The sequence below is a fragment of the Wolffia australiana genome, chromosome 4 (genome assembly GCF_029677425.1).
Source record: "Wolffia australiana isolate 7733 chromosome 4, ASM2967742v1".
Classification (NCBI taxonomy): domain Eukaryota; kingdom Viridiplantae; phylum Streptophyta; class Magnoliopsida; order Alismatales; family Araceae; genus Wolffia; species Wolffia australiana.
This window is the reverse complement of record NC_135838.1, coordinates 8,626,787-8,770,965: the sequence shown is the minus strand read 5'-3', so window position 1 is coordinate 8,770,965 and position 144,179 is coordinate 8,626,787. Positions and strand designations below refer to the sequence as shown.

The 144,179-nt window shown below is 39.7% G+C and overlaps 3 protein-coding genes and 2 long non-coding RNA genes across 9 annotated transcripts; 3 read left to right on the top strand and 2 right to left on the bottom strand.

Annotated features, from left to right (window-relative positions):
* Positions 1-27,255: 27,255 nt before the first annotated feature.
* Positions 27,256-32,452, bottom strand: LOC144701837 (YbaK/aminoacyl-tRNA synthetase-associated domain-containing protein). Of its 2 annotated transcripts, none has more exons than XM_078573618.1 (12): positions 32,341-32,452; positions 31,712-31,771; positions 31,561-31,614; positions 31,414-31,474; positions 31,191-31,267; positions 30,445-30,494; positions 28,949-29,031; positions 28,350-28,420; positions 28,131-28,287; positions 27,795-27,913; positions 27,635-27,739; positions 27,256-27,550 (listed from the first exon to the last, which is right to left on the bottom strand). In XM_078573618.1, the coding sequence occupies exons 1-12, from the start codon at positions 32,383-32,385 to the stop codon at positions 27,455-27,457; spliced, it is 978 nt and encodes a 325-aa protein (XP_078429744.1). In that variant the 5' UTR covers positions 32,386-32,452; the 3' UTR covers positions 27,256-27,454. The 2 variants fall into 2 exon arrangements, with proteins under 2 accessions (XP_078429744.1, XP_078429745.1); XM_078573619.1 differs by having other exon boundaries at positions 27,635-27,730; positions 32,341-32,451.
* A 22,487-nt stretch (positions 32,453-54,939) lies between these two features.
* Positions 54,940-56,741, top strand: LOC144702596 (uncharacterized). Of its 2 annotated transcripts, none has more exons than XR_013581272.1 (2): positions 54,940-56,367; positions 56,520-56,741. It is a non-coding gene; the product is annotated as an uncharacterized LOC144702596 (long non-coding RNA). The 2 variants fall into 2 exon arrangements; XR_013581271.1 differs by having other exon boundaries at positions 56,483-56,741.
* A 13,378-nt stretch (positions 56,742-70,119) lies between these two features.
* On the top strand, positions 70,120-78,846 carry LOC144701836 (RHOMBOID-like protein 10, chloroplastic). The gene is made up of 10 exons (XM_078573617.1): positions 70,120-70,351; positions 70,899-71,128; positions 71,822-71,876; positions 71,945-72,025; positions 72,091-72,187; positions 72,271-72,338; positions 77,936-78,034; positions 78,113-78,154; positions 78,233-78,380; positions 78,547-78,846. Exons 1-9 carry the CDS (start codon positions 70,157-70,159, stop codon positions 78,374-78,376), a joined length of 1,011 nt encoding a protein of 336 aa, XP_078429743.1. The 5' UTR covers positions 70,120-70,156; the 3' UTR covers positions 78,377-78,380; positions 78,547-78,846.
* A 28,650-nt stretch (positions 78,847-107,496) lies between these two features.
* On the top strand, positions 107,497-113,274 carry LOC144701835 (Thioredoxin superfamily protein). Of its 3 annotated transcripts, none has more exons than XM_078573614.1 (2): positions 107,497-107,878; positions 112,959-113,274. In XM_078573614.1, the coding sequence occupies exons 1-2, from the start codon at positions 107,531-107,533 to the stop codon at positions 113,046-113,048; spliced, it is 438 nt and encodes a 145-aa protein (XP_078429740.1). In that variant the 5' UTR covers positions 107,497-107,530; the 3' UTR covers positions 113,049-113,274. The 3 variants fall into 3 exon arrangements, with proteins under 3 accessions (XP_078429740.1, XP_078429742.1, XP_078429741.1); XM_078573616.1 differs by lacking the exon at positions 112,959-113,274 and adding an exon at positions 109,414-109,970 and having other exon boundaries at positions 107,498-107,878; XM_078573615.1 differs by lacking the exon at positions 112,959-113,274 and adding an exon at positions 108,645-108,891 and having other exon boundaries at positions 107,498-107,878.
* Positions 113,275-141,100: 27,826 nt separating this feature from the next.
* Positions 141,101-142,416, bottom strand: LOC144702595 (uncharacterized). Its single transcript, XR_013581270.1, has 2 exons — positions 141,859-142,416; positions 141,101-141,446 (listed from the first exon to the last, which is right to left on the bottom strand). It is a non-coding gene; the product is annotated as an uncharacterized LOC144702595 (long non-coding RNA).
* Between the last annotated feature and the right edge of the window lie 1,763 nt (positions 142,417-144,179).

Genomic DNA, 144,179 nt, shown 5'->3' with positions numbered 1-144,179 from the left:
GCGCCACCCGCGCAGTGGTGCACCTCGTCTACGCGACCGCCACCACCTCGGCACTGTCGCTCGCGGCCAATGTTTGGCTGTGCCCTCGCCATAGCGCCCACCGCAGATCGTGGCTAACGCCTGGCTGCACCCTCGCCGCCACCACCAGCGCATCACCCGTGCCGCACGTCAGTCCCCGCGCTGCCGTCGTAGACCCCCAATCCCCCGCAACCAGCCGCGCCGCTCTGCGTGCTTTGCCCACGTGCCAAATCGCCCAAAATCGCCGCTGCCCGCACCGCCAATCCCTACACTCCACGACATCACTGCACATGCTCTGGACGTCTGAGATGCCCGTTGTCACCTGCAATCACAAAGACGGTTTCACCGCTCCCACGCGCAACACTGACGACCTCACGGAACGTCCCCCACAATCGAGTCCTTTGCATCCTATCTTTACGAAGCGCTCCACCACCATGTGCTGCACGTCAAGCCACTGAGTCTCCTCCGGCGTCTCCCCACTCCACTTGCTCGGACACGCCATCAACGAAGATGAAGCCTAGCATTATGAGCCATGTTGATGAGGCACGCGGTTTGCTCCGTCGCTCGTTTAGTTATTCTTTTGTCCCGTCTCCTCCACGCTCGGGCTTGGTAGGTGAGAGAGGACAAATGAGAGATAACTACGTTAGTGAGTGTCTTACCGGTACGGACGAGTACGTCCGTTGTGTGCATGCCCTATTGAAGCACTGGACCTGCTCTCTGGTTGCGACTGCTCGTGGGGTCGAAACAAACAATGAAATAGCAGGTGTCGTGTTGTCGGTCATCGGTGGTGGTACAGTGCTCCAAGGGGCAGTAGAAACTCCTTGAGTCCATCCGGTAGTCAAGGGTGTCCTGGTAGTCATACTCGAAGTGCTGGAAGCGACACGGGTAGTCAAACCATCTGTGGTAATTACATCTTTGAAGAGAACTCGTCGCACTTCACGATGCTAGAAGCCTGATCAATGGTTGCGGGATTTTTTTCTAGCACCCAATTATGATTGAAGGCTGTGTAGGAAGAGTGCAATCTGGATTCATGGACTCTTGACAAAATCACAGTGCATGTGGAACTCTTCAGAGTCCTCGATATAATCGCCCACCTTGCGCTTGCCCAACTTAAAATCCATCACAGTGCATGTGCCTACTCGCATCGTTGCGCCTACGCATGCCTAGTCGCACCTACTTGCTGCTCACCTTCCATGAGTGCCGAATCAAACATCTCCCCTGCCTACCACTACACGTACACTCATCATGTCCCTCTAAAAGTTATATTATTTCTTCCCGTCCCTCCGAACGTTTTCTTCACTAGACGGTTAGATGCACATTAGCGATAGTAGCCAAGCTCGTACCGTGGGCTTTCAACCCAACATCCACATCATCCGGAGTTTAGTAGCATTCCCAGGTCTTGCTTGTCGTAGATAGTGGAACGCTAGATGTTTACTTCTCATCGATTTTATTATCGCATTATCGTTAACATTACATCATCATTATTTGTCTCCACTGCATAACATGAATGTTCCCACCCTCCTGTGGTGTAACACGAGCCGTTCAATCCCCGCATCCATCGTATAACAAGAGTTAATGGCTAATATGGAACCATGTCTTATAATGTAATCAAGATTTTTTAGTTTTCTTCCATATTAGTGATGATGGGCTTTGTCTCACTAGCACCTTGCATAGGTCATACAACTATGTTTACATTCCAAGAATGTGTTGGAAAGTGTCATGTTGATTCCAACTCTGGGCTTTTCAAATCAGTTGCAAGAGATCTTGACTGAAATACTTTCTAGTATCCCACTACAATGTGCGAAACATTTTCATGGTCGACATATATCTTCCCTCTTGAACGGAAGAATCATGTAGCCAATAGGCCGATACTCTCTATATATTCGTTATAAAATCAAACCATATAATCATGGCAAAGTCAGAACTTTGAGTAACGTGCGGCATGTTTCTAAGTGCGAATGGAACCTTATCTCCCTAAGCACTCTTAATTCTCAGGGCTATAAGTTTGTTGGTAAGGTGAACTTTTAAAAGTCACAGAAGGTTCTCTTGTTATTTAAAAGAGGCACTATAAGTATGCCATCGTCTAAGTTTTGGAAGGGACTACTGTCATGAGTGATGTTGCTGTTGCGTAAACCACATCATCCGCCCAAAACATCACTAAATAGAGATACTACCGAGTGCACGGTATGCACATGCTGATTTTGTTGCTTATGATTTAGTTGTTGCCGAAGATGTTGATATCTCAAATAAACAAGTAACTTTGCATGAAGCTATAAATTCACACAATTCATTAAAATGGTGTATAACTATGGGAGAGGAAATGAAATCCTATAATAAAAATCATACACGGGACTTGGTGCCACCTCTAGGGCAGAAAAGTCCTATTCACTACAGTTCAACTGAAAAGAAGGTATCGCTGTAATGGAAAGCTCTAGTTTTAACGCAATAATTGTGGCGAAGGGCTTAAGTCCAATCCCTTTGGTAGATTATAGTGACGTATTTTCCCTAGTCGTCAAGTATAGGTCTATACGAACTCATCTTGGTTTGGTCACCCATCACGATAATGAACTTCAGTAGATGGATGTGAAGTCAGGTTTTCTTCATAGGGAGCTTGTCGGAGGAGATATAAATTGAAAAATTGGAAGGTTTTGTTGATATGACAAAGAAAGATTTTGTTTACAGATTAAAAAGGTCACTTTATGGTCTGAAGCACAGTTGATTAAAGACTATCTAGCCTATAAAACTTTATTTCAGTGATTTTGTTCCCATATGTTTGGACCTTGGTATGGTCCTTTATTTTTTTTGCGTAGGGGAGCCCATGTATGGGCATGTATGTGAAGCTTTCTTCTATTAGGGGCCTCTATGACACTTTTTTGGGCCTTTCTCCCTTTATTCCTAAGGGGGAAGGCCCACATTTCCTCTATAAGAGGGAGAGGTGCCAATCGTAAAAGGAAAAGAAAAAAGATTGAAAAAATGTAGTCCCTTGGTTTTTTTTCTGGTTTTTTTCCATTTTGTATTAGTTACAGAGTTTGAGAGAATTAAAGACATGCCCCTTTATAGAGAGAAAGGAATTATGGTTTCATCACGCCCTTGCCAGAGCGCCGCTGCCGCCATCGCCGGTCCCCCATCCCCACTTGTGGGATTTTAAGGTCCGAACCAGCCCCAACAGAGCAGCTAGCTGTGGTCAAACCCACTATCGCCTATCGGGGCCATAGTCAAAGTTGCAGCCGGTTGCAACGGAACGCCATGGCCGCACGCCATAGTCGTGATAGTTGCACTCAGAAGCTGGTCGTGACAACTGCGTCTAGAACTGGCCGTAACTGTGGCCATGCCAGCACCAGCTACGGTTGCAAGCCATTGGCGTGCCACTAGCAACCTGGACCACAGACGTCGTCCACGTCTAACGAGCGCCAGCCATGGTCACTACTCCAGCTGCAGCCCTAGTCACTAGGGCATCGACCGCGACTGCAATTGCAACCGTAGCCGTAATCGTGGACGCAGTTGCCACCATGTCCTGTCATTAGACTCGTGCTCACGCTTGCTACCACGCCAACCAGCGGCGCTGCACCTACCTATGCGCGCCACCATCCTTGCCACCATGCTTGTTGATGTGATACGACGACGGCCGGGATCGATCGGCGCGTTTCACGTCACAGGGTTATGATGCGAATGTATGGGATGTAAGCCGAATGATGAGAAAATACGAATGAGCAGATAAGGACTTGACGGATAGCGACGTCGGCCGTACCGATCAATGAGAGACGAGTGAACCTAAGATCAAACTCCCAATGACCCGCTGGACCTACTAGACGTCTACTAAGTGAGGGGCATCTAACAGCCCTGGAGCGTTCGGCGTCCAAGTCGGATGACAGTCCGTCTACCACAAGAATCCCTATGCTCGACAAGGTGGCTAGTCCTATCCGATGATGTTCGAGAATATCACGGTAGCGGACGCGATAGGGAAAGACGAGACTGTCGAAGATAATAATATTGGAGTTTATAGAGGGGAGACGAGACTGACCTTTGTATCGCTTAGTCCAAGGCATCCAAGTCGTCGAGCGGATGCTTAGTGTCGGGTCGTGCGGACGAGTGTCGTTGGCGAGGACAAAACCGGTGCGGACGGTGCGGTCGTAACTACCAGCAGAGAGCTGAGTCCACGGGTGGCGTGCAACAAAAGTCAGAGCAGAGGCGCACAAGCGCGCGCTGGCTGGCGACGGCGAGTCGTGTGGGCGGGCAAGACAGCGAACCAAGTATCGTGGGAATAGTCATGGGGTGGGACAGAAAACCAAGTAATCGGTTATGGCGTAGAGGTGGGAATCAAGAAATCAAGAAAGATGAGGCGAAGGGGAGAACGAAGGGAATCAAGGAGATATGGTGAGATCAAGAAATCAAGAAATCATGTAATCAAGAAATCAAGAAATCAAGAAATCAAGGGGAAAGAAAGTGGGCGATCAAGAAAGACAAGAGGATGCGGTTGGGGATCAAGAAACGATGGGGAAAGGAGTGTGGGTGATCAAGAAAGGCAAGACGAGGCGGTTGGGAATCAAGAAACGATGGGAGAAAGGAGGGTAGGCGATTAAGAAAGGCAAGACGAGGCGGTTGGGAATCAAGAAACGATGGGGAAAGGGGGGTGGGCGATCAAGAAAGGCAAGACGAGGCGGTTGGGAATCAAGAAACAATGGGGAAAGGAGGGTGGCGATAAAGAAAGGCAAGAGGAGGCGGTTGGGAACAAAGAAATGGGGGGGAAAGGGGGGGCGATCAAGAAAGGCAAGACGAGGTGGTTGGGAATCAAGAAACGATGGGGAAAGGAGGGTGGGCGATCAAGAAAGGCAAGACGAGGCAGTTGGGAATCAAGAAATGATGGGGAAAGGGGGGTGGGCGATCAAGAAATGGTGGAAGGGTGGAAAAAGGTACCAAGAAATGGCTTTCTTGAACTGTAACAACCAAGAACCCTCCAAGAAAGAGGAGTTCTTGACGGATCTGGGGTGTGCTCCTCGACGGAGCAGATTTCCCGGTTGATGGCGTGTCGGCGGCGACGCTTCTTGAATCTCCCAAGACCCCGGAGTAATCTCGGCGAAGGCCTCTTTCGATTCTTGATGGCGGCGGCTTCTTGAAACTCTTTCCTCGCACTGGAGTGATCTCGACGGCGCGCTTTAACACATCTCCCTCGGAGTGATCTCGACGGGGAGACGTGGGCTCTACCCACGGAGTGATCTCAATGTGGGGTGGGGCTAGCCAAACCCCCTACACTACTCTCTATGATAGGGGGGGAGACGAATTGTGAATAAACTTTTCAACAATGACTCCAAGGTGTTCCTTGGGCATGCCATCCCCTTATATAGTGAGGATGGGTGCCAAGTGAACGTGGGAGAGGACGAACCGTCGCGAGATGTGGTTCGGCCTCCCTTACAAATTCAAAATACAAACATAAAAAGTAAAAATGACGAGGACGGGGCCCAACAACATTGGCCCAGTCCACGAATCCAAAAATATAAACATACATGAAAATGAGCATAAGTAAAAAGATAAAAGTTCTTACGCGGGGTACTTAAACCCCGGGTGGCGAGCGTCAGCGTGAGCTGCTCGGCGTGGCTGACGACATCCCGTCACGTCATCCTCGAGATGGTTCTTCGTCATCGTGGCGTCGTCCTCGAGATGGTCCTCCATCACTTGTCCTTGAGCCTGTCATCATGTCGACTTGTGTCACTAAGCACACATGCGCTCCCACGCCTACTTGTGTCATTGCACATATTTGCACTACCGCACTTACCTACGTCGCACCACCTACTTGCATCGCTGCGCCTACCTTTGTTGTCATGCATACCCACACCGCCGCGCCACCCGTGCCATACACACGCCTAGTCGCGCCTACTGTTCTCTAGAGTAGAATGATAGGGAGCACTCACCGAACGACCAGTTGCTGACTGTTCACTACCGCAAAGTACATGCCACTACTGGAAGAACAGTCATCATCGCTGTTGACAGTGCCTACTTGCATCGCTGCACCTACCTTTGCTGTCACGCATACCCACGCCGCTGTGCCACCCATGCCATACACACGCCTAGTCGCGCCTACTGTTCTCTAGAATAGAATGATAGGGAGCACTCACCGAACGACCAGTTGCTGATTGTTCACTACCGCAAAGTACATGCCACTACTAGAAGAACAGTCATCATCGCTGTTGACAGTGCCTACCTTCCTCTGCCAATAGCGAGCTTTACTACCCTAATCCTCATTGTTGTGATGCATACACATCGTCGTCACTAAATTCTGATGCCATCCATGTTACAGCTGCCTTATGTCGCTGCACCTTTTTGCCGTCCTGTGCCTACCCTTATGGTCTCATATAGTAGTTTTCTCTTATAAGGGACCTCTCTGACACTTGTTTGGGCCTTTCTCCCTTTATTCCCAAGGGGGAGGTCCATACATTCCCTTATAAGACGGGGTGATGCACATCGTAAAAGGAGAAGAAACAATATTTAAATGTAGTCCCTTGGTTTTTTTTGGGTTATTTTAGATATTTTTTATTAGTTTTCAAGTTTAAGAGAATTATGGAAATTCCCCGTCGTAGAGAGAAGGTAAATTAGGGTTTCAGCAAGCCCTTGCCAGATCGTCACCACTAGCAATGCCACCCCCCACACTACTCATGGGATATCTACGCTGCAACGAAACACCGCTCAGTACCCATCCACGTGTGAATCCGCAGCCGTTGACCGGGGCCGTAGCCGCAAGCCGCGACCAAGGCTTGAGACCATAGCCAGTCGGGCCCATAGGCAGTCGGAGTAGTACGCCATGACGACACACGGTCACGGCCACAACCGCAAGGAGTGGCCACTCCTGCAATAGTTACCGCTGCAAGCCATAGCCTTGATAGCCACATCCATGATTGACTGTAGCCGTAAGCTACGATCATGTCACCATCAGGTGCGACCGCACCATCAGCATCTAATGACCGCAATCTGGGGCCATGCTAGTAGCAACTGCTATCGCAGCTGCCTCCACACCCGACCGCCGCCAGCCACGGCTGATAGCGCCAACCACGGCCGTGGTCGCCAAGGCATTAGCCATGGTCGTAGCCACAGATGCAACCGCATCCACGTTCTGTCATTGTGCTTGCTGTTGCACCCCTTGCTGTTGCTGTTGCATCCCTCTGCCGGTGGGTAGCTTTATCGCCGTCATCATCATCATAGTGACGCATACATATGGTCATCGCTATAAAGTCTAATGCAATCCGTGTTACATTTGCCCTATGCCGCCGTGCCTTTGGACCGTCCCATGCCTACCATTACAGTCTCCTAGAGTAGCTTCAAAGGAGGTGTCCACTGTATGACATACTGCCGCCAGCTCACTACGGCAAAGTACATGTCGTCGCAAGAGGACGAGCTACCGCTCTCGTTGCTAATTCCCATTGTTGTTTTCTATAGTGAGCTATAGACGAAGCTCAGCTCATCCCTGTTATTAACGTGGCCGCCCTGCATTGTCGCTCCATTGTTTAGTCCTCCCCTTGTGGTATTACACGAGCCATTCAATCCCGACACATCAGGTTACATTAAGTGTCCTCGATAGTGGTATGGACAATTTACTTCTTTTATTACCGACCTGAACTTGATTCAAGGCAATTATGATTGTTCTATCTACTTTAAGGTTTTATCTGACTCATTCATCTATATATTTCTCTATGTTAATGATATTTTAATTGTTGCCAAGGATCCATCGGATATTTTGAGGGCGAATCATCAGCTCATTGAGTCTGAGATGAGACACCTTGGTGTAGCTTCAAAGAATTTGGGGACCGAAATTTACAGAGATCGACGCGGAGGCATTATATCTCTTAGCCAAAAGGGTTATTGATAATCCTAAAATTGGTTAATCAAATTTATTTATTAGTGTTGTTAGAATTAGGCTTGTGCAATAAAATTATTTTATTTGCCATGAAACACAATGGGAAAGTATAGGATGAGAAAGGCGTCAAACTGCATGGAGGCACTTTCTTGAGACTTTATCATTCTTCTGTTTTTGCATTTATTTCGAAAATGAACTAATTATGTACTCATTGTGTCCTCTGTCTTTAACTTTTGACTTGTAATTACTAAAAGGTATTTATATTATTTATATTGGTGTTAATATTTTCTATCAAAGTATTGTAGAAATGATTTTGCTGACCTATGGGTCAAAAATAAATTGAAATCACACGATGGAATGAAATGTATTTCAATGGGAGTTATTAAGCAAAGCAATTGATTTAGAAATTAGACTTTAAGATGGATGATTTTTTTGTGCAATTTTGGATTTAGGTATGATAGATATGTTATTGTATTTTTCAACAATTAATTTTCAAATATAGGGAGAGAAGATATGTAAGTTAGTCTCGACAACGCAAGTGGGAAAAATTGAGGAAACTCTTTAGGTAGAATTCATGATTGATCTATGTATCTAGGGCATCATATGAGATAAGAAACAATTTAGAAATGAAGAATTAAACTAAGACCTTGAATCAGAATGAAAATGAAGATGGACCATATCTAGCGATACCAACGGACGCCAGCAGCCACATGAAGTGGCACAAGCCGATGTCCGCGACCCATTATTCAAGTACTCAGCTTAATGATGAGTGATCGGGCGATTTATCTTTCTTTTCGTATTTGCACAATTGTAATTTTCTTTTCGCACTATGAACGGGCCTACTCATGTTTAGGGCTCATCCTTTGGATTTTTTCTTCATTTTGTCGTTAAGGGAAGGCCACTCATCACGTGACAGTCCTTCCCATTAAGGCCCAATTGGGCATGCCCCTACCCTATATAGAGGACGGCATGCCCAAGAAGCCAGGTTGGAGTTAATTGAATTTATAAAAAAATTTCCTGAATTGGCTTCCGCCCTCCTCCCCCTTGGGACTTTATTGTTGTCTTCATGTTAGATCGTGGGGAATCGTCGCCATGCCCTGCCACGTTGAGATTTCTATGGAGGAACTGTCGCCAACGTCGCCCGCCGTAGCAAGTCTCTTTACAATGACATTGAGATCTAATTCACCCTTTTTGATAAAGTCTTTTTTACTCCATCTTTCTTATCCATGGCCTTGAAAGTAATCTCTGGTTCAATACCTATGTGCATATTGTGGTTCCTTGTGCTCTAGTGTCGTTTCAAATTGGAAGAAGTTAGCTTCTCTACCTTGGGGATAGCCTTTAAATTCACTGTGTCTTCATTATGTGTCTTCATATTGATATTAATATATTTAAATGTCAACATACATTGTGCATATTCTTTTTCAAGACCTCTGAAGAAGGTTAATATCATAGGAGCTTAACAAGGTTGATGACCAGTGCTGTCAAGATACTAGTCAATAGATCTGAAATATTTTAGATATTTATATAGATATATAATATATCAATCTATGTCACGAAATTGATGATGTAGCTCCTTGGTTCTTGCCTGATTTCATTTTTACCCAAGCTTGTTTGAGTGATTATCCTCCTTAAAATTTTAAAGTCTAAGAAGGCCGGAAAAATAAAAGTAGGACCTGTTGATCTGTTTTTGAATAGATCATGAATCTTAGATTTTTAATTATATTCTAATATGAATGTGTGACAGAATCTGGAAAATATCTTCAAAAGTGGCAGCAAAGTGATTTTCCATGACTAAATGTTCTCAAACAAGCTTCATATACACCATGACTCACAATGGACTAGTACTACGACCTGTCATGAAGCAGCCAATGGCTAGTAGAGCACATGACCATACTCCACTATCCAATGCAACAACACCACCTCAGGATGAGATGACTCAAATTATGACACACGGTCATCGCCAAGCCATGGGCAAGGATCTCAATTTTATTTACTACTGAACTTTAAACTAGGGTTTCTATCTCTTTCGTCAAAGGCTTATAAATAGGTGTTCGATGTATTGAGCAAGGGTGTTTTTTTAAAGTGAGAATATCTCCTCAAGCACTACCCTGAACCCCCTTTCTACTATTTTCGCTTGCCATCGTCATTGTTCCTCTAGAACAAACATGCCCGCATTGCCATCTCCCATGCCACTTCTCCTTGGACTTCCAGCTTCCCATGCTGCAGACACCTATGCTGGCATCTAAGTTTGCTCCCATCTACATGTTTCGTTATCGCCTGCATCACCATCACTCACACCACCATCACCTTGTGTGTTGTCCCTTGCACCACAAACCATCGTGCTACATTTCTTTGTCTTATCTATCAAAGAGATGTCAAGGCACCGCTCCAAAGCACAAAGGGGGAAGCTTCCTCCTTGACTGTTTCCATTGGATATGAGTACAGCCCTATTCAAGTGATGTGACCGACTCCCACCATCAATGCTTCTCCTACTCACTGCACCACCTTATAATGCTTCCCAACTGCCAAAAGTTTACTCTTCATCCCCTGTGATCCCTATTATTTTTCCACTAATTGGTTCAAACATAGTAGAACAGATATTGGAACAACGCATTTTTTGTGGTCAACCAGTCTAGATTTTTAATTTGATATTTGGTTTTCACTGCCGTGATTGTAAGCTAAACGACCCATCCTCAACTAAGGAAAGGGTTTAACCATCATGAGCTTATTCGGGTTTAAATTTTTTAACTAATCATGTTGATTTTTTGTATGTTTTATTCATCTTTCGCTGACCTTTAGTCATCCTCATCTGTGTCTATCGTAACCATCATGCATCAATGGATGTTTGCTTTGTTGAATCCTTGGTGCTTAGAAATTGCACATCTATGTCTCTGATACAATTAAGAAACATAAAAGGAACTCAATAAAAAAGTAGAAAGAGTAACCTACAAAGATACACAATCTGTAAGTTCTTAATCAAGTCACAATTCACGAAATCAAAGGCGTACACATTTCTTTTACTTAAATAATTTTCAAAAGTATCGAAAGCTAAAGAGACCATGGTGAAATTTGATCATTGTTTACTTCATATTTGATCATCTTATGTGAGGTAAAACCACAGTTGTCTATATCTCAGTGATGTCGGACGTCGTGTAGGACGTCGTCTGATCAACACTGAATATGATGGTTTGGTGCCGATAAAGGATGATGGTATCAAACATCGACGGCATCGTCATCCGACAGATGCAACCCTAATGGGTTATGTAACTATGACCTGATGAATGGATGTCCTACATGTTCTATGTGCCGGCTCCGACTCGAGGGAGGCGCCGAGCTCCAAGCTTAGATGGGGTCGCCAAGTGACGGCAACGGTGGCCTCTCGAATCTCATCAGAGCAACAAAAGCGTCTATGGCCGATGGAATCTTTCCGTAGGGCTCGCACGTAATGGACGTACTCGTCCGCACCGGTAAGACACTCAAATGCCGTAGTTCTCTCAATACCTCTCTCACCTACCTAGCCCGAGCGCGGTGGAGTCAAGACAAAAATATACTGCAAAAGGTAAATAAACAAGCCACGTGAGAGGACGGCATACCTTGCCCGCGGTGGACTGTTGTGCAGGATTTGTCCACGGTCGGCGACGGTCGAAGCGAGTGTGGTAGAGAGGCACCGGAGAGGTGACCGGCGGCTCGACTAGCGTTGATGGGCATGAGCTCTAGGTAAATGTCGGAGGATGAGGAGAGCGAGGCCAGCAATGGTCGCGGCTCGAGCCACCAGCTGGTCTTAGTGGCACGACCCTAATGATTATGCAGCACCAAAAAGACAAGGAGCTATGGTGAGCGGGCGGCAATGGGAAGATCCGCCATCACGGCAGAATACCCGACCAGTTGCCGAACAACAGTCGGGGTGGTATGGCCGGTCGATCAGATCCACAACGCGCCAGGAGGTTGCCTCACTCACCGTGGGCTAACCGGTGTAGTGTGAGCCAATTCGGGTGTCTCAACTCAGTGATGATGAAGATCGACCAGCTTCACAGGCCAGGAATTCGTCACGGCGTCGGGAAAAGGCAGCACTGATTCAGATGCCCCGGGAGGAGCGTGCCACCAGTAGACATGCGCCAAACCGTGCGAGTGGATCGCGCTCGTGCGGTTGGGCACATGTGCGATGCGCTTGTGCGACAGTTTGCAAACGTATTTCACACACCGCACTGCCCATCGCACAGGGGTCGGTGCGGTGCGAAATTTTTGTTTTGTGCGAAAATTTTGAAGCCCGCCCACTTCCTTGCTCCCACCCCCTCTCCGCTCTTGCCCCCCTCTCCATCACGGTCCGCCCCCTCCACCTCCTGGCTCCTGCAGCCTCGCCGCCGTCCCTTGCACCTGCTGAGTCTGCGGTCGCTCTCCGGCCCCCTGGCCCCTGCTGAGTCGTCTGCCCACCGCTGCCCAGGTCAGCCGCTCCGCTGAGTCCTCTCCTCTAAATTTTTCACTGTACCGTTAGAATCGATTCTTCAAGATTGAAGTATAATATCGTGTTCTTGTTCTTGTTGTTTATCATCTTGTTCTTGTTGTTTTTCTCTCGTCATGTTCATGTTAATTTTATTATGTTCATGTTAGTCTTCATCTTCTTCTCTTCGTCATGTTCTTCATCTCCTACGTATTATTATTCTTCTTCTTCTCTTCTTCTACTCTTCTTCTTCTTCGTTTCTCTTCTTCTCTTCTTCATTTCTTCTTCTTCTTCCTTTTCTCTTCGTTTCCTCTTCTTCTTATTCTTCTTCGTCTTCTCTTCTTTTTCTCTTCTTCTTCTTCTTCTTCTTCTTCTTCTCTTCTTCTCTTCTTCTTCCTTTTTCTCTTCTTCTCTTCATCTTCTCTTCTTCTATTCTACTTCTTTTTTTCTTTTACTTCTCTTATTCTTCTTCTCCGCTTCTGCTTCATCATTTTCTTAATTTTCTTCTCCTCTCTTCGATTCTTCTCCTTCTTTTCTTCTTCTTCTCCTTATTCTCCTTCTCCTCCTTCCTTTTCTTTTCATCCCCTTCTTCTTCTCCTCTTCCTCTTCTCTTCTTCTTCTTCTTCTTCTTTTTCTCTTCTTCTTCTACTACTTCTACTTCTTCTTTTTCGTCTCTTCTTCTCCTCTTCTTCTTCTTCGTTTTCTCTTCCCCTCCTCTTTATTTCTTCTTCCTCTTCCTCTTCTCTTCATCTCCTTCTTATTCTTCTTCTTTTTCTCTTCTTTTTATCTTCTTTTTCTCTTATTTCTTCTTCTTTTTCTCTTCTTTTTATCTTCTTTTTCTCTTATTTCTTCTTCTTTTTTTCTCTTCTTCCTCTTCTACTTCTTTTTCTTCTCTTCTTCTTCTTCTACTTCTTCTTTTTCTTCTCTTCTTCTCCTCTTCTTCTTCTTCATTTTCTCTTCCCCTCCTCTTTATTTCTTCTTCCTCTTCCTCTTCTCTTCATCGCCTTCTTATTCTTCTTCTTTTTCTATTCTTTCTCTCTTTTTCTTCTTCTTCTTTTTCTATTCTTCGTATTCTTCTTCTTCTCTTCTTCTTCCTTTTCCCCTTCTCTTCTTCTTCTCTTCTTCTTCTCTTCTCTTCTTCTATTCTACTTCTTTTTTTCTCCCACTTCTCTTATTCTTCTTCTCTGCTTCTGCTTCTCCATTCTCTTCTTTTTCTTCTCCTGTCTTCTCTTCTTCGTCTTCTATTCTTCTTCTCATTATTCTCCTTCTCCTACTTCCTTTTCTCTTCATCTCCTTATTCTCTTCTTCTTCTTTTCCTGCTTCTTCTCTTCGTCTTCTTCTTTTTCTCTTCCTCTTCTTGTACTTCTTTTTTGTCTCCTAATCTTCTCCTCTTCTTCTTCTTCGAATTCCCTGTTCCTCCGCGTCATTTCTTCTTTTTCCTTTTCCTCTTCTTCTCTTGTTCTTCTCTTCTCCTCTTCTATTCTACTTTTTTTTTTCTCCCACTTCTCTTATTCTTCTTCTCTGCTTCTGCTTTTCCATTTTCTTGTTTCTCTTCTCCTCTCTTCTCTTCTTCTTCTCTGGTTCTGCTTTTCTCTTTTTCATTATTCGTCTTCTATTCTTCTTCTTCTCCTTATTCTCCTTTTCCTCCTCCTTCCTTTTCTCTTCATCTCCTTCTTCTTCTCTTCTTCTTCTTGTCCCGCTTCTTCTCTTCTTCTTCTTCTCCTCTTCTCTTCTTCTCCTGCTTCTTCTCTTATTCTTCTTCTCCTCTTCTCTTCTTCTCCTCTTCTTCTTTTCTATTTCTTTTTTTTCTCCCACTTCTCTTATTCTTCTTCTCTGCTTCTGCTTCTTCTATGCTACTTCTTTTTCTTCTCCCCTCTTTTCCTTTTACTTCCTTTTTTTCTTCTCCTCTTCTCCTCTTCTTTTTCTTCGTTTTCTCTTCTCCTCCTCTTTATTTCTTTTTCCTATTCCTTTTCTCTTCATCTCCTTCTTATTCTTCTTCTTTTTATCTTTTTTTTCTCTTATTATTCTTCTTCTTTTTTTTTTCTTCATATTCTTCTTCTTCTCTTCTTGTTCCTTTTCCTCTTCTTCTCTTCTTCTTCTTCTTCTTCTGCTTCTTCTCTTCTACTTCTTCCCTTCTTCTCTTCTCTTCTTCTATTCTACTTCTTTTTTTGTCCCACTTCTCTTATTCTTCTTCTCGGTTTGTGCTTCTCTTCTTCATTTTCTTCTTGTTCTTCTCCTCTTCTCTTCTTCTCCTCTTCTTCTTTTCTACTTCTTTTTTTCTCCCACTTCTTTTCTTATTCTTGTTTTTCTCCTCTTCTTCATTTTCTCCGTTCCTCCACTGCATTTCTTCTTCTCTTGTTCATCTTCTTCATTTTCTTCTTCTACTTCTCGTATTCTTCTTCTCTGCTACTGCTTCGTCTCTTCTTCTTTTTCTTCTCCTCCTTATTGTCCTTCTTCTCTTACAGCATAATTTATTTCTGAACTTATTTTCAAAATGGTCGATGTTTACTTGGATCACTAGAACATCAAACACGGAACTGTAGGATGGAAGACAATACATCCCCACAGCAGCAGACTGTTGAGGAAATGTCTGCATCAGAAGACGCACCCACTAGCCCCCTCACAACAACGAAAAAACCTCGCCTTAATGCATGTGATGCAATAAGGTACTACAGCAACATAGGCGAGAAGAAGTTTAAATGCACCTTGTGTGGCACCGTTGTCGACCGCAACAAGTACCATTGTAGCACCCCTCTGTGGCGCCACCTGGAGAAGTTTCATCGCAACATATTCCAGTCTTTGAAAGGGAAGACGGGTCAAGAAGCTCAGTAATGATCTGTCGTGGAGATGTTTGCCGCTGGGGACACAAAGAAGCAGTACTACATTGGACATACGATGGAGAGGACGAAAGAAGAACTCGTGCGGTTCATATGTCTGTCTGACTCACCATGGAACATCGTTAAAAAGAAGTATTTCATACGACTTCTTCGTTATATCGCACAAGAGGAAATACCGGTCCCCTCCGTGAAGGCAATCAAGGCAAAAGCCTTCGCACTATACCAAGATATGAAGCGATTTGTACAAAAAAAGTTAGCGACTGTTGCCCGAGTGTCGTTAACACTAGACGCATGGACATCTGAGAACAACATTGCTTTCCTCGGTGTCATAGTGCACTAGGTTGACTCTGAGTGGACATTGTGCGAACGTGTTCTAGGAATATGCCAGCTGATTGGCGCCCACACCGGTGAAAATATGAGTGCACGTGTCCTTGAACTATTGGAGGAATTTGACTTGAAGAAGAAGGTATGGGTTACAACCAAAAACCTTTTAGTATTTATTTTCTGTGTTTTCATCCATTGCTGAATCCAATATATGCAGGTGTGCGCAATTAGTACAAATAACGCATCAAACAACAAGAAGGTGATGTCTACTCTAGAGGAACATCTGAAGTTAGAAAACCCTCAGTTTAGTGCAAACGGGCACGTGCTTTGCGTAGCGCACGTGCTGAACTTTGTTGTCCAAGTTGGGATGAGCTCACTAGGTGTGTCAGATTCGCCATCAGAGTCACTGATTATCTACGATGATGACATGGCCGGTACACCCGATGTTGACCACGGATCCATACTTCCTGCGTTCTGTGTGTCTGATTTGGGCGATGTCATAAACTGCCTTCGTGAGATAGTAGCAAGCATACGAGGCTCAACCCAGCGTCAAGAATGATATGCAGCGTTATGCAAGCAGTTTGGACTGTCTGATCAAAGAAAATTTCCGTTGGACTGCCCAACAAGATGGAATTCTACGTATGCCATGTTAGTGGCTGTTGTCGAGAAGAAGGACATTATAGATATCATGGCACTGAACATGTTACGAAAACAGGTCTTATGCGATGAAGAATGGGCAATGGTCAAAGAGTTTGCAACCCCTTCAATTGGCTGTTACGGTTGCATGCCGCTCAAAAGCTCCTACAGCGAATGAAGCAATTGTCATTATCAAAGCAGTGATAGGACACCTCAACGGTGTAATGTTGGGAACTAGAGAGGGAAATACTTTACGAGTGAACAGTGCTATGTCCACCGAGCAACAGACATCAGTGTACAAGGCTTGCGAGGCGATGAGAAATAAGATGAGTAAATATGCATCAGCTCTCACTCGCAACACAGCCTTCACTGTTGCTGCCCTCGTTGATCTGTCCATGAAGTTGCGTTTGCTAGACCGCGACCAACGGGATGAAACTGTCATGTACGTGCAACGCTTAGTGGAGTCCCCCGATATCACCGACAACGTCAATGGCATTTATTCAGATTCCTTGGCCTGCTTTCGACCGGAATGGACGTGTAGCGCATTCTTCAGTTAAGCACTGGACGAGTTGTTACCGAGTAGTGAGCAAACGCCAGCCATTTTCCTAGGACACAAGCTAGAGGTGTACATGAGCTCGCCTCCTCTCAAGGGTACCGAACCACTGCATTGGTGGAAAGTCATGGGTGAACATTCATACCCAAGGTTGGCGACGGTTGCTATGGAATTCTTATCGGTCTGCGCAACGAGTGCTCCATCGGAAAGATTCTTCTCCACTAGCCGTGCAGTCATCACCTACAAACGTTCAAGGTTGACGGCTGAAAGAGTTGAATTATTGGTAACACTGAAGTGCTGGTGGCGAGCGGAAGAGGGAGAAGACACCGACATGAAGCAAGGAGATGAAGACAGAGCGACGAAACCAGTGTTATCACTGTTTGTTATTTTATTTTATTTATTTTATTTAGTTAAGAAAAAAATTTATTGGCTAATCCCCATTATTTTCATTTTATTTGTGACCTGAAAATGAGGCAAAGTTTTTGAAGAGGAGAGAGCATGATTTGATGATGATATACTAACTTTATTTTTTTTCATATCTATTTTTTGTCTCCTCTCTTTCTCAATAAATAGGTAGGGGGCCATATAGGAGGAGCAAATGAATTCTTCTTCTTGATGTTTTATTACAGATGAGGAACGGCGTGGAGCGTGGAGGTTTCGTCGTGGTACGGATGGAATGTATTGCCTGCCGTCGTCTCACACGCCTCTAATGAAAGAGCCAATCCTGATTTTGGGCCATCGCTTGCATGTTGATATTTTGGAATTGCAATCAAGGATTTTTTAAAGAAATCCTTCCATAATTTTGCAAGCCGTTGTTGTGAATTCGATCTTTACAATTACTATTGTCCTTGCCTTTGAAATAAAGCACAATATCAGAAAAGAATAAGAAAAGGAAAAATAAGAAGAAGAGACGAAGAAGAAGAAGAAGAAGAAGAAAACGAAATAGAAGAAGAGGAAGAAGAAGCAGAAGAACAAGAAAAGAAGGAAAAAGAAAAATAAGAGACGAAGAACAAGAAGAAGAAGACAAAGAAGAAGAAGAAGAAGAAGAAGAAGAAGAAGAGGAGGAAGAAGAAGAAGAAGAAGACGAAGAAGAGGAGGAAGAAGAAGAGAAGAAGAAGAGAGGAAGAAGAAGAGAAGAAGAAGAGAGAAGAAGAAGAAGAAGAAGAAGAAGAACAGGAAGAGAGAAGAAGAAGAAGAAGAAGAAAAATAAGAAGAAGAAGAAGAAAAATAAGAAGAAGAAGAAGAAGAAGAAGAAGAAAAAGAAGAAGAAGAAGAAGAAGAAGAAGAACAACAACAACAACAACAACAACAAGAGGGAGAGGGAGAGGGAGAGGGGGGAGGGAGAGGGAGAGGGAGAAGGAGAGGGAGAGGGAGAGGGAGAGGGAGAGGGAGAGGGAGAGGGAGAGGGAGAGGGAGAGGGAGGGGAGAAGGAGAGGGAGAGGGAGAGGGAGACGGAGACGGAGAAGGAGAAGGAGAATTAATTATTTTAACTATTTTTAACAAAGAATTAATTTCTTAAATATTGTTAAATATTCCTCAAAAAAATACTGATTTCATATTGGTTAATAAAATTGCTTAAAAAACAGCGAATTAAATATGGCTCAATTATGTTTATTTTAGAATTAAATAATTAATAATGTTTACCACAAATATTATGAGATAAATGTTAAATAATGTTTAGCATTTTAAAAAATACAGAATTAAATATTTAATAAAGTTTAATATGAATTAAATGTTTTAAACTTTAACACTTTGATTTAATAATGCTTAGTTAAATTGCTGAAAAAGAAGCAACTTAAATATGATTTAATAATTTTTAATTTACAACTAAATATTTTAGTCATATTTAATAAGAATAGAATATTTTAAAATATACTACTATGATTTAATAATGCTTAATAAAATTGCTTAAAAACATCGAATACATATGATTTAATAATGTTTCATTTATAGTTAACTATTTAATAATGTTTACAACATATATTATGAACCAAATATTATATAATGTTTAATATTTAAAATAAATATATAATTAAAAATTTTATAATGTTTAATATAAATTAAATATTTTAAATTTTAATACTATTGTTTAATAATGCTTAGTAAAATTTCTTAAAAAACAACGAATTAAATATGATTCAATTATATTTATTTTTGAATTAAATAATTAATAATGTTTAGCACAAATATTATGAAATAACTGTAAAATAATGTTTACCATTTTAAAAAATATAGAATTAAATATTTAATAAAGTTTAATACGAATTAAATGTTTTAAACTTTAACGCTATGATTTAATAATGTTTTATTAAATTGCTTAAAAAATAGCGAATTAAATATGATTCAATTATGTTTATTTTAGAATTAAATAATTAATAATGTTTACCACAAATATTATGAAATAACTATAAAATAATGTTTACCATTTTAAAAAATATAGAATTAAATATTTAATAAAGTTTAATGTGAATTAAATGTTTTAAACTTCAACACTATGATTTAATGGTGTTTAATTAAATTGTTTAAAAAATAGCCACTTAAGTATGATTTGATAATGTTTAATTTAGAATTAAACATTTTATAATGTTTAACACAAATATTATGAATTATATATTAAATATTGTTGAATAACATCATTTTAAAAAATCCGAAAATGTGTGAATTCAGTGCGGTGTGTGGTGCGTTTATGCGCACATAACCATACCGCCCACAGCGGTGCAAGTACGAGGTATTTATGAAAGTACGCGGTGCAAGTACGCAGTGCAAGTACGAGGTATTTCATTGTACATATCAGTTATCATATTATACTTACTAATATATCTCATCACCTCTTTTTTGTTAATTCTTAATGCAAATATTCATAATTATGAAGTCCAAATTTAGGGTTTTACGTCATTGGTTTAATTCAGACTTAATCGAAAGTATTTATGAAAAATTTACGCTTGAACACTCTATAATTAATATGGGGCAAGTACAAGGTAGATCCATAGCGAGGCAGAAATTTCATTTTAGAATTTTTCAAGCTTTAAATAAACAAAATGAGTTTAAAAGAGTTACATATAATTTATGGGATTTTTCTGTATTTTTAGGAATTTTTTTGTGATTTAAATTGTAGCACACAAATACAAAGAAAAGCACTAAATATTTTTACCATTATACCTACTTTTAATTAATGCCCAAATTGGAAATAACTATTTTTAAAACTTTTCTAGATTTTAAATTACACCAAAAACCACTCAAAATAATAAAAGTGAGAGCTAGAGATTTTTTAGAACTTTTTAAATGTTAAAATCACTAAAAATTGATTATATTTGTTTGAGGGATTTTCCTGATTTTTGTTACAATTTTTTATTCATAAAATATTTTTTCCTGATTTGTTCTTGTCTTTTAAATGCAGCAAATGACATAATTACCTGCTCCGGGGAATGTCATTGACAGTAGTGGAGCGGCAGTGGTGGTGGCGATTTCGGCCTTTGTGGTCACGAGGCCTAGTCTGGCCCAAGTAGCGTGGTCTCAGGCGCCGTTGGGTGCATATCCTGCCTGTGCGCGGGACTGTGGGTGTAAGGGCGTTGCTGCCACACATGTTGCACATCAGCAAATGATGGTGGCGAGAACAAAAATCCAAAAACTCTTAACATAAAAAGATAAAATTCATGTGTGACTTTTTGGAGTTTGAAATGGGAAATGGCGGAGGATATAAACAGAGATATTGATAGATTTAGGGAGAGCCAATAACTAATCTAGAGAGAGAAAATGTCAAAATGAGGAGATATAGAGAGAAAATGAAGAAAGGTTATACAAGGAGTTGGATATGGAACATGAAGGTCCAAATGGAGGATATTTTCAATAAACTAGGGATATGGATGAAGGTTTAGAGAGAGAATAAATTTATTGCAGAGAGATAAAGTAGGGAAAATGAGTGTTTAGAGTGAGAAAGTGATGGATAGAGAATGGTGGTAAAATGGAAATCTAGGTTCCTAAAATCTCTATGAAAGTTTGGTGAGCCCTCAATGCTTCCTCCCATGCTTGGATCCTTAGATTTTGCAAGGGTCCGGCATTTTTCAATGTAAATATGAGAAGAGATTGAATGAAAACTTCAACAAACTTACATCAAGCAGGTTGAACAACCTGGATTCTGAAAAGGCCTTGTCTTACTGGCCATTCACTTTCTAGAGCACGCCCAAAATGAGGGAAAATGAGGGAGAAAAAGAGTATTTGTACATAGGAAGAATTATTAAAATACCCCTTTGTGCATTTTCCATTCTATTTTGCTTCTTTCTCTTCATTGCTTGAGAGTTTCCCCTTGTAATCTTCAACTTCTTTCTTTGTAACTATTTTAAGAGCCCAATGGGTAGGCCAGGTCGTCGCCCATCTCCTCTGATTTCTCTTACAAAGGGTTACAACACCCTTTGCTCCTTTCAAAACCCTTTTGAGAAACACAAGACTATCAAAAATTCTCCAACTCTTTGAGAATTATATCTTCTCATTCCTTTAAATTTCTGCACGTGTGAAACTATAAAATACTCATCAGTACTAAAACTACTTGAATTCAAAGAAGTCGTTGAGCTTAGTAAAAAATAACCATAATGTGAAAAAAATGGAATTTATAGCTAACGCATAAATATGTAGTTAATTAAGATTATAACATGATAAACTCTAAATTAATAATACGAGAATATCTAAAATGTCTGTACAAACCCATGCATTTAACAAGTTATCACTATATTAACCTCATTTGCAATTATAGTCCATCAATTCATTGCAACACTCTACTTCCTCACTATTCCTGATTTCTACAAAAATACTACCCCTAAGAAAGTAATATAAATAATAGCATCTATTATTTCTCCTTATTTTTTATTGTTCCTAATATCATCTAGTATCACTTATTATAATATAGTATCTTAAAGTTTTCTCCCACTTGTTACTCCCTTTACTGTTATTACTTATATCTTCTATTATCCTAGTATACATAATTCCTTTAAATGATCATTTCATCATATTAGTGGTCCTAACCCTTATTCAATCATTAGATTGAACTCTAAATGCCAGTTCGTATGGAGACAACCTGGCTCCCAATATAAATTCAAGTGAGGTTACATGATTATAAATTTTACTTGATTTGGGTGAATTAATATACAACGATAGTAAATTAACATCCTAATTTTTTACATTAATTTGAGTTTGACACAAAAAATATTCTTGGTTTCTTCTAGGATACTTGAGCAAGTGAAGCACAATAATTGGTATTGTAAAAATAGTTTCACCACAATGGAAACTTGGGTAACATTTACAATGTCATGCATGTTACCAGATAAAAAAAAATGTATCATGAAAGCGAGATAATGATGAAATGCAAGTAGTGATAGAAAGGGGTATCATAATGCACTATGAAAGGCCTGAAGTTTGTGTTTATATAAGCACCATTAGATGCAATTAGTAACACATATACTGTTACCAGTGTATTGCAAAAAATATTTCGTCACTTTGGGGGTACGGACTTTTGTCACACGCATAACATTATACAATGAATCATCAATGGTCATGCATATTCACATAATTAGATGAATAATCAATGTATCATATTCATCATTAATCTTTTAGTGAGAAATCAATGTATCATATTCACATGAGTAGATGAATAATCATTGTATCATAATGAGCTCAACTCTTAAATTCCTATAAGTGTGCCAAATTCATCTTGAAATTTTTAAAGTATTTTTAGGTATGATAAATACATGTTTAGAAATAACATCTTTTATTAAATACTTCTATGGTGATGAGAGATGGAAGATATTTTATGAGGTTTAGAAATGTGGCATGCTTTGACTGTCCTATTCTGCTAGTGTGTTTTTGTCATCACAAAGTGATTTAAAGTCATTTTCATTTTTTAAAATATATATTTCTTGGACCTTATAAACGTTATTTTGTCATTATCGTATCTTATTTACCACCACCTAGGAATGTTCAGTGGTGAAGTCTGAAAATTTGCTTTGCTGTGCAAATTTCTTGGTCGCACCAAAGTCCCTTGTGCAATGTGTAGTGTGACATTGTGCAGAAAGTTCATTTTTCACATCGCAAAATTTTACACAAGTCATTGCCACAGAGAGAGGAAGGTAAGAACCTGAGAAAGAGAGGGAGGAATAAAGATGAGATAGAGAAAAGCGATAACGATAAAGAGAGAGATAGAGAGAGACTGACAGAAGGAGAGAGGGAGGGAGGGAGGGGAAAGAGAGGGAGAGAGGAGCTATCAACATGGAGAGAATGCCGCGCAAGAGAGAAAAAATGAATATAGAGAGAAATAGATGGATAGAGAGCAGAATAGAGAAAGAAGATGGTATAGAGAGAGAAGAGTGATAGAGATATGGAGAGAAACATGAGAGTGATGAAGACTGAGAGGAAGAGAGAGAAGTGAAAGGAAGAAAGAAAAGAGTGGTAGAGAATACAGTTAAGAGTGTGAGGGAGAGAGAGAATAGCAATAGAGATTAGAGGGTGAGAAGTAGAGAGAGAGAGGAGAATAGGAGAGAGATAGGAACAATAGAGAGAGAGGGGGATAGAGAAGAGTGATAGAAAGTGAGAGGAAAAGAGAGAACTGGTAAAGAGAGAGGAGCAATAAACAGAGAGAGAGAGGGGAGATAAAAGACTATTAGAGTGTGAAGGGAGAGAGGAGCGATAGAGAGTGAAAGAAAAGCAAGAGAGACAAAGAAAGTGGGAGACAGAGAAGAGATATAGAGAGTGAGAGGGAGAGCGGAGCAATAGAGAACAACAAAAGCAATACAGAGTGAGAGAGAAGTGATGGATAGAAATGAAGAGGGAGAAAAAAATCTATAGAGATGGAGAAGAGAAATAGAGAGTGATAGAGAGAAAGATAGAGGGAGAGAGATGATCGATAGAGAGGGAGAAGATCAATAGAGAGTCATAGAGACAGCATGGACTAGTATAGAGAGAAATAAAACTGTAGCAAGAAGCGAGAGAGAGAGACAGAAAGACTGAAAGAAAGCTAGATGATAGGAGCAAGTGAGATAGAGAGTGGGACAGAGAAGAGCTAGAGATAGAGATAATAACAACTGAATGCGGGAGAAAAGGGTTTGGGAGATAAAGCAGGTGTGAGAGGGAGAAGAGAAAAATTGAGAGATGGAGAGAAGAGAGGGTGAGATAGAGGGACAAAAGGGTGAGCAAGTTGGAGAGGGAGCAAAAAAAATTGTAATTTTTATTTAAATTTTCACAGAGGTGCACATTCACACCGCACAGGCATCTATGCATTGTGTGGTGCGATTAATCTTGCGTGTGCGGGATGGGAGGTTTGCAGGTCGAAGCTGGCTGTATAGCACACTAAAATCGCACCAATCACTTGAAATGCAGTACGCTACCATGGCACAAAGAATGTGCACTACTCATTTTTCTATCATCTTATTAGCATGAAATTGGGTGAATAAATAATGGGACTAGCTCAAATTTTTATGAACAGATAATTTTTTTGAAAAAAAAAAATTAAGCCCACAGTGCTCCCTCAAAGGGGACTTTATTAGCATATGGATGTGGGAGCCGATTATGGCTCAGCAAGCTAGCGAAAGTGAAAATGGTGGATCACTTAGATCTCATCAACTAGCTCGTGGGATCATATCAGATTGACAAGCAAAACAGTTTTGACATGGATATTCTGAAAGAAGGCTTACACAATATGCTAAATGGCCTGAATCAACTTTTATGATGCTGAACTTCATGGTTGTTTCAAGGGACACTAATTAGGCTTGTGTGGCTCTGATCAGAATGTTAGATTTTCACTGTATTGAGAGTTTCCTGCCCCCATTTCATTCTTTCATGGTTATCATCTTTGACATCACTGTACGTCATCAACTATATACCTTCAGCTAGAGCATGTATTTTGTGTTTTCTTAAACACTGATGATGTGAACTTTTGAGGATAATATTTTTCCAGGGGTGCTTCTAGGAGGGATAAAATTAACCAGAAATCAAGGGCATTGCTATCAAAAAGATTTGGCGGCAACTTAAAGTCCAGCATGAATACATCAAGTATTGAGTGGCATTTAGGTTAGCATATTACTTAAAATAATATAATTCTGTAATAAAATTTATACATTAGAAACTATTTAGATTCATCAATCGAATATTTTATATTCTCTTTTCATTTCCCGTTTTTAGATTTTGAACCAACTTTCAGTGTTACTCTTTTTATTTGTCTGGTCAACGAAAAAGCTAATCCATGGTCCTCTCCTCCCATGAAAATTGCATGAGGTTGATTAAGGTCTTACAATCCCCATTTGTCAATATCATACTCATCATACAAAAAAGTTGTCATTTTTATGACTAAATCTATCCCTATAGATTTGATGATGACTTAATTATGAAACCTAAAATATATTGAGAATAAATTAATCTGACAGATCTTAACAAAAGCCAATGTTCCCATATATATGAAAATCATCTTCAGAATTGATTCTCGCTTTGAAAATGAATCACCACTCGTCAAATAACTACATTGGATGATTCATATAGGCACATAGAATACTTCACCATTATTTATAATATGAACTCATTTGAGAACATTCCACGAGAGACTTTGAAGATAAGTTTTTGAATCTCTCTGAAAGACATAAGGAAAGGTGGCTGGCGAAACTATCTCTAGAGTTCACCACCTGGGAGAAATGGAAGCAAATTTTCACCAGTAAAGACTTTCTGGAGAGTAGGATGAATCCTTTAGAAAAATAGGTTCAAGAATTCACACACATAAAGTGGGACATGCGATCAGTAATGGTACAGGATGATGGACTACACAACATAATGCACATGCAATAAATTACCTAAATATGAGTTAGTCTAAATCTTCAGTGAAGGACTCAATAATACTGATGGCACGTCTATATAATGCTTAGTGGAATGAATTTTATGAAGTAGGAGGATGAATATTCATGTCTAATTGAGACAGTTGATGAAATCAATGAATACATACAATGACGTAGTGAATTAGGATGATATCATAATATAATGATCAATAATATTTAAATGTATATATTATAAATATTCCTCTTTAATGGATAGTCATGATGGACATCAAAGTATAAGATAATAATAGAACTATTTATCTTACTTATAAGATAGGTATTGTGGATCTTGTGGCCATTAATAAGGACAAATGGTGGGCTCTCTTTCAAGAAAGTGTTAACTAATTGATCTGCAATAACCTCGGCATGCTATTATACCTAAATGCCAATCAAGGTGATTCTATGTCATGATTATTTAAGTCATCCATTGATCTCAGATGCCAAGTACATTTTGTAAACTGACAATCAAGTTTTTTTCGATTTGTGAGTCTCCAACCATGGATTCAAATGAGTCTTAACTCCGATATTGTGAAAACATAGAGAGGTAATGACTTGTTAAGACGGGGTGATCTCCCCTCAATAGGCAAGTAGATTAACTCAAGATAGATTATGCAGCTTAATCTCTAAACAAGGTAGTGAGGAAATTGAAGAAGGTATTCTTCAATGATCCCTACTACGCATCAATACTAATTGAACAATGGATTATGGTTGGGCGATTAACAATACCTTAAGGTGTTCATGAGTCTCACGAGGTGTATTATACATATATGGTAACAAATGACAATAAAGGTTTCATGTGAGAGTTTGAACATTACTATGTATCTTTTAGAACAGAAGGTGTGGCTAGCCACCCAACAAGCTCAAAATTTAACATGTCAATCGGGCTAAATCAATCTTAAATTTATTGATTCATATATTGATAAAGTTAGTTAATAAGGTTGGTTTATAATTATCACTAAGCCACTAAATGTATTAATTGGAATGATAGAGGGTCACACTCATAAGATTATGGCAGCATTGGTGAATATTCTTTTACTTCATGGATTTTTATAAAGAAACTTAAGTGACTCCCTTCCCCTTTGTCACTTCTCAGTATTGTCCATTCATTTTAGACACCAAGGCCAGCCAAAGCTGGGCACTCCCTTCCCCTTTGTCACTTCTCAGTATTGTCCATTCCTTCGAAAAAACTTTCTTCATGCTGAGAAGATCTATAAGAGCTTTAAAAAGAACTAGAGAGGAAAAGAAGTACAGTTCCAGTATCACCTTGATCACATGGATACTTCTAATAGTCGGACACATGAACAACTTCAATACTATCTCCAAGGAACAACAGTGGAACACGCTCCCCACAAGATACATATAATGTATGATGTTTTAAAGATGTGTAGTGTTTTGGAGATCAATTTGGAGTTACTTCTACTACTAAGAATTTTTTTTTCTAACCTTCAACCAAAGCACCAAAAGCCAAGGATAAACTTGTGGTATTTAGAATCCTGTGGTTGGGTGCCCCACCATATTACCCATTTAAACACTTCAAATCCCCTTTTTCACTCAAGTGATGCCTGTATAAAAAGGGGTTTGATGTGCCTGGTTTGAACGGTTTCAAATAAAGTGCCTGGTTTAATCCTCTGATTGTGTAATTAGAACCCTTATGTTTTCTTAATAATAAATGGAATTTATTGCCTTCAATGTCCACCTATGTGAAACAATGGTTGCTATTCACATGACAATGAATCAAAATATATTAACCAAACCTTGTAAAGTGAAAATAATTCAATAGTTCATCAAATTTAACTATGAGAAAATACCTGAAAAATTATGTTTGACAAAGCATGATTTCATTTAATGACATACCAACAAATAGGCATTCTCCTCGTGGTTTTGTCACCAAAAAAGATTCAAATTATTTGGTCCCTAAAAATATAATTTGCCCTCCCTTGTGGAATGAATGAGAGACAACAGCTACCTGCGGGATGGTAAGCTCTGTATCCCCCTGTCAACCGCACACCGTACGCCAGCATGAAACCCTTCTGTGTATGCAGCATTTTTTAACATTATCTGCACCAAAACAAAATGAATGACATTTTAAAATATTATGATTTTTACAATATTTTTAATATGTTCAACAGTCAAATCACTCACAGCGGAGTTTTCTAAATCAGGTCTGATTTTACGGCTGACTTTATCAACTATAGTTTCCACCTTGATTCTGGATTGATCTTGTGAGTCCTTGTTCACCTGCACACTCTATGCCTTTGTGAATTTTCCCTGAACGAGATGAATAGAAAATGCAAAGGATTACCTCGTTAATCAATAAAGAGCATGCCTTATTTATAATATCATCAATGAGTTCTCCCACATTTGTGCCAGTAACTTTCTTCACATCTATCTTGCTTAATCCGGATCGCAAGGAATTATCAACTGGAAAAACATAAAGAATAATAAGAAGATCAAATTAGGGACCGTAACCACGGAAACCTTCACAGAACTAGAGATGTTGCAAAATGAAAGATCTTGATCATTTTTTAAAAGTCCTTGAAATAGTATGGAAAGTATTTAAACTGAAAGTTTTTTGCTATTCTTACAATAATAAAGATAAAAAAGGATGATTCTCACTGAACAATATAAACAAGCTTACCTTCAGGCTTGCCCAACGTTTTCTCCATTTTAGTGCGGTTATTATCTGCTACCTGAGTCAGGGTCACCTTTTCGGGTGCAGAGACAAAAGTGGGTGTCTCGGATGGCACAAGAAAAGCTAGATCCGGAGGCTGGTCCTTGCCCACTGTTGGGTTAGCCTGATAAGATTGAATTTTACCCACGAGATAGTTGGGAGGGTATTTATGTAAGACCAAATTACCTCCAGATCTACATATGCCGGCTTTCGTCCAATTGAGTCCAGAAATTTGTCAAGATCAGGTGTGTTGATCGCTACAAAAGAAAAGTGTTTGAAAATTTCAAAGATCACAGAAAAAATTCATATTTGTGTGAAGTTTATTAATTTTAGATTTCCAAAATTATGAATCTGAAATCTCTCTGAAGGTAAGAGTCTAATACGCTCAACAAAGGTCAGATGAAAATTGGAAATGTAGGAGTAGTGATAAGTGTAAGGGAAAATGAGGCCCCACAATCTGCAGGACAATGTTTTTTGTACCTGCGTATTAACAATTTTTCAGTGCCCGCTTTTTTTATCTTTAAAATTTTCCATAAATCTTAGAAGAGTAATACAAGGTCAGGAATTACTTGTACCACACTTGAGCAACGTTTTTCACGACAGTACGTGTGAGTTATTCATATACCATATTTCAATGGTCTCACCACTATTTTCACAAGGGGATTGCACCTTTAAGTACCCACACAGAGGTGAAAATTTGAAATTAAAAATTACATGAAATTTCAAGAGAAATTCGAAGGTCAAGCCTAAGAGGAAAATGATCCAAATACAAATCAATAACTCACAAATGGTCATCTCATTTGAGAGGGGATGGAAGAAACAGTGCTCGTGGGCTTTAAATCCTTGATCGAGAAGAAAAGAAACAGCTCTGGAAAAAAAAGAATATTAGAAGGAAATGGCATCCAATGTTGAAGAAAAACAAATGTATATTAGAAGTAATCAATGTAATTGTCACAGCTTCACAATAAAAATGTTGAGTTCAACAACTACCATAAGTGGAATTCAACAAAACTGAGGGAAACAATTCGAAGTTTGATTGCAAAGAACAATTTATCAGTAAATAACTGCAAATCGGAATCAAGAAAAAAATGAAATGTCAGGGGAAACGTGATACTAGGTCTTCAGAAATGCAGCTCAACAACTAAAATGTTGGTCTCCACATTTTCAAAAAATATTTTTCACTCTCGAATGAAAATGAAGAAGAAATACATTTATAAATGAATACATAAAAAAATAAGTAAAAAAATGATATGGAAAAAAACCGAGAGGATCCAGAGGTAGAGCTCCAAAGAGTATACGAGAATTAAAATTACTTGAGGCCCTAGGGAACTTTTTAGTCAGCTCCACAGAGAAGTTAAGTGTTACTTGAAGTCTACAGGCAGCTGGAAAGTTACGTCAAAAGTGGAAAACCCAATAGTAGGATAGAGAGAGAGAGAGAGACGGAGAGACAGAGAGACAGAGAGACAGAGAGACAGAGAGACAGAGAGACAGAGACAGAGAGACAGAGAGGGAGAAAATGTCAATAAAAGGCCCAAGCCGGAGCCTGTGGCCCCTCTGGAAGGATCTTCCGGCTAAAAGTCTATGAGCCCTTGACTGCCCTCTGTAAGGGAGAGTTACAAGAATTGAAAGGTTACAAAATTAAGTCGAAAGGTTCAAGATACCCCTGAAAGGTTTTGAGGGTCATAACACTTACATACAGAAGACGCAGCACCAGGAGAAGCAGTAACTGGCACGTGTCCGGAAGGAGACACATGCAGAGAACACTATAAAGAGAGACAAAGGGGGAGAACAGGAGTATCAAAGATTCAAGAAATTTACTGCAAAAGAGAGATGAAATGTGAGGTTGAGGCTGGAGCTGCAGAGTGTACACCTGCAATCCAGAAGGGGAATAATACATTCGGATTCTTCCAAATCTCCTATCATCTATACTTCCTCTCTACCGTTGTGTGATTCCGATCACTGTTCTCACCACATAATTTTTAAATATACTTTCATCTTTGGTGATTTGGATTATTGATCTACTGAGATCCGGTCATGTTACCTATATGATACTTGGTGCAGTAGTAAAGTCGAATCAATAGAAAAGCAACAAAGACGCATTTTCTTCAAGCACCAAAATGATTACATATTAACACCATCTAAGGGGAACACAGCCAGATCAGAATTTATTTTTTTGACATAATAAAAGGTAACAATGAGTTTGAAGGAGAACCACGTAAAGAAACAAAAAAGTAAAATTGAGCACATGGCTTAACCTAAGGATAGATATAAATCCATATACCTTGCCGATTCATTGATCAAAGCAAACGGAGTAACACATCCCAACGGCACCTGGCAGTTTCATATAAACATGCGAAAACATTAAAACAAAATTAAAAACCTAAATGACATAAAGTAAGGAGGAAAAGAGAAATAAAAAACCAATTACCATGTTGATAGTATAAGAGTCTTTAGTTTATATGATAAAAGTTATGCACAAGTTTAGTTAAAAAAAAAACGATCATGCACAAGTTGACGTAATAATAAAATAAAACTTTGCACCAATCAACCAGGTGCAATAGTTAAATGATTATCTTGGCAAAAATAGAGTCATAAAGGGGACAATAAGTTGTGCTGAAATAACTGCATGATGTACAATAAAAGATTATTGTACATGGTTAGGTGATTTCCTTCTAAAAGTCTTTATTTCATGCTATATTTCATAAAATAAAGAATATAGAAAGCGTATGAATATATTTCATAGAAATTCTCCATTTCATCAGCGTTTCATTGCAAAGTAAGAAATAACGGAGACAGCATGAAAAGGATTCTGAGACGTGAGAAAAAAATGCGAATCCAAACAGGTTTCCAAACATGCCGGCCATCACTGCTACTCACTCTTTTTCAGGAACAACACTGCGTGTCATGTGTAACAAAGCATTTGAACTTAGAATGTTAAGATCAAGCCAGTAACCGCAGAAAAACAAAAATACTATCCAGGACCAAGAAAAACACTGATTAACAACACAGAGAGAGATGAACTAACACCTGAAGAATCTCTTGTAAAGCTTCCTCAGGAGCCATTCGAAGGCCTCCCTTCCCCAAACCCAGGCGTTGGGACATAACTGACAATTTAATTTATTTATCGAAGAGTCAAAATAAACATTCGTAGGGGAAATAACGATGTCAACTTATGTAAGTAATTAAAATATTCAACTTATGTAGACTGTTGAAGCGACGAAGATCTGCAAAATGATGCCACCAGATGTACCTTTTAAATCAACATTGGTACCAGACAGGGCCGAAACAACGTAGTACCTGTGCTTTTTATCCTAAAATCAAGGATAAATGATAAAGAATCGACAATCAGTAAGAGAATTGAAAAGAGGACAACAAATGGTTTTCACTCGTCCCTTACTTTCAAGAACAGGTTTTTGCTCAATGCTCCGCCTAAGTGCCCAACGTATTTTGCCTGGGAAAAATTGGCAGGTGCGAAAAATGTATCAATTATGATATTTCTTCTGCAATTGAGTGCCACCAATGAACTCGATCATGTTGATCACAGCTACCTGGGCCTCAACTGTCAATACAGCAGGATGATCATACGTCTCAAATTGAATGTGCAGCTCCTAAAACAACACCAGGAATAACGACGCCATAAGAAAAGAGTTAACTAACAAATAAAAAGCAAATCTACACAAAGATTCCATTTCCAAAAACATGACAAACACAGAGAGTCGTGAGAGATGCTGTTTTATTCAAAACTACAGAGATGGATTATGAGAGGCCAAAGCAAAACAGTTGAATCAAACATGAAAACAGTTCAATGAGAGGCCAAAGCACTGTAAACATTAAAAGTCCGAAATTATATCTATTTCCCATATATAAAGTAGAAGGGCCATCAACTCGAGAACAACCCGAGACTATCAACGAGCGAGCAGTAAAAGTATCCAATTCCATTAAAAACTAAAGAAAATGGACAAATTTCAACGGAAAGATCTACTCTAAACTTGGCCCAGAGCATTTTCTACAACATTCGTCCCTAGTAACGGCGGAGAAATTGGCGCTTAACACCATCTTTCTTGCAAACACAGAGCGATCGCCCCTATCATCAATCATCATCCAAGTTCTCCACAAATAAATAATGTCCACTGATGCACAAACAAGGAAGAGATATGAGCTGTGAAGCCATGAAAACCTGCAGGCGAGCCAGAAGCTTCTCCTTCCCGTTCCCGACGGCCATCCCTAATCCCTCCCTCTCTGCGCAGAAGACTCGGGCAATAAGGAAATGATGGCGAGTGAGCTTATTAGTCCATAGACGTGTTAAACAAGTTCAGGCACGCGGACGGGACGGTCTTCTCATCCTGAGACGAACAATGCGTCCCGTCCCGAGGTTCGGGTAGTCTCCCCGGGATGAAAACGCGTCCCGTCCGGGGGCCCTGGACGGCGGACGATTTAGAACGGACGAACATTTTAGTTTATTTTTTCAGTGTAATTATTTTTTGGTGTTAATTTTTTTCCCACAAATTGACTTACTCTCAGGACTGAGGCAGGACTGGGGATTATCCCCCATTAAAGCATGTAACTTGCAGGTCTCAGCTAATTATTTTTGTGTTTCCAGTTATTAGTTTGATTTTGATGTGTTGGGTTGTTCTCAATATCTTAGGTCAGAAATTGGCCCAAATATATGTGAAGTACATTTTCATTCTAAATGGAGTTTGTAAGTTAAACAAGCGAAATTCGGCTGCCCTTTTCCTTTGCCTATTTTTAACTTTCATTCACTCGGAGCTTTTCAGTTGTCTTTTTTTATTGGCTTCTTTTCTTCTTTTGCTCCGTCGCTTCTTCGCTCCTAAAGTCTGCTCGTAAACTCGCGCCTAAAGTCCCGACAGGGTTCATAACCACTTCTCTTACTACAGGACGCTTACCTAGCCAACACTTAGATTCGGCTCTACCCAAACTTTTTTTGTTCAGCCCAACCTTACCTACTTGTTCGACTATTGCTAAGCAGTTTTTGGATATCAAATGGACCTCCAAGAAGGAAATCTTAATGTGGCCGATTTACCCTCTTTTGAAAGTGGATCTCCAATAGATTGACAGATGTGTAGAAATGTGATCCATTACACTTATAACAGACCCATTATTATTAACCGACATTGTTAAACTCCATTGAGTTACTAGGTATTATGCTCAACCTGTTATACGATACAAGTTGAAGTGTTTGTATATTGAAATAGATAAATGGGAATAATGAACAGACATGTTGGAAGTCACCGAAAGAAGAAGATCAGGAGAATGGATGTTTACGAAGAGGGATAGATGAATAGATAGATTTTTGGGGGCCTTGGGAGATAGGGGATACCAACACAACTACAATGGTTTATCTTTGCTGCCCCCCAATATAATATATTCAAAGGGAGGAACTCCTAGATAAAATGTATAAAGCAATAAAATAAAAGGGGGAACTCCTAAATCCAGCTTTGACGTAGAACTGAAATAATACCCAGATAAGTTTTATATAGGTTAAATTATCTTGCTATTTATTTGAAAGAAAAGAGGAGAGGGAACAAAAAAGGTTGTTTCACGAAACTGATTGGGAATCCATAAAAATATCACCTCAGGAGAAGCATCTGATTTCAGTTCGACTATCCCGGAAAATATTAAAACCTTCATGTAAATTTATGTCTCAGTCAAAGGAACCGTTGAAGAAACAGATGGAGAATGAGAATAATATAGGTTGTTCCTGCTAGAGCATGACATGAAGAAAAATAGAGAGAAGGAGATGAATATAAAAAGGGAGCTAGATAAGAGTGGGAGCAAAAGCTAAATAAAGAGACAGAGTAAGGGAGATAGAGCTAAAGACTGATCAATAGGGAGAGGGTTCCAAATGCATGTAGAATGAGCTAAAGGGAAACAAATTTGAGATGGAAGAGATACATATACAACAAGAGGTAGAGAGAAATAAATTACATACTATATACAGGAATAGAGCTAATGAGTTAGGACCATAGATAAATAACAAGTGAGAAATAAAGAGATTGACAAATTAAAGGAGAGGAAAATAATTTTTGAACGTGCTAATAGCAGATATGTTAAGTCAGAATTAAATATTGAAGATGCGCTTAGTTTTAAAATTCATAAAGTACTGTCATAGAAACAAGTCATAAATAAATAAAAAGTCAAGATAAATAGTCATTTTTTCTGTATAAATAAAAAAAAAACAGTTTGAAGTGCAGGTCAACATTGCTTTCGATGGGTATGAAGGTGTGTGACACGTCCTGTTGAGTGTCATTTGAGTGTTCTCCTTTGTCATTCTGAAAGATTGAGTGACAATTAGCCTTTGTAAGAAATAAATTTACCAACACAAGCTTGTTGAGTGTCATCTATAACACACCATAGATGTTAGCAAACATGGCCGCCATTCACTGCCATATAACCATAGTTCTCAAAAGGGTTGTCTTGACAAGTCTCCAAGGTAGATCATTATGGCAGATAAATCTTGCAAAATCATCCTTGGTTTGCTCCAAGCTGATGTTGTGAACATGTAGCCTCTTGGATTGTAACTCGTATTGAATAAGTGATATTTGGTTTGTCGAAAAATGCTGATATCATAATGGACTTTACAATGGGCATTCTCTAGATGTCTCTAGAAAATGTTTGTGCTCTTATCTTTATTTCACTTTATGACCACCCTGTGCTTGGGGATTTGTGTTTGATAAAGCACACAATAGTACTCATTTGAACCAATTTAAATGAACCTGTCCAAAACTTTCAATCAAGGACACCTTTTGTTTTGGGATGACTTGTTAGCAGCAACCTCTATCTCGAGGCATCCATCCAATAGTTGGGCATAGCCCTAGCAGTAAAATTCAGGGAGGCACCCAATGTGAACTCCATTATTAAATCACAATGAAAGTACCAGATATTCACAGACTCACATTCAAGAAGTTTTAAAAATTGGATATTTAATATAATAACAATTAGAAATATATGATGATGAACAAATAAGAATAATCGATGATGCCATAGAAAACCTTTGGCCCTTAGAAGACTTCGACTTTTGTGAGAGTAGATATAAATAAGTACAACTTTTGGAAATTAACAAAGATACTGTGAACCCAGATATATGACAGCAGACATGATAAGAAAATGAGAATCAATAACCTTTCGTATTCAGATATTGGTTATAATAGTTATTCTCATAAATCAATGAGAAGAAATGAATAAACAATGAACAATTTATAATCCATGGAAACATTTTGGCCCTTAGAATCATATCTAAGAAAATCAAGACCATGATACATGGCAGCTGAGATGGATTGTAAGCCTTGATTCATAGCAACTGATGATTTCAGTATGAGAATAAATTATAAAGAGTATGAATTGTATTAGTATCAGAGTTCAGTTGTCCTCTTGTGCGTGTAAATAATAGTTTTGGATAAGACACTTCAGTAAGGCTGGATCCTCGTGTTTCCTCAAATCTCGCTACCAATGCACTTTTGGGGTGTTCTTTTCCCATTAATACCTCAATTATGATCTACGACAATACCTTTTTTTGAAAGAATATTCCTCCTCCTAGCTCTGGTTCATTTCTATCTCTCTTTTTCTTCTACCGCCTTCCCTTTCCTCCTTCCAAACCCTAGTATATAAATGAACCAAAGAGAGGAGAGAATCAAGGAGGAATGAAGCACAGATTTGTTGGAACCCTAGGATGACAGACACTTGAGATTTATTGTTGGCTAGATTCTCAGCTATCTATCAGAGCCTAATCTTTAACAAATTGACACTCCCCCGCTTTAGTTCTGTGGTATTGTTGCCTTAACTCTGGACATTTCAAATGCATACTACATCAGTACAGTACAAGAGCACACAACAAACTCATACAACAGAATGAATCTTACAATTATACCCTTTCCAAGAAAAACAAATCAGGACAAACATATGAATGAACAATATCTTTATTCACATATGGGAGCTGGGTAATTTTTTGATCTGGAAAAAAACATTGGTAAGACTTCCTCTAAGTAAAGGGTTTTTAAACTTTTGGAAATCATTTGTTGATTTTGGTACCAAAATTTAAAACTTGTTGAGTTTACATGTCATTTTTTCTGCACAAAACTGATATACTGACATAAATAAAAGAGAACAAACTGATTAGTTTACCACAAGAGAATAATATCTTACAAATTATAGATTTTGATACATGCCAGAAGAGGAATACATGAAAGTATGAAAATTCACAACTAAAAATGGATACTCGGCGCATAAAGTGGCATTAGAAAACAATGGTTGATAGTCCATATTAATGAGGTCCAACTTCCAAGCGCTATGAGATTTGAGAGAAGAGAGGGATCAAGACCAAAGAAGTCAACTTCCAAGACCTGAGACTAAGAGGGGTAAGAATACAAAGGTGTTGCTAGCACATCGAGGTCTAGTGCCAGATTGATGGGGAACTGAGAGGGCAAGTTTTGAGTCCTCAATTATATCTCCTTGAGAGGTCTGCCATTAAAGAATTATGTGTTGTATAATAGTGACATAATTTTTATCATCTGAGATGTCCGACTAGACACAGATATCTTGGACGAGATGTAGATATCTTGGATAGAACACATACAGTTTGGACAATAAGATTCCCGGATGAAATAATTTGAGGATGATGTGATTGGGGACAGAATGGCTTTCACAAGTTGTGAAAACTGGGATGTGTGATGGTATGAAAACCATTCTGTCCCATCCAGCATTCATGTGCTAGATGATGGTGCAATATGCCTGGCTCTGATCTAGAATGTGGGTCTTTGAATAGTTTGATAGTGAATAGGGCGGTTCGAAAGCTTGCTAGACTGATCTATTTGGCTCTCATCATCTCTTGTCATCTATGCTAGGCTAACATAGAGAGTAATAGTAAGTGAGATCAAGATGAGAATCATCATTACTATAGGCATCTACAATGTCACAAAAAGGTTGGTGGGATACTGATGAACTCTAACTATAACATGAAATTATGTACATTCTAAGGGCATTTTTGGGATCATTTTATCTATATTATCCTCATCTTTTTATGAATTTTCATCTCATGCATTAAATATAGTAGTTGGTTAAGATAATCAATTTTAATATAACTTTTTGCATAAATTACATGTCCATATAAGTCAAACATAGGTGGAGCCAAGCCAAGCACCAGCAGAAGCAACACTCAAGCCAACCACGTGCAAGTGAGTGCTGAAGCGCTCAAGTCTGCCTACAACCTGCGAGTGCCACTATGCCTAAGGAGCTGCATCAGCACCATGTAGAGGCTCACATAAGCAAGCCCAGAAGGATCCTACAGGGCCAATAAGTGGATGTGGGATGCAAGAGGTGTTTAGTTAATTAAGAAGGTATCATTAGTCATCATTTATATACATGTTTCACTTTTCAATATTATCAATAAGGGATAATGCCTAACACGCTTCTTTCAGTTTCACATCAAGCCGGGCCAAGGAGAAAATAAACAGATCATGGTCCAACAGGCTATGATTTGAATAGAACTAGTGAGAAATTATGATCGGACTTTTAGGTGACTTGGCCTAAAGCCCGTGTCATATCAAGCCATTTTAAGTAAGCGGATATAATCTCAGGTGTCTAATCTTCTAAAGGAAGATTGGATGGTGAGATAGACATCGTGCTTCTCATTCTCTTCCTTTTTCTTCTTTTCAGACGTTTGATTCACCATGATTGCTGACATGGATGGCAGGACCACATAATGGAGAACAACAAGAAGCAGTCGACGGGTGGCTCATGGGGCCACTACTTATGAATGGCAAGGAGGGGTACACTACTTATGAATGGGTCCATGACTGGGATTTAATTGCAGTTGTTAACCCATCCTCATGAAAATCAAATGATGGGGGTAGGCCAAGATGTCCTTTGCTATCCTGACCATCATCCACATTGGCTGAGTGACGCAGGGGAGCATATGGTGATCTGGAAGCCATTGGATCGGGAGAGAGTAAACGAAAGGTCAAGAGAGCTTATCTCTTGATGTTATAAATGTGAGTTTTTAAGCTTCATGATCCATCTCTTCTCAGGAAAAGGGAAGAAGGAGGAGAACCTTTTCGAGATTGAAGCATCTATTTTGGAGTCATGACAGCTCTGTAGTGGCTTGGGGGAGAGGAGGAGATGCACCAGCATGGATGAGAAGAGCAATGGAAGTTGCACACCAAGGCTAGGGATCAGCAATTCGTGTCCCAAACCCCTGCTCATTAAATCAGCCCAGCTTTGGTACCAATTTTCACTAGATCTGGATGAAAGCTAGCTTACGAACAACTTTGGTTGAGCAACTTTTAGTTTGATTCTAAAAACCTATGATTTCATCCATTTTGAGTGTAGTGGCATCTTTCAGGCATTCTATGGAACACTGACAAGGTGTTGACAGATTTATCTAATTATCTCCGAGTTTCTTTCCTAAAAAATATTTCAAAAATTCCTCTTAAACATATTTACCTATATAAATCATATTACTATCATTTTAAAATAATCATAAATATAAAAATCATAAAGTACCAATAATATTCATCTCACCAGTCTTGTAAATTTATTGACCTCTACTTAATCTTTCTATACCTATCTAGTTAGCTAAATTGTCTGACATATCCTCCCTATCTACCTACTCAATTCTCTTCTAAATCAGAGAATCCCTATTCCTTTCTATCTCTCTTACTCTTAAAGTATAAGCATATATACATATATGTTTCTGTTCTTCGTTAATATATATCTTATCATATAATGCCTTCTTTCCTCTATCATAATTCTGTCCCTTTCTTCTTCAGTTTTCTTCTTACTTCATACTAAAACAAATACTATTATTCACTATGTAACCAAGTCTTAATCTTAATCACTATTATATCCAACCCCTGTATTATTTATAACTTGCAATTAATTAAATAAATAACCTTCCTATCTCCTATTGTTAGGCCCCTAACTAGGCAGCATTCCCTGCCCAAAGGCCTGCGTGCTTATTGGGAGGGCGTGTCCGTATATTTTCGGCTCACGACATTAAAGGACTGAGTCATTATGGGTAGTGATGCCCAAATACCTGATCTTTTAGGCCACTGCCCCTGTACGTGGTGATACACTACAGACGATGCACGTGCCCGTCCACGCCCAAGGCGGGACAGACCAGGTACGGTCCGCTCGTGCTGGGCGTGCGGGCTGGTTAGTGTGTGCGCACGCGCACCAAGCACCGCACGCCAACGCCAAGCGCCATGCGCGGGCGCCAACGCTACGTGCCAGCGTCAAGCGCTGCATGCGGGTGCGGGATGCGCCGGCTGGGCGGCATGCCATGGTTGCAGAGCGCGGAGTTGTGCGGGGTACCACGCAGCAGCTGCGCGGGCAGCGCGCGCATTGCGTGTGCGGGGCGCGGGGCCGGGCGACATCCCGCCAGGAGACTAAGGCATGTGGCACACTGGGAGCGTCGAGATGGCACAGAGGGCGCGTAGCACTCCCACGGGTAGTGCTGGGAGCGCAGCGCTCAACTCGAGGGCGTCGAATGCAGCGGCGTCGCGCGGACTGCGCGTGAGGGTGTTGACACGGGTGCCGGTGGTGTGTGTGATCATCAAGGCAGGGGTGGCGTGTGTGATCGCCATGCCCGCGGGCGCACGGCGCCCGGCCTAACACACTTGTGTAGCGGCAGAGCGGGCACGCGCGTAGAATGGCGGCCTTGAGGCGGTGTGGCGACACTACCATGGCGTAAAGCACCTCGTCTCGTTCCTTGTATCACCCCTCATCTTCCCCCATGTAATTATCCCCAATGATGATGTACTCAAATGATATCAATGAAATGACCCTATTCCCTGACGGGGCTACATCCCCACCATCTCCTCTAACCCCTTCTATGCGATCTTAAGCAATCTACAAAGCTTCCGCTGCAAGAGATCAAGGCTGCTCAGTGTTTTGCCCTGAACATTGAGGCCGGCACACACCAAATTTGAGCAAGAGACCTAGCTTGGGATTTGATCGTGTGACACCTATGAATAGTCTTGTATTATTCTATCTATCTCATCAATCTTCTATCCTTCTTCCACTACCTACATTAATATCATCCTAAATTACAATACCATAATTCAAATATCCCACTTCTTTATTATCTCTAGTAGGTATAAAAATACACAAATAATATCATAAATTACCTATCTCTTTCTCTAGTTCTCTCTCACACCATTTACAATTCATTACTATTACATGTTATCTTAATCTCTCATCCATTAAATACTTTCTCCCACCCTTTACTTATTTGTGTTCTATTATATTCACTATATTTATTATCATTATTACTTCTCCTTAACTATTACTTAACTATTAAATTTACCTACAAAGTTCTGTCCTTGTGGAGATGAACACGCTCCTACTATACATTGAGTGAGTTTTCTATTTCAACAAATTTATTTGATTAAGGCAAATTAATCTACAACGATAATACAATTAACAAATTTAATATTACTCTATTAATGACATTGATGACTGGACGGAAATTGTATTGGGAGGTTGTGAGGATTAGATGTCCCTACAGCCTGGAGGCCAAGGGCTTTGTTCTGCCTTGATCAGTTACTTATCAAACAAACCATGCATTAATTAGAGCTATCATATTGATGAGTTATAATTTCGTAATTATTTTTGGCTAAATTTTTTTCTTAGAAAGTGGCAGCCCTTGCGGATGCCATACACGGCCCCGCCACCAACCTTGTGGTCGCCGCCGCAGCCCCCACTCGTGGCCGCTGCCCTCGTGACCGCCAGCCTGAGCCTCACCCGCGGCCGCCACCCTTGCGACTGTCCTCCGCCGCCCCGGCCACGGCCACCACCCTTGCGGCCGTCCTCCATGGCCTGATAAGTCAAGCCCCTACCATTCTACGTTGCCGCACCCTGCTGCTATCGCGCTTGTCGTCGCAGCCCCTCGCGGTGCGCGCTGCCGCGCTCAACGCATTGTCCTCTTTTGCTCCCCCCGCCGCAGTACCTCGCCTACTCGCACCGCCACGCCTACCCACGCCATGCCTACCCACCCCGCGCCTACCCACGCTGCACCACAGTTGCACCTACCTGCATTTCTCGCCTACCCTTGTTTCAAGGTCACGCATCGATTGCGCCCCGCCGCTACAAGTACACTCAGAACTATCTTTTCCACGTAACATTATTTTTTTGAGTGCCTCCAAACGTTTTCCACCAGCAGATTTATATTGATATATAGGACTAACAGACAATTGATAGGTTTCTATCGGTACGACCTTGATTGACGTGTCAAAGGTGCATGCATAGCGGCAATATCCGTGCTCACACTGTTGGCCCTCAATCTGTTGTTTGGGTCATCGGGAGCCTAGTGGCATTCCCATGTCATGCTTACTGTACCCTAGTGGTCGTTGGTTTCCATCGACTCCAGTTTCATAATTCTCAGTGATTTCATCAACGCATAATTATTTGCTTTTCGCCCGCATTATCATCTTAGCTACCTAACATGACTGCCCCACCCTCCCGTATGTGTAACATGAGCCGTTCGATCCTGACCCCCTTCATGTTTTATCACTGTCCCACTCATAGAAAAAGGGTATGACGTTGACAAAAATGTCCCCTAATTTCCACACCACGCCCCATGACCATCCTCGTCAGTCTTCAATTTTGTGTTACTTTTGTCTTAGAGTTGGATGGATAGGATGCAGGACAGTTATAAACCCAAAGTGAATCAATGTCATCCAAATATGTAGAGATCGGGGATTCGATCTGATCAATTTTTTCAAATCCAAATCTTGATCAGCCAGCTTTAAAAGTTTATTTGAAAGCGATTTACACATTGGGTCTGATAAAATCAAATTGAAATTCCAGTTCCAAATCATATCTGAAAACTGTTTCTGATTCAAGTTGTATAATATATAGTTAAAATATATTAAATCATAGTATAATAAGTTCCACAATATCCTTTCTATACCCTCACTGAATTTCTCCCTATATATATTTATCTCCTTGTTCCTCCTCATCTCTATCCTTTTTTTTCCTCTCCCCCCATTTCTAAACCCTCTCCCCAACCTTATCCTTCCCATCACCTATTTCCATTTCTCTATGTTTCTCCTTCTCTCTCTTTGTCTTGTTTAATTAACCATCTCCAATTTCCTTTCCCTACCTCCCTCCATCTCTAAATTTCTCCTTACATTCCCCAGTATCCAACTCCCTCCCTCTTCCTCTAATCTCTCTCATTCCTTTCTATTCCCAATCCAAAATTTTCCCTAACTCTCTTCCTCTCCTTTTTTCTCCTTCTGCTTCATCATCTTTTGATTTTTCTCTCTCTAATTTATCTCCCACTTTCCATATTTCTTTCTTTCTCTCCATCTCTACATCCTCTTGATAACACATGAATTATTGGTTTATACCATGGAATTTACATTTTTTCTACGGTAAAAAAATTTACGTCTGTATTATCTTAGCATAAGTGATGAAAACATAATTTGAAAGGGATACTGTGATGTTTTTCAATTGATTGAGATTTTAAAGGATATTTCCAACATAATATTCTTAAATAGTTTATATCTCTAAGTCGGTTAATATTTCATGAATTTTTGGCACTATGTTCAGAAAGTATTAATTGTCTAAGTTAGAATCTTTTATTCATACAATATATGAATTTCAATTTATTTAATTCTAATTTAACTAATATGTTATGATTTTAAATTCCAACTGGCCAAGTGTCGCTCTTCAAGTTAATTGAATGGCCTTCAATTACAATGTTTTTCCTATGATTTAGCACAGATAATAGTAGTAAATAGCTGGCATTAGAGAATTATAAATCATGATGCCATTTCCTTGGCATCAGCTCTTTATCATTTAAAATATTTCTTAAGTATATCTCATTGTGAATGGTAGAAGCATACTTAAGCAGTACATAAATCAAGATGAAGCCAATAAAAACATTATATTATGAACGAAAACTTAGGAAAGAAATGTCAAATACTAAATGGCTTAATAATTTTTCCCCCTATGGTATGAATGCCGTAGTAAAGTTTGTGCTCCATAGCTAATCTCAACAAGAGTCATATAAAACTCCGTAAGATTTTACAGTTATTTTTCAAACTTTTCACTGTCCAAAAATTTTATTAAGGTTATGCAAATAAAATTATTTACTTTCATACTTAAGGATAAAACTAGAAGTTGGTCTTGGAAAGAGGTTGAAATTGAATTTTTCCTTAAATATTCTATTGTATATTCAAGAATGATACAATATTTATTTCAAGGATCCAATGAATCTCCGGGTGAAATGTATGACAAATTGAAGGAATTAACCCATAATGCCTGTGCCATGGTGAAGATGATGAGGAAATTTATCAAAATTTGTATTTTGGCTTAAGAGATCAAGACTAAAGATGATTGATACTATCAATGGAGGCACATTTGTGCGTAAATATTTAGATGAGATATTTAGAACTTAAGAATTGTAGCATAAAATGATTCTTATTATGAAAATTTTAAGATGTGTAGTCAAACCTTATTTACTAATAGAAAAAATACTAAAAGCAGTTTCAAATTTTATTACTTGTGTGAACAGTTGAAAGATTATTGATTCACCTTATCCTACTCCAATAGGCATTTCACTTTTCTGTCTTTGTTCTAGAGCTGGTAATGCATAAATGGATTGCCCTCAGGATGAATAAGTTATTCCTTTAGTAGGTCCAAGATGAATAGAAATTCAGGTCAAAACTCTTGCAAGCCTAGAGATGTTGGGTACTCTAGAAACACCATGCCAATAAGTTCTTATAAACTCCTATTTATTTTCATCAGTAGGAACACACAGGTTTCTATCAATGAGCTACACAAAATACTTTTCAGTAAGCTACTTGTTATTTGCTTATGGAGAAGATATTAAATAAGAAAAGATAGACAAAATAATATCACAACTGATGAAAACGATCCAAGAATTGAAGAAGAAAAATGAGCATATGGGATAAGAGAATAATGCAGGACCAGAACCAAAACAAAACAAGAAAAATGGATGAAAATAGACTCAAAATCAATTCCCAACTGATTCTGAACTTAATCCTGGGAATATATGTTGACTTGAAAGTCATATTTATCTGAAAATTGTAACAAAGACTTGCTTGAAATTTCAAGATTGAGATATTAAAAGCCTCTGAAAGTATTGCCCCATGTTTGTGAAGTTGATAGAAAATATGAAATTGAAATGCCTCTGGAAGAATTAGATGAACAAAAGAACATAGATCCATTTTCTAAATTTTTTTTTTATTCAAAACAGTCCATGATACTTTGAAAAACTCTAAAGTTAGTTCAAATTATCATATGAACATCTGCTAAATATTTTTAATCATTTAATACTGCAGTTATATTGGTTTAAAAAATCCAAGATCACCCTTCTTAATTTAATTTCAGAAGAATATGTGCAAGCCTAGTAGAAAAATATAAAATAGTTGAATTATGTATAAGTGCTAGTTCTATTTTACAAAATCTTACAAAAACACCTAGGGATCCACCATCTCCCCTAATTACGTGTCATACAGGAGGAACGATTTTATCCAAATCATTACTTGATACTGGAGTGAGTGTTAGAATGTTTTTGAAAAAATTATATAATAAATTCACGTTTTAATATTTAGAGCTCATCTTTCTAGAAGTACAATTAACTAATAGTTCTATTAGGCAACCCTAAGGATTATTAGATGGTTTTGTTAAAATACAAACACTGTTATTTCCTAGGTCAAACCTTTTATGATACTGGTAGGGAAAACATGACTTGAGAAAAACAGAAGCTTAGAACTTAAATTGAGAAAATAAAATTTGAATAACATTTTATAATTTATGTTGATAATTCTAGCCCTCCAAACCATTAGTATTAAATATAGTGGCTGGGAGAGTTAAGGCATGGTGGATATGATGTGATCATCATGAAAATCACACCACCATGTTTGCCGACCACATTTGGAAATATATGTGGAATCGAGTGGAATCGATGCAGTGAGATAGTGGAATCAAGTGGGTGATGGAAATATATGTGGCAAGCAAGCCAATCACACATTCCATATCTTGTTCCATGTTCATTAGTCGAACATATTCATTATAGTGCATGTATGATGCTTATAATGCAGTCCATGAATACATGATCATACTTAGTGAATTATGATGAGATCATAGTACGGATTTCACTAGTCTTTAAGCATGTGTTATAAATATTATCCTATTTGAAGGATACTCAAGAAGGACATCAAAGTATCTATATAGAATAGCACTATGTAGCCTCACTCATATGATGAGTATGTATGTATGTATGTATGTATGTATGTATGTATGTATGTATGTATGTATGTATGTATGTATGTATGTATGTATGTATGTATGTATGTATGTTTGTGTGTATGCATGTATATATGCACGTATGTATGTATGTTTGTGCCAACATTTAAATTGTGTAGGTCTTCTATCGAGCATCTCCTTTTGCTTGAGCTTTTTCTTAAGCATTTTCACTTTTGTTTCCGTTTCACTGCAGGGAACGAATTACAGATTTATATCTCACTATCTAATTTTTGTAGAGGATTGAACAGTTTCCTGTAGTACGCAGATCACTAGGCCTAACATAATCAGGTTAATATTTTTAATGTTTTTTCTTTTGCCCTTTATTACAATCAGATCAGGGTATGATTACAATTAAACATCTTATTGTAGATTTTAGAATACTATGGGGATTTATCTGAAGTAGGGCGAACCTCTTATGAAAGTCTTACTTGTGACCCATTAGTAAAATCTAAATGGAAGATAAACGGAATTAAATATACTTTTAGTTGGTAAGATTGCCATGTTTCGTCTATTTAGTTGCGCCTTTGCATTTTTCATTTTCCTCATATAGTTACGTCGGATTGGTTGGATTAATTGACTTGACTTGGACCAGCTAAATCAAACGATTGACTCTAAATGGATTAGTTGACTTGACTTGGACCAGCTAAATCAAACGATTGACTCTAAATGGATTAATTGACTTAATACGACTGAGTTAATAGATTCCATTGCTAAATGGCTTAATTAAAGGAGTGGCTGATGGAGAAATATAGAGGTAGAGAATTTTTATCCATGTGTTATTCACCTTTTTGATTGACTTAATAGTTAACCCATATGTGGAACAACAGAAATTCTGGTGCAACTTTGACATGGGGAGATGAGTTCCGTCGGAGATATTAGTGTCTGACCAATTTGATACAACAGGTAGTATGAAGCAGTATTATGCTATACATATAGTAGATAAGACAAAATAATTAGTTTGCTTCATATGTCTTCAGATTCATAGTGGGCAATTGTTACGAAGTACTTTATAATGTTTCTCCATTATATTTCATAAGAAGATATATCTATCCCATTATTGGGGGCCTTCAAAATAAAAGCACGTGCAGTTTACAAGGATATGAACAAGAGCATACAAAGAAAATTGGTCAATGGTGTCCATGTATCACTAACACTTAGTGTGTGGACTTTGGAGAACAACATTGGATTCTTAGGAGTGATTGTGCATTAGGCAGACATGGAGTTGAAACTATGTGAATGTGTTATTGTCTACACCAGTTGAAAGGTCTGCACACTAAAGAAAACATGAGTGCAAATATCATCCACAATTTGGTGGATTTTGAATCGAAAACAACTGTTAACATCACATTATTTTGAATAACATGTTTCTTCTTAAATCATATCGATCATTATGCTATAATTATATGAAAATTTGTAGAATGACTACAGAACATGCATCAACTACAGAAAATTGGTTAATACTCTAGGAGAAGAATTAAAGTCACAAACCCTCTTTTTTGTACAAGTAGGCATGTGATCTGCATACCATAAACCCTATAGATCCTAACAAAGATGACATCAAACTAGGCCATTATAGAAAATGACATTGAAAAAAATGTATATTATGACGTTGGTGCATTTATGTTGGCCGACACTGTACTTTTGCTTAGGGGGGATAGTACTGCAATATGTGGGTCAGTGCAACATGAAAAACACTATGTATCATTACGCAAACAGTTTGGCCTACCCAACCTGAGGAAGAATAACTTAGAATGCACGACAAGGTGGAATTCTACATATGAGATCTTGTTGCAAGTGTCAACAAGAGGGATGTTCTTGACATCATGGTATTGAATGTGTTAAAAAAACCCACGTAGGTTTGAGGAGTGGCAGATGATCAAGCATTTCACATGTACATTGCTGGCCCTCATGATGGCTATCGCAGGTCTTTGCTTGCCAATGAAGCAATTGTTATATTCATAGAAATAATGAGACATTTGAACAGTTGAATGTGAGGTATCAGGTATGCAACCATGCTTCGAGTGAACATCGTCACAACAATAGATTTTGATCTGAAATACATGTCTGATGATGACTAATCCTCACTCGCAACCAAGCCTTCACCATTGCTGCATTAATTGATCCATCCATGAAGCTACAGTTAGTAGGTCGTGATTCTCAGGATCAACTCATACCATATGTGCAGAACTTATCAACTTTGCCTTGTGTCATTGGTGATCATAGCATACCTCATTCAGTTTCTTATGGATGTTTTCATCTGCCATGGACAACAACAACCTTTTAGTGAATCACTGGACAAGCTGTTGCTAGATAGTGAGGATTGATCCACCGTTGATCTTGTGTACTATCTCATGATCAGGGATACCATGATGAGGATATGATCTAGTATATTTTCTCAACCACTCCCACGCATCATTGAAGGCTTCTCCATCTTGATGAAAATCCCGGATGGACTTCCTAACAGCATCGTCCCTACATATAGTGTAATTTTTTCCTAGGAATGCGTTCTCAACCTCGTCCCATGAATCTAGAGATTTTCACTAGATTATAGAATAACTATATAGCTCTATCCTTTCGTGTAAAGGGAAAGAATTTCATCCTCACTATGTCGAGAGGAACACTTTGGCAGTTGTTCATCTCACAGACTCGTGATAGATCTTCAAATTAATCTCTAAGACTTGTGATAGCTCTATCCTTTCCTAGAATGCTTATGGTGTGGGCGTTAATTCTAAAGTGTCATGATCAGTCTATAATGCATTTTTGCTAAAGGGTTTTGTAATTCCATCCTTCTGTTCTTCCTGTATTCCCCTTCCATCATTGAAGTTGAGACATCATCAAAAGACAACTCCTCTAGTGTGGGCCTAAATGGTTCATGAGAGGATTTCTAAGTGACCTCCCCTCATTCATGCATAACTAAACTCTACAAATGGGATGAGCAAAGATTCAGCATTGGACAATCTTATCCCCTAATAAGAAGGGATACGTCCATTTCTGGCATAAATTCTCTTTATAGTAATTCTCTCCCTGAGGTCTTGTTCTCTTTCCCTTCTTCTTCCTTTTTAAAAATACAACAGGGTTGACCTAAAAAAAGCAAAGAGAAATACTAGAAGTTTTTAAAAAAATGTGTATTCATGGTCACATAAATGAAAAGAAGGAAAAAATATAATTCCAAACGAATAATTAAATGTTATAATTAAAAATAAAAAGAAATAACTCAATCTACTCTAAGGGATGGAAATCCTCGGCAACAGTGCCAAATTTGATAAAGGAAAATAAGATGTGTTTATCTGTTTTTTTTTTCAATTTCTCTTCATTAACATGGGATTTATGAATTTCTAATCTTACTCAAGACATATAGCAGACAGAAAGGTCATCTCATCAGGGATTAGTTTTTAGAAATAGAATTAGTTAATGAGTTAGAAAAGGGGGGTACGAGATATTAGGATAATAATACTAATTGGAAAGCTTATGATTATTACATATATATTTAAAAAATTAAAAGATAAAAATGTAATAAGATGGCTCTAGAGATGGATGTGTAGAATACAAAGAGATAGTTAAAGAGGAGAAGAATTTCCCAAAAAGAGAGATAATTAAGGGACATTGATGGAGCACGCCAGCTTGTTCCGTCGTAGACGTCTTCAGCACCATCATCCTCGTCATCGACGGCCGGCTAGTTAGCGTTCTGCCCAACCAACACGCCAAGGCAAAGAGGAGACGCCCGGGCTCCAACACCCCGGGTAAAGCACGTCTGTACATCTGATCATTTTGATTTTTGTCCACACATGCTTCGCATGTTTAGTGTGCCATCGGATCATGTGTTCATTTTCATTGAGTCCGTACCCATCTTCGTCGTGTCGTGTGTGATGTGTCCATTGTGCATGCGTACACGTCCTTTTTTTATGTTTTTATTTTGCTTTTGTTTGCTTGTCATAGGGGCCTCTTATATAAGGTTCCTTAATGGATCTTTTCTTCCCCCCTTTTATGGACCTCCCTAGGGCCCACTTTGACTTCCCTATTCAAGGAAAGAGGTGGCGCCCTGGGAAGGGCAGATCAGCAAGAAATCATATTGCATTCTTGTTTTTTTTTCTTGGTCTCACTGTCAGGAAAGGGAAAGAGGGAATAAGTGATGGAAATATATGTGGCCGGCAAGCCAATCACACATTCCACATCTCGTTCCATGTTCATTAAAAGAACATATTAATTATAGTGCACGTGTGATGCTTATAATGAAGTCCATGGATACATGATCAGACTTGGTGAATTAGGATGAGATCGTAATACAGAGATCATTAGTCTTTAAGCATATGTTCTAAATATTCCTATTCCAAGTATACGGAAGAAGGACATCAAAGTATCCGGATAGAATAGCACTATCTAGCCTCACTCATATGATGAGTATGGCCATTCTCGTAGCAATTAGTGTGGAGACACTAAAGATAGACAGTGGGTGCTCTTTAGCAGAAAGAGTTCACTAAATTGATCCGTACGAATCCTTGAATGGTATTATACTGAACTGTCAATCAGGTTGATTCATACCACTATTGTGTAATTGATCCTTAGACTAGAGATACCAAAGACGTCTTGTGGACGGACGGCTGTACTTTGACTATTGTCAACGAGTCTCTAATCATGGGATTCTAAATGGTCTTAGTTCGGGTGTATCAAGAAGTTCACAAAGGCGATTGAGTGGTCAAGATGGGATCGTCCACCCTTGGTATAAGAGGTGACAGCTCAAGGAAGACAATACAATGAAGTCCTTGGCCAAGGTAGTGGAATATCGGAGAAGAGTTCTCCGAAGATTTCAGAATGCATCAGTACTAACTCGGATGACCGATTAGGGTTTGACAGTTGACCATACCCTAAGTTGTCCAAGGAGCATCAAGTGGATGAGGGATTATACCTAGACGAGAATTGATGAGTGAGTCGATACACACTCCTTTGTATCTTCTAGAGCACGAGGTCTAGCTTAGCACCCCACGTGTTGGAGACTTGACCTATTGATTGGGTCAAATCAATCCGACATTAATTAATCTATATGTTGATATAGTTAATTAATTTGGAAGGCCAATAAAGGTTATTGGGCCGCTGGAGTTGTTAACTAGACTGATACATGGGCCTAGAGGGTCACACGCAAATGATTTTTTGGATGTCGGAAGATATACTTAAGTTTTGGGGGTTTTAATGAAAATAACCCACTTAGTATAAATAGGGAAAGGCCCTGAAAAAAATTCGCCCAGGCCAGAATTGTTCAAGGGCCTTCTCCTTCTTCTTCACTCTCCCCACACCCCCGCTCTATGCCCGATGTGATCGGAACGGCGTAATGACGACGATGGAGCTAGAATGTGGCTCGTCAAGGAGAAGGAGGAGATTCAACATGTCGAGGATCGCGTGGATATGCCTAAAGACTACACACTTCAGCAGCTCGACTCGGCTCACTCCGAGATCCAAGAATCAGAGATGCAATCCGTGTAAAGGTACTTTGTTTAATGTTTTTGTTGATGACCGTTTGATTCGTTCAAGTCTTTCGCTACGAATCATTCTTCATTTATTCATCCATGTCAAGGCCTCTAGAACCCAACAAGAAGAAGATGAGAGATAGTTGGAAGTAAAGAACGGGAAAGCAGAGGAGAGGATAGTCGTCGCCGATGCCCTCCCCATCTCCCACCATTCCTCGATCACCCAAGGTCCTCTTCACCGCAATAGGAGTCACGCGCCGGTATGCTGACCGCCCGTGCTGCATTCGTTGACTCTCCTATCGCGATCTCGCACGTGTGAAATTCACATCACGTGACGGCGACGACCGCATGTTTGCTTGGTCACACACTACGGTAGCGCAATGAATGGCGACGTACGTGGCCTTTGAGCCGCGCGCCAAATGGGTGTGTCTATCCTTCAACGCAGGTCCCCCCCCCTAGGGCCAGCTTCGTAGCAGACTTTACGGGGTGCGGGGTTGCTAGTTGATCAGGCTCGCTGCTCACCACCCCTCCCTAGTGGTTGGGTTGATTGTAACATACATACTATCTAGGTCGACGGTGATTCCTGCGCAATCAGAAACTTGCCCCTCTAACCGCCAGTCGAGCGTGGGTGGCCGGGTTGTGGATCAAATAGGGCGCAGTTGCCTCCCGACAGCAGAGTCAGCCTTGAGCACCAGCTCCAGCGTTGTAGCTGCTAGCACGGCCCCCAGCCCTACGGTGCGTGCGTGCGTCTCCTAATAGTCGCGTGTACCATTCAACGGCCACCAACACTACTCGCCACTGTGTCCAACCTTGGTTCGGCGTAGGCTTATCATTTGTTTGGTTGAACCCCTAACTGGGCCGGCCGCAGTTGCTGTCCACTGAGCATGTGTGCTTTGGCTAGCGCCACAACCATACTTAGTCGGTGCTAATTTACCTCATTGGCTGCGCCACTTGAGCTGTGGTCCCTTTGACCGTACGGTCCCACCAGCGCACTCCCAGTGCCCGTGTACTCTTCGCCTCAAGATTCCACCATCCGCTCTTGCACCGCCGCTAGTCGAGCTATGTCGGGTCTTTTTCCAACACGTCTCCAGCTCATCCCTGCCTGCAACTCACACAGGCTCTTGCATTGATGATGATCTTGACGACGAGCATCTCACCGATGAGATACATCGTCCTCTCACTCAATTGTTATATCACTTCTTATAGTATACTTTTGATTGCACTCCACCGCGCTCGCGCAAGAGATAGGTGAGTGAGAATTGTGTAAAATTACAAATTTGAGTGTCTTACTCGTACAGGTCGAGCCCGTCCGTTACGTGCGAGCCCCTACGGACTTATTCTGTTCGACGCCGTAGACGCCGTCATCTCTTTGACGAGGGTCAGGAGGCCACCGTTACTGTCACCCGACTTCCCCTTCGGAGCTCAAAGTTCGGTGACCTCCACAAGTCGGGGCCTGCAAGTACGTCCATGTACGACACATATCATACATAGTTACATACACCATAGGGGATTTATCTGTCGGACGACGTCTAACACCACTATCTAGGTACTCGAGTACCCTTTCGGTACCAACAGGACGACGTCCTAGATGACGTTCGACATCAGACAATATGTAGTAATTTAGAGGGCATCCAAAATCCAAAGTGAGAGAGAGTAGTAATCTAGTTTTTTATGAAGAACTCAATTAGCCTTTTTATAATTACAAGCAGTAAAATAGTAGGTTAAGGAGGGCAATGATTTAAGGGCCATTAGGCATGTTTTAGATATTTTTATTGCATTAAAGATATAGAAAAATGCATAAATAAATTTTGGAAATGAATGATTGCAATGTGTTTGATATAATATTTTTACAAGAACCTACACCTTTTTATGGAATATTATTGCTTGTACCCTACTTAATATTCAAGTTTAGCTTTGCACAAATGAATTTTATATGATTTATTCAATTTACAACTTACCAGTTTTCCTTGTTTGATGGCCGTTGCTTGACTACCATCTTCTAGTCCAAATTGCCAACTCGGCAACGTTTTTATTCAGGTTTGTTGTCTCCGCTGTCCATTTCTTATTCATCTCCCATCCCTCCTTCTAGAACCAAGAATATCACCTCCTTGGATAGAAAGGATCAAATATTGAATTGAAATTGGATGAGGATCTTCCCCACTTGAAAATTCAAATTCACTTTGAAATCAGTGAAAAAGATGATTTAACAATGACCAAATTCAAATTTAAGGTGGATGAACACTCAATGTGGGATTATTCCCCGCTGTTTTTTGACATCCAGGGATTTGTTTCAACCATCGCTGTCATTGAAAATCGCTCGATGATGGAGATAAATGCCACGGGATGAAATGGACTATATTGCCCTTGGTTGTTTGACTACTAGTCTATAGGGTTCATTAACTACGTTGCAGCCATGGACCCTCGTAGTTCTAGTGGTCCTCAGCACTGTCAGCTACTTCTGCTAGTTAGCAAGACTATTCGTCCATTTGAGTAGTCAGCATCATTGTTTTGTCGTGTGAAAGAGTAAGGAAGAGACAATGAGAGCCGATAGTGGGTTTGTCTATTTAATTTTCTAAAATAAGATCAACAGTCAGGATTAAGTGACGCCATTTTAAAGAAAGCCCTTTTTGAGACAGGCTTTGGGCTGGGTCGACCATGAGCCCTTTCTCTGATTATGTCTTTGTTTCTTCATGATAACAACTCAGAGGCCGCATTCTCTGGGGCCTCACCCTGATGTGGACTTCTCTGGAAGTGCAACTAGAGTTATCCACATGGAAGAAATGTAACAATGGAAGGCATATATAAATGCAGATGAGAAATAGACTTCAAATTAAAACAGCCTATCTGATGTGTGTGTGGAATACATTTGACCTTGTGTTATCCTTGGGTGGCCTGGCACAACTATGATTACCTTGAATCCTATGGGTGCACTTGGGCTGTAGTGTCCTTCAACCCTTGCCCGTGCATGCAGCTGCGGCTGCCTTGGTGCTAGTGGCATCGACTGTGTCTGCCTTAAGGGGGCATCGGTCGTTGCCTCATAAACCCATTTTTTATTGTTTCCTTTATTTATTATTTTTGTTTTTATAAATTTCTTAGCAAGAAAAGTCATACACTATAATTCACCAAAAGTTTAGATGTTACATTGATTGCCTTTATTATGCATAATTCCTGCCAAATTCATGAAAATGATATTAACCCACAAGTTTGTATTGGGGCGAGGACAGAAATAGAGGGAGAAAATGTAGGAGTGGTCATTGGTGCTGGGATAGGAATGTTGGGATTGACTTTGGCAGGATAAGAGGCAGGTGCAGTGGAATCACCTGACAGGAGGTCCAATGGAGTGGTCGTCGCAAGAGGGAAGATAGTGGCCGGATGGATATTGTTGAGGAGCCAAACACATCTCTTGAATTCCTTGGCTGTCCTCCAAAAGGAAAGCTTGTCCTATTTGAAGGAATTACATAAGTTTCAAAAGACCCGAGTGCCAGTATTGGGCTGGAATGATGATAGAGACCTAGATACGACGGGGATCATATCATAAAAAAAGGAAATATCGTGGAATGTGTGACTTACTGTACGAAATAGGATTTATCAATCATTGACTCAGACCAATGTATCATAATACGATCATCCTCTCTCTCTCTTTTAGGCAAAACATAACCTTTAGTATGATAAAGTTCATCCACGACTTTTGATACATGATGGAGGACCATCTAGTAGATCGCGTTGAGATTCATCACCAGCTCCTTTGCGGAGCCGACGTGATATTGTTGAGGAGCCGACGTGAAGAACTCACATTTCCACTATCAGGTTTGAAGTGGCATCTTGTCGTCTCGGAGCGTGTCGTGTCATCTTTGTGTTCTTTTCTTTTTTTGTCATCTTTGGATTGTCGGGAGGCCCTTCCTGCATGAGTACAGGCCTCCCCCTCATTTCGTGTCTGTTGTTTGTGTTCTAATAGTACCTTTTAGGGGGAAGGGGAAGAGTCCATGTTGACTTCTCTTTCCCCCCAAAAAGACCTCTTTTAAGGGAAGCTCAATAAGCTTCCCTTAAAAGGACCCATTAGTCCCCTAACTGCCACAAATCTACTATAAGTAAATGGGAATGGGGGATGTGGGATGCATGTTTTGTTGTCTTGAAACCAGATCTGAAAATCGTGTTGGCAGTTATCATTTGGTGTTTTGTTTCTTAAAGAAAAAGACTCCTCGTTCTCTTGGTGATTCCTTGGAGATCCATCCATGCTGCTCTCCTAGGAAGTAAGAAGATTGATAGCAGTCCACGTCTGTTGGGTGGGCTTTCTCAGGCTGACCATCTAGTACATCTCCGCTTGTTGGTAATTTGGGACTGTTCAGCTGGATTATTCTCGTCCTTCAACGGCGTCCTACGGGTACCGCTGATAGAAGTTTCACACGCTGTAGTTGGAACGCTCTCCACCGTGATTATCACTGCGGCGTCGAAGTCCACGGAGCGCGACTCGTCAGGCCCTCCTGGTCGCCAAAGGCCTATTCCCGTTGGAGAAATCAACGGTTGGGCCAAGGGAGACACAGTTGCGAGTTCATCCAGGCTAACGTGACACGACCAAGATCTTCACAAATATCGTGGGAAGACCGGATGGTGTATCTCTGCCTTGTTCGTACGTTCACGAGGCACTTCATCGCCGGCGTCGTTCAACTACAATCCAAGAGAATTTTTTTGGGGACGGCGGCATCATTTTGTACCTCTGAATATCTCGATTGAGCACCGTTTTCCTTGAACACATGCCCGCCTTTATCACCGTTTGGTCGAATCTGAGTAATCCCTTTCAAAACGACCTGGAATCGCATTTGATCGGTGTTTTGACTTCTTGCATCGGGCGTCCTTGTTCGTGAATCGCTCCCCTTTTCTTGTATCCTGCGACGACCACCGAGTGACAGCACCGAAGCCCGACATCTCTTTAAGGAATTCTCTCCATCCAGGTTCTTGTCGATTGCTCCAGAATCTCTCGCCGTGGAATCTTCAAGTCACACTATTCCGACTACTCCGTCGTTACTTATTGATCCTTCTTGATCCAACCGCTGTCACCAGCTGGGAATAACGAGCGATGACGGCGACTGCCGCCAATCGGGCACAACGTGTGTACGTGCTATCCCAATTCGGAGTCAACGTTGTTGATCTTCACTGCTGCGGCCAGCGCGACATTACCTGCAACATCAATCAATCCACAGAGTGTCATTCGACTTGATCGAGGCTGTGCCACGCTTAACCACGGCCACGCAAAGGCCACTGCTCTGATTGTTTCTTGGATGTGCCCGTTATCTTGCCTATTCCTGAGCTGCCGGGACTGGAATCCCTGCCGTCAGTTGCGACATTCATGGGATACCATTCCTAAGCTGATCACACTCGAAGACGATCTCATTTGTGATTCCCTCCCACAAAGATCCACACGGTCGCCATCGCTTGAGTAATTAGAATCGAGCCAACAGGTCAGTATTCTCTCCCCTCGTTCCTCAATGTTGATTACGTAGTTCAGTATCATTCCTCGATTGCTACGTTGTCTCGTGAGAGTTCAGTATTTGTTATAGATCTTACCTACCGCAGTCGAGTTAGGAATCTTTCTTTGACGGTGTTGGATCAGTTTGTTCATGCCGCCGGCATGGACATTCTTGGGTGAAACTCGTCCCCCACTCCGACGGTCTTCGAGCTGAACACACAGATCATTGGGAGCGTGGTCATGCCTTGACTCTCCTCAGTGACGTTGATTGGATTACATCTCGGATCAGCCGGCGTCCGACGTACCTCTTGTTAAATTTCGTAAACCATACTCAATAACGCATCGCATAACATCATGTTTTGAGTCCGCTCACCTGTGTTGTAACACGACCCGCCCATCCCAGTGCTCGTGTTACATCAATACGTCAACTCTCATCCTCTCACTCTCACTCTCTCTATCTCTATCTGTCACGCGGTCAAATCCCGAGGTATGTCTAGCATTTGAATTTGGCGCGTGCCGGCCTTAGTACTTGGAGCCGAACACTGAGCATCATTGATCTCTTGTAGCGTGTAGCGGAAGTCTTTCCAATTGCTTGAGATCGCATAGAAGGGGTTAGAGGAGAGTGTGGGGATGCAGCCCCGTCAAAGAATAGGGTCATTGCATTGATATCATAGAAAGGTTACACCGTAGTCAGGGTCATTACAAGATGGAAGAGCAGGGATGATACATAGTAACGAAACGAGGTGCATCACGCCAGGCTAGTGTTGCCTCTCTGCCTCGAGGCCCACCACTCCGCGCTCGCCCGCCAACCCTGCCGCTACACATGTGCCCCTGGGCTGGGCGCCGCGCGCCCGCGGGCGTGGTGATCACACACACCACCCCTACCATGACGATCACACACGCCACCAACACCTGCGCCAACACCTATCACGTTCAGCCTGCGTGACACAGCCGTATTCGGCGCCTCAAGCCGAGCGTTGTGTGCCCGGCACTACCCGTAGGGGCGCAATGCCCCCATGGTGCCTTGGCGTTCACTGTGCGCTACTGCCTTAGTCTCTTGGGGGGATGTCTCCCATCACTGTGCGCTACTGCTTTAGCACACACAATGCGCGTGCTGCCCGCACGGCCGCTACGAGGCACCCCGCACAACTCCGCACAGTGCACCCGTGGCACGCCACTTGACTTGCGCGTCCCGCACCCACATGCGGCGCTTCCGGCTCCTGCACGACGCTTCCTGCTCCCGTACGGTGCTTGGCGGTCACGCATAGTGTTGGTGCCCGCGCGTGGCACTTGACGCTGGCACGCAGCACTTGGCGCGCGCGCTCACGCCTGTCTGCCCACACGTTAGGCATGTGTGCACTTTGCCTGATCTGTTCCACCTAGGCGTGAACGGGCATGCGCACCATCCGTAGTGTATCGCCACCTACAGGGGGGATGGCCTGAAAGATTAGGCTGTGTATCGCTACCCTTAGTACATCGCAACACTAAATATGACTCAGTCATTTAAGGTTGTGAGTGTCACGCGAACATGCCCTCCCTATAAGCAAGCAGGCCTCTCGGCAAGGAATGCAGCCTAGTTAGGGGCCCAACACTATCCCTCTCTTTCTCTCTTTCTCTTTCTCCCTCTCTCTCTCACTCTCTCTCTCTTTCTCCCTCACACACACATGAATAGCTTCTAGTAATTGCAAGACCTCACCCTCTCTATTGGTCTCTACAAGTCTCAGTCTCTCTGTCAATCTATGTAGGCAACTTCGTTAATAAATCATGGTATCTTCCCTACCTCTTCTCACTCTTCTCACTGTTCTCACTCTTTTCACTCTTATATTTTGCTTCTGTCTGATCTGGCTTGTCTCAATCTTATTTCTCTGTTCTCACTCTTGTCTTTCTCTCTTATCTCACCTTTCTCCCTCTTCCCACTCTTCTTTCTCGCTTCTCACTCTTATATCAATCTTCTCACTCTTCTCAATCTTATTTCTCTCTTATCACTTTCCTCTATCTCCTCAAAGTCTTATATCACTCTTCTCACTCTTATCACTCTTCTCAATATTCTTTCTCTCTTCCTGTTCTCCTCTATCCCCTCTCACATTTATATCACTCTTCTCACTCTTTGCAATCTTATTTCTCTCTTCTCACTGTCCTCTATCTCCTCTTACTCTTATATCACTCTTTTCAGTCTTATTACTCTTATCGCTCTTCTCAGCCTTATTTCTCTCTTCTCACTCTCCTCTATCTCCTGTAAATCTTGTCTCATTCTTATAGCACTTTCTTAGTCTTACTCCTCTCGTCTCACTCTCATTTATCTCCTCTCACTCTTATCTTATTCTTATATCACTCTTCTCTCACCCTTCTTACTCTTCTCAATCTTAGTTCTTCATTGTCACCCTTCTCTCACTCTTATTACACTTCTAAATCTTAATTCCCTATTCTCACTCTTCTCTTTCTCTTCTCTCACTCTTTGGTCACTCTTCTCAATCTTATTTCTCTCCTCTCACTCTTCTATCACTCTTCTCAATCTTATTTCTCTCTAAATCTTCTTTATTTCCTCTCACTCTTATCTCCCCTCGCACTCTTATCTCTTCTTGAGCTCCTATCTCTCCCTGCACTCTTATCTCTTCTCACTCTCTTATCTCTCCTCGACTTCCTATCTCTTCCCACACTCGTATCTCCTCGAACTCCTATCTCTCTTCTCACTCTTATCTCACTCTTCTAGTTCTTATCATTCTTCACACTATCTCTCTCATCTCAATGTTATCTCTCTCATCACGCTCTTCTTAATCTTCTCTATCCCTCACTCTTCTTATTCTTTTCTCAGTGATCTCATTCCTCTGTTTCTCTTTTCTATCCTCTGTATCTGATTACTTCAGGGAGTGTTTATCATTTGCTTCCTTTGCACAATTGAACTCAACTATCTGACCCTTTTTTCCCTTTTTCCCTTTTTAGAAGAGCAGTATTTTCTCTAAAGTAATGCATGTTCTATGGTGCTATTTTCCTCTATTTATTCAAAAATGCTTCAAGAGAAAACAGTTTTTGTTTTAGTTTGTCCCCCTTGACCACTGGCTTTTGCTTCATCCTCTACTTAGGGATTCCATGGGTTGTCATTGAAATTATCCTATCAAAAGCTACCTTAAAATAGATGAAACCAGGGCAAAAAAAGATACCATCCAGGAAGAAAACAGCGTAATCAATGATAGAAAAATGACCAAATTCCTGCATTTAATAGCGACCCATTTCCCTTACAATATATGAAAATCATAAAGATTGAATTTGTGTTTCCTTGTTAAAATTCCAGGCTTTGGGTACTTTCACCCACGTGAATAAAGACATGAATCTAGAACAAAGCAGAAAACAATTTTGAAATTTGGGGAAGAAGATTTTCTCATTAGCTCAATACTTGAATAACTTATAATACTGGAAGAGTTTCCAATCAAGGCCATTGCTCTCAGATACCATTTAAATAGCACAAGAAAACCTAGAGGTCCTATTCTCTTGAGGACAGTTTTATGGACTTTCTTACTTATGGCTTTGTCATCCCCAAGTGCCACACTATAGATGAAGTAATTTCTGCTATCTCAGTAGTATTTTTTTGCAAGTCGAATAGTTATCGTACTATTTTCAATTCTGCCAGTAAACTATTTTCTACAATATAGCTTGATCTTCTTAATTATTTGTTTTTGCATTTGTGAAAAACATATCGATGCATTGCATTAAATCTCTTAAATTATGTATAATATTCTTCTTCTAATATTATACAACTCTGCTGCATTTCATTATTTAATTTTAAAAACTGTTGTGTATTTTGACTGAGAGAACCAATAACTTATGGAGTCTAGTGTGGACAATGTGCTGGCCCATCACGATGACTTTGAGCAACACCTGCAGGAAATGGAGTTCATAAATTGTTGTAGTGCTTGTCATGAAGTAACATGAAGATTCGAGGAGGCCCGCTAGAGAAAAAATCTTCAAGAACTTCTTGCGGACAAATAGTACATATCTGAATTATGTTGTATTAAGAAGTTCACGGAGATGATTGACTGGTCAAGTCTGGATCATTCTTGATATAAGAGGAAATTGACTCAAGGAAGACGATATAGAAAAATCCCTGGCCAGGTTAGTGAGGATATTAGAGGAGTTCCCTAATGAACCCCCCTACGCATGAGTACTAGTCAAATGACGGATTAGGGTTTGACGATAAACGATACCCTAAATCATCTTTGGTATAAGAGTAGATTGACTTAAGGAAGACGATATAGAAAAATCCCTAGCCAGGGTATTGAGGATATTGTAGAAGTTCTCCAATGACCTCCTACACATTAGTACTAGTCGAATGACGGATTAGGGTTTGACGATAAACTATATCCTAAGTCATTCGAGAGTCTCACACGGATGATGTATTATATGATAGATATTATGTGGCGGTCAAGCCAATCACACTACCATGTTTATTTAACTTTATTGAATAAATATTTATATTCATTATTATTCAATGTGATGTTTATAATGAATTCCATGAATACGAGCAATGATGTAGAATTATGATGAGATCATAATACAGTGATCACTAGACTTAAAACATGTATTGTAAAAATTCCTATTCGATGGATAGTAGAGACGGACATCGAATTATCAGGATAAAATAATGATAAGCCTAAAATGGTGTGTCTAAATGCAATTTTAATTGAGTTGTTTGGATTTAAGCTTATGCAATAAAATTTTAAAATTTCCTTTTTCAGAATATAAAAAGTATAGAATGAGAAAGGGGTCGATCCACAGGGAGGCAACTATCCCTAAAATCTGAACCTATTTTATGTTTTTAAGAGCCAAAAAGGATATGAATTAATGGAATGCCTAATAAAAAGAGAGATGATGCAAAATGAGAGAATGGGATCAAGCAATTTGAACCTTCTCTTGAAGATTCAAATTTCCTGAATGACTGATGAGAATGATTTCAGTATTTAGGGCTTGATCCTCTTGAACGAATCAATACCTAAGTGAAGAAATGGATTTGAAGAAATCCTACCCCTTCTTGATATTGATTCTCCCTTGAGGGAGTCAAGATCTTGAAGGAAAACTGAATGTAAGTGCTAAACAAGATGTAGTTACTAATAGATTCAAAATCTAAATGAGATCCTAGAAATGGTGAATGACCTATCTAATTTGTTTTCTTTTGATTTTAAATTGCACTCTTGAACTAAGGTGATGCTCTCCCCTCAATAACTACTCCTAGAGCATGAATATTTCGCCCATGCTTAGCATTTTTGCAACAAATAAGAAGAAGAACAAGAGGGAAAGAAGAAACTCACCAGATTAACTCAAGAACTGTAGAAAATTTTGACTGCAAAAGCTTGATGTGTCCTTCCTGGCCAGCTAGGGTTGGGGCAAGTTCCAAGTAGTCCACCCCCCTTCCTGACACTATTTTACAAATCCCTCAAGTACATTGAAAGAGAAGGAAAAGACAAAACTACCCTCAAAATTTCAGGTTGATCTGACAGTCGGATCTCGAGATACTAAGGTTTTAATTTTCTTGAATTCGGCCATCCGAATTCTTCATTTTCTCTCTCTTCTAGCTGTGCCAGCTCATCTTGCCGTCTACGTGAAGAAAGGAATCTCTTTGCAAATCTGGTGTTAGAAAATGGGAGAAAATATGGGACAAAGTCCAGAAAAGTTAGGAAACACCATTAGTAATTATAACTAAGTGCCTTCTAAAATTAATTTCTTCATGAATCTAAAGTCAAATAAATATGTAAAAAATTCCATAAAATCTTGAAAAATCATAAATTCACACTAATGGCAATTTTCATCAGTTTAATGCATGATAACATGCAAATATAGATATTTATATGCAGATAGTTATGATTATGCATGATATTTCTATAGTAGTTTGCATGTTATCAAATAACACTAGCCAATCCTACTTATACGGTATAACTGATCATGTGGCTATTAGTATGGCGACACTAAGGACAGATAGTGGGTGCTCTTTGGAGAAAGAGTTCACTGAATTGATCCGTACGAATCCCTGAATGGTATTATACATAAACGTCAGTCAGGTTGATTCAAGTCATGGTTGTATGAGTGATCCATTGACTTGAGACACCAAGGACATCTCGTGAGTGGACGACTATGTTTTGACTATGACTTACAAGCTTCTAATCATGGGATGTAGTAAGAAATTTATGGAGATGATCGAGTGGTCTAGACAAGATCATTCGCCCTTGGTATAAGAGGAGATTGACTTGAAGAAGATGATGTAGAAAAATTCCTGGCCAGGGTCATGAGGATATTGGAGAAGGCGTTCTCCAATGATCCCTGTTATGCATAAGTACTAATCGAATGATGGATTAGGGTTTGACGATAAACCATACCCTTAGTCGTTTGAGAATCTCGTGCGGATGATGGATTAACATATACAATAACCGAGGATGGTAAAGGTTCCAAGATAGAGTTCAAGACTACTCAGTATCTTCTAGAGCACGAGGCATAGCTTCGCACCCCACGGGTTGGAAACTTAACCAATCAATTGGGTTAAATCAATCCTTATTTAAATAATCTATATGTTGACATAGTTAATTAATAAGGTTGGTCAATAAATGTTATTGGGCCACTAAAATTATTAGCTAGAATGATATATGGGTCTAGAGGGGTACACACACAAGGTCATAAGGGCATTGGTGGATATAGTTTACTTGGTATGGTTTTTGAGAAAAAACTTAAATGAAAAAAAGAGAGGGAAAAGGGTCTCATTTTAAGCACCCATGCAAGCCTGATTTGAGATCCCCTCCCTTTCTCCATTATGTTCTCCACTCATCCAAGTGAGAGTGTCTTCATGGTGAGGAGATCTTCTAGATTTTAAAGAAGAATCGAAGAAGGAGACGTGGAGGTCCAAGCGCTGAGTGACCGCGTGGATACTTTTAGAGGCTGGATGTGTGAACGGCTTCAGAACAATCTTAGAGCGGCAAAGTCAAGGGTGAAATGAGTTCCCCACGAGGTACATTCAATGTACGATTTTAAAGATCAATTGTGAATCGATCGACACGCTTCCGCATTGACGGAAACATGTTTTTGATGAACGAAGCAAGGCACTGAACCTAACATTATACATATACTGCGACTGATGACAGTAAAGGTTCCATGAGTGAATTCAACACTACTCGGCATCTTCTAGAGCACAACGTGTAGCTTGGCACCCCACGGGCTGGAAACGTGTAGCTTGGGTAAAAGCGATCCTGATATAGTTAATTAATAAGGTAGGCCAATATTTGTTATTGTGCCACTAAAGTTACTAACTAAAAGGATACATGGGCCTAAAGGATGGCACGCACAAGCTCATAAGGGCATTGGTGGATATATTTTACTTTGTAGGTTTTTGAGAAAAACATAAGTAAAATATAAATAGGGAAGAGGCGCTCATTTCAACCACCCATGCCAGCCAGATTTGAGAGCCCCTACCTTTCTCCACTCTCTTCTCCACTCAACCAAGAAGAGTTTTTTCATGGTGAGAATATCTAGATTTTCAATAAGAGTTCAAGAAAAAGATGTGGAAACCAAGCGCCGAGTGATCGCGTGGATACTTCTAGAGGCCGGACGGGTGAACGACTTCAGAATGATCTCAAAGCGGCAAAGTCAAGGGTGGAACAAGTTCCCCACAAGGTACATTCGACGTTTGTTTTAAATACCAATTATGAGTTGATTAACACACTTCGGCATCAATGGATTCGTGTTTTCCATGGACAATCAAAGGCACCAAACCCAACAGGTTCTTGTCATGATCAGGACTATATCAATTTATCATGATGGCGTCTTAAACCTATTTGGTAACGATGGTATTTTTGTCATGATGGATATGTTGTCAAACTTATAGAGGGAATCCATTCAAGATGCATGCAAGGCAAAGAAACATAAGTTTGACAAGTATGTGGCAATCATACACTACAGTGAATGTGGTGGCGAGGACGCCAACACATCACCGTCGAACGCGTCGCCACGGTCAACCAGAGTCAACCCGCTTGCTATGGACCCAACGGTGAATTCAACCGAAGTCAACCCGCCACGGTCAACTGAAGTCAACCCGCCATAGTCAACCGAAGTCAACACCAAAGTCAACACGCCGCAACCGTCGACAAGCATGTCTCCACCCGCGCACGTCCCTACGCGCGTCATGACACGACTACAAAGGCACATCCACAATTGCCCTTTGGCGTGACACGGCGCACGTCTTTAATTTCTCGTCATTTTCTCTTTCCTCCAAGGCCTATTGTTAGACCCCTAACTAGGCGGCATTCCCTGCCCAGAGGCCTGCATGCTTATTGGGAGGGTGTGTCCATTGTATTTCGGCTCACGATATTTTTAAGGACTGAGTCATAATGCACAGCGATGCCCAAATACCTGATCTATTAGGCCGTTGCCACTGTCGGTGGTGATTCACGGCAAACTGCGCACGTGCCCATCCACGCCCAAAGCGGGACGGATTAGGTACGGTCCGCGTGTGTTGGGCGGTGTGGCGACATTACCTCGATGCAAGGGGCCTCGTCTCGTTCCTTGTAACACCCCTCGTCTTCCCCCCATGTAATCTTGATGTACTCTTTAAGATATCAATGCAATGGCCCTATTCACTAACGGTGCCTAGCACCAACATCTCCTCTAACTCCTTTCAAGCGATCTTAAGCAATTGCACAATCTTCTGCTGCAAGAGATCAAGGCTGCTCAGTGTTCTGCTGCAAGCACTAAGGCCGGCACACGCCAATTCCGAGCAAGAAACCTAGCTCGAGATTTGACCGTGTGACACCTATATATAGGCCATTATTTCTAGAAACACATAGGCAGTCATAATTTCAATTGAGTTTTGTTTAACTCTTCTTGGAGGACTTCCCAGCCTCCCCTATCCCTCTTAACCCTAGCCGTCATCGCCAGCGCTGCCGCCGCCGCCGCCACCGCTAGTGCCGCCCGCGTGTCGCCGGCCTATCACCTCTCTCCCATCCTCTTCGCTTCTCTCTCTCTCTCCCTCCCTCTCTCTCTCTCTCGCCTTCCCAGGGTAGCAACCCCAGGCTGCCCAAGGCATCCCGCCCAGGCCACCCAAGGCTGCACCTCAGGCCGCCAAGGGCATCCCGCCCTAGGCCGCCCAAGGCTGCACCCTAGGCCGCCCAGGGCACCCCACCCCAGGCCGCCCAAGGCTGCACCCCAGGCCGCCCAGGGCATCCCGCCCCAGGCCGCCCAAGGCGCCACCCTAGGCCACCTAGGGCCCTCGTGCATGCCGCATTTCTGTCACCCGTGCTTCCGGACGCTCTCCAAGCCTCTTACGACGGCGCACACCGTTTAGGTTTCGGGCCGCTGCCCCGAACCCCGCAAGGGGGCGACTCCCCCCTTGACCCCCCGCCAACTGACCGCGCAATTGGATCCGCGACACCCTGTCGTAGCGCACGTCAGTCATCCCGCCAACGACGCCCATGCCCAAGCGCTCTGACCTTTGAGCAACCAGGATGAGTCTCAACCAGGGTCATTCAACGCCCGGAACCTCCAGATCCCGTCATCCAGTGGGCCTCTCAACGCCCAGATTCGTCTAGCTTCGTCATGATAAGAATTTCCCGCATCCTCTTCACGCACTATGGTGCCAAGGTACGCTTGAACTCTTTGGTGTCGAAGGGTTCTTCGTTCAGTATTTTCCCGAGAAGTTTCCACCGCCGTCAGAATTAGATTTGGTTTGGATTTTATGCTTCTTCTCTCTCTTTCTCGAGTGTATCCTCGCGGGCCGAATTTGGACATTGATTTCGGTGCATAGGCATCGTCGCAGTGGGGGAAGACAATACTCCCGCCCTCGATAAGGGTCGGAGCTGCACCACCAGATTTTCATCGGTTTTAAATTCCGAATCTGTTCGTGTGATTTTTGTGGCTGTTTTATCCCACATCGTCCCTCTACCCATAGTTTGCCCCGTCAACCCAATCGTCCATTCATTCATCGTCCACTCCCTAGTCGATCATTCCATAGTCGTCCTACGTCAGAATGTGTGGCAGCAACCACACTCCTTGGTCCGTCAATGAAGCTAGGTTTGGTTGAACCTTAAGTAAGAAAAGACACTACTACGTTTGTGTGATTTTGTCTCTAGTGTTCACTTAAGCACGATGACCATCCTACTTTAGTGGGATGACAAGTGTAGAAGGATAGTTAGTGCCATATTCTCACAATTGCGAAGACAATAAAGGAAGCTGAAGCTGGTACCAAATCCAAGACTAGATTATGACCCTTACAAGATCTGGAGGTCTTTAATTAGAGTCGATGAAAATCCTTTAAAACTGTGGATGAACACTGATGTACAAGTACAGCAATGGAGATGATGGCTGCTAGTAGCGTAATGCACATAACAGGTTGCATCCTGTAGTGTAATGCACATAGCAGATCAATACTCTCCACATCTCGGACTAATATTTTGTGTTTCATGACACTACAGTCCAATGAGAAGAGCCGCAACATTTCTGTACTTGTTGAAGGCATAGAGAGATACTCTAGTGCGTTACACTACACGATGCGACCTGTTATGTGCATTACACTACCAGTAGTCATCATTCCCATTTTTAGAAGTTGTAATTCCCATCCTCGATGGTCACTATCCCTATTGTTACCCCCATCCTAAATGGTTGTGGACCCTGTGCTCATCGTCGTCCCCATCTTCAACTATCGCCCTTCCCTATTGTGGGGGATCATCATCCCCATCCGTGATGGTCATCATCCCCTTCGTCGGTGGTCATCATTCCTGTCCTTAGTGGTTGCTGTCACTGTGGTCCCCATCCTCGGCAATTGTCATCCCATCCTTGGTGGTCATTCTCCCCATCCTCAATGGTCATTCCTTTGCTTGGGGTTCATCGTCCCTATCTATAGAAAATATGAATAATATATATATATATATATATTATTTCCTTGTCCACCGACTATAGATAATAGGGATGAATTTTACTAAAATTTAATCCCCTGTCACTGTCAATTTCAGCTTATACAATAAAAATTTATAAAAAAGCCCTACTTAATGTGTTGTGATAAGTAAAGGTATTGTCCAAGGAAAGCTAGTTAGGAATCCAATTTGATGATCTGTTTTAGTAATTTGACCCTAATTAGAGTTAATTTGATCTTAAATGAAGATCAAATCACCCTAATTCGATGAGGAATTTAGAAAGGGAGGTAGGGGAGATGAGAGGAATAGAATAAATGTAGGGCTCTAAATTGAATTATTTTATCCAAATTTGAGGATCAAAGTATTCGATTAGAGGGTTTCATAAGGAAATTTGATTGTGTTTTGGTTGGTTTTGTAGGTCTGATAATTCAGAAATAATTACACTATTAGATAATAAAAGGGGATAATTTAATCTCCTAAAAATTACATATTTTTTATAGTTTCTCTAAGGTGCACTTGGAATAGCTAGGTGAATCTCTCAATCTCTCCTCTCAATCTCAGAAAGGGCTTCTACATTTCGCTCAAGCCTAGCAGTTTAGAAGTTCAGACCAAGTTCAAGAAGAACGATGAAGAAATTCAACTAAAACATCATCCAAAGCACACTAAAACTTCAAATACAATGAAAAAAAAATGTACCAAACAGGTTGATCCAAGCTGGATCTACTCTATCTTGCAGTTGTGATAGAGAACCATCAAGAATAAATTTGGCTTTTATACTTAGGTTAAATGGTTAAAATTACTATTTTACCCCAATTCAGTAATTAATTTTAATCCGTCAATATATATGACGGATTTGAATGATCCTGTCACACAAATAGAAAGAGGAGGTCAAGACGAGCAAATCCAAAAAAAAAACATCTCAATCTAACTTCACGATCAAAAGTTATTAATAAATGAATTTAAACCAATCTTAACCATTGGATTTAAATCCATTTATTTATTAATTTTATTTTTAAACATGCTATGATGTGTCGTTTTCTCATTGGCTGGTGACTTTTGAACTTCAAAGGGCGGGTTCGTTCTCCTTGCGCCACGTACCCCCTGGTGAAAATAAAAACAAAGAAAAAAAACAAAAGAGATGGGCGTTGTATATTTTGAAATGCACTTATATGTGTGTTTTGTCGCTGCCTTAGTGAAATAACAAAACGCCACGTCGATAGCCCGAAAATACCCTTGTGGTTTTGCGTTGATGTCCTTCGCAAAATGTAAAATTACCGCCTGACGCGGCCCAAAAATAGTTGTGTATATGCCCTTCCACACTCTCTGCCCCCCAAAATTTTCCTGAAATCATAAAAATACCATGGCAATTTTCAATTCAATCCTACAACTTTTACCTAATTGTATCTATGCCCCTGCCGAAATGATCGAGAGCCATTTTTAGGGTATAATTGCAACACGTATTTACAAAAAGCCCCCCGAAGTTTGAAAATTACTTTAATACTCCTTTTCCCTTTATAAAATATATCCTTTTCCTCTTTAAAATTCATTTCTTCCTCAAATAAATCCCAGAAAATCCAATAAATTGCTAAAAATCCTAGAAAATTCCAGAAAAGTCTAGAAAATTCAGCAATTCATCCCCATACTAATCAACCTCAAAATTAAATTTTAAACCTGCCATTTTCTTTTAAAAATAAAATTTTCAAGCTTAAATAAATCCCAGAAAATTCGTAAAATTAATAGAAATTTAGGGAAAAATCAGAATTCACTTGGAAAAATTAATTAACAATTGTTATATGATAACAACCCCATTTTAAACTCTTTGAATGCATAAAATTGTACTAATTTCTTGAAATAAATACCAAATTTAGGGTGTTATCACCCCCATCAATAGAAAATATTAATAATATATTTATATACATATAATAGTATCTGTAATAATGCCCCTAATGTATAATATATAAAATATATATTTATTCACAAGTTCATCATCCTTGAAAATCATTAATCATCCTCATGGTTTGTTTCATTTTTTCTGTTATCAGCCATCAGTCATCTGTGATGGGTGACCAATGACAGATGACTAAGTACAATTTACTCACTCCTTTATGTGTTGTGTCGAATGATGACTGGTGATGAATTTAAGACACACAGATGGTGGCTTGTTATTCGTCCAACAAACTTAAGCAGGTTGAAAGTTTTAGACAGTATTTTCTATATTGATGGGCGACGTAACAGTTAGCGAGACAAATCAAATTTATTTTCATAAAGATATGTTTGGACATTCATTTCTATGGTGTACTCAATTTGTGAATCATTAATATTTTATAAAATACTTAGCTCGCCAACTTTGAACCCAATGTTCTTAAGAGATTCGTAATAACGCCCCTAATTTTGGATAATATTAGAATTATTATCTACGTAGTGGTGAAATCCAATAATTATAAATTTCATTTGTGACTCATGAACACTTTTAAAATACTGCATACCCATGTCAAACCAAATGTTCAAAAAATATTAATTATTATGCCCCTAATTTTGGAACATTATAGTTATTATCTACACATTGGTGGAATCCAATAAAAATCAAATTAATTTTCTTAAGAATTTAATCACCAACACTAATAAATATTTTATTAGCCCAAGTGTGGGGGCATATCCGGCTATGTATGCTTTATATATTTTGTACTTAACGAGTTAGGAATTTTTTAAAACACATTCGGGCCAATCATTTGTGCGAACTTGTGCGACGTCTGATGCAAATTTTCGCGCAAATTCGCATCAAATGCTGTCTGAACCGGCATTGGTCGAGCCGGTTCGGCCGGTCCTGTTCAAGTAAGTCTGAACCGGTTCTTATAGTGAACCGCCGGTTATGAGTTCAATAGTCAGTTCGGAAGAGAGACGGGCATGGCGACGGGGAGCTTCTTCAACTTCCATCCCCAATTCCCTCTTCCCCGGGGGGAATCCTCGCCGGGTACGATCCGCTCTCCTCCGTCGGCACTCTATGGAACCCTAAGTTTTCATCTTGGAAGAGCTATCCATGTACGCGCTTCTAAGGAGTTGTGGAGTCTCCTCTCCCCATTCGTCCCCCCGTCGTCCAAGGTAATCACCGAGTTTTCCTGTTTTCAAGCGTCGAATCATAATCTGTGGTGAATTTCGATTCTTTGAACTTACAGAGACCGGTGTTTTCCTGGTGAATTTCTGTGGACGGATTGATTTCCTGCCGTCTCTTGAGATACTTAATTTCTTTTCAAGTCTTGCTTACTTGGGCGTAGTGCTCACTCTTGAATCGTCTCTTTAGATTATTTTGCCCGATTTGTTATCATCGCATGATATTCTGAGGTGCACCCGGCGATCGTCTACTGCTTCGCTGTTGTTTTGTTATTTGAATAGAGAGAGGCTTATGTTCTTCGGGGAAATTTCTATCGATGGGTTTTCTGCGGGCTCTATATATTCTTGATATTTTTTGAAACTTTTGATTGATTGGGAGTGGCGTTCACTCTTGAAGTTAAACCGTTAAAAGCTTTGTTCTTCATTTTTGTTTTTTGGTCATGAATGTGGGTTGGGCCAGTTGTCTCATGTAATTTAAATTACATATAAATGTTTTGATCATCTGTTTGTGACGACCAAAGCATCGCGTTTCTTTCAGGCTGTTTCCTGCGACAATGATTTGTTGATGGAAATGTGTTCTATTGGCGGAGAGAAGGCTAATTCATTGTTGTGCCATTCTTCTTCGTTGTTATCTTTCTTCATGGGAGGGAGATCAGAAGAAAATGCTAGTGATGAGGACAAGCTGCGTTTTAATACTGGTGAAGGAAACTCGTCAAAGACGGGGGGAGGCCCATTATGGACTAACATTCTTCTTGCTACTAACATCTTGTAAGTTTCTAGATCAAGAATGATTTGCAAAGGTTTTCCCAGGATGACAATGGATGTGCAAGAATGATGGCTATATGGTCATCATCATTTCAATATGGGATACCACCGGTTCGGGGTATTCCATATTTCAATATCCCAAAGTCGCTCCTAAATAGGGTAGACCACCGGTTCTGAGTGGTCTACCCTATTTTCTTCAAAAAAAAAAATTGTCATCATCATTGTCATCCTAGATGTGTAAAACTGATGATGACTAGGACACTATTCATCATCGTAGTCATCCTGACGCAGAAAAAATAAGCAGGGCGATGAAGACTGGTCATCGTCTTCTTGTCATCTGATTGCGGTGTAATGTAATGAGTCGCATTTGAGGGAAGAATATTGTATATATAATTATACATATGATATATTCTTCCTCAGAATGATTAGTCATCTTCATTATCGTCATCCTAAAAGGCAGACAAATGACAAGGATCAGATGATGACCAAGTGGGGATGGATATAAGGAAATGATGAGTTGTCATCACTTTCGTTGGCTTGTCCGTTATGACCGGGAACACTAGTACAGACTGTGTCCCCCCATTCACTAAATAATTAGTCAGCCTTTTTATGCGAGCAAGAAGGAAGGATTGGCAATTACATCAGCCCTTCTGTTTTTGTTGTTGGTTTCTTATAAGCACCTTATTATGTTAATAGGCTTTTTGGGGTCCAAATTCTTACACAAGGGAAGTTGATGTTGTGGGGAGCTAAGGTTTGGAAAGCAGACATTATCCTGTTCGTTTAGCTTATTTCAGATGGATAATTGCTGGGTTTCTGTAGGTCAACAGCCTTATTTCTCAGGGTCAAGTTTGGAGATTGGTGACGTCATCCTTTCTGCATGCTAACATCATGCATTTAATGGTCTGTAAGCAGATAATTTTTGAATAAATTCGTTAATATCATCTTGAACGATGCATATCTTTCAGGTAAATTCTTACTCACTCAACTCCATTGGTCCTCTAATGGAGAAAATTACTGGGCCAAGAAGGTTTCTTGTGATATACTTCTCTTCGGCCGTTGCAGGTTGGAAGAGTTTGAGTTCTATGCAAAAAACCTATTACTGGTGATGTGACGGATTTCCTGATGTGATTTTGATGAAAAACCAGGTTCCATCTTGAGCTTTCGGTTCTGTCCACGCCCTTCTGTTGGTGCATCAGGAGCTATATTTGGGCTTGTATGCACCTGAAGTTTGACATTTTGATTTTATTTGTTTCTATTCATTTTTTTACTCTCATTTTATTTTTCTGTAATTTTTAAAGCCTTCATTATAATCCTCAATTAGGTAGAGTGATAAGCATCTCCCCAGAACGTACTAGAGGAGACAAAGAGGCGGCCGTTGACAAGCGCCCCGAAGGAGACGAAACATCATACGTATGAATCGCCATAAATACGTATAGCACTTTTGAATAACTGGCGGGTGGGGAGGCTACAAATAAGAAACAAAAATAAGGAGGAAGGCATCGAGCTATTTCCTGAGTCGCCTGAATGCAACCTGGTGAGAGATCCTCTGCACCAGAAGGAGGCGAGGCTGATTCGGCCATAACCCTCCATAGATTCCCCTTGAGTGTACTCTCCCCGTCCTTACTTCTCCCTTCACGAGGTTTCCCCTCGGTGTTGTTTTCTTTTCCACTTTGCAAGACTTCCGTTGAGTTTCCCGGCATTTTATCTCCCTTCTTGAGCGACCATCGCTCTTCAGAAGTTCAGTGGAAATTCTTAAAGGCCGACCAGGGGAATCTTATCAGTGGTATCAGAGCCACCGCATCCTCGGATACACTTCCGACGACCGTTTCTGTGAGATATTCGATCATGGCGGACAAGAATCAACGAACGGAGCCAACTGTCGACCCGATCAGAATGACGAACGTGTTGGAGCATCTAATGGAGCAAATCGCAACAATCAATCTAAGGCTAGAGGCAATGCAGAATGCACCTGCAGGAAACCCGACGCCAGAAGAAGATCCACGTCAAGTACCGCAGAGAAACGAAGCTGCACCAGCTCAACGCCGTCAAGATCCGGATTATCGTTTCAAGAAAGGAGACCTACCTTTCTTTCAAGGCACTAATCCAGAAGGATGGATCAAGAGCGTGGATCGATTTTTCCGGCTAAATCCAATGCCAGACAGAGATAAGATGCATTTAATTTCATTACATTTGGATGATACTTCTATCGACTGGTTTTTCTATGCCGAAGATGAATTTGGATTTCATGACTGGATGGACTTCAAGAATCAATTCTACAATCGCTATGGGTTATCTTCAAATGCAAAATACAAGTCTTTATTTGAGATTCAGCAGACCGGGTCTGTCTCAGATTATCGGTCTCAATTTGAAAGACTCATCACTCAGATCCCAGACCTACCGACAGCAGTCAAAGAAAACGCTTACCTAAGAGGCCTGAAGCCAGACATTTGTATGGAAGTTCAGCGTTATCGCCCGTATGGTCTCAAGGAGATCATGGACCTCTCAATCACAGCTGAAATCGATTTGGAGGTATTAACTCATGCCAGCCAGACTCCTCAAAGTGCACACACCCCTCAGGGTCCGCTACCGACGCAACGGAGACCCGCTCAATATCATCCGATTCGCCAACAGAGTTCTGGTTGGGGACAATCCCGAACTTACCATATGGGATCAAGCAGCTCGGTCCCACCACAGACGGGGACACACCAACCAAATCCTAACGAAAGGCCTCACAAGAGACGTAACCTCAGACTTACCGAAGCAGAATTCCAGCAACGAAAAGATAAGAGATTGTGTTTTCATTGTAATGAAAAATTCGCTCCAGGTCACCGATGCAGGAAGGACCTCAATTTAATAATGGTCCTAGAAAAAGATGAAGACAAAGAAGCGCCACAAGATGGGGCGCCTGATATGATGCAGATGGACGATGAACCTATTACGCACGGGTCCATCTTTACAGCGCAAGTCTCTATAAACATGATGAATAAGACCCCGAAAATTGGCATGCTCAAACTATGGGGAGGTATACTGGGTCACAGGGTGAAGGTCTTGATCAATGGAGGGGCTACTCATAATTTTATACATCCTGAAGTTATCTCAGCCTTAAATTTGCCCAAGGCCGAAGGAGAAAAGTTCGACATATTATTAGCCAACGGCACAGTACAACCTTCGTCAGGGATATGTTTAAATGTCCCCATATACTTGCAAGGTATGGAATTCACTCAAGATTTTTTGCCTCTGGACATGGGAGATCTGGACGTGGTGCTGGGAATTCGATGGCTACAAACATTAGAGTGGTTCCTTAGCAACTACAACTTACTGACCCTAAAGGTACTGTGGAAAGGGCAACTTTACGAGATCAAGTCTGATCCAGATTTTTTACCCAACCACTATCAGTCCACCACAAGCATCCAAGAGTTGATCAACAGGAAACGCCAATACCGAGATATCTACAGAGCATGTGATCCCATCAATGCCACGGTACTCCATCTTACTTTATTACCTTTCATTGAGAATTTACAAAGAAAATATCCGGCTGTTTTTCAAACATCCCTTGCATTACCACCCAAAAGACCCCAAGATCATCGTATACACTTGCTTCCTGATACAAAACCCATCAACCTCAGACCTTACCGATATTCCTTTTCCCACAAAAATGAGCTTGAAAATGCGGTTCAAGAGTTGTTAACTCACAAAGTCATTCGTCCTTCCACTAGTCCCTTTTTGAGTCCGGCGTTATTGGTGAAAAAGAAAGATGGAAATTGGAGGATGTGTATAGACTACCGAGCCTTAAATAGGGTCACCATTCCAAACAGATATCCCATCCCCATTGTAGATGAACTATTCGAGGAACTACATGGATGCATCATCTTTACCAAGATGATGGATATTATCAAATCAGAATGTACGAAGAGGATGTCTATAAAACGGCTTTCAAAACACACCATGGACATTTCGAATTTCTAGTAATGCCTTTTGGGTTGACCAATGCGCCTGCTACTTTTCAAGCTATTATGAATTCCATATTTGGCCCTTATCTCCACAAATTTGTACTAGTCTTTTTCGACGATATACTAGTATACAGCAGTTCCTCAGAAGAGCATTGCCGTCATCTAGAGATAGTCTTCCAACTACTGGATGAGCACAATTTCCATATCAATCCAAAAAAGTGTACATTTGAAGCAGAGCGCTTTGATTATTTGGGACATTGGATTTCACGTGAAGGAGTATCTACGGATAGAGACAAGATTCAAATGATATCAGAGTGGCCAACTCCAACCACCCCGAAGCAACTTCGAGGATTTCTGGGATTAACCAATTATTATAGGCGTTTTGTTGCTGGTTATGCCATGAGAGCCCAACCATTGACGTCTCTATTAAAGAAAAATTCTTTTATGTGGGACACTAAAGCTGCTGCTGCTTTCGAGAATCTGAAACAATCTATGATATCTACTCCAGTACTCAAACTTCCGGACTTTTCTCAGCCATTTGTAATTGAAACTGATGCATCTAGCTATGGAATCGGCGCAGTATTAATTCAAGACTCCCATCCTATAGCTTATTTCAGCAAGGCGATTCCGTCATCATCCCGACATAAATCAGCATGCGAAAGGGAACTGATGGCCCTGGTATTAGCAGTTATGAAATTGAAGCATTATTTAATCTTTCAGAAATTTATTATTCACACTGATCAGTTCAGCCTTAAATATCTGAATGAACAAAGAGACATAGCCCCCCAATATCACAAATGGATATCCAAATTGCTGGGATTTCAAATTTGAAATTAAATATAAAGCTGGGAAAACCAATATCATTGCAGATTCGTTATCCAGGTCAATGAATTCTGATGACATCTCTTGCAACAATATATCTACCACGCATTGGCTGGATCATTCCATTCTTGAACAAGATTTATTACATGATCAGACCACTTCAGCTATCATTAAAAACATTGAGAAGGGAGAAACTCATCCTCGCTATTCATTCCAACATAATTTACTCTTCTACAAGAATCGTTTGGTAATTCCTGCAAATTCGACACTTATCAGCACTATATTCCATGAGTTTCACAACTCCAAAATAGGGGGACATGGCGGTTTTCGAAAGACTTATAAACGTATCACAGCACAGGTTTATTGGCCAGGTATGAAGAAAGCTATCAAAGATTTTGTCAACCGGTGTGCGGTATGTCAGCAGCATAAATCTTCTAGCCTACATCCTCCAGGTCTGTTACACCCACTTCCCATTCCTAATCAAATTTGGGAGGATCTTTCCATGGATTTTATCGAAGGTTTACCAAAATCGTCCGCATACGACTCCATAATCGCGGTAGTAGACCGCTTAAGCAAATATGCACATTTTTCTGCTATTAAACACCCTTTCACGGCTCAGGACATTGCTGAATTATTCATTAAAGATATAGTAAGGCTGCATGGCATACCCAGATCCATTGTTTCAGATAGAGGATCGACCTTTACTAGCCATTTCTGGCAAGCTCTGCGTAAACTTCAGGGCACCACTCTTAAATTCAGTTCATCTTATCATCCGGAGACTGATGGTCAAACAGAAGTCACCAATCGCAGCCTTGAATGTTATCTTCGATGTTTTTCATCTCAATGTCCAAAAAAATGGTTCAATTGGTTACCATGGGCAGAATTCAGCTACAATAGTTCTTATCATTCATCCATCAAAATGACCCCGTTTCAAGCTGTATATGGCAGGGAACCACCAACCATAATGCGCTATGGCACTCCAGCTACTCCTATCGATTCACTGGATCAATTGTTGCAAACTAGAGATGCTATGCTCACGCAACTCAAGAGTCACCTGGAAAAAGCCCAAGCCTACATGTCCAAAAAAGCGAACAAATCTCGCCTTGATATTGAATTTCAAGTAGGCGATCATGTCTACCTCAAGATTCGACCTTACAAAATGAAGTCATTAGCAAAAAGAAGCAACGAGAAACTTGCTCCTAAATATTTTGGCCCTTATAAAATCACACAGAAACTCAGTTCTGTAGCCTATAAATTGGATTTACCGTCGTCGACATCCATTCATCCAGTCTTTCACATATCCAATCTTCGCAAAGCTATTGGTTCCCCTGCTAACATCTCTGAGAATTGGGAATGGCAGGTATATCCGGAGGCCATCCTATCTCGCCGGTTTTCTAGGCACGGATTACAGGTCCTCGTCAAGTGGCAAGATCTTCCACATTATGAAGCGACATGGGAAGATGTGGAGGATATACAAAAACACTTTCCCTCATTCCAAATTGAGGACAATTTGTCGATTGGGGAGGGAAGTATTGATAAGCATCTCCCCAGAACGTACCAGAGGAGACAAAGAGGCGGCCGTTGACAAGCGCCCCGAAGGAGACGAAACATCATACGTATGAATCGCCATAAATACGTATAGCACTTTTGAATAACTAGCGGGAGGGGAGGCTACAAATAAGAAACAAAAATAAGGAGGAAGGCATCGAGCTATTTCCTGAGTCGCCTGAATGCAACCTGGTGAGAGATCCTCTGCACCAGAAGGAGGCGAGGCTGATTCGGCCATAACCCTCCATAGATTCCCCTTGAGTGTACTCTCCCCGTCCTTACTTCTCCCTTCACGAGGTTTCCCCTCGGTGTTGTTTTCTTTTCCACTTTGCAAGACTTCCGTTGAGTTTCCCGGCATTTTATCTCCCTTCTTGAGCGACCATCGTTCTTCAGAAGTTCAGTGGAAATTCTGAAAGGCCGACCCGGGGAATCTTATCATAGAGTCACTTATCTTTGAAAGCCAGTTATGATTTGTGATTTTCTTTCTCAGGTGGGATCACTCGCTGTTTTCGTGTTAAGACACAGAAAACTAATGGGGGGTGGGAAGGGGCAACTGCAGCAGATTGCCAATGTCCTTGCCATTAATATGGTAAAGAGAGTATAGTGTATATTCATGTTGTTTTCACCTTTGAAAAGAGAATAATGTCTATGAGCTCTTTAAACATAGATAATTGGCTATCTCTCGAATAGCACCGACAATTGGGGCCATGTAAGTCTCCATCTTGATCCTTCCACCAATTTCTTTTCACTTGGGTCTGGGGATTTCATCATTTGTTTTGGTTGACAGCTAGGTGGACTGCTTGGCGGTGCTGCCATTTCATGGTTAATTGGCCCAGCGTGGATCTACCAGCACCAGACAAATGATGGGAGGCTGGTCTTTGCTGACAGGGCTCCTCTCATCAGGTTTTTCCAAAGGAAGAACAGGCAGTAGCTGGGTAAAACTCCTGTTTTCTCCGAAGCTCTTCCCATGCAAATAAAATGTATTAACCCCCACATGACGTGAAGATATGAAAGGGTTTTGGAGTAGTTATACGACCCTATATCCACTTAGAGGGGTATTTTCCATCACTTACGTCTTATTATAGTTTTCGTTTTTTACAGCTATAGCCCCTCTCCCAAGGACAGCAGGCAAGAAGTTATAGCGAAGTGGCCAATTCTACAAGTAGGAAGGAAGCAGCAAACACAGTGAAAGGGTTGATTTGGCAACCAATCCAGGCCTGTAGCCGGCTCTGCCCTTCCTTTCTGTAGCTTGTGTACCATGGAGTCGCCTAGTGGGGCTCCTGAGAGCTCTATATCTTATACTATATTAAGTTCTTCCTTTGCCCAGGCCTTATAAAATCAGAGGGTAATTTGATGCGAGAAAAAATACTTATGATATATAATATACTCTTGAGTTCATTAGATCGATGTCTGCTCTTTGTGGAGTGTTCAACTAAGTTCTCTGCTGAAATGATTTTTTTTCATCATGGAAGCTACGTTGATAAAAAAGATATGATTGTTTCTCGTAGTCGGTTGTATGATGAGGTCTCTTTGTGCAGATTCTGTCCAGATTTTCTAACTAGGAGTTGCAGAAAATGTCATTTTTTAAAGGCCAGTTGTGGATATTTAGGAGCTGGGTTGTCGTTGCCCTGCAGATGAAATATATTAGATCAAGTTTTTTTTGTCATGTAGCGTAACTTACCAATGAAATTTTATGACTACATGAGCAAAGAAACATGGAGTTTTTGATAGTGCAGATTAATTAGATGCCTCATAAGCGGAATCATAAATAAACTTAGTTAGTTCTTGGTGCTATATTGTTTAATCAGTGGTAACAAAAGAGGACAGACTTATCAGAAAGTTTTTTTTAAAGAATTAGTGAATTTCAGCGCAGATCTTAGCTACTTTCTCTTGTCTAGAGTTCCTTCACAGCGCTGGTCTCCCCATTTTGTCAGGAACTTGGGATTTAGTATTTTAAGTTGGAATAATATTTATATATTTTAAAATAGTGAATAAGTGAAATAAATTTCACCTTTAGTTAACATTAATTTCCATCCTGGAATTCACATCTGTAAAAACTGTGTAAAACATCACTAGCTTCTGGGAAGGGTTGCTGACCCTTAACTTTATAATAAGTGTGCTTTTCCCAATGCAATACATTTTTTAGTGTGTTTGCAAATAAAGCTTACAAATAATAATACAACGGCACAAGACGTGATGTAATTTTAATAAATAAATCACATAAAACATAGATATATTAAGTATGATCCCAATGTATTCTAATAATCATATTCTAATTTCAATGAACATGATTAGTGAGCCTCTTTAAGTCAGTATTGAAATCCTTCAAACAGGAATCCTATGTGTTGTAACACTGATTACTAATATTTATTTGCTCTCTTCAATCTTATCCTGATCCATATATTGGGTTATGAAAAGTTATTTGGGAAAAGATAAAATTACGACCTTATTGTTTTTTCTTCATTTTTCTGGGTTACACAACTAATAGCTTAACATAGTGATGGCTTACTATTATACGTTCCATTGTATTTTTAAAGTTAAATGTTAGGTAGTTAGCAAATAAATTTTTACTGTGAGGCTGGGATTGCAACATGGAATCTGAAGCAATTGGAATCTTTAACAGAAACAGAAAACGATGGCGATGATGAGGTGAGATAAAATATCAATGGCTAGGATTTCTTCAACTTCAAGCGGCCATAACTTCTGTTCTACTACTTCGATTTAGCTGAAAGTTTCAGTGTTGCTTCGTCTCCCCCTCCTCTTTCTATCCATACCCTTTGATTTATAAATAGAGGTCTGGATCATTGTAGAATTGATCTTTAACTTGCTTCCTACTTGTGTGGGCTGATTGAAAGATAGTGAGTTTTGAGATCCATCAATAGTGCTCTTGGTGTCCTGAGTGTGTGGGAAGAAGCATTGGAGAAGAAAGGGAGCTTACCGACACTCGTAAATCACCATGATCCTAGCGGAACATAGGATCTAAGGTAAGCGTCTTCGTCTTACGTTGTCTCTTTCTTGTCACTAAAGTAAACACATTTATGATTTATAATCATACTAGCACGCTCATTCTACTTCGTTTCACTTCTTTTCATCATCGCCACCATACCACTCCACATCCAATTACTTCCGTCGTTCATCGTCATATCCATCATAATCACTTACTCTTTTCTTTAAGTTAAATTAGCTTATAATTATGTATGTTTTATCGATACCACTAGCTCACATCCTCAAATCTTGTTTCTGTCAATTCTCTCGTCAATCATCACCAGCAGAAGAAAGTAATTCCTTAATCATCGTTACCTGTGGAGACGATCCGTACTCACCACTAACTACGTATTTTTAAGTACGGTTAAATATATTTTTTATTGAATAATCTCAACTACCAATGATGAATTTTCACCCTAATCTTGAGATTATCAGGAGGTCCGTCTCAAGCCGTTAAAAGGGGCCCATAGGCCCCCATTTCTCTCATCTTTTGATCATAAGCATGATGATGGTGGGGTTCCCTTCCGGCAGTGTCGAGAGCAAGAAGGAGGGGCGTGACACCCCTTCGAGCATTCTTCGAGCTTCAAACGACACTAAAGAAAAGTTTGAGCAGCTTGGATTTGCACCCAGACAGAGGAGAAGAATGAGGGAACTTCTAAACTAAAGCTCGGTGATGGCAATCGGCACCGCCACTCTTGTCTTCGAATCAGGGTGATTCAGGTTCTTCATGACTCTCTTCAGTTGAATTTTATGTTTTAGTATATTGTGAATGCGTGATTTTATTCAGGATTCAAGATTGATCAAGTTTTCTTGAATATTTAGTTTAGCGATTTCGTTTTACCATTTCATCGAACCTCTTGCGTGTTCGAAGAATACTTATCAATCTATCTAAGTTTCTCCTCTATCAATCTTATAAAAATATATATATATTGATATACTCTTATATTGTCCTCATAGAGGCATTCCGTCGAACATTGCTCAGGTATCGACGGAATTACCTCTATTTCTTACTATTTTTACTTATAAAAAACATATAAAATATAAATCTATCCTATTTTGATATTCTATCGGGTATTCTGTCGAACACCTCAAGGGCGTTTGACAGAACTGTTCCTTAACCCCCTATGTTTGACAATAAAAAATTAAAAAAACTTATTACAATAGATATATTAGCTATAGAGTAAGTACTATAACTATATGAGGTATTCTCTGCAATTATAAGCGATTATTAACAAATATAAATCTTTACTCCCTCATCATCTCTAGTAATCCCTTTATTCCCTCTTAATATCTCTATATCTTCCTAGCTACTTAATCATATAATACTTAGATAATTACTTATTCTCTTTCTATATATCTTCTTAGTATAACTAAGTACTTCTCTATCTTACATATCTATACTTAATTAAATAATATTTCCCAATCTATCTAACTTCTTCTTGTTGTTCTTTACTCTTATTAAACCACTACGCTTATTACATACTTATCCATCTTTTCACAAACTATATTACTATCATTCTTAAATATAATATCAAATATCTTACTTCTTTGTTATTCTTAGTATCTATAATATATATATATGCATACAATATCTATTATTCCCTCTACTTACTAATTAGTTATCGCTTCTTATATTCCATATCCATAGTATTATTATACAGCTTATTAACTAACAACTCAATTAATAAAAACATCTCTAAAGGACAGACCCTGTGGAGACGACCTGACTCTAACTATACATCTGAGTAAGTTTATATCTTTTATCAAGTTAGTGGATAGTAGGCAAATTAAATTTACAACGACAATTACAAAAATATGCAATTTTCTTCCATTAGTGTTGGTGTTGGGCTTGTTAGATGAAAGAAGGATCATGCTTCTGAACGAATGAAATCGCACTGAACATACATCCATTCAGTCATCTGTACACATCATTCCCTTTTGTCTGAGTCATCATCTGGCTATGTTTCATCATCATCATAATTTCATCATTAGTCACATTCTGTCACTCATCTGTGTTGAAAATGGAATAAATGAAGGACAGAGGGAGATCGAAATAGACTTAATATTCAAAGAGGGATAATGTGGGCAATCAAAGGAAAGAGTGAGAAAGAGCAAGAGAGACATAGAGAGCCAAAGGAGAGAGAATGAAAGAGAACGCAAGAGAGAAATCAAGATAGAGAAAGAGAAAGAGAAAAGAGAAACTGAGAAAGAGTGACAGAGTGACAGAGTGAATGAGCAAGAGTGAAAAAGTGAGAAATAGAGAAAGATAGAAAAATAAAAGCAGAGTGAATAAAGAAGACAAATAAAGAGGAGAACCAACACAAGTGAGAGAAACAGAAGGCGAGCGAGAAAGAGAGAGAGTGAGGGAAAGAGAGTGATCTAGGGAGCGAGAAAAAGTGAGACAGAGTGTGATAAGCCTAAAGATGGTGTGATTAACTGCAATTTTAATTGTGTCATCTGGATTTAAGCTCATGCAATAAATTTGTAAAATTCCCTTTTTAAAAATATAGACAGTATAGAATGAGAAAGGGGTCGATCCACAGGGAGGCAACTATCCCTAAAATCTGAACTTATTTTATGTTTCTAAGAGCCAAAAATTATATGAACTAATGGAATGCCTAATAAATAGAGAGATAATGCAAAATGAGAGAAGGGGATCAAGCAATTTATACCTTATCCTGAAGATTCAGATAACCTGAATGACTGATGAGAACGATTTCAGTGTTTAAGGCTTGATCCTCTTGCAAGGATCAATACCTAAGTGAAGAAATGGATGGAAAGAAATCCTACACCTTCTTGATATTGATTCTCCCTTGAGGGAGTCAAGATCTTGAAGGGAAACTGAATGTACGTGCTAAACAAGATGTAGTTACTAATATATTACATCCTAGAAATGGTAGATGACCTATCTAATTTGTTTTTGATTTTAGATTGCACTCTTGAACTAAGGTGATGCTCTCCCCTCAATAACTACTCCTAGTGCATGAATATTTCGCTCATGCTTGGCGTTTTGGCAACAAACAAGAACAAGAACAAGAGGGGAAGAAGAAACTCACCAGATAAACTCAAGAACTGTAGAAAAAATTGACTGCAAAAGCTTGGTGTGTCGTTCCTAGCCAACTAGGATTGGGGCAAGTTCCAAGTAGTCCTCCCCCCTTCCTGACATTATTTTACAAGTCCCTCCAGTAGATTGAAAGAGCAGGAAAAGACAAAACTACCCTCAAAATGTCAGGTTTATCTGATGGTGGGATCTCGACATATCAGGGTTTAAATTTTCTTGAATCATGGCCGTCAAAATTCTTCATTTTTCTCTCTCCTCCAATTGTCGCCAGCTCATCTTGCCTTCCACGTGAAGGAAGGAATCTCTCTGTAAGTCTGGTGTAAGAAAATGTGAGAAAATGTGGAACAAAGTCCAAAAAAGTTAGGAAACACCATTAGTAATTATAAATAAGTAGTGTTTGCCTTCTAAAATTAATTTCTTCATGAATCAAAAGTCAAATAAATCTGTAAAAGTTCCATAAAATCCTAAAAAATTATAAATTCACACTAAAGGCAATTTTAATCAGTTTATGCATGATAACATGCAAACATGGATATTTAGATGAAGATATTTATGATTATGCATGATATTTATTCAATAGTTTGCATGTTATCGGAGTTGAAGAGCAATACCACGCAACCAAGAGATTGAGGTTGAGAAAAGTGTGAGAGTGTGTGTGTGATACAGAGAGAGAATGGGAGGGAGAGAGGGAGTGCATGTGATCAAGACCGAGAGATAGGTAGAGAGCAACAACAAGAAAAATAGAGAGAGAGCAATAAGGATAGAGAGATAGAAAGATACAGTGAGAGAGAGGAAGAGAGAAAGAGAGAGAATGTGCACGCAATAGATAGCGAGAGAGAGAGATGTTGACAACAGTTAGTTGATAGTGGCAATCTCCTTGAGATCGCCACTTCCCCATTTAAGATGATCATCATCCCCACCACGATTTTCCTCATCTTAGTCAAGCACAATAGTATACCTTTCCACAACGGTCTCATCCTCATTCATGATGGTCATCATCCCCGTTGTCCAAGAAAATTATCATATCCATCACTGATGGTTGTCATCCCCCTCATCAATGATTTTTGTCCCAATCGTCCATGCCTTTATCCCTGTCATCAATAGTCATCGACACCCTTGTCAATGGTCGTTGTCCCCTTCATCAAAGGTCGTCCTACCCATTGTTGATGGTTGTTGTCCCCCTAGCCGATGGTCATCCTCCTCCTCATTGATGGTCATCATTCCTGTCATCAGTAGTGGTTGTCTCATCATCGTTAGTGGTTGGTTCATTGTCATCAGTTGTCATTGATCATTGTCCCCATCATCATCAGTCATCATCTTGATCATTGACCATCATCATCATGTTGTCGTTGGTCATCATCCTCATTATCCTTGATAGTTGTCGCATTGTCTGCATCGTTGTCAATGATAAGCCAAAAAGTGGGGTAAATTTTATGCAATTTTAAACCCTTGTCATTGTCAATTTTAGCTTATACAATAAAATGTATAAAAACTCTACTTAAGATGTGTAGTAATAAGTACGAGTGTCGTCCAAGGGAAGCTAGTAAGGAATCCAATTGATGTTCTTCTTGAATAATTTGAACCTAATCGGGGTTAATTTAATCTTCAACAGAGATTAAATCACCCTAATTAGATGAGAAATTTGGAAAGGGAGGTAGACGAGATGAGAGGAGTAGATGAAATAAGGGGCTCTAAGTTGAATTAATTGATCCAATTGAAAGGATCAAAGAATCCAATTAGAGAGGTTAAGAAGAAAATTTAGAAGTGTTTAGGTTGGTTGTTTAAGGTTTGACAATTAAGTAATAACTACTCCACTAGATAATAAAATGGAAAATTTAATACTCTAGAATGTTAACCCTTTTTATAAGTTTTTTTTATAGTTTTCTTTTATATGCACTTGGAATAGCTAGGAAATCTCTCAATTTCTCCTATAAATCCTAGTCAGGGATTGTACATTCCGCTCAAGCCAAGCGATTTAGAAGTTCAGACAGGGATCAAGGAGAAAGATTAAGAAATTCAACTAACAACATCCAAATACAACAAAAGTTCAAATAAAAAGAAGGAAAAAGCTCCAAATAGGTTGATCCAAGCTGGAGCTCCTCTCTGTCTTGCAGCTGTGATAGAGCACCATCAAGAATGAGCTCCCCCTCTCGAAATTTAGCTTTTATACTTAGGTTACATGGTAAAAATCACCATTTTACCCCCATTTAGTAATTAATTTTTATCTATCAATGTAGGCTAGATCTGAATGATCCAACCGTACAGATAGAAAAAGGGAATCAGGACTAGCAAATCCATAACAAATCATCTCAATCGGACTTCAGGATCAAAAGTTATTAATAAATGAATTTTAAACCAATTTAATCCATTGGATTTAAATTCATTTATTTATTCATTTCTTTTTTAACACGCCATGACGTGTCGCTCTCTCATTGGCTGGCACATTTTGAATTCTCCTTTTTGCAGAAAAGTCCTTTAAAAAGGCTGGAATTGCTGCTGGATGCCGCCCAAAAGTAATTGTGTATATGCCCCTTGCTCTCTCTCTCTCCTCTGGTTTCTCCTAAAAACATTAAAACCAATATTAAATAATTGCAATAAAACCCTAGAACAGTTTAAATAACATCTTTACGCCTGCAACCACGACCGAGAGCTGTTTTTGAGGGCATCATTGCAACTGAAATTTACGAAAGGCCCCTAGAAGAGTAGAAATTGCTTTAAAACTCATTTTCTCATTATAAATATATCCTTTTCCTCTTAAAAAATTCATTTCTCACTTAAATAAATCTCGAAAAATTCAATTAAATCCTAAATAAATTCTAGAAAATTCCATAGAATTCTAGAAAATTCAGTATTTCATCCCCATAATAATTAAGCTCGAAATTAAATTTTAAACCTGCCATTTTCGTTTAAAAATAATTATTTCAAGCTCAAATAAATCTCAGAAATTCATAAAATTAACAGAAAATTAGGGAAAAATCAGAAATCACTTGGAAACATTAAATTTATGTAAATCTATGATAACAACCCCATTTGAAGCTCTTTAAATGCATAAAATTGTGCTAATAGCATGAAATAAAGACCGAATTTAGGGTGTTATCAGTCTACGTCATAATGGTCATCTCCATTGTCAACAGTTGTTTTAGCCTCATCACTGGCAGTCTTCATTAGTGTTAATGACGGTACTCGAATGACCAATGTTGGTCTTCATCCATACCATGAATCGTCGACAATCGTTATCCACATCATCAATCATCATGATCCCCATCTTCTCATTTTTTTTCATTTTTTTAAAAATATTCATTCACACTTCTGTCATCACAAATGTAATGAGTAATCATTGTCATCCATTTTTTCATTTTTTTCATCATTCATCCATCATTTATAATGTATGACTGAAGACTAATGTCTGAATTTAGTTCATTCAGTCATCCACCCATTGCTTTGGATGATAATGAATGATAAAAATGGACAGAAAATATGACGATCTAGGTTTGGTCCAACAAGTTCAGGAACAGGAGAGAGCCCAGGTAGCTCCACTGGGCTTCTCATCCAGGTTACAAAGAATAAATTCTCAACGGAAACATGAATTTCATCACCGGAATTAAGCTGGAGATAGGAAGGGACAACTTGGTTAGTAATACCAACGGATTTTTGACCAAGATTAGCGGGAAGCTTCTTCGCATAACCGCAGACTTTGAGAGCTTCACGAAGCAGACATACAGTGATTAGTAAAATAAATTAGGCAAAAGTTACTAGGAGATATACAAACAGTTATTCAAGATCTTCAAAAAATTTAATTTAATATTTATTAATACATATAAAATCTTCATTGACATATATAAAGGTGTGTATGTAAAGAACTATAAAGGTACTATTAAAGTAATAAACCAATAATGAGAAAATAAAACTACCTTTAGTATCTGATAGCTATACATTATTCATTAGTATCATTATTTTGAAACAAATCACAGAACTACTGATGGTGCACACCATCTTGAAGCGTCGACGACGTCCTCTTTGCCACCCACCACTGTTGTCAATAGCCGGGTGAAGCATGCTGGTTTATCGCATTTTGATCTTCATCGTCTTCTTCAGTCATATTTGTGTTTTTCGCACTCGTCAATTTGTTTTCGTTGCATTGCGATGCGTCCCGTCATCTGTCTGTGTGCCTTCGTCATCATGTGGGAGGCGTCCTTGGTCATTTTGGACTCCCCTCCCTTTTTCCCCTTTACTTTTGTATTGGGGGCCCATTATATAAGGGCCCCCTGGCCCATATTTCCCTCCCCTTTATGGGTCCTCCTAGGGCCCATTTAACCTCCCCTTATAAAGGAATCAATAGAAAGTTCGTGTTGTTTTTTTTTTCTGGTCTCACCTTATTGAAAATACGAGGAAGGAGGAGGAGATTGACGGAGCAAAAGAAAAAAAAAGGTTGGGTGTGAGAAGGGCAACGAAGGGAAAGACGATCTCTCTCCCTGATTTGTGACTAGTTCCCCTCTTCCTAGGATTTCTCCTCTCGCCTCATTGGACGCCGCCTAGCCCTCCGGATCAGCGCCATGGCTAACGGCAAAATTCCGCCAAGGGGGGCATTCAGTGACCATTTTTGGGGCGGATTGGTGACGATTCTGTTTGTGAATATCTGTAGTACGGTGATTTTTGGCTAGAAACACAATTTCAGTGATTCTTCCAAACTTGGGTACCGATCCCGCCGTCTTCAGGCCCTCGGCTATCTAAATTTGTGTGACAAAACCTTGGCGGAGAAATTTTGACACCAGCTGGGCCGTTTCCGTCCGGTCGGATCCCCCGTTGCTGAACGCCGGGTTCTCACTACACGGTCATTCGACCTGAGTGGGCATTCTCCCCCAGATTGCCCATAAATCTCCACATACACAGTGAGCCCTGCCGCCCAGGATGAGCGTAACCTCCGTTGACCCACGATAACTACGGACGCGATCAGCCCGCCGTCGTGGGGACGAAGCCAATGCCCTTGATTGTTTTCGAAGGTAGTCAACGTATTGCCGAGCTGCAGCGGACAGGTGGCTGCCCCGTGCGTAGGGTGATCACGCTTGTGTCCCGCCACCCAGGTAATCACCCGCCTACGCAGTTCCTACCCAGACACCGCTCGAGTCCGTGTACTCGAAGCCTATGCCATGGGACGACCGAGCGCTTGGCAAGATCCTGCACCTTGTCCTCCTCCTCCAACCTTTTACTAAGCGCTCCTGCGAACTATCACTTGTCGAGCTGCCGTTCGCTCTCTAGCGCCTCTCCATCACACCCGCTCCGACCGTCGCAATTGTCGATGACCCTGCACGATGAGCCACGACATGACGAGGAATGCCATCCACCTGCTTGCTCGCTATATTACCCGTTGCAATACATTTTCATCTTGAGTCCACCGTGCTTGGGCTAGGTAGGTGAGAGAGGTAATTGAAAGAAAACTACGAATACAATTGAGCATCTTACCAGTACGGACGAGTCCGTCGGTTACGTGTGAGCCCTACGGATTGAGTCCGTTCCACCGTAGACGTCTTCGTCCCTCCGATGAGGACCGAGGGGTCACTGTCGTTGTCCTTGGTGACCCCTTTGCAGCACAGAGCTTGGCACCTCCCTCGTGTTAGAGTATGCACATACGACACGTAGGATGCATCTCGGATTGCATTGTAGTTTCATATTACCCAATTAGGGTTATCATCCATCGGACGACAACACCGTCGACGTGCGACATCACTATCTAGGTATCGAGCCATCGTCCTCGATACCGCACGGACAACGTCTGCGATGTCGTTCCGCAAATCATCATTCATTAGTATCATTATTTCAAAACAAATCACAGAACTATAAAATTAATATTTTTTTTAACAATATACTATTCCCCCCATTGTTTGATTTTGTGCGGTGTTATGCGAATTTAAAATTAGAGACCAGCCCCCAAGGTATCCACTAGAAGCTACTACTCTGGTTGATTTTCCCTCCTCTCTTCCTCTTAAAAACTCTCCAAAAGTATTCATATCTTAAAAAATTCAACAGAAACTAAAGAAAACAATTGGAAGAATTCTGAAGTTTTCTTTTTAACCAAAGCATTCTAATTTTAATTTATATCTTAAGTTTACTGGATCAATCAAAATGTCATTTCCCCTGAAAACGAATTCAAAATTCGAAACAAAATAATTCAAGCTCAAACTGAATAATCTCTCTATATTTCCATTCTAATTGATTTCTCTCTCCATTTTTATAGCTAAAAAAATTCCTAGTTCATCCTTCCTATTTAAATATATCTCCAAAATCAACGTTGTATTTTCAAACTAGAATGAACTGTGATTCTCTACCTCAGTCTCCCCTTCCTCTAAATTAAAAATAAAATATTTTCTCAAGTAATTTTATTTTTTTTCATCAATATATTTATAAAGGAGAACAATCCTCCTTCTCAAGTAATTCTAGTTTTTGTCTGTCAATATATTTTTCAATGGAGACCAATCCACCCTCTATTCAATGCTATTTCTACCTTCATCTCTATATCTCCCTTGAAATATTTTTTTCATGTCAACTGCAATCTGTATACTTGTTAAACTGCGTCTCAATGCAGATTAACCACTCACTATTCCAAAAAGTCTCAATCAAACTCAATGCAAAATCACAAAGATACTTACTGAAAATCAATTTAACTCTATGCATTGTTCTCTCATGTTTTCTCTCCTTATTTTTGAGGTCTTGATTCCCCAATTAGTGGCTGATCCTCCAATGTCCAAATCTAAAATCATATATATTATGTGTTAACAAAACACAAATTTAACATTTGAATTTATATTTTTCCTTTCTTACTTTCTTGATCCAACTTCTGAGTTTTTAAAACTTTGAAGTTAGTCTGAAATTTATATTTATTTATAAATTAAAAATCAAAGAAATGCTGATAAATTCTCATATTGACCTTGGAAATTTTCAAAACTATCTAACTGAACTTAATTCAACAACTAAAATTTTATCCTCATATTTTTTGAAATAATATGTGAGTTTCTAAGTGTTTACTGTTGGGTTTTGGAGGCTTGATTTAGATGAAGAACTCAAAATGGTCACAATGGAAGACTTTAATGTAATAGTAATATCATCATTAAAACATGAAGTGAATAACCTTGATACGGGTTGCATTTGTGATTCCTTCAATCCTCGAATGAGTTCCCTGAACCTGCTTATGTGTGTAGCCTTCAGAAGTATCCATGCAATCCTCGCCACGTCAAATCTCTGACTTCACCTTGACGAGCTCTATTCACCCTCCGTCATTGTCATTTTGCTGTCCCAATCACATTGCGAGTGGAGTGGAGTTGTGAGGAGAATAATTGAAGGCCTCCCAACAACTATGGCCTTGGTGAATTTCTTTTAGGGTATTTCCCTATTTATGCTAAGTGGGTATTTTATAAAATCTCCAAAACTTAAGTACATATTTCAACATCTAAAATACCATTTACATGTTACCCTTTAGGGCCATGTATCAGTCTAGTTAATAACTCCAGCGGCTCAATAACTTTATTGGCCTTATAAATTAATTCACTATATCTCCATTTAGATTACGTAATGTCAGATTGATTTAACCTAGTGATAGGTTGAGTCTCCAACCTGTAAGCTGCCAAGCTACACCTTGTTCTCTAGAAGATACCAAAGAGTGTGTATCAACTCACTCATTGAACATGTTCATCATCGGTTACCGTGTAAGTATAGTCCCGCAATCACTTGATGCTCCTAGGACAACTTGGCCAAGGACATCATATCATCATCTTCCTTGAGTTGACACCTCTTATACCAAGGGTGGACAATCCCATCTTCACCACTCAATCATCTTTCTGAACTTTGTGATGCACCCAAACAAAGATTGTTTAGAATCCCATGAATAGAAACTCGTAGGTCATAGTCGGAGTATAATTGTCCATCTACTAGACATATTTGGCATCTTAGATCTAAGACCACTTACACAACTATGACGTGAATTAACCTGGTTGACAGTTTGGTATAATACCATTCAGGGATTTGTACGGATCAATTCAGTGACCGCTGTTCACTAAAGAGCACCAACCATCCATCCTCAGTGTCTCCACACAAATGGCTCCAACACATGTCATACTCATCAATTTAGAGCATATGCTTAAGGACCAGTGATCTTTGTATTATGATATTATCATAATTCACTAAGTATGATCATGTATTCATGGACTTCATTATAAGCATTACACGTGCACTATACTATATATGTTCTATGAATGAACATGGAGTAAGATATGTAATGTGTGTGGTTGGCCTATTGGCTGATAAGCCTAAATTTGGTACGTAAAATATGCAAAATATGCCATTGTTTTAGCTTCTAGACTTATGCAATAAAATTTATAATAGCCCTTAATCACTTAATACTATGTATATAGTAAGCAAGGGGTCAAACCACAGGAAGGCACTCTACAAGAACTTTTATCCTATTTCAAATGAATTAATTCAAGAATAAAACAATTTTTCATTAAATGGGCCTTAATTATGTTTAGTTTTGTTTTGTAATTAATCAAAATTTAGGAAAAGCTCAATTTTTTATCTTCATATTTTTGGTCAAGATATTCTAAATAGGATAATTTTGATTCTTATATCAGGTTAATTCGGATTACCAATATTCCAATCAAAATGATTTATGAAGACAGTTTTTATGTATTACAATTGGGAATTAATAATCAAGAAAGGGATTTTGAAGATTGGACTTGAAGATCGATGATTTTTTGGATGAAATTTTAAATTAAGGTCTTTTATATAATGAATTGAATTTTCAAACAATCAATTTCAAGATCTAGAGAGAGAAGGTATACGAATTAACCTAGAGAGAAAAACTAGAAGAATTTGGGAGAAAATGAATTAAAGATGAAACTCGACACTAATCTAGAAGTTTAAGATGCAAAATGGGATAGAAATCAATGTAGAACTAAAGATTGAAAGTTAGATCTTGAATCACAATCAAAAGGCAATGCTAATCACTATTCAGTCAACTTCAAGCGCATATAAATTTTGCCCATGCCTTGGCATTTTAGATTTTTTCAAGAAGAAGGTCAAAAAATGAAGAAGAAACTTACAACTTTAAAGATTGAACCAAGATCTATTGGCTTTAGATGCAGCACATGTGTCCTTCCTTGCCAATTTCTTGGGGGAGAGCTTCCTCAGTGAATTTCCCTTTCTTCCCGACCTCTATTTTAAAATCCAACCATCTGGATTATAGAGGGTGAAAAAACAAACCTACCCTCAAAATTTGACCTTAATCATACGACTAGATCTCAAGATATGGCCATTTTACTGGCGTTTAAATATTTTCTCTCCTCCACAAAAATATAAAATGCTCTTTTTATTTTATTTGTCGCCTTGATTTCTCCACCCTCGGATTACATTCTGACACGTCTTTGCGCGCTTCCGTAGGCTGCAATCATTGCGGAGTAATAATGCATTTTCAATGGATGAGAAAGCACCATGTTGCCCCTTTCTGTTCTCGTTTCAATAATTAAAAAAAAAACAGAGGGAGGTAAGCTTACCTATTTATTAATGCACACGGCTAATCAATTCCGTGTATGAGGAATCTTTTTTACTTTATAAATGCACATGGAATCAATTTTCGCGTGCATTAATTGCATGCGGCTAATCGACTCCGCATTCATTGATTATGCCGAAGATTATTATTTAATAAATGGACACATAGATCAATTCTCTGCATGCATTTATTGCACGAAAAGAGCCAAGTCAAGTAAAAGAAAAAAATACAGCGTACCTTTTTCCTCACCGCTCATGCCATGTTTTTTTCTAGGTAATGATTTTCTCATTATGGCATCGCGCATTGCGATGCCATAATGAGCCAACAAAATGCTCGTTTAATACATCCAATCACTCACCCAAATTTTCTGGCGAATGACATGGATGCCACGAAATTCATAAAAAATATCATTTAAAATACGAAATAAATCACAAAAATATTCTTTCATTTGTAAAAATTATTTCTTGGCTATATAATGGCCAGAAAATTATAAAAAATCTGGAAAAATTCTTGAAAAATTACTAAAAAAATTAGCAACCTCTAGCCAAGTGTTTTATGCCTGCAAAAATAATTCTTCAATGCATTGAGGTTACATGTCATGTAAGAAATACAAAAAAGTTAAAAACAATTATAAAATCATAGTTCAAGTCATTTATGTCCCTTTATGTATTATAACATGCAAATATGGCCAATAAACCACATATATGTAATGTAATATTCATCAATTTAACATTAGCATTTGCATGTTATCATTGGCCACATATATCTCCATAATAACTAAGCCATACATATAAGAATCGACGTTATCATTTGATTGGTAAATTGAAGCCCCATTGGTATAACTGTTTCATAAAGTGATATATTTCTCAACTGGTATGATTTAGGCTTGACTATTACATACATGTCGAAGGTAAGGTCTGTTTATTAGCATGAATATGTTAGTGAACTAGCTCATATATTACATTACACAGTGATATATTATCCAATAATTGAATGTGATTATGACTTGGTCTGAATCCTAAGACAAATATTTGGCCAATCCATTGAGTTTCAACAGTAAAGGCTGACGTGAATACATATCACAGCATAGTTACATTATCGTTTAATGCGTTACCCTTACATACTTAATAAAAAAATAGAATATTAATTATGCAAGGGGTTGTCTAAATGTAGATTTGGTTTATATTGAAGGATGAGATGGGCCATGTTACCTTAGTTGGATAAATTAGCAATACAAACTGAATATGTGTTATACATTGATATATTTTCAGTAATAAAAACTATGGTTAGGTATAACTAGATATATTATGATTTTAGCATCTAAGAATGCAAACGACACAAAAAAAGTTGAATACGTGTCACTACGTGATGTCCTAAACATTGGTTTTTGCTAATTGCATTCCTCTATTACTGATTGATTATATAGTTTGGTGGGAATAAAATTTTTTAGGTTCTAGGTCATCAGGGAGGTCTGGAGACTACTTTTCAAATAAGCGGAAGCTGAAATCATTTCTCAACTGATATCTAATAAATCGAAACTTTTGATACCTTGTGGTGAACGTGTTCCACCATTGACTTGCTCCTGGGAAAGTATTCTAAAGCCTTTCATGTGTTTCATCACTAGAAGTAGCCATGCGATCAAGTGGATTTTAGATCCCCAATGATTCTCCAACTCTTCTTAAAGATCTTTTCATCTTCAAAAATGGAGGGCCCCTCCCTTATTTATACTTTAATTAACATTATTATTCAAAAGCCCACTAAATAAAGTATATCCATCGACACCTTTCTAATCTTATATGTGTGACACTCTAGGCCCATGTTTTATTCTAGTTAATAATTTTAATAGCCCAAGAACAATTATTAGAGAACCTTATTAATTAAACATAGAAACATATAGATTAGTTAACTAATGATCTATTTAACCAAATACATAGGTAAAGTTTCCAGCCTATGGGATGCCAAGCCACACCTCATATTCTAGAAGATACATCGCACCAAATCAGACTCCTAGATAACATAAGGTATGTTTAATCGTCAAACCCTAGTACATCATTTAGTTGGCAATGATCAACAATGGGGATCATTGGAGAATGCTTTTACCAATATCCTTACTACCTTAGCAAGGGATTTAACTTCATCATCTTCCTTGAGTCAATCTCTTTTTGTACCAAGGGCGGACGATCCCGTCTTGACCACTCGATCATTTCCGTTTACTTTTTACTATATCTGAGCTAAGAATTATTTATATCCCATGATTAGTGACTCATTTAGGTATAATACCATTTAGGGAATCATATTGATCAATCCAATGAACTCTTTTTCTACAAAGCACACTGTCTTTTTGTAGTGTCTCCTCACTAATGGCCACAAGGTCACCCTTAATTATTGTATTAGTAGGATCAGATAGTGCTACTCTGTGCGGACATTTTGACGTCCATCTTGACTATCCATTAAATAGGAATATTCATAATATATGTTTAAGGACTAATGATCTCCGTATTATGATTGCATTATAATCCACTATCTCATTGCACGTATTTGTAGACTTCATTATAAAGATCACAGGAGACTAATAATGAATAAATATTTATTCAGTGTACATGAATAACTCATGGAAATGTGATTGGCTTGGAGGCCACATAATATCCATCATTAGTAAAATAGAATCGTGTTATAAATTAAACCCATAGGTTTAAATATGGACATTACTTAATGTAAGAGTTAAAAGCCATGTTGTTTTAATAATGCAAAAGCAATGTCATCAAATAATTGAAATATCATAATAAAATTTTCCAAACATAAACAAAAAATAATGATTTGTAAGCTATTAACAGGGGAATAGTGTCATTCTCACTTTCACAACATAGCTATAGAGTTTGTCTCGCTCATGAAATTTCTCCTCAGTTGACTCCACATGACATTGGAAACTACTAAGCCAAGTTTTGGATTTATTTGTACACAAATTGAATACATGCTCTTCATCTTTCTCTTTGTGACAGGGTTTGAAGCCCCAGGTCCGAATCCCCATCCTTTAATGCCTTCTCTATAAATCTGAATTGGGAACCAGAAGATTCAAATACATGTTGTTACATGGAACTAATGAATTTTTTTTGCGAAGCCAAATCAAAGTCTTTTTACATTTAAAGGGCTTCACTTGTGGAACCCACTCCTCCCATTACATAATCTCATTGATCAGATTCCAAAAATTCCCAATCTCAAAGAGTAAGTGAAAAAACTTATAGCTTGAGGGAAGATTTACAACATTTTTTCTATAATATGATTGCCATTAAGACTTGGGAATGGATATTTTTTTTCATCAGTTCTATGACCTTAATGTCATCAGTCTTCCATCCTGACCTTGGAATGAAATTAGGGCAAAAATCCTTTATATCTTACATTCTGTTCCATTCTATCATCTAGTGCCGGGTGATTTCCTCTAGATTGATAGTTCTCCTTCCATTCCATCACCTTCTTCCATCCTCACAGAACTGCAGACTGTATGATGGATGATATCCAGAAATACCATTCTGCCCAATTACAATCCATCATCTGTCATCTGTCCATTAACCTTAGTGCCAAGGCCTAGACTGTCGACTAATTGCCAGATCTTGGGCTTATTGCGGTTCCATCCCACTCCGTTACGTAGTATGGAACCAATGATTTTCTCTAGGTTTACATCCGCTCTCGGTTCCTTCCATCATCTGGGTCCATCCAGCCCCTCCTGTCAGCCCTTCACGGAGGAAGACCCGGAAAATGCCAACAACAGACATGGGTTACTAGTAACGCCGACTTTGCCTGCGGATCCAATGGAAGACTCGGACAACCTACCACTCATCGTTGGTTAAGAAACAGTATTCCACCGGAGTTTGAACCCAAGAAGACCCGGATGACAGTTATCACGTCCACCGAGATCTGATTCCATAGTATAAAAGGATGTCGGGTCGAGGGGAACGGGGACATATCTTTCTTTTGATGTTCATTGCTTGTTTCGCCCATCTTTATTTATCAACGTCTTCCTTCCATTCTCTTCCCTTCTTTCCATTTCTGAGTTACAATACTCTTAAGTCATGGCACTTGGAATCAGAGCCAGGTTTCTCTGGATGCAAAAGGAAGAGAAACCTTCAATGGTGGGAAAAAATGCATCAAAGATGGAGAAACATGTACCAGAAGTATCTGGTGAAGCAACTGAGCAGCGTCTCGACGAACTGGAGAGGAAACTTCAGGAGATGATGTCTGACTCAGAGGAACTATGAGAAATGTTTGGTAGACAGATTTGCGACAGTCACATGCCCAAGATTAGCTGGGAAAACTTGGCGGAGGTCCGTTAGAGGATTGAGTCTCTCATCGCAAACGTGAGCTTGATCAAATTCTCAATAGCAAGAGGTACCAAGATGCCCGGAACAGGAGGTCCTAGAGTAGCAGAACCTCATCCTTTTGGGGGTTAGAGAGATAAACAAATCTTAGAGAATTTTATCCAAGATTTGTCCTAGTACTTTGAGACTTCCTGGACTCTAGAACATGACCATGTAAGGCTTATATCAATATTCTTGTAGGGTGATGGAGGTGACAAGTGTGGGGTTTGACATTGAAGGCGTCCGACATATTTTATTCCCGCTCAAGTAGCTTTTAATCTCCCACTCTCTATTCCATGTTAAAAGGAACATCTTGGACATCTATTTTCTCAGAACAAGGGTTTCTTCTTTTGTGGTTTCATCCTTTCTTTCTTCTTCTCCTTTTTTCTCTCCCACTAGGACTTGTGCTGCCAGGGAGTGGAAGCTGGGATTCTATCCCAACATTTGGTATCAGAGCCTGAAGTCTGGTCCAAGGAGGAAACAAGAGCAAATCCATGCCACGACGGGCTGGTGAATCTGCTTCGCAAGGTGGTGTGATGTCTTCAGCAAAAAGGTGAGTCTGGTGGAACTTGTATCATGATACCCAGGTCTCTGGTCGATAGTGGACATAATTTCCCCATTCTCTCCAAGAAGAACTATTCTTTGTGGGCTATGAGAATGCAAGTTTTGTTGGAGGCAAATGGCTCATGGGAAGCTATTGAGGCAGAGATGGTAACGAAGAAGGACAGGCAAGCATTGTTCATTATATGTGGAACAATATATGATGAGATATTGGCTCAGCTTGATAGCAAGATGACAGCCAAGGAGATGTGGATGATGTTGAAGATGAAGAACTTGGGAGCTGCTCGTGTTCAAAAAGCTGGAGTGCAAGCCCTCAAACGCAAGTTCGAGCTGCTCATCATGGGAGAAAATGAGCTTGTATCTGACTTTGTAGGGAAGTTGTCTAAGGTCGTCACTCAGCTAAGGACCATGGAAGAGAATTTAGAAAAAGGAGATGTGGTTGCCAAGCTACTCTGAGCTACTCTGGCAAAATTTGACTCTATTACATCCTACATTGAGCAATTTGGGGAGATAGAGCCAATGACGTTGGAAGAAGCTGTGGGATCCCTCAAGATACATGAAGACAGGTTGAAGGATGGTCAATCAAGAAGAGAGGACCAAGTTCTGCTAGCAAGAGCTATCAGAAAGGGCAAGAAGAAGACGAAGATGAAAACTCTCGTGGCCATGGACGAGGACGCGACAAAGGATGGAGCAAAGAAGACAACTACAGACCTCGAGATAAGTCAAAAATTAAATGTTAAAATTGTGAGAAATTTGGGCATTTTGCTTCTAAATGCCGTAGCGAGAAGAAAGAGGAAAAGGCAAATTTGGCCAACGTCGAGGAGAAGGGCGAGCCGGCCTTGCTGATGACGTTGAGAGAGCCTCTAGATCATGCACTACTCCAGGGGAGTGAGGAAGATCCTCCAAATGCCAGATATGTGGTACCTCGACACGCGGGCCAGCAACCATATGATGGGCATGAGAAGAAGCTCCCCTTGGTAGTGTTCGCTTTGGCGATGGGTCAAAGGTGGATATTCAAGGCAAAGGAAGCATCATATTGTACTGTCAGAGTGGAAGATAAATGACATTGAATAACATTCTCTTTATCCCTAAATTATAGTCTAACATTTTGAGTATTGGGCAGCTTGAATAAGGCTGCAAGACTCTGATGGAGTGTGGTCATTTGATCATATACAATCAATAGGAGAGACTGTTGGCAAGTGTAAAGAAGATGAATGGTCATTTATATCTGTTGAAGCTAAATACTAGCAGAGGTTGTTTGGTTTCGTTTGATAATTCTGCCCGAGTATGGCATGAGCGCTTTGGGCATCTCAACCAGCAAGCAGTGAAGTTGTTAGCTGATCGAGAGATGGTCGAAGGATTACCCTCTCTACCATCCCCTGACCAATTATGTTGAAGTTGCATAGCAGGAAAGCATTCGAGAGCTCCATTTCCATCTTCATCAACATTTAGAGCGAAGACACCACTTGAGTTGATGCACGTTGACTTATGTGGTCCGATCACTCCGTCGACATGGGGTGGTATTTCTTATTTTATCTTGATTCTTGATGATTTTAGTCGACTCACTTATGTTGCCTTGCTAAAGAAGAAGTCTAAAGCCCTTGGCTCTTTCATAAAGTTTAAGGAGATTGTAGAAGGTGAGAAGAATGTGAAGGTCAAAGTTCTCAGGACTATTGAGGAGGAGAGTTTGCTTCAATAGAGTTTTCAGCTTATTGTGATAAGCATGGGATAAAGAGACACTTGACGGTTCCAGATTCTCGGCAGCAGAATGGTGTCATTGAGAGAAGGCATTGGACAATTATGTCCATGGTGAGTTCTATGTTGAATAGGAGAAGCCTACCCAAGGAGCTATGGGTAGAGGTAGTGAGAATGCCGTGTACCTCATGAACCTCGCTTCAACTAGAAGCTTAGAAGGAGCTACACCGTATGACGCTTGGACAAGGTCAAAGCCTAAGGTTGCACACCTTAGAGTTTTTGGCTGTCTAGCTCATGTGAAAGAGCAGAGGGGCACTTGAGCAAGTTGGATAACTGAAGCAGGCCTATGTTCTTCATTAGTTATGAAATTGGGTCTAAAGCTTATCGCTGTTATGACCCTAATAGTGGAAAGGTGCATGTGAGCGGAGACATCATCTTTGAAGAAGATGCAAAGTGGGACTGGAATGTCCCTGAAGTGAAGAAGAAGCAAGGAACCCAGCTCTCTCATGGTTTTCCAATGTTAATTGTCAATTGTGATGGCTAGGAGGATGAGATACTAGTGGAGGAAGCTGATGTTGCATCACCTCTATAAGAAGTGAGCCTTGAACCATGGGAAGGAGATCCTCTTCTCACTACTGAAGAGAGCTCCCCCAGGTGGTTCATAGGTTTACAACGAGTTTATGAAGACACTGAGAAAGTACACCTTGACCAAGAAGAGTGCTTGGTGATAGAAGGGGAGCTTGAAAATATTCTAGAAACTTCGAAGGAGGAGGTTTGGAGATGTGTCATGAAGGACGAGATGGACTCTATTGAGAAGAACCGAACATGGGAGCTGGTGAATCCACCTAAAGGCTGCAAGACGATCGGCCTTAAGTGGGTTTTCAAGCTGAAGAAGAACTCATATGGAGAAGTGGTGCGACACAAGGCCAAACTGATCACGAAGGGCTACGTCTAGAAGCTTGGAGTTGACTTTGAGGAGGCATTTGCACTAGTGGGGAGAATGGACACCTTCCATGTCTTGGTGTCTCTAGCGGCACAAGGACGATGGGACTTGCATCATCTTGATGTCAAGTAAGCTTTTCTCAATGGAGAGATAAAGGAAGAAGTGTACGTGAAGCAACCTGAGGGGTCATAAAGAGGGGCAAAGAGCATATGGTTCTGAAGCTGAAGAAAGCCTTGTATGGCCTAAGACAAGCACCGCAAGCATGGTATACCAAGTTGGATAACTTTTTTTATTTCCATTGGTTTTACCAGCAATGTCCAGGAGCACGCAGTCTACATGAAGATTGCAGTTGCAGTTGCTAGTGGGAGTGTACGTTGATGACTTGATCGTGACTGGGCCAGAGAGCTGTCACGTTGAGGCATTCAAGTGTAAGATGATGGACATGTTCGAGATGAGTGACTTGGTATTGTTCAACTCTTACTTGGGCATAAAAGTTATTCAGTTAGATGGGCAGATCAAATTAAGTCAAAAAGGTTATGCAATGAAGATTCTACATCATAGTGTGATGATGAATTGCAACCCAGTCCATACACCGCTTGAAGCGAGACAAAAACTTACCGTTGAGAGCTCGTCTGCTCCCATTGACTACACAGATTACCGGAGTCTGATTGGCAACCTAAAATATCTGACTCATACCAGGCTTGGCTTAAATTAATTTGTGGGAATGCTAAGCAGGTATATGGAGAGACCGACAGCTGAACACATGACGACGGTGAAGAGGCTCTTGAGGTATATCAAGGAACATTGGACCTTGGTCTATGTTATGAGAAAGCAGTCGGAGAACAAGAGCTGGTTGGTTGTTGTGATAGTGACCATGCTGGAGACCTTGATGACCATAAGAGCACCATTGGTATTGTATTGTTTCCCGGGCCAAACCTAATAAGTTGGGCCTCACACAAGTAGAAGATCGTAGCTCTCTCTTCTTGTGAAGCTGAGTACATATATCCATGAATGCTGCAGCGTGTCAGGGAATTTGGTTGGCCAGGTTGATTGTAGAATTGAAAGGAGAAAGTCCGAAGCCTGTGAGACTGATGGTCGACAACAAACCTACCATAGCCGTTGGCAAGAATCCCATCTACCATAGTCACTCGAAGCACATCGACACAAGGTTTCATTTTATCAGGGAGTACATTGAAAAAGGTAAAGTAAGTGTGCATCATGTCATCTCAGAAGATCAGCTGGTTGACATATTCACAAAAGCTCTTGGACGACTGAAGTTTGGGAGCTACGTGTGAAGTTGGCAGTTCAAAGCATTCGCAGGGAACAATGTCAAGATCAAGGGGGAGATTGTGGGGTTTGACCTTGAAGGGGTCCTACATATTTTATTCCCGCTCGAGCAGCTTTTTATCTCCCGCTAATGTTCCATGTTAAAATGAACATCATGGACATCTATTTTCTCAGAACTGAGGGTTTCTTCTTTGTGGTTTCATCCTTCCTTCTTCTTCTCCCTTGTTATCTCCTGCTAGGACCTGCACTGCCAAGGGGTGGCAGCTGGGATTCTATCCCAACAACGAGGACTACAAGATCCTGCAAGAGATGTTATTGGATCTTGCAAGGACTTTCGGACAGAATTAACATCGTAATTCCAACCAGAAAACAATCATTATTCCGCATGGGCGGACTTGTACGAACTATGGCAAACAAGGTCCATCAGAGATTACGTAAAACAGTTCACTTCCATCGTCCTCAACATTGAGGACATGAGCACCTCCAATCAGCTCTTTTTTCTTCCTGAAGGGCTTACAACTGTGGGTGAACTTAGAGATTCAATGAGGGGGCGCAAATGATCTATCAACGACAATAGCTACTGCCGAGTTGCTGGTTGAAATCCGGCGAACATCAAATGAAAAGGAGAATCCTTGCAGAAGCTATGGTCAGGGAACAGGAGGCCGTAGACGTGGAATGCTGTCAACTTTTTCCCTGACCACCCGCACAGAAACTTCTCTCACTCCTACCTCCGGGAATGGCCCGAAGGGTGGCTATTTCAACTGTGGTAGTCCTCACTAGCGCTGCGACTGCCCAAAAGGAAATGACAAATTTTCTCACACGAATGCCATCCAGGCTGAAGTGGAATGAAAGAATGAAGACATGGATATCCCCATTACTCAATCAACTACAACTCCTGAACGTAGTTCAGATGGCTCCAAGTATTTGTCAGCTCCACACACCACATCTCATATTTCTTCCAATGCAAGTCAATATGATCAACACCATTGCGATGCTTGATAGGGGCGCCACCAACAACTTTGTTTCCACCGATGAACCTAGATTACTGGGACTTCGGTGGACTAAAGCACCCAATAGGGTAAAAGTTGTCGATAGGGAGATTAGGCCATTTATGGGAATTGCGTGGCAAGTCCCCATTCAGATAGGCAACTGGCATGGAACACTCGACGTGTTGGTCCTTCCGCTAAAGGACTTCACGTTTATCTTGGGTATGAATTTCATGCAAACAACAAAAGCGGCCGCTTATACCCATGTTCCTGGAGCAATGATCTACGGTGGCAATTCATCATGCTTCGTTCCTAGTATTCAGTATTGATTGACCACCTCCTAAGGTAAATCTACTCTCCTTTCTTCAAGTGAGAACTGGATGCCCTTCACAATTACAAGAGTTGAAGAAGCAACTATTGGAACTTCATGAAAGTGATTTTTTGGGCGAGGCAAAGATATTTTCCAAACTGGATCTTCATAGTGGGTATTATCAAGTCCAGCTCTGGCAAGGCGATGAGGAGAAGACAACCTGTGTCACGCACTATGTCACGTACGAGTTTACTGTGATGCTGTTTGGCCTCACCAACGCACCTGCCACCTTTTCCAGCTTGATGAACATGCTTTTTTGAGATGTTCTGGACAAATATGTGGTTATCTATCTTGACGATATCCTGGTCTATAGCACTAATATGCATGAACATGAGACTCATCTATGGACAATATTCAGCATACTCACCGAAAATTCCCTCTTCCTCAATCCCAAGAAGTGTTTCTTCGGACAGTCTCAGGTTGAATTTCTGGGACATATTCTCGACAGCGGACAACTTTGCATGAACCCGTCCAAAGTTGACACCATTGTCAATTGGCCGGCACCCCAATCAGTGGGCGAAGTTCGCTCATTCCTCGGGTTAGCAAGCTTCTAAAGAAGATTCATCAGTCATTTCTCGCAAATAGCACTACACTTGACGGAACTCCTACAGAAGGATCGCCAGTGGCACTAGACTCTAGAGTGTCATGAAGCCTTCGACAACTTGAAGAGGACAATCTGATGCAGGATGACTAGATGTGACGGAGCTAGGTGATGACGGGAACTGAATTCTAGGACAACTAGGGGTGATGGGATAAAACAGACCACAAATCACACGGTCGAGTTCGAAAATTAAATCTGATGAAAATACTAATGGTGCAGCCCCTCTCCTCGTCGAGGACGGGAGTACTGTCCTACAACCAACGTGGTGATGCAAAGCACCAAAATCAATGACTTTGAACAGGCGATCGCTAGAAGATTCAAAGGCCTATTCAATCTGTTCGCTTGAAGATTCAAAATCCAAATCTAATCTTACGCCAGTGGAAGAATACTCGAAGAATACTGGACGAAGAACACGGTACCAAAGAGTGTAGAAGTACCTCGGCACATGATAGTGCGTGAAGAGGCTACGGGAAATTCTCGACGCGTCGTTGGCGGGACGATTGACTTGCGCTTTGACAGGGTGTCGCGGAGCCAACTACGCGATCAGTTGGGGGGGGGGTCATGGGGGAGTCGCCCCCTTGCGGGGTGCGGGGCAGCGCCCCGACACCTAAACAGTATGCGCGGTGACCAGTGGCTGAGAGGGCATCCATGTGCACGATGGGTGCGTGCTGGTGGCCGGGGACTCTACGGGCACAGGCGGATGGGACGCGGTAGGCACTGACGGTCGAGCGCGCGGCAGGCACGGGTGGCGGGGTGCACGGTGGGTGCAGGCGGTTGGGGGGAGGGCACGGGCGGCCGGGGTGCAGGGCAAGGGTGGTGGTCAGTCAACGGGCGGGCGGCAGGAGTGGTCCTTCCTTGACGGTAGCAATGGTGACTACAAGAGGCGGTAGCGGCGGCGGCTCGAGAGGGTACCCCTAGGGAAAACTTTCTTTTTGAAGAAGAAGACTTCAATTCAAAAGAAAATTCACTAAGTGTTTCTTACAACTTTGGCCTATGTATAGGCCTTGGAGGAAAGAAAAAATACGAGAAATAAAATAAAGTGCACGATGTGTTATTGAGTCACGTCAAGGGGGAGTTCTAGATCTGGCGATGATGACGTGTCATGACACGGGACATGTCGTGTGTAAGTGGAGACGCATCTGATGCCGATGCATCTGGTGGCGATGCGTTTACTTGGTCGTTATCGCGACGGTTCTTCAGTTGATGTTGGCGATAAGGCAGGATGTTGGGCGTCTGGGTAGATGGTGGCGGTGCATCCGAAGATGATGAGTTGATGTCATTGCCACCACAATCACTCAAGACCCGGTCTTACGACTTCTGGATTTCTCTCAAACATTCGAAGTCCACACGCATGCCTTTGATCTTGCTCTTGGGGGCGTTTTATATCAAGGCAGACAACCAATCGCCTTCGAGAGCCAGAAACTCAAAGATGCTGAATGAAATTATGCGGTACAGGAAAAGGAAATCGCAGCCATTGTACGTTGTCTGAGGGTATGGTGACATTATCTATTAAACTGACCTTTGACGGTCATTATAGACAACATTGCAAGGAGCGACTTTCACTTTCAGAAGACCCTTACGGGTCACGAAGCTCAATGGCGAGCGGTCCTAGCTGAATTTGACTTCTCAATTGTCTATCAGGCCGACCAATCTAACGTCATGGAAGACGCACTCAGCCGCCGCCGGGGGATGTCACGATGAACTCCCTCTCAATTTTATAATTTGATGATCCCTTCTCGGCTAAACTGCGAGCGGCTTATGACAATGACACCACCACAAGACAATTAAATACTCAGATCGAAGCATGAACAACAAAGCGCTATTGGATAGCCTATATATTCCATGCTATGGTGGTCTGCGGAGGAAGCTTCTCCACTAATGCCACGATACCCCGTGGGGCGGGCATACCAGTCAAGAGCGCACTCTGGCATTACTCCATCATAACTTTGTGTGGGAGAAGATGCATGAAGATGTGGAGCTCTAGGTGCAAACTTGTCACACTTGCCAGATAGACAAGACTGAACCCCGAGCAACCGGCGACACGCTGGAACCCCTCTAGATTCCACACATGCCATGGGAATCTGTCTCTCTAGACTTCATCACTGGATTGCCAAAGGTTCGGAACTTTGACGCTATCCTCGTTGTGGTCGACTGATTTTCCAAGTATGCATCCTTCATTCCAATCGGCCATCCCTACTCTGCAAAGGAAGTCGCTGACACATTCTTTCAACACATCGTTATGTGTTGGGGCCTTCCCAAGTCCATCATATTGGACCGTGATGCTCGTTTCACCAGAGTGTTTTGGATGTCACTCTTCCACAAGTTTGAAACCAGTTTATGATTCTCTTCAGCTAATCATCCGTAGACTGATGATCAGACCGAGCGGATGAATGCAATCCTCGAGGATTTCCTCTGACATTATGCGAGCATCAGCCAACGGGAATGGCCTGATTTGCTGGATGTAGCTCAATTTGCTCATAATTCTCCACGATCATCTTCTACTGGCGTTTCTCCCTTTAAACTGGTGATTGGTCGACAGCCGGAGTCCCCCCTCAGCTTGCTTGTCAAGTATATGAAGACCAATTGCTACAGATCACGCGGAGCTCCTGGATTTGGCTCGTGACAATCTGGAGAAGGCCTGTCTACGCATGAAATAGACAGCCGATGTCCACCGACGTGATGTCTCCTTTCAGGTATACGACGAAGTGCTTCTGTGGATTTTCCCAGCGTATCACAAGTCCATGCGGAAAGGGCATCACCACCAGGGCCTCATTCCCCGTTACGATGGACCTTTCCCCATCCTGGAAAAGATCGGACACGTCACTTACCAGTTGCAGCTCCCACCACGACTGACCATACATCTAGTGTTCCATGTTTCACTCCTGAAACAATATCATTTTGACCCGGTGGAGCCCGAGCAAAATGAAGTGATTTGCCCTCTGCCAACTATCACCACCACGCTTCTCGACACGGTGGCACAGATTCTCGACCAGCGTGACATCAAGGGAACAGAGTATTTAGTTCAGTGGGGCGACCAACCCGAAGAAAAGGCGTCGTGGGAGGATGCCAAGAATCTATTGCGATTCGACCGCCAAATTCAAGAATTCGAGTTATGACGAGCATCGACGAGGTCGTCGATTTCAGCTAGTGGAGGAGAATGTCAGACCATCACGGAGGAAGACCCGGAAAATGCCAACCGACGTGGGTTACTGGTAACGCCGACTTCGCTTGCGAATCCAACGGCAGACTCAGACAACCTACCACTCATCGTTGGTTAAGAAACAGTATTCCCCCGTAGTTCGAACCCAGGAAGACCCGGATGACGGTTATCACGTCCACCGAGATCTGATTCCACAGTATAAAAGGATGTCGGGTCAAGGGGAACAGGGACTTATCATTCTTTTGATGTTCATTGCTTGTTTCGCCCATCTTTATTTATCAACGTCTTCCTTCTATTCTCTTCCCTTTTTCCGTTTCTCAGTCACGATACTCTCAAGTCGTGACACCTCGGACTGGAACGGAACGGCTGACAGTATAACGGATGACGTCCAACGGCGTCCCGTCCCGTTCGACTCCGTCAGCCGTTCACAAGTCTTACCGGATCATAGGCTCATCGGGTCTGACAACGGACCGGTCCGGAGCCGAAATTCCTTTATAAAAGCTGAGCCGCAGGAAGTTCCCATTATCAGAGCTGTCCGTTCTCTCGACAATGGCGACGACTGCAGCTCTCCGGCTACCGGCAGTGACCACGATTGGGCGGAGAAAGGCTATGGCGGCAGAGCTGAAGAGACCACTTCTGAAGACCTTCGCCGCCATTTCTTCATTGTCAGCGAATAATGGAGGCAAGCAGAAGCAGCTGATTTTGTACACGAAGCCGGGTTGCTGCCTATGCGATGGCCTCAAGGAGAAGCTCGAGACGGCCTTCTTATTGGGCGGCCCGCGCTCCCTTGCTGACGTCCAGTTTCATGTTAGAGATATCTTGGAGAATTCCGAGTGGGAGCGGCGGTACCAGTACGAGATACCCGTCCTCGCCCGCGTTCTTCCTGATGGGTCCGAGGTAAATGTCGTCCTTTTATCCCGGATTGTTTGGAGTTTCCTTTCTACAATGTTCAAAGTATATAATCCTGTTGATTCCGTCTATTGTCTCTCCTCCTTTTGATTAGGGTTAATCACAATATGAATCATATAATCCCTTTCAATCAACTGCTCTAGATCCGGAATTCTTGGAGAATTTTTGTATGTTTTCTCAAGAAAAGTTACAGTTCGAGATATATTTTTTTGCTTTAATCCCGAATGGACTCTTTTGGTTCATTCTATTGTCTCTCCATTTTGAAAAGAATTGTTTTCCTGAAGAGAAATAATATAAGATAATTCTGTTTTCAACCTGGATCATGCTCTCGGTCCTGAATTATGGGGGAATTTCTGTATATTTCTCCGATGATGAGTCGGATAAGGTAATAGAAGATTTTTGCCTTGCAGGCGAATATTTGTTAAGCAGTCAAAACCGTCCCGTTCATTTTGATTCATATTATGAACCTTTTTCATTTGGTATCCTTTCATTTCTTCTCGCCATCTCTGTCTTCTCATAAGCATTGCTCTTTCAAATACATCTACTTTGTTATTAATCTGAATCATGCGCTAGAATTTCTGCAGAATTTCTGTATTATTCGCCATTAATGGGTCAGAGAAAGCTATAAAAGCTTTCGAACCGATGGTGCATGTTTTTTAAGTAATCGATTCCACCGGGGTGATTATATTTAAAGGAATGGAATTTGTTCATATGTATCCTTTCACTGCCCTTCCATAACTATCCACCATGTCAGGAAATCCTCCCAAGGTTATCCCCTCGGCTGGGAGTTGAGCTTATACAAAAGAAAATATTTGCTGCGTTTGAAGATCTGGAATGAGTTTTCATAGATTCCACTTTTAAAGTTTTCTGAAAAAATGTGTAAATCTGTTGACAACTACAAGCGGCTCAGCGGTTTTTTCCGGAGGATTGAAATTCCCCTTAATGTGCACAGTCAAATTTATCCTGGGCACACGTTATTTTCTGTGTGAACATTGCTCTATCTTCTCCACTAGCTTTAAACTGTGGCTCTTGAATATTTGAGGTAAAAATTATATTTAATTAGGGAGGTTGGGATAGATATTAGATATCTACTCACTGATGATTTGTGGAGAACTGGAGAGAATGTATGCGAAAGGTACTAGAATAAATTGACTTTCATATAAGGCGAAAACTTAAGTTGCAAAATAACTTTCAGCCATGCTGGGTAATAATACTGGGTAATAGGTTTACCGATTTTGTAATTTTCCGGAGGCATATTTTCATCAACTGTAATGATGGAAATGGAAAAAGTTCCACAAAACAATTACAATAAAATAATAGATAGATTATGTCTGCCGAAATATTAGCTGTTCCGTTCCTTCTTTTCCATTCCTTCATTTCTATTTCTGGTCTCTTCTTGTATTGGGCCATCTATTCTTAGCCCACTTGAATGTACAACTTGGCCAGTATATAAGCCAAGGAACTCTAGTAAAAAAGAAGACGTCCATTTCTTGAATGCTGTTTTCCCGCTCCCCTTCCTACAGCGTTGTGGAGAAGTTGTGGAGTCCAAAGAAGAAGAAAGGTACTTGGTGTGAAGTTTAACATATTAAAAAGGAGGAAAAAGGGTGATGGCGCGTCAACGACGTCGTCCGCGCCGCCTGCCACCGTCGTTGAAGATCGGGTGAAATCGCTCAATTTATCATGTTTTGTTTTTCGTCGTTCTTTCTCGTCTCATCCTGTGTTTACGTCGTGTTCGCGACATGTCCCGTGCTTTCTTAATCATCCTGTGCTGTTTTCTCGTCTCATCCTGTGCTTCCTTAATCATCGTCACGGAGAGGGATCCTTAGTCATTTTTGGATCCCCCACCCTTATGCCCTTCTCCCTTGCCTCTCTTCTTTCTTTTATTTTTAATTTTCCCTTTTACCTTGTAATGAGGGGGCCCAATATATAAGGGCCCCCTTAATGGACCCCTTTCTTTCCTTTTGTTGACCCGAACTAAGGGCACATTTTTGACCTCCCCCTTTATAAGGGAGGAGGGGGCGCCCTAATCCCTTGGACCAGGAATAACAAAGAGTAAGTTTCGGGTTGAAATTTTCTGGTCTCCCCCTTTATCCAGTGAAGAGATCTCAGAAAGGAAGGAGAGAAGAGGAAAACGAGGAGGGTGATCTACCTGTTTTCAGATCGACCTTCCCCCCCTTGGTTTGCTGAGCGTGCCGACCCCTACCGATCATGCTGTGAAATTCCAGCCCTTGAAGAAGCAATGGCATCTCCAGATCGCCGACAAATTTACTCGCCAGATTGGGCGAATTCCTGCCGGCAGGTCGATTCTGTCTCTCGATTTTGTTGTGACTGCTTCCCGATTGATCTCGTTGGGAAGGACCGTTCCCTGGGCAAGCCACAATCAGTCGAGATGGCCAACGAGATAGAACAACCGGTGGGCGGTTTGCCGTCTCACTATTGCAGACGGTGACCTTGCTGTGTACATGTCTTGAGGAGTGTGTCTCTTGCTAGAGATCGTGAAGAGAGCCCCATTGACCTTGCCGTGTACATGTCTTGAGGAGGATCCAACCTGCTGATCATTCTACGACATCCTAATTCGATCGATCGCTGTCGCTGGCACGCGATTTGCGTTCGAGTTGGGAGCCAATTTTTTGCTCGATGGAGGCAGTAGTCGAATCTGGGAATGCTGTTGCCAGGGGATTGACAAGAGGTTTCCTATATTGAAAAAGGATTCCGAATGTGTTGACCTTCCCCCTCCCTGATTCACTACCTTCTACGCGACTACCTCCGACCATGCCCCTTGCGGCTAACAGTGGTTACGACCACCCTTCCCTCTTTCTTGGCGCGTTCTGGGCGCATCATTATGATCCCTCGGCCACGCTCTTGATCGAGAGCCTGTTGCTTGATTCTCCGGTGGATCACTCTTGTGTCAAAGCCGTGACCCCTAAGGAGGGATGACACTCCTCTTGGGGAGAGTCTCATCTCGGATCTTTTCCCCCGCCAAGTGTTCGACCCTAGTCCACCAGGCTAACATGCTGTCCAGCCGACTCACAACTCCACTGGACGCCACTTCCTTGTGGTCGTTGTCTCCTGATGCTGAGTGAGAAGATCGATCGTGCACGCCTGACAGCCGTCGCATTATCGAATGGGAATTCTGCCTCGAGTGCAGATCCTCCCATTGCCGCTTGCTCGCCATAACTGCCATCTTCATCGACAAAGTGCTGCCCCTCCTGGGGTTACGCCGATTAAGACCGGTGGCCGGCTGGAGCCGTGACTGCTGCCTCGCTTGCCTCCTCTTCTCCTCCAACCTTTATCATCGCGCCAGAACTACATCGCTTGTCGAGTTGCCGTTAGCTCTCCGGCGCCTCTTCACCACGCCCGCTCCGACTGCCGCTGACCGTTGACGATCCTACACAACGAGCCACGATGATGACGAGGTACACTGTCCTCTCGCGTCGCTTGTTCATTTACCTTTTGTAGTACATTTTTGTCTAGACTCCACCGCGCTCGGGCTAGGTAGGTGAGAGAGGTTTTGAGAGAACTACGACATACTTAAGTGTCTTACCGATACTAACGACACTGTCTGTTACATGCGAGTCCTACGGATTGATTCTGTTCGGCCGTAGATGCTTTCATTCCTCTGATGAGGTTCGAGAGGCCACCATCGCCGTCACCCAGCGACCGCGTCCAAGCTTGGAGCTCAGCGCCTCCCTCAAGTCGGAGCCTACACGTATGACACGTAGGATACCCATTCATCACGTCGTAGTTGCATAACCCATTAGGGTTGCATTTGTCAGACGACGACACTGTCGACATTCGATACCACCATCACTTGTCGGTACTGAGCCATCATACTCGGTGCCGACCGAACGACGTCCCTGGCGACGTCCGACATAAAAGGCCTATACATGACAATTCTGTAAAGCGATATTTTCTTACTTTCTTTTATATATGACTCAGTAAGGCCAAAGACTAAACTTCAACCGAGCCGATTGAAATTTCCGTAATCGAGATTACAATTATGTTTGATTAAGTGGTATCGTAAAAAATGTCTTTCTAAACACAAGAGGTCATCCTTTAAGGGGAAGGGTGAGTGAAGTGCTAATCCATTTGATCTTATACATACTGATGTGTGGGGACCGTGTTTTATGTCATCATTGAATGGTGCTCAATGGTTCCTTATAATTGTTGATGACTGTACTCGATTGACATGGACATATCTTCTTAAGAGTAAGCTAGAAATAACTGACATTATCAAACATTTATCACCATGGTACAGACTCAGTTTGGTGTCCAAGTGAAGATGATTAGATTAGATAATGCTTGAGATTACTTTAATGCAACACTAAGATCTTATTTCAAACGCATGGTATTGTTCACGAGTCCTCATGTTTGTATACGCCGCAACAGAATGGTATAGCTGAAAGGAAAATTGGTCATGTTGTAGAGACAACCAGAGTTTTAGTTATTCATCAAGCAGTACCTAAATATCCCTAGGGAGAGGCCCTATTGACTGATGTTCATTTGATCAACTGTTTACCATCCTAAGTACATGGATGCAAGAGTCCTATCGATCTTATGACCGAATTTTTCCCATTGTAAAATTGAAAACTGGACTGAAACCTAGACTTTTTGGCTGCATAGTTTTTGTCCATATACATCATCCGATTGACAAACTCAGTCCAAAGGCTCTAAAATGCGCATTTGTTGAATATACATCAACCCAAAAGGGTATAAATGTTATCACCCTCCATCCAATAAGATGTTTGTGTCACTAGATGTAACCTTCAATGAATCTGAAAAATATTTTTCATCTCCATGTGGTACAGCTGAACAAACTTTACAAGTGGCAAAAGAAGTCCAATTTCCTCTTATGTTATTGCCATCAGAAGATATAACTGAAACTACTTTTTGCCTTCTCTCTCCTCTGATTCCGACATCAGCAACGTGGCGCGCGCATATCCATATAATGCTTCAAAAGAAAATGATCTCGCGCTGACATGGCGCACGCTGATGCGCTGCCATGTCAATTGCGAGTCTTCTTTTTCTTTGACCTTCTCCTTCCTTTGTCTTTTTGTCTTCCTTCTAGGTGCAAGCGCCACAAAAAACGACAAGCGCCACTTGGGATATGAAAAGCGCGTGTGGAAGATCAAGCGGCGCAAATTCCAAAATACATTGACTTCTCAACATGCACGAAAAACAATGATGATGACTAGGAGAGAAAATTTCAAGGGCTCGGATTTTTTCAACTTGAAACGGCGATAAATTTTGATCTACAACTCCGATTGAGTTGAAATGTTTAGTGTTGCTTGGTCTTCCCCTCCTCTTTCTCTCCACACCCTCTGATTTATAAATAGAGGCATGGATCATTGTAAATTTCATCTTGAACTTGATTCCTTCTTGCGTAGGCTGGTTGAAAGATATTTAGTTTGGGATCCATTAAGAGCGTTCTTGGTGTACTTGGAACGTAGCCGAGAGCGAGCCTAGTTGTTTTTAAATGAAAGTGAATGGAGGGGCAACGGAGAGGAGAGGAGCGTGCGTGGGAAGAAGCATTGGAGAAGAGGAGGTGCTTACCTGCACTCATGAATTGTCGTGATCCTGACGGAATGTAAGAATCTAAGGTAAGTGTCTTCCCCTTATGTTGTCTATTTTGTGACACCATAAACGTAATTAGGGTTTATAGTCATACTTGCACTCTCATTTTACTCTCTTTTCTCGTCTCTCCATCCTCGCCACCATAGCACTCCAAATCCAATCACTATCAGCATTCATACCATCGTCCATCATCATGTCCATCACGTGCACTGACTCTTTTCTTTGTGTTGAGGAGTCAACTATCTTCTCTAAGAGAGTCAGCCAACTCGCAAGTCAATCAGCCACGAAGACAAACTCGTCACCAGCCAGACTGATAGGAATTAAACAATATTAGATTGTAAGAATCTGATATATACTACATATACTCGTTATGAGATTTAGGTCAGGATTAAATCTAGGTTCAAAGATAGATAGGATCAAAGATAGAGGGCTAGGATTAAAGCATAGATAGGTTCAAAGACACATCAACAGTCCATATTTAAATAAATCTAACTGTTATAATTTGTTATAATGTTTAAGATTAAAACATCCACTAACGGCGATACCTGTTTATAAATAACGGATATGGTTAAAATGGACATATTTCTATAATTACTTCTCATATGTTACTATAAAGTTATCAACCAATGTTGAATCAAATTGTGGAGAAATACAACGATCTTCTAATCACCATTCTTGGTGTCTCGTCTCTTCTTCTTTTCGTCTTCTTCTTTCTTCTCCTCTTTCTCCCAATCTCATCTAGATTCTTCACAAAATGAACTTATAACTTACGTATTTTTTATCAATATCACCAGCTCACAACCTCGAATCTTGTTTCATCAATCCTCTTGCCGATCATCACTAGTATAAGAAAATAATTCCTTAATCATCGTTCCCTGTGGAGACGATCCATACTCATCAATAATTAAGTATTTGTATGTACGGTTAAATATATTTATATTGAATAATCTCAATCACCAACGAATAATTTTAACCCTAAAATTCAGTTTACCATTTGGCCCCGCTGTCGAGGAATGGTAGCCATTAAGGATTTAATTTCTTTTATTTTGGTGATTTTCTCTCTATTATTAATCGTGATCAAAGTAGTGCAATCAGTTCCACGAGACCGACAAAGACATAAAGAAAAGGTAGAACTCTCATCTTATAAACTATATTATTTTTTACAAATTTGAAGAATACATATCATCATAAACGGTAGATGATCACAAAACATAATTAGAATGAAAGTGAAGAAGATAAAGAAGAGGGTTTGAATAATCAAAACAACTACCTTGAGAATTGTGTTATAAACAAAGGAAATAGACAATGTAGATTAAACAAATTTTCTGTTCCTTTAGGATACGAGCCTCTTACTAAGATTAATGCACCTATCCACGAGGGTTCAAATTTTAAAATTGATCATCATATGATCATTCGCTCTCATTTTTCCATGGTTTATCTCAAGAAGAGCTGTATATTAATTTGAAAGAAATTACTTTGATTTGTCAAACATTTCACTTACGTAATGTTATGAATGAGTTTAGTAAAGTGCAATTATTTACTTTCAGTCTTAGAGATAAAGCCAGAAGTTAGTTTACATCTCTATATCTAAATTTTGATATATGGAAAGAGATGGAAATGGCATTCCTAAATAAATTCTACTACGTTGGAAAAGCTGATTCATATCGATAAGAGATAAGATAATTTTGTCAAGGGCGCGATGAATCCTCAGGAGAAGCAGGGGAAAGGTTAAAAAAAATTATTTGAAAATGTCCACACCATGGCATAGAAGAATGGGAGATAGTCCAAAACATTTTATGCAAGATTACGAAATCAAGATCGGAAGATGATCTACACGTCTAGTGGAGGTATGTTCATGCATAAATATTTAGATGAAGCACTAGGCATTTAGAAACGCTAGCAGAAAATGATGCATATTACGCTGCTCTTAATCGTAATGGGAGTAATGCAGATTCTAAGAGGGGAGGGATGATTGACGTGAATGCCATTGAACCTGATATACGAATTGAGCAATTAGCAAAAGCTGTTTCTGATTTAACTACACGAATTGATAGTTTAAAATCACCCAATTCCTCTCATTCTTCTGAAATGGATACTTCACTTTGTCATCATTGAAATGGATACTTCACGTAGAAATAGATTGTCCAATGCATGAGCAAATCATGGTTATTGATCAATCTAAGATGAATAGACCTATAGCTTAAAATTCCTGGAATCCTTGAGATAGCGGCTATCTAAAGAATAATATGCCAAGAAATACATATCAAAATGCTATTCCTTTTCAGTAGGAACACATAAATTTCTATCCAAGGCGTAATCACAATACCTTCCACCAAGCTACTAATCCTTCGTATAATGAACTCCACACAAATTTGCCAGAGAAACAAGATAAAATGAAGCAGATGCAAGCTCAAAAGATCGGAATGCTACAAGAATTAAAGAAGGAAATAGAGTGAATGAGAGAAGAAAATAATTCAAGAGCCTAATGGATGCCCCATCCATGAAACAGGTCGATTCCCAACTCAATCCCAAAATAATCCTAGGAAATTATATTTTATCGAAAGTCATGATTCATCTTCGCACGAAACCATGCATATAATTTCTAAATTACACTATGGGAAAGTTTTGCTGGATATTTCTGAAATTCAAAGAGAAGAAGTAGAAATATGTTAAGAAGATAATGATGATTCTACCAAAATAGAGCCTAATCGAATAGGTCATGTTCCAACCATTCCTTTCCCTGGTTCTCTAAAAAACTCTAGAGTTAAACCAGACCCTCATGATCAAAGTCTTCTAGAGATTTTTATACAAGTAACTATCAGTATTCCCTTGACTGAAGCAATCCAACATATTCCATCTTATCCAAAAATTTTGAAAAATCTGTGCACACCTTGCCGAAAGCATAAGATAATTCAATTATGAGAAAATGTTAGTTCTATTTTACAAAATCTTCCAGAAAAACGTAGGGATCCAGGAGCCCCCCTAATCAAGTGCGAGATAGGAGAAATGATTTTTTTTTAAATCATTACTTGATTCAGGAGATAGTGTCAATTCTTTGCCACAAGCCTTATATGATAAATTTAAATGCGGGGAATTAGAACCGATTTTTTAGAGTTACAACTAGCAGATGGTTATATTAGGCTGCCATAATGGGTTATTAGAATATGTTGTTGTCAAAATAGAACAATATTATTTTAGGGTTGATTTCATAATCGCCAATATGAAGGTGACCGATAATATTAGAAATGCTCCAATCATTTTATGAAGAGGGAATAGTAGAACTTAAAGTTGGTAAAGAAAAAGTGGAGATTAACATAACTAAGTGAATGAAATATCTAGAAAAATTGTCCGAAGCATTAAGTTTTCTCGATGTTTTTGAGCATATTGATTACAACTCTTTACATGAATCTCCTTAAGAAATTTTCACTCTTCAATTGTTGATATGTATATATGCCCTCTTGATGTAAATATTGTTTTAAAACCATTACCACCAACTTTAAAGTCTGTATTTCTAATAGTAGATAATGTTTTCCAGTTATCATTTCATCATCTTTATCTTTGAAACAAGAGAAAGAATTGCTCGACATGCTTAGAAAGTATAAATCTGCCATTGCATGGTCTATTTCTGATATCAAAGGCATTAGTGCATTTACATGTGTTCTTAGAATTTTTACATAGGAAAATTGTAGGCCTACTAGAGAATGTCAAAGAAAATTAAATCCCGTCATGAAAGATGTAGTTAGAAAAGAGATATTAAAATAGTCAGAAGCTAGATTTATTTACTCGATATCTGACAATCATTGGGTTAGTCCTGTGCATGTAGTCCGTAAGAAAACAGGAATCACTGTAACTTGTAATAATCAAGGGGAATAAATTCAAACTAGACTCCCACCTACTTGGAGGATTTGTATTGATTATATAGGAAGCTTAATGCAGTCACAAAGAAATATCACTATCCACTGCCATTTCTTGGTCAAATCCTTGAAAAATTAGCAGGAAAAAACTATTTTTTGTTTCTTTGATGGATATTCAGGATACAACCAGATAGAAATTCACCCTGATGATCAAGAAAAGACTAATTTTACTTGCCTTTTTGGAACTTTAGCATTTAGAAGAATGCCATTTGGACTATGTAATGCACTAACTACATTTCAAAGATGTATGAAGGCTTTATTTTTCAGATTTAATTGGAGACTGTCTAGAGAATTTTATGGATGATTTCTCCATTTTTGGAAAAAAATTTAACACGTTTGACTAATTTAGTAAAGGTTTTGCAGATTTGCGTGGAGAGACGGCTAGTACTCAGTCGGGAAAAGTCACACTTCATGGTTCAAGAGGGAATAGTACTGGGGCACTTGGTCAGCAACCATTTAGAGGTGGACAAGACCAAAGTGGAGGTGATCTAGAACCTTCCACTCCCCACCAACACCAAGGAACTTAGGGGGTTCCTCGGCCACAGTAGCTTCTACAAACGGTTCATTAAAGCTTTTGCTAAATTATCAAAACCGTGGACTAACTTGTTGGCTAGAGATTTGAACTTCATAATTGACGATGCATTAAAGCACACTTTTTTGCAGATAAAGGATGCTCTAGTGAAAGCACCAGTACTACAAAGTCTAAACTGGAACTACCTAGTTAAACTTATTTGGGATGCTTTCGATTTTGTAGTAGGAGCAATGCTTGGTTAACAGATTGACAAGAAGCCCGTGGCCATCTACTATGCTAACAAAAACTTTAGGAGACACCCATATACACGACACTACAACTGAAAAAAAATTTCTAGCGATTGTCTTTGCATTAGATAAATTCAAATCTTACTTATTAGGTAGTAAAATAGTAGTATTCTCTGATCATGCAGCTATTAGATATTTAATAATTAAAAAAGAGGCAAAACCTAGGTTAATTAGGTGGATATTATTAATGCAAGAATTTGACCTAGAGATTAAGGATAAACAAGGATCTGAAAATTATGTAGCTGATCACTTATCCCGATGGGATATTAGTGACCCAATCCCTATTGATGAAAATTTCCCTAATGAGCATATCCTTAAGATTAGCACTAGAAAAGTCCCATAGTTTGCACACATAACTATTTAGCTTCAGGTAGAACCCTGGAGAATTGGTCTGAAAAAGATAAGAAGAAACTTATGAGAGAAGTACAATACTAGTTTTTGGAAGATTCTGAATTATTTCATTTAGGGGCTGATCAAATTTTGAGAAGATGTGTTCCAGAAGACGAACATATGAATATCCTAGAGTTATGTCATTCATCTTTTTGTGGGGGACATTTCGCATAAAAAATTATGGTTTCAAAATTTCTTCAATGCAAGTTTTTGGCCAACGTTATTTAAATATTCATATGAATTTTGCAAAATTTTTGAAAATGCGAATCCATGATCAATCTAAGAAAGAATGATGCCATGCCACTAAAACAGATAATACAGATAGAGATTTTTGAATTGTGGGATATAGATTTTATGGGGTCTTTTTCACCATCCTTTGGACATGAATATATATTGATGGCGTTATATTATGTGTCTAAGTTGGATGTGGCAATACCCACTAGAACAAATGATAATAAGGTAGTATTGGAACTTTTAACTCAACATATATTCTCTAGATTCAAATGTCAAAGAGCAATAATTAGTGATGGTGGTTCCCATGTGATTAACACACATTTCAGGTACCTCCTCATAAGATTGGTTCATCATAAGATGACAGCTCCTTTCCATCCACAGGCCAATGGCCACGTTGAGGTCAGTAACCATGAAATCAAAAATATCCTTAAAAAGATCGTATGGCCAGATGGTAAGGGTTTGAGCGAAAGATTACCTGGTGCCTTGTGGGCCTATAGAACAGCTTATAAGGGGCCCATTGGGATGTCCCCTTACAAACTCATACTTGGAAAAGCCCGCCATCTTCCTGTTGAGATTCAACATCGAGCTTATTGGGCAATTAGAAAGTTAAATCTTGCTATGGAAGATGCAGGGAAAAATTGTATGCTACAACTCCAAAAAATGAAGCGTATGAAAATTCAGTAATTTACAAAGCTAAAATGAAAACCTTTCACGATAGCAAGTTAAACAAAAGAAATTTTTATGAGAATAAAAAATTATGGTTTCAATATTCTCGATTGAAATTGTTTCTAGGAAAGCTTAGGATCAGATGTAATGGTCCATTTATCATCATGAAACTGTTTTATTATGGAGCTGTTTTGATTTCAGATCCAAAGATAGGTCGACAGTTCAAGGTGAATGGAGGAAGGTTAAAGCCATACCTGGAGCTAGAACCCGAACCTATGGAAGCAAAGATAGACCTTCTTGAACTAGGGGTTTAGTCTTCGATAACACCCTAATTTCGCACAATTTAAAGAATTTAACGAGATTAAAAGGGTTTGTTATCATATATTTACATGAAAATACTGTTTCAAGTGATTTATGATTTTTTCCTAATTTTCTGTTAATTTTATGAATTTTAAGAGATTTATTTGAGCTTGAAATAATTATTTTTAAATGAAAATGGCAGGTTTAATATTTAATTTCAAGATTTATTAGTTCGGGGATGAATCAAGGAATTTTCTAGAATTTTCTAGGATTTTTTAGGATGTTATTGGATTTTTCTGAGATTTATTTGAGGAAGAAATGCATTTTTATGAAGAAAAAAGGATACATTTATAAGGAAAAAATGAGTATTAAGATTAGTTTCAAACTTTGAGGGGCTTTTTGTACATTTTAGTTGCAATGATGCCCTCAAAAACAGCTCTCGATCGTGGTTTCAGGCGTAAAGATACTATTTAAACTGTTCCAGGGTTTTATTGCAATTATTTACTATTTGTTTTAATGTTTTTAGGAGAAGCCAGAGGAGAGAGTGCGCAAGGGGCATATACACAATTACTTTGGGCGGCGTCCAGCAGCAATTCCAGAATTTTTAAAGGAATTTTCTGGAAAAAGGAGAATTCAAAATGCGCCAGCCAATGAGAGAGCGACACGTCATTGCGTGTTAAAAAAAGAAATGAATAAATAAATGAATTTAAATCCAATGGATTAAATTGGTTTAAAGTTCATTTATTAATAACTTTTGATCCTGAAGTTCGATTGAGATGAATTTTTTTGGATTTGTTCGTCTTGATCCCCTCTTTCTATCTGTACAGTTGGATCATTCAGATCTAGCCTACATTGATAGATAAAAATTGAGTACTAAACGGGGGTAAAATGCTGATTTTTACCAAGTAACCTAAGTATAAAGCTAAATTTTGAGAGAGGTGCTCTTCTTGATGGTTCTCTATCACAGCTGCAAGACAAAGAGAGCCCCAGCCTGGATCAACCTGTTTGGTACATTTTGCTTCATTGTATTTGAATTTTGGTGCATTTTGGATGTTGTTAGTTGAATTTCTATATCTTTCTTCTTGATTCTGATCCGAACCTCTAAATCGCTTGGCTTGAGCGGCATGTACAAGCCCTGATTAGGATTGAGAGGAGAATTTGAGAGATTTAACTAGGTATTCAAGTGCATTCCCAAAGAAAACTCTAAAAAAAAAACTTTAAATTCTAGGGTATTAAAATTTATTATTTATTTATTTATTATCTAATAGTGTTGATGCAGGACAGCTAGGGTGAACAAGGGCGACTGAGGAGGGATGGGACAATGATAGAAGGAGGGTGCTGATGGGTTTGGTAGGATGGATAAAACAGACCAGATAAATCCACACGATCGAATTCAGAGCGTAAAATCGATGAAATGCTGGTGGTGCAGCCCCGTTCCTCGTCGAGGGTGGGAGTACTATCTTCAACCACCGCGACGATGCTAAAGCACCAAATCCAATACACGAATTTACGTCACGAGGAAAACACACAAAGGAGAGAGATTTTGGGAATTCCAAATCAAATCAAACCTGTTGGCGGTGGAGAATTCTCGTGGAATACTGGACGAAGAACACGGCAACACCAAAGAGTTCAGGCGTACCTCGGCACCGTAGTGCGTGAAGAGGTTGTAGGGAATTCTGATTCGTGATGAGACTGGACGATTCCGGGAGTTGACCGGCCCACGAGACGAGAAGATCTAGACATTTCGGGCATTGAGCGGCCTTGGCAATGAGACGTTTTGTGCTTTAGTGGCCGGAGTGCGTGGGCGTGGGGCTCATTGGCGGGATGATTGATGTGCACTATGACATGGTGTCGCGGATCCAACTGCGCGGTCAGTTGCTGGGGGGTCAAGGGGAGAGTCACCCCCTTCTGGAGTTCGAGGCAGCGTCGCGAAACCTAAACGGTATGCACCGCGGTAAGAAGCTTCGAGGGCGTCTGGAAGCGCGGGTGATGGGCACGTAGCGTGCGTGGGCGGCCTTGGGCCAGATGGCCTAGGGCGGCCCTAGGCGGGCGGCCTGAGGCGATCCCTGGGCGGGCAGCCTGGGGTGGCCTCGGGCTGCCCTGGGCGGGCAGTCTGGGGCAGCCTGGGGTGACCTTGGGCGGGCGGCCTGGGCGGCCTTGGGCGGCCCTGGGAGGGCGGCCTGGGGCGGCCTTGGGCGGCCTTGTGTGGGTGGCCTGGGGCGGCCCTAAGCGGGCGGCCTAGGGTGGCCTTGGGCAGCCCTGCGTGGGCAGCCTAGGGCGGTCCTGGGCGGGCGGCTTGGGGCGGCCTTGGGCGGCCTGGGGGGCCAGCCTGGGGCGGCCTTGGGCAGCCCTGCGTGGGCGGCCTGGGGTGGTCCTGGGCAGGCGACCTCGGGCGGCCTGGGGCAACCTCGGCGGCCCTGGTCGGGCAGCCTAGGGCTGTCCTGGGCGAGCGGCGAGGGCGAGAAGGGAGCAGAGGTAGCCGGCGATGCGAGGCAGTGACGGCAACGGCGGTAGTGGAGATCGGAGATAGCGAGAAGGAGGGTAGGGTTGGGGCAAGCACTCCAAGAAGAGAAAGATAACTCAATTCTTAAAATAAACTTGCCTAACTGTTTCTTGAAACAATGGCCTATATATATAGGCCTTGGAGGAAAGAAAATACAACTTAACGACAAGAAATTAAAGACGAGAAATTGAAGATGAGAGACGTGACTCGTGTCACATCAAGGGGCAGTTGTTGATTTGCCGTTGGCAATGTGTCATGATGTGTGAAGGAGCGTGCATGCGTGGAGACGTGCGTGACGCCGGTGTGTTGACTTCGTCCGATGATGGTGGCGGTGTGTCCGTAGCGGTGACGTTGACTTCGATTGACGGTGGTGACGCGTCCAATGTCAATGCGTTGGCGGCCTCGCCATCAAGTGTAGTTAGTTCTGAATTATCAAATCTACAAAAACCAACCAACCAACTCAAAACTTTCTTCTTAATCCCTCTAAATTGAATTCCTTGATCCTTTTATTCGATCAATTAATTCAACTTAGAGTTCCCTAATTTCTTCTACTCTTCTCATCTCTTCTACCTCCCCCTCTAAATTCATTGTCTAATTAGGTTAATTTGATTTTCATTGAAGATCAAGTTAATCCTAATTATCATAAAATTATCGAATTGAACTCCTTACTAGCCGCCCTTGGACGATACCTCTACCCATCATTGTGCATCTTAAGTGAGGTTTTATAAATTTTATTGTATAAGCTAAAATTGACAAAGACAAGGGTTTAAAATTGAATAAAATTTACCCTATTTTTGGCTTATCAGTCTTACATTAGTATAATTTGCTTATTTCCTATATTTGCTTCTTTCACTTTTTACCTTTACTTTACTAATCTTCCATTTGATCTCTTTTAACTTTCTTTTTAGATACTTGGGGTTTTAAGGAGAATAAACTATGGAAGCAACCATATCAAGCACAAGGGTCCATGACAAGATAGTGAGATCGGAAGCACAAGAATCCCGGTTGGACAATCCCCGTCCTTACATTTTTTTCTTCTCTTGCATCAGGGACTATACATATTTCAAGTGCGGGAGGGGGGGGGAGAAATTTAGTGTCAAAATTTTTTTCCTTAAATCCTTTCAAGATGGGGGGTAGCATATAATTGTGTGAAGTTAATCATGGCCAACTTGGAGAAATACTCACCCTGTGTTCTTGCAGCATGAGTATAGAAGTTAGGCTCGTGTAGCAGATCAAATACACCTCTTAATGGTATGAACCATGGTCTAGATGCATTTTTTTTTCTTCCAAATGGTTATGATATCTGTTAGGGTGAGAAACAGACATGAAAATCAAAGGGTTGAAGTACTATTGTCTTAGGGGAATGCCGAGTGAGCTACCCATCATCCACCCACCAATGAGCGAATCATGTGTAGAGTTCTAATCTCCACTAAGTGAATCTCTCTTAAGTTAAAAAATGTTCATATTTTTCTATTCTCAAGCAAAGAATCACCTTTCCTTGAGCACCTTGAAATACCTTTTTGAAACCTACACGTGTATCCTCTTCACTTATTTTTCCTAGCTTACCCTGACCATTAACCCAACTTAACACATTCTTAGAGGTGTCCATCTATTCCCCCCTAGTCCTAGAATACTATGATATGCTTACTTCCAAGTTTCTTCTCTTCTTCCCTCTGTGATATCCCCCTATTATGATATATTTTCCTTTGTATATCTTTCACTATTTATGTATATGTCCTCTCTTTTGAATTCATCTTCATGGTACTAGACTGGAATGCATCTAATGTTGTGTAGTTGATCAACCATTATCTATTCCCATATTAAGCTTCCAATTATTTTCACCCTTGTTAAAAAAAAAGAACATTTAGTAAAAAATAAAGAAAAATATTTTGTGGAGTTTTTTTTTATATATTGGAAGCATCTCTGTTTATTTGTTATGAATGTAGATCAAATTATCATCTAGGCTTAGTCGATAACCTCCATCTTCACTCATTTTCTCATACCATTCTACTCTTTTAGTATATATTGGGAGTAAGCTATCTAAATATTCTAAGCCCCTCAGTCATCCTTAACATACCTCTCACCTATTCTTTTGAGTCATTCCTCATTCTCGTCTATCTTTAGACATAGTTAGATAGGAGCCTCATCACATCTGATTCCTTGATACACAATTGATATTCTGTGTTTACAAGAGAAGTGGATAATTACTATCTCTTACTCTCAGGAGGGAGCAAACTTAGTGGGGAACCATCAAATGTTAGTGAGTGATGTGAGAAAGTAAGGGAAAGCATTACCTAGAATATAGTATCATACCCGACGAGAAGTAGGCGTCACTCCTCATGACCACCACCTCTTTTTAAGATCAAAAGGGAGTCTCTCATAGGCATCATTGCATTACATGGGTGTAATCTTACATAGAGGTGTAATTGATATCATAATAACTTCAAGCTCATGTTGTTAGGACTATAAGGTGAATGTATCAACCAATAGATTGTAAATGCCATTTCTAAGGGACTAGCAATGTTTTCAGTTAGGGGGTCTGATAACATGCATTTTTAGTGCCTTATATGATTATATTTACATGTTTATCTCCACTAAATTGCCCATAATTGCATGTTATCAAGCATAAAATGATTAAATCTATTTCTAGAATGAAATTCTCAATTCGCTGCATTTTAAGGGATTTTTCTAACCATATATTCTAAAATGATATAATTTTTTGAGACAACATATGATTTTTCTCAAATTTTTTGAATTTCACTTTGGAAAGATATGATTTTTCTAACTCGAAATATATATTATATGTATTTTTTTTCAGGATTTTATTTAAATTAATATAAAATTTAAATATTTAATAAGCCCTTATATTTTGCGCGCCATGTCTCTCCATTTGTTTCTTTGAACGGAGATGAATTAGAACCTATTTTCATGATTAGCGTCAGCTAATCATTAACGAACTTTATGATTGGCGTCGGCCAATCATTTTAGCAGGCAATCATTGGTTCGCAATTTGTGAAGTGATGATTGCAATCAATGTTAACGAATAGGTGCTTTTCAATTTTCAGGGTAGGGTAACATGGACGAACCAACAAAAAGAAGCCATTTTTTCGTAATAAATTATGCAAAGACTAAGGAATATAAGACAAAAACCTACTTTTGCGTTATCTCTCCTCTGATTCCGACAGCAGCAACGTGGTGCATGCACGTCCATTCAATGTTTCTAAAGAAAATGATCTCGCACAGACAGGGCGCACGCTGATGCGCTGCCATGCCAGCCGCGAGTCTTCTTTTTCTTTTGTCCTTTTCCTTCCTTTGTCTTTTTGTCCTCCTTCTAGGCATAAGGGGCATAAAAAATGACAAGCACCACTTGGGATATGAAAAGCGCGTGTGGAAGATCAAGCGGCACAGAATCCAAAACAAATTGACTTCTCAACATGCACGAAAAACAATGATGATGACTAGGAGAGAGAAAATTTAAAGGGCTAGGATTTCTTCAACTTGAAACAGCTATAAATTTTGATCTACAACTTCGATTGAGTTGAAATATTTAGTGTTGCTTGGTCTTCCCCTCCTCTTTCTCTCCACACCCTCTGATTTATAAATAGAAGCATGGATCATTGTAAATTTTATCTTGAACTCGATTCCTTCTTGTGTAGGCTGGTTGAAAGATATTTAGTTTGTGATCCATTAAGAGCATTCTTGGTGTCCTTGGTGCATGGGGAGAAGCATTGGAGAAGAGGAGGAGCTTAGCTTCACTCATAAATTGTCGTGATCTTGGCGAAACGTAAGAATCTAAGGCAAGTCTCTTCGCCTTACGTTGTCTATTTCCCGACCATAGTTAACGTAATTAGGGTTTATAATCATAGTTGCACTCTCATTTTACTCTCTTTTCTCGTCTCTCCATCCTCGCTATCGTACCACTACAAATCCAATCACTATCACCATCATACCATCATCGATCATCATGTCCATCACGTGCACTAACTCTTTTCTTTCAGTTAAATGAACTTATAACTTATGTATTTTTTATCAATATCACCAGCTCACGTCCTCGAGTCTTGTTTTCTTCAATCCTCTCGCCGATCATCACTAGTATAAGAAAGTAATTCCCTAATTATTGTTCCCTATGGAGACAATCCATACTCATCACTAAGTATTTTTAAGTACGGTTAAATATATTTTTATTGAATAATCTCAATCACCAATGAATAATTTTAACCCTAAAATTCAGTTTATCATTTGGCTCCAGTACTGGGGAACGGTAGCCGTTAAGGATTTAATTTCTTTTATTTTGGTGATTTTCTCTCTATTAGTAATCGTGATCAAAGTAGTGCAATCAACTCTACGAGACTGACAAAGACATAAAGAAAAGGTACAACTCTCATCTCAAAAACTCTATCCTTTTTTACAAATTTGAAGGATATATCTCATCATGAATGGTAGATGATCACAAAACATAATCATAATGAAAGTGAAGGAGATAAAGAAGAGGGCTTGAATAATCAAAACAACTACCTTGAGAAATGTGCTATAAGGGAATGAAATAGACGACGTAGATTAAACAAATTTTCTGTTCCTTTAGGATACAAGCCTCTTACTAAGATTAATGCACCTATCAACGGGGGTTCAAATTTTAAAATCCTCTTGTCGATCATCACTATTATAAGAAAGTAATTCCTTAATCTGAATGACAAACTCTGTGGAGACAATCCGTACTCATCACTAACTAGGTTTTTAAGTACGGTTTAATATATTTTTATTCAATAATCTCAATCACCAACGGATAATTTTAAATCCAAATAGGAGATTATCATAGTGCTATGCGTCGATTCACATGGATTCGATAGAGTCACTAATGGCGGTGTTGGATGATGGATTAGGCAGTGCACCGGCAAACAACCGCGTGACACCCCATCGTTGAGTCTATTTCCCTTCACCAAGGGTTAGGAATTTGATGGAAAAGTCACAGGATGGGCTGCCGTAGTGATCCTTTACATGACAATATTCAACAGGCGGATGGCCGGACTGGTGGCACAACGGTATTTTGCCCAAAAAAGTAACTCAAATATCCACAAAGATGAGTCGCTAGCACAGAACGGATGTTGTCTTCTGGGCATATTCTCTTCTCTTTTCTCTGCTTCCTCTTCCACTCTTCTTCCTACGTGAGATCTGAAAAACAAGGTGTAACTTTTACGATTGCAAACAGATATGGGTCTGTTTGGTGCCCACCATGATGGCCCTTTACAAAGGCTCCAATAAGGGGCCCAACAAGGGGACCCCTTTTACAACACAAAGAAAATGATATATGGAAATTAAATGATGCGACGATACGAGCCCGACACAATGAACATGTCAAATGTGACATGATGAACATGTCGAACACAACATGACGAATAAAAACACATAAAATTGAGCATACAAAAATGGGAAAGGCAACAAACACGACAAGCACATGCAGCAGAAAGACAAAACATTTGATTCATGCTAGTGGCTTTACCCGGATTATTAAAACCCGGGCATCTTTACTGTCACCTTGGCGTGGGGATCGGACTGGAAGCGGACCATCAGAGCTGCTGATGACGACTAGGTTAGCTCCGAAGATGTCTCCTGAGGGTCGGGCTAGCATACTCCATCAAATGGTTATACTAAGTGTTGTTGGGAAAATATATTGTTCAGAGATATATTGTTCTTGCTAGATTTTATTGGTCAGTCAGGCTAAGGCTTTTGGGGCGGTACGAAGAAGGCTTTGGGGAACAAGTTTTAGTAGGTCAAGCAATATGGTTCCGTCGAAGACTTTGGGGTTTGAGAATGATAGAGCTTCATTGTATTTTTTATTTTTTTGATATTCTTGTTCAGTCCTAGTTTTAAGTTATTTTCTTGGGGGAATTCACACAAAAACTGTTAGGGCACATCATCACCATGGGATGCATACCCCAAATGGAAAATTTGAGTTTTACTATAATATAAAATATACAACTGGAGAATCTAATTCTCTACTTCTTTAGGTTATTGCATAGCAACTTAAACTAACACCTTCAATCAAAATTTAAGATTTGAGTATGTCCTCAATCGGCGCCTTGTTGCCCAACTGCATGATTTGTGTTTATCACTTGCCACCACTGTGTTGGATGAACGTTTGTGCTTTGACTGTGAAAGTCTTTCTGCACCAGGCTAAAATTGTTTGGAATTCCATAGATAAGAACTTCTAGGTCATTGTCAACGCACAATCATCCATCTCAAGACATATTTGTTCTCTCAATTCTAAAACCCAACGGCACACTTATGACATGAATCAATCTGATTAAAATTTTGGTATAACATCACTCAAGGATTCATAAGGATCAATTGAATATTACTACTTTAGTATACTTGGCATAAATAATTAATGTTCTAACACTTTGAAACTAACGCAACTTTAAAAAAAAATCCAAAATATATTACATCTACTGACTACAATTTTCCCTGTATTCACAAAATCTTAGTTCTAGTAATAATTTGAATTCATTTTCTTATTTTTTTAGTAATATTATCATACTAAGGTTTGTGACGTATCTATCATCATATTTTCAACAATACTATCATAATATGCGTTGTGAGTATTTAAGTTTTGGGTTATTTAGCCATGATTGACGTGAAATTTTATAGATTCATGCAGTAAAATACTTATAAAATAAACATAAGGAAATTTAAAATAGACGATCAAATCACCTTTGTACAGATCAGATCCACAATTTCTCAATTCCTCAACCAAGATATGTTCATTTTTTAAGAGACCAGGTTTCAGATATGTCCATGCAATCCAAAGAACATCAAATCTCCTCCCTCTGTATAAGCTGGGTAACCGATCCAACATCATTGTTGGCCATTTCAATTGCATCAGTAGGGGAAGGCACACAATAAGAGCATGGACATGAATGATAGCAATATTAAGGACTTGTGGCATGTTGATATGACCGCATTTACAAATTTATTTTCATTAAATTGATTATATGTTCATGTTATCAAGCCTAAAATGATTTATTTATGTTTACAATGATGTTTTAAAATTTTACGAATTTATATGGATTTTTTCACTTTATGTTATGAAATAAATAAATTGAGTTAGAATATGAGTTTCCTTGAATTTGTTTACAGTATCTTTAGGAATATATTTACAAAACATACAGTTTTGTTTGGATTTTTGGACTCATATTTCATTTTATATTAATTAAGTAAAAAATGACGAGGCCTTTCCACATGTCATGCACAATCGAATTCTGTATTCACATGCACGTGTATGCATGGAGCCTAGGTGGAGCTATTATATTGATAGATCAAGAAAATGGTTGGATGTGGCATGCACTAACATACATCGATCAAACACACATCTTATTTATTTCCATTATCTTTTTTGTCTTCTTTATCAAGGGATATGCAACAGTTTGAAAGCCGATGATGGAGAATGATGCATGAGAATCCAAGCCAATCATTGGATGTAATTCCAGAACTACATACAAAAACCCTAATTACAATGTGTCATTGACAACAAGGATTTGGAGAGGAAATCTTTGGTTTAAATCAGCAGCCATGAATTATCCAGCTTCAAGGATTGATATTTGATGATCCAAAAGGCTGATCGAGCTTAAATTTGAAGACAACTATGTCTTTCTCTCTACTATCCATCAATATGGTATGACCTATAGAATGAACCTGCAGCTTTTAAAAAAATTATAGTTGAATTTGCTTTCCCTTAGAAGGCTAATTGAGAATGAGTGAGGTTTCTGAAAATCTTTTTAGGCTTGTTGGTGTCCTGGGGGTTTAACTAACATCAACAGACAAATGGAGAGTCTGATATGCATCTAAAAATCATGTTGATCACAATGAAACGTACAGAATGAAAGTTAGTTATTTCCTTCAACACATCCACTAGTTATATTTTTATCATTTCATCACTTCCAATCCAATCTATCATCATCATCATCATTATTACACATCTAGGACATTATCCGTATCAACTTATTTGTGCTATTATCCATAAAAAATGTAAAACAATAAATCAGTAATTTCCTCAGTAAATCAACAAATCACATTCGCTTCTTACTCATATTCTACATTTGTCATCTCCTCATGTTTTCTGAAAATCTTACTTTCCAGTTTCCATTCATCCTATTAATGTCAACCTACAGACTGCTCTTCTTATCGACCTTCACGTCACTAATAAATAACTATTACCACTCTCTCTTATCACAGTCTTAATCACATCAGTACCTTGTACATAAAATGTATTCCTTCTCATCCTACCCAAATCACTAATGCAAAGTGTTGAATCCCTAATATCCATTCCAAGTGGAGATGACATAAACTCATTAGTTTATAAAGGCACATAAATTACCACTATCTAGAATCATTCGTTTATAAACATTCCAGAATTACATCAGAATCAGTTTATATATTTTATTGATTAATATCAAAATCAACCAATGACCTAATTTTAACCTTAAAGTTGAGTTTAAAGGTATGCACTTGAATGATAGTTTTGGGTGAATTTTATTTTGAGGCTCTTATTTATACTTAATGAGAATTTTTCCTAATAATCCCTTATCTTTAAGTTTATCTTTTGAGTTCCAAATGGTTATTTACATTTGACACTCTATGACATTGTATATATAATAAACTCATGTATCTCTAGAGGCCCAAAAAACTTTATAGGGAAACATAATTAATTATTTTAAGTAACATATATATTAATTAATGAAAAGGTGATCAAATCAAGTCTATTGGTTGAGTATTCGATGCATGGGCCATAAGGTACACTTTGTACTCCAAAGATACAAATGATTATATTGACTCTCTCATAAACCTTACTATCATTAGCTACTATGTATGTATACTCATTTATCTGCTTGATGATCCTAGGATGACTTCAGGTATGGTTATCTATCAAAGCTTTAGTGATCATTTCAGTTAGTAAGGATGTGTTGGAAAATTATTAGAGAGCTTTATCTGATATTATAGTAGCTTGGTCATGGACTTTATCACATCATCTTTATTGACTTGTTTCCTCTAATACGTGAGCCAAAAATCTTTTTTTGATCACTTAAACATCTTTATGAACTTCTTGTTGCATCCAAGGTAAGATGGTTTGGAACTCCATGAATAAGAGCTTGTAGGCCTTAGCTTGAACACAACTATCCATATACAAGACATCTTTGATGTCTCAATAGTAAAGACCACTTAAACAACTGTGATGTAAATGAAATAATGAATATTACATGTCTCTCAAGCCAAATCACACCACCATGTTTTATTTAAGTGCTTTGAATAAAATATTATGTTCATTATTATTGTATTGTGATGTTTATAATGAAGTTCATTAATATGTGAAATGACCTAGTGAATTATGATGATATTATAATATAGTGATCGCAAGTCTTCAAAAGTGTACTTTAAATATTCATATCTGATAGATAATTGAGATGGATTCAAATTATCAAGTTACAATAGCACTATTGATAAGTATGGTTGATCATGTGGCTGCTATTATGGCGATTCTATTGACATGTAGTAGGTGATCTTTGGAGATAAAGTTCCATGATATCTTCTAGAAGATAAGGTGTAGCTTGTCACCCATAGGCGGAAAACATAGCCTATCAATCGGGTGAAATCTATCCTTAGTGAATTAATCTATATTTTGATATTGTTAATTAATAGTTAATTAATAAGGTTGTCTAATGATTTTTATTGGGCCACTGAAGTTATTAAATAGAATGATACATGGGCCTTGAGCATTACACGAATACGATCATAGGGGAATTGGTGAATATATTTTATTTGATGGGTTCTAGAGAAAAATCCTAATTAAGATAAACAAGGCGAAGGGGAACCCATTTTAGGCACCTAGGCCAGCCAGAGCTGCCCCCCTTCTCTTAATTGGAAGCTTTTGTCTTCTCATCCAAGAAGATAGTCTTCATAGTTAGTTCTACAAGATTTTCATGAAGAGTCGGAGAAGAAGTAGAAATCCAAATGCAACTTGATCGCGTGGATACTTCAAGAGGCCAGAAATGTAAATATCTTAAGAAAAATCTCAAACTGATGAAGTCAAGGGTGGAGCAAGTTCCCCATAAAGTGATGGATATTATGTGGTCGTCAAGCCAATCACACTACCATTTTATTTGAGTTCATTGAATAAAATATTTGCGCTCATTATTCCCTGTGATGTTTATAATGAAGTCCATGAATACATGCAATGACTTAGTGAATTACGATGAGATTATATTACAATGATCATTAATCTTTAAACATATATTCTAAATATTCCTATTTGATGGATAGTCGAGATGGAAATCAACTTATCCAGATAGAAAAGCACTAGCTAATCCTACTTGTACGATAAGTATAGATGACCCGGTGGCTATTAGTGTGGCGACTCTAATAACAGATAGTGGGTGCTCTTTGGAGAAATATTTCACTAAATTGATCTGTACAAATCCCTGAATGGTATTATACCTAAACGTCAACCAGGTTGATTCAACATACGCTTGTACAAGTGATCTATGGACTACGTTTTGATTGTTATTTACGAGCCTCTAATCATAGTACTCAAATAAGTTATAGATCGGATGTAGTGAGAAGCTTACGGAGATGATTGAGTGGTCAAGACGAGATCATCTGCCCTCGGTATAAGAGGAGATTGTCTCAAGGAGGACGATGTAGAAAAATCCCTGGCCAGGGTAGTGAGGATATTAGAGAAGGCGTTCTCCAATAATCCCCGTTACCCATCAGTACTAGTCGAATAACGGACTATGGTTTGACGATAAACCATACTCTAAGTTGTTTGAGATTCTCACACAAATGATGGTTTATATATGTAGGATACCCGATGGCAGTTAAGGTTCCATGAGAGAGTCGAGACTACTCGGTATCTTCTAGGGCACGAGGTGTAGCTTGGCACCCCACAAGCTGGAAATTTAACCTATCAATTGGGTTAAATCGACCCTTATTTAATAAATTATATGTTGATATAGTTAATTAATAAGGTGGGCTAGTAAATGTTATTGGGCCACTAAAGTTATTAACTAGAATGATATAGGGGCCTAGAGGGTCACACACACAAGGTCATAAGGGCATTGGTGGATATACTTTACTTTGTAGCATTTCTGGAAAAAAAATATTAAGTGAAATATAAAGAGGGAAAGGGGTTGATAACATCATAAATGAACATATATTTTCAGACATTTTTGATGTTTTTAGTATTATTAATTTATAATTTATCATGTTATTATTTGAATTAACCAAGTATTTATTCATTATCTAGAACTTTCAACTTTTGCACATTATGATTATTTTTCCCTAACTTTATTGTCTTATATGAAGTCAATAAGTTTGATTACTGATGAGTCTTTTATAGTTCCAAATGTGCAGAAATTTATCAGAATTAGAAGATACAATTCTTAGGAAATTGGAGATTTTTGGGAGCTTAGTGATTATCAAAATGGGTTGCAAATGATGAAACGGTGTTGTGGGCTTATAAAGGAGAGATCAGAGGGGCTTGGGCCACAACCTGGCCTACCTATTGGGCCTTCAAACACCTTACAAAAGAAACAAACTAGAAAGTACAAGGCAAAGCTCTGAACCAATGGAGAAAAAGAGGCAAAATGGTAAGAAAAGAGAATAGATAATGCCCAAAGGGGTATTTTAGTAATTCTCCCAATGTATAAATAGACTTTTTCTCCTTCATTTTCCCTCATTCTGGATATGCTCTAACAAGTGGTGGGCCAACAGGACAATGCATTTTTCAGAATCCAGGTTGTTCAACCTGCATAATGTAAGTTTATTGAAGTTTTCTCTTGATCTTGTCTCTTGTTTGCATGAAAAACGTCTGATCCTGGCAAAATATAAGGATCCATAATCGAGGGGAAGCATTGAGGGCTCAATAAACTTGCATTGAGGCTTTAGAATCTTAGACTTCGACTTTCTCCATCATTTCCCATCCATTTACCGTTAAAATCCATCACTTTCCCACTCTAAACACTCATTTTCTCTCCCTTTCTCTCTCTAAAATAGATTTTTTCTCTTACTAGACGTTCAACCCCTAGTTAATCACCTAAAAATTTCATGAAAAAGCATATTTATTTGCACATTCAAATTCTATCTCAAACTCCTTCTACACTCTCTCTTCATTTTCTCTCTCTATCTCCTCATTTCAGCCCATTCTCTCTCGAGAATCTGTTATTTCTCTCTCTAGACCTTCATCCATATCCACCGTTCATCACCTCAAAATTTCATACAAAACCTCCTTCATCTACACCTTCAAATTCCCTCTCAAACTCTCTCTACACTATCTCTTCATTTTCTCTCTCTATCGCATCATTTTCTCTCTCTATCATCTCATTTCAACATTTTATCACTCTAAAAATGTTTATTTCTCCCTCTAAAATATCTCCCTATCTCTCTCTAGACCCTCAAGCATTCCCTACTTCGAATCCCAAAAAAATGCATTAAAATATCATTTTTATCATTGCAAAACTCAAATTTCTGTCCTCTAGCTGCCATCGTGCGGTGCCGTGTGGTGCCCGTGCGGCAGGGACAGCCCTATGCCCGCCAGTCTGTGCACAGTCAGCGCAAAGGACCGCAGGGCACCGGGTAGGCCTGTGCAGGACTTAGCCAAATCGGCTAAGTCCTGACCATTGGGCTAAGCCCAATAAGGCTTAAGCCCATTTGGCTAAGTCTTCACTCAGCCAAAGTTGGGTAACCTTAGTGGGCTGACCCACTAAGGCCAGCCCTATACGGGCCACACCAGGCCTGCCGGCCCATCTGGCCTGCCACCGCCGCTACTCTGCCGCTGCCGCACCGTCGTCGCTCCGACGATCGCCATAGTAGGTAAATACCATATTTTTAGTATTTAAAAATTATTAAAAATAGGAAACAAATCAGAAAAAATCAGAAAAATCATTTTCTACATTTATAAATTCGAAAAAATTAGGAAATCCCCATAAAATTCATATAATCAATTTACGGTGATTTTAACACCTAAACCTTTCTCAAAAAAATATTTGATTCTCGTTTTTAATATTTATAGTTGTTTTTGTTGTAAATTTAATTACAGAAAATTCTAAAAATATTTATTTCTGATTTATTTTGTTAAGAAAAAATATAAAAAATAGTGTAAAAATATTATTGTGTGTTTTTATTTGTATTTTGGCTTCAACTTAAATCAAAGAGAATTATGGAAATCATCTAAAATATATAAAAATCCCAAAATTATATTGTAATATTCTAAAATCATTCTCTTCATCCCAAGCTTGAGAAAACAATTCTGAAATTTAATTTCTGCCACTTTGTGGATGAACCCTTACTTTCCCTATATTAAGTATTGAGTATTTAAGTGGAAAAACTTCATAAATATTGTTGTTTAAGTCTGAATCAAAATGACGACATTAACTCCGAAACTTGGGCTTATCAGGGGTCTCATATTAAGTACCCACACAACCCTGATTTGAGAGCCCCTCCCCTTTCTCCTCTCTCTTCTCCCCTCATCCAAGGAAGAGTGTCTTCATGGTGAGGAGATCTTATAGATTTTCAAGAAGAGTTGAAGAACAAGATATGGAGATCTAACCAGATGATCGCATGGATTCTTTTAGAGGCCGTACGCGTGAACGGCTTCAGAATGATCTTGCAGCGCCAAAATCAAGGGTGGAACAAGTTCCCCAAAGGGTAGATGCCACATTTCATTTTAAAGATCAATTGTGAATCACTGACAGGCTTCTGCATCCATAGAACATGTTTTCCATAGACGAAACCAAGGCACAAAACCCAACATAAAGTACATATCATGTATTACATTTCAGAGATCAACTTTGAATCCATCTATGCTTTCATGACATAGACAATTATTTTCTATCATCCAACCCAAGGCAATAGAACCAAACATCAACCTCATTAGCAAGTTGGTATAATATAACTCTGGGATTCATACACGATTAACTTTGTTGTATTTCCACAAACCATCATCAACTACATATCCTTAATGTCTGCACACCAATTACCTCAGGATTGCCCATACCTCTCATATGAGTCACACTATATAGTGTTATTCTATGGATATTTTGATGCATTTCTCAAGTTACCTTAGAAATAGTTAAAACACTTGTTTAAAGACTTATCATATGTGTGTTACCATCTCATCATAATTCACTCATTCATTGCATCTATTCATGGGCTCCATTGTAAGCATCACAAGTGCATTGTAATGAATATATTTTGCCAATGAACTTGAAGGAGATATAAATGTGTGATTTCTCCATATTTCTCCATATTTTAGGAACTTTTTCTGATGGAACTTTATACGGAAGATTGACCCTTGATATACGCTCCAAAACATTAATTACTTAAAATTCATTATGATCTACCCTGATCATCAAATAAAAGGAAATGACCGGTTAATAAAATTATATAGAATAAATAAACTTATTTTGACTTTTGTTTAAGCATCGTTGAATCTTTTCAATGATTCTATTGATGTCTAACGAAATTTAATCAAAATTTAAAAATAAAACATATTAAGATTATTGATGTTACCCAAGAGGGAAATTTAAATCTTACAATGATTAAATTTGGAGTTTTAGTTTGTGTCATCTTGTACTTTTTGAATTTGTGAACTTGTTGATGTCAGATACCTAGGATAAATCATATTAAATTCTAAAAATACCTCTGATTTCTTGATTCTATTTATTTATTTTATTAATAGAAAAAGGACCTGTATTATATGATGTAGATAATAAGAAAATTACATAAAATGCTCCAAATAATTTTAGCACAACAGTCATATTACCATAATTATAAAAGCTAAACCACAACCAAGCAGTTGTTTCTCAAACATAATGATGATTTTTTATCAAAAGAAACCACTTCCCAATATGGTGATAGGATAATGAGTGAAATGAAGTTGTAATGGTCATCATCACTTATAAACATGGAGGATGATCATGACGAAAGCATTATCATCAACCAAGATGCATCAACTTTTTCTCTGAATATTTTCTCTTTATTTATCCCACCTATCTCCCTTCTCCCTTTCTCTCTCTCGTCCCCCATCGCCCTCTCTCTTTCTCCCCCTTTCTCTCTCACTTCCATCTATCCCATTTATATAAATATCCCATCTACTTCTACATCTCTCTCATGTCTCTCTCCTCTCCCCAAAGTCTCTCCCTCCCATCTGTCCATAGCTGTATACTCCATCTATCTCCTTGACTATCAATACTTTATGTCAAGGACCAGAGTATTTTTTCAAGTTCATGAAGTGTAACTAATTTTAGGAACTGACCAAGGCTCTTAAAGATTGCAGGAGCAGGTGGGGGTTGTGGATCATGCTAATGTGCACCTAGTGCACAATAGGTGGTGTTGATTCAACTAAGTCTGAGTCAATATATAACTCATAAGATTCTCAGTTCATGTTCGGTGACTAATATGTGGTTAGTATGTCAATGCCAGATGCTCAAGACATGCCAATCATGGTAGTCTGATAAAAAAATCCTATAAAATTAAATATATTTTATCTATCTTATTGCATTACAATATTAGGAATAGGAAAAAATATTGTAATCATTTGTGAACATATGAACAAATATGAAATGATAAAATGTGTTCCTATGATTTATATTACCATTTATATCAAGAATATGTACACAAATTATCACTTATTAATGCCAAAAATGAGATTAACACTCAAATTTATAGTTGGTCCTTATTAATGAGGTTTAACAATTTATAAACTAACCCCACTTGATTTCCTTGAATCAGGCGATTCATTTTTCTCATGATTTCCTTGGAGCTTCGTATATAACAGGACTTGGGTAATTGAAACATTAATGGTGGAGAAGAGAGGGAATTAAGGCACAATGAAACCCATTATGGATCCCAAAAGGAGCTTAAGCTCAGTCAAAGGAGAGGCCTATTTTTAAGGAGAAATTCAAGTGGGTGGCTTATTTCTTGTAAAGGGGGGGGATGACTGGCCAAACTGACAAAGGCTGGCAACACATTCTAGGTTTCTCACAGTGAGCATCTATGATCCTTATTTATACCCATTTATCCACACTAGTTTGATTTTCAAACTTTAGTGAAGAAGGAAATCAGATCATCAGGTTTGGAGGAAACTGAAGAAAAATGCATCCTTAGCCCGAAAGGGAGTGACACTAGAGGTTCGTGCATAATGGGAGATTCTTGCCTTCCACGCTGAATTTTTGTGCTTAGTTATTACAGCAAGTGATAGCCAAGACCTAGGGCTTTCCAACGCCCCAGTTATACATTTTAACTGAACCAAAAAACCATAGATCCGCCACACACTTTTCGGCATCAACACATCAAGTTCGGGGTTCTCCTGCGGGAAACCCTGGCACCCTTGGCCAAAACAAATAATGTAAGCTATTTTAATTATTTTTCTTTGATTTCCTAACATTAAAATACTGAAATAAAGTTTATCTTTGAAGTTATTACCAACATTATCTATGTTCTCCTTAATTGTATTTGATTAAAAAAGGAAAACTATTGCTTCTCTTAGAGTTAGTTTTTGGTTTTATCTAGAAAACAATAAACATATAATACATGGAAGAATATTCTACTTGATTTGTGGCTTTCTGTGGTTTAACCCTTTCTCAATTCTATGCTTATTAAGGAAACATTATAAATTTGTTGTTTAATCAAAGAATTAAGGATAACTTATACTCTTTTTCTGATTTATGAACGAATAAAAATGAACACAAACAAAAAAAATACAATTATAGAAAATCCCAACCGAACAGTCTTTGTGAACCATTTGTAAACAAAAAAACTACTCACTAATGGTTGGGGGGAAGATAAAAAATGAAAACACCCCCCTCGTCGAAAAGAGGAAGGGAAGAACGCCAGGAAATCATGAATTAAATAGAGGTATTTTTTATGTTTATAAAGAATCAATCTATTTATATTCAATTTAAGAAAAGTTTGTTCCTTCCATCTAAGTATAGACAATAGAATCCTTTCTATGTCTATACTTCACACAAACCGTAGGTGATACACTAATATTTTGCAGACCTTTATTGACATCCATACAATTTATCTGAAGCTGATTGATCATGATTTGATAAAGAATAGAGGGATAAGTAGCAGTCTTAATGATGGGGGACCATCTCGTCGCCGACACCAAAGGATGCCAGCTGCCACACCGAGCAGCACGAGCAGATGCCTGCGACCTGTCATTCAAGTACTTGGCTGAAGGACAAGTCATTAGCCGATTTGTCTTTCTTTTCGTATTTGTGCAATTGTAATTTTCTTGTCGAATTGTGGACGGGCCTATTCGTGTTTGGGCCCCATCCCATGGAATGTTCTTTTATTTTGTCGTTAAGGGAAGGCCGCTCATTATGGGACGGTTCCTTCCTGTTTTGGCCTGATTGGGCATGCCCTGACCCTACATAAAGGACTGCATGCCCAAGAAACCAGACTTGGAGTTGATTGAATTTTAAAAGTCTATCTTTAGTTCGCTCCCGCCCTCCTTCCCGTTGGGAGTTGATCCTTACCTACTTTTAGATCATGGGAGAACGTCGTCACACCGTGCCACAACTAGGTCTTTGTGGAGGAACCGTCACCATCGTCCCCCGCTGTAGTTGGTCTACTTGGAACCTACTTCAAGAACGAAAGGTTCTTTATCTGTTCTTGTCCAAGAAGGTGCCAAGAATCCTCCTCTTTGGTTGTTCTTGAAGCATTGAACGCCGTCTTGGCTGTGTCGTCATCGCCATCGCGACGCAGTCGCTGCCGTGTCGCAAGTACCACTTGATCCCTAAGCTCTGTCCATTTCTCTCTAAGATATGTCTCTATTTCTATCTCTAGATCATAAGCACTTTTTTATCTTTCACAAGTGTTTGACTATAAAACCCTTAATTGTTTTTGGAGACTGCCTCTTATATTCATGACTACCTACCCCAGGTTAGCGCGTTCACAATCATAAATACAGTCCCTAACTTTTAGTCCAATTTATGGATGACAAACATATCAAACTTATTGTAAAAATGACTCACTCAATTCCATTCGTATATTTAAAAATAAGTAAAGGCTTGTGAACTTATAAATATTCACAAATCTCAAAGTAACATAGATCATTCACAAATCTCCATCTTGTTTATATTCAGTGTCTGATGTTTGTATCTGAAGATTAGCGAATAAACTTGGATATGATGCTAACTTATGATCCATGTCATTTAGCACAATGGGATGATTTAAAAGAATAACAGTTAACCATCAAAACGAGTTTCCAGTTTCTTGTTTTCTTCCATTAATCATCTACTGAGGGTCGACGGTAATATATTGGGTCACTAAGCGGTAAAGCCTTTGTCGATTGCCTCATGTAAATATGTGGGTTGTGTTATGTTACATGCGGAAAATCATGAATCCTAATTTATCTTGACTTTCTAAAAACATAGATGTTCCCCTCTCTTGAGCTTTGAAATCTATTTGAAGGTTTCCCACAAACAATGTTCATATTTCATGTTCCATAAGATTGTGCCACTGTTTCGTGTGAATATTGGTTTGATCTAGGGGCATGAGACCGACCTTAGTTTATTAAATAAAAATTATTTACATGTGTCATTCGCCATGGCGTACCTTGCTTCTCTCCGCGTTCTCTCCATTCGATTTGAGCATGACTACGGCTTTTTTCCTTGGTTTTTCAATCATCTCCATGTTTGTTTTACTACGAAACATGCCTCTTATGCCATTATCCTCCCCAAAATCTAATAAAAATAAAAACTATAACTATAAGTAAACAATTCTGTCTTCCTGGAAGATCTGGAAGTGCATCGGTCGTAAACCAAACTTTTATTTTTATTAAAAAGCATACGGAACAGAGATACATCCGCCAATTAAAAAATAAGAACTGTGATTGCAAATATGGCACTATCTCACGTAGGATTATTTACTTTGATAATAAAATTAGCAACTTTGTAAGGTCTACCCAATGGTCGGGATCCTGACGACGATGCCGTGTTTGTCAACCCATACCCACACCCGGTCATCGCGAAGGTTTTTAGGAACGCTTGTTCCTTCCGTCACAATTATCGCATCGACACGTGGATTTTCCATCTGAATTCTAGTTTCCGCCATCCTTCCCGGAACTCCGAGCAACTCCGGCCACCGGCTTTTACCTTTCAAACTTGGAAAACAGTTGTGCTTTAGGAGACTCACCACTGAAATAGTTCCTTAAGATAAACTATCGACCCGATGAGCTAATGAAGGTGTTTTCTTACTTCTGAACGTATGATAAGAATTACTAGTCAAATAGACGTGGCAATAATACTCAATTAACACCGATAATTAGGACGGAAAGGAAAAGTTGTGCATTGATGATCACTGCCTGTTTAAGCTAAGAGCATCATAATAACAACCTTTTACGCCACCCAAGAATCGGAATTAGGCAACTTAAGTACTATAGAACACAAATAATATTTTACCGAACTATAGAGACATTACAAACATTTTTTTCTTTTTATGATGCGGGGGAATGGAGATAGCGAATAATTGGTTAGCGGACTACTATCAATATTCATACACACGGTCAGAAATACCTCGGTTAGGCGTCCATGCTCCTGCCATTCTGTGCGGTGGTCTTGATAATCAATGTAAAAAACCCAAGACATGTACGCACGTATATATAGCATTTTCAGGTGATCCAAGACAGTTCGGTATTGAGGAATAGACAAGAAGATGTGAAGGGCGGACTGGTGAACCCTTTGACGGTGACGGTGCATTATGAACTTGGACTTTGGCCGCAAAATTTTTTATCGTGCGACGATTGCAAACTGTACGGCGACAAACATTCAACCATTTTTGTTTTCATTGGGTTTGTCAAAATATTGCAGGTTTAAAGGTGGTGTGCTCATGGCAGGCAGTTCACATCGGCTCTTGTTAAAAGTCGTATGCAGGGAAGACATCATTGGAGTAGAGCATTGACCAGATTGTGGTCAGACAACTTTAAGGTGAACGAAATAATAAATATTACGCTAGCTAGATCAGCACAAAAAATTGATGTGTACATGGTAAGGTTTTTCCGCGGCCATGATGTAATAGTTTTGTACGGATCGAGTATGGCGGGAGTTTTTGATAAAAGAACTTAGTATATAGAATATCCATGCGAGAATACTGTGACAAATCTCCCAGAAATAAAAAAACATCCGTAATTACTGCATAATGAACCGCATGAGCTTGAAAGTAGAGATGACTTACGTAGTTCTGATAGCCACCCAAATACACTCGCGACAAAAATCTAATAAGTTTTGAGAGCCAAACATATAAATCTTATTTTGATGAAAGCGTGGCCTGATATGAGACGGATAACCCTGATTTTGTTCACAATACATGGTCAAGAGTCAATTCTATCTAAAAAAGAAAAAAAATGCCGTAGGGGTTGTCCTTTCTGTACGCGTTTACGCAACGGCTTTCAATTTTGATGGAAGTCTTTGCCACAGCGACATTGGGTGAAAGTTAATTGGTTTCACAAGATACAACTGTTGTTGTGTTCTTTTTTTTTCCCGGAATGTAAACGAAATTTGAAAATCGTTGAAACTGGAGGATTCTCCAAATTTCAATCATAATATTTGAAAAGTAGATAACCATATGCATGTCTACTTTCATTTGGTTGCTCACATATGTCTGTGTATACTTGATCAATTCTAGTTTTTGGGGGCTGGTCTTCTTCTAAGATTCTTGTTTTTTATTTTTTGTTTTTCTCCTCGGATTTTTCTTGAGTTGAGGACTCTCATTATTCTTATTTTCCTTTTTTTTTTGAAAGAAGGGGTGAAACAAGATGATTCTAATGTAAACCACTTTTATTCTGTATGCAATAACTAAGAAAAAGAAAACGTTGTCCAATTTTACAATCGCAAAGAGGAAATCCTCCCATGCTACAAAAGCGAAGATAAGGAAACCGCTTGAGAATATATCGAAGTTACAAGGAGGGATATAATAATGATATGATATCATGAAATAATGACGTCTCAGAAGGGAGGAAAATGATTTTAGAGATAGCACATCCAGAGCTATAAGAGAAAAAAGTTCATAGATCATTGTAATGGATCAAAGTGAGGGATGATAGTTTAAAACATTAGAATAAGTGGCTCAAAAGTTTTTGATCCTGTGACAGGGGTTGAAGTAATGCACAGCTCTAGTCCTAAATAAACTTCCACCGAATGAGAAGTTAAGGCACATGAGTATGATTGGCTGTAGGTGGTGTGAGTATGATTGGGAGTATGATTGACCCAAATTCAATTCTGATGCATACTTCTCACTTTATCATGTCTTTGTCTAGTGGAAATTGAACGCACATTGACTAAAATCATAGCTTCTATCATCTAGAAATTTCTTTTATCAACTACAAGATTTGAAATTCTATGTTGATATTGATACTGCTAATTTTTGAAGCACTGGATAACTATATCAAGGTAGGTTCAAATTTAATGGAATGAAGGCATGCCACATCATATAAAATAAAATCACTATGCATGCATCATAAGATGAAGTATTTTCAGTTTCATACTCAAACAAACCCCCTACAAATTATATGCATTGTCCCTAATGTAAATAATTAACAACGTAGGAAACAGAAAATACAACCCTGCTATTTAAGCTCCTATGATCCCATGTAGAAGTGGCTACCAGACCTATACCGTAGCTTAATTATGTAATAAAAATAAATACCTATAAAAAATTAACATTACACGAAAAATTTATCTCTACTCTAAAAATATGGAAATGTTCTTTCTGAATCCTATAAAAATATATCCTAAAACTGATTTTAATGTTCCCTTCTCCCAAAGAATAAATAAATTCACGAGATAGAAAGGTTTCAAAGTTAGGATGCAACATGAAATTTCTTTATAGATATTCAATT

Bases quoted from the DNA above. Each gene is read 5' to 3' on its own strand.
- LOC144701837 (XM_078573618.1), bottom strand. From the start codon at position 32,385: ATGGCCGTCGGGAACGGGAAGGAGAAGCTTCTGGCTCGCCTGCAG. The intron at 29,032-30,444 runs GTATATGGATTT...TTTTTTTTCCAG, and splicing joins TTGATCAATGAATCGGCAAG to AGCTGTTTCTTTTCTTCTCG. The intron at 27,914-28,130 runs GTAAGCTTGTTT...ATGTTTTTCCAG, and splicing joins AACGTTGGGCAAGCCTGAAG to TTGATAATTCCTTGCGATCC.
- LOC144701836 (XM_078573617.1), top strand. From the start codon at position 70,157: ATGGCGACGGGGAGCTTCTTCAACTTCCATCCCCAATTCCCTCTTCCC. The intron at 70,352-70,898 runs GTAATCACCGAG...CGTTTCTTTCAG, and splicing joins TCGTCCCCCCGTCGTCCAAG to GCTGTTTCCTGCGACAATGA. The intron at 72,339-77,935 runs GTATGCACCTGA...TTTCTTTCTCAG, and splicing joins CAGGAGCTATATTTGGGCTT to GTGGGATCACTCGCTGTTTT.
- LOC144701835 (XM_078573614.1), top strand. From the start codon at position 107,531: ATGGCGACGACTGCAGCTCTCCGGCTACCGGCAGTGACCACGATTGGG. The intron at 107,879-112,958 runs GTAAATGTCGTC...TCTTCCTTCTAG, and splicing joins TTCTTCCTGATGGGTCCGAG to GTGCAAGCGCCACAAAAAAC.